At 34.1% G+C, this 113,536-nt stretch overlaps 29 protein-coding genes across 29 annotated transcripts; 21 read left to right on the plus strand and 8 right to left on the minus strand.

The window, feature by feature from the left end:
* Window positions 1–7,550: 7,550 nt before the first annotated feature.
* On the plus strand, window positions 7,551–8,897 carry MONOS_16704 (uncharacterized protein; the record flags this gene model as incomplete). The annotated part of the gene is made up of 2 exons (XM_067869587.1): window positions 7,551–7,996; window positions 8,183–8,897. The coding sequence occupies 2 exons, from the start codon at window positions 7,551–7,553 to the stop codon at window positions 8,895–8,897; spliced, it is 1,161 nt and encodes a 386-aa protein (XP_067735145.1).
* An 11,387-nt stretch (window positions 8,898–20,284) lies between these two features.
* On the minus strand, window positions 20,285–20,805 carry MONOS_13915 (uncharacterized protein; the record flags this gene model as incomplete). The annotated part of the gene is made up of 3 exons (XM_067866665.1): window positions 20,285–20,503; window positions 20,586–20,713; window positions 20,772–20,805. The coding sequence occupies 3 exons, from the start codon at window positions 20,803–20,805 to the stop codon at window positions 20,285–20,287; spliced, it is 381 nt and encodes a 126-aa protein (XP_067735146.1).
* A 2,429-nt stretch (window positions 20,806–23,234) lies between these two features.
* On the plus strand, window positions 23,235–23,573 carry MONOS_13914 (uncharacterized protein; the record flags this gene model as incomplete). Its single annotated transcript, XM_067866664.1, has 1 exon — window positions 23,235–23,573. One exon carries the CDS (start codon window positions 23,235–23,237, stop codon window positions 23,571–23,573), a length of 339 nt encoding a protein of 112 aa, XP_067735147.1.
* Window positions 23,574–25,119: 1,546 nt separating this feature from the next.
* MONOS_13913 (uncharacterized protein) lies at window positions 25,120–25,779 on the plus strand (the record flags this gene model as incomplete). The annotated part of the gene is made up of 2 exons (XM_067866663.1): window positions 25,120–25,277; window positions 25,677–25,779. 2 exons carry the CDS (start codon window positions 25,120–25,122, stop codon window positions 25,777–25,779), a joined length of 261 nt encoding a protein of 86 aa, XP_067735148.1.
* Window positions 25,780–25,968: 189 nt separating this feature from the next.
* On the minus strand, window positions 25,969–29,162 carry MONOS_13912 (uncharacterized protein; the record flags this gene model as incomplete). The annotated part of the gene is made up of 5 exons (XM_067866662.1): window positions 25,969–27,073; window positions 27,178–27,658; window positions 27,845–28,046; window positions 28,335–28,841; window positions 29,160–29,162. The coding sequence occupies 5 exons, from the start codon at window positions 29,160–29,162 to the stop codon at window positions 25,969–25,971; spliced, it is 2,298 nt and encodes a 765-aa protein (XP_067735149.1).
* Window positions 29,163–31,811: 2,649 nt separating this feature from the next.
* MONOS_13911 (uncharacterized protein) lies at window positions 31,812–32,355 on the plus strand (the record flags this gene model as incomplete). The annotated part of the gene is made up of 3 exons (XM_067866661.1): window positions 31,812–31,833; window positions 31,937–32,167; window positions 32,216–32,355. The coding sequence occupies 3 exons, from the start codon at window positions 31,812–31,814 to the stop codon at window positions 32,353–32,355; spliced, it is 393 nt and encodes a 130-aa protein (XP_067735150.1).
* Window positions 32,356–36,455: 4,100 nt separating this feature from the next.
* MONOS_5277 (uncharacterized protein) lies at window positions 36,456–37,787 on the plus strand (the record flags this gene model as incomplete). The annotated part of the gene is made up of 3 exons (XM_067875409.1): window positions 36,456–36,467; window positions 36,936–37,555; window positions 37,643–37,787. The coding sequence occupies 3 exons, from the start codon at window positions 36,456–36,458 to the stop codon at window positions 37,785–37,787; spliced, it is 777 nt and encodes a 258-aa protein (XP_067735151.1).
* Window positions 37,788–38,540: 753 nt separating this feature from the next.
* Window positions 38,541–39,560, plus strand: MONOS_5276 (uncharacterized protein; the record flags this gene model as incomplete). The annotated part of the gene is made up of 2 exons (XM_067875408.1): window positions 38,541–38,830; window positions 39,107–39,560. The coding sequence occupies 2 exons, from the start codon at window positions 38,541–38,543 to the stop codon at window positions 39,558–39,560; spliced, it is 744 nt and encodes a 247-aa protein (XP_067735152.1).
* Window positions 39,561–39,895: 335 nt separating this feature from the next.
* MONOS_5275 (uncharacterized protein) lies at window positions 39,896–40,942 on the plus strand (the record flags this gene model as incomplete). Its single annotated transcript, XM_067875407.1, has 1 exon — window positions 39,896–40,942. One exon carries the CDS (start codon window positions 39,896–39,898, stop codon window positions 40,940–40,942), a length of 1,047 nt encoding a protein of 348 aa, XP_067735153.1.
* A 1,875-nt stretch (window positions 40,943–42,817) lies between these two features.
* MONOS_5274 (uncharacterized protein) lies at window positions 42,818–43,252 on the plus strand (the record flags this gene model as incomplete). Its single annotated transcript, XM_067875406.1, has 1 exon — window positions 42,818–43,252. The coding sequence occupies one exon, from the start codon at window positions 42,818–42,820 to the stop codon at window positions 43,250–43,252; it is 435 nt and encodes a 144-aa protein (XP_067735154.1).
* Window positions 43,253–46,664: 3,412 nt separating this feature from the next.
* On the minus strand, window positions 46,665–47,325 carry MONOS_5273 (uncharacterized protein; the record flags this gene model as incomplete). The annotated part of the gene is made up of 2 exons (XM_067875405.1): window positions 46,665–47,219; window positions 47,320–47,325. 2 exons carry the CDS (start codon window positions 47,323–47,325, stop codon window positions 46,665–46,667), a joined length of 561 nt encoding a protein of 186 aa, XP_067735155.1.
* Window positions 47,326–48,767: 1,442 nt separating this feature from the next.
* Window positions 48,768–49,613, plus strand: MONOS_5272 (putative transposase-like protein; the record flags this gene model as incomplete). Its single annotated transcript, XM_067875404.1, has 1 exon — window positions 48,768–49,613. One exon carries the CDS (start codon window positions 48,768–48,770, stop codon window positions 49,611–49,613), a length of 846 nt encoding a protein of 281 aa, XP_067735156.1.
* A 4,344-nt stretch (window positions 49,614–53,957) lies between these two features.
* MONOS_5271 (uncharacterized protein) lies at window positions 53,958–54,191 on the plus strand (the record flags this gene model as incomplete). Its single annotated transcript, XM_067875403.1, has 1 exon — window positions 53,958–54,191. The coding sequence occupies one exon, from the start codon at window positions 53,958–53,960 to the stop codon at window positions 54,189–54,191; it is 234 nt and encodes a 77-aa protein (XP_067735157.1).
* A 1,681-nt stretch (window positions 54,192–55,872) lies between these two features.
* On the plus strand, window positions 55,873–56,991 carry MONOS_5270 (putative DDE superfamily endonuclease; the record flags this gene model as incomplete). Its single annotated transcript, XM_067875402.1, has 1 exon — window positions 55,873–56,991. One exon carries the CDS (start codon window positions 55,873–55,875, stop codon window positions 56,989–56,991), a length of 1,119 nt encoding a protein of 372 aa, XP_067735158.1.
* Window positions 56,992–60,078: 3,087 nt separating this feature from the next.
* On the plus strand, window positions 60,079–60,357 carry MONOS_5269 (uncharacterized protein; the record flags this gene model as incomplete). Its single annotated transcript, XM_067875400.1, has 1 exon — window positions 60,079–60,357. One exon carries the CDS (start codon window positions 60,079–60,081, stop codon window positions 60,355–60,357), a length of 279 nt encoding a protein of 92 aa, XP_067735159.1.
* Window positions 60,358–62,464: 2,107 nt separating this feature from the next.
* Window positions 62,465–62,791, plus strand: MONOS_5268 (uncharacterized protein; the record flags this gene model as incomplete). Its single annotated transcript, XM_067875399.1, has 1 exon — window positions 62,465–62,791. The coding sequence occupies one exon, from the start codon at window positions 62,465–62,467 to the stop codon at window positions 62,789–62,791; it is 327 nt and encodes a 108-aa protein (XP_067735160.1).
* A 456-nt stretch (window positions 62,792–63,247) lies between these two features.
* Window positions 63,248–63,658, plus strand: MONOS_5267 (uncharacterized protein; the record flags this gene model as incomplete). The annotated part of the gene is made up of 1 exon (XM_067875398.1): window positions 63,248–63,658. The coding sequence occupies one exon, from the start codon at window positions 63,248–63,250 to the stop codon at window positions 63,656–63,658; it is 411 nt and encodes a 136-aa protein (XP_067735161.1).
* A 1,671-nt stretch (window positions 63,659–65,329) lies between these two features.
* Window positions 65,330–65,805, minus strand: MONOS_5266 (uncharacterized protein; the record flags this gene model as incomplete). Its single annotated transcript, XM_067875397.1, has 2 exons — window positions 65,330–65,483; window positions 65,618–65,805. The coding sequence occupies 2 exons, from the start codon at window positions 65,803–65,805 to the stop codon at window positions 65,330–65,332; spliced, it is 342 nt and encodes a 113-aa protein (XP_067735162.1).
* A 4,999-nt stretch (window positions 65,806–70,804) lies between these two features.
* MONOS_5265 (uncharacterized protein) lies at window positions 70,805–71,503 on the plus strand (the record flags this gene model as incomplete). Its single annotated transcript, XM_067875396.1, has 1 exon — window positions 70,805–71,503. The coding sequence occupies one exon, from the start codon at window positions 70,805–70,807 to the stop codon at window positions 71,501–71,503; it is 699 nt and encodes a 232-aa protein (XP_067735163.1).
* A 2,275-nt stretch (window positions 71,504–73,778) lies between these two features.
* On the minus strand, window positions 73,779–75,661 carry MONOS_5264 (nitroreductase). Its single transcript, XM_067875395.1, has 6 exons — window positions 75,569–75,661; window positions 75,467–75,520; window positions 75,007–75,418; window positions 74,758–74,852; window positions 74,526–74,655; window positions 73,779–74,317 (listed from the first exon to the last, which is right to left on the minus strand). The coding sequence occupies exons 1-6, from the start codon at window positions 75,626–75,628 to the stop codon at window positions 73,950–73,952; spliced, it is 1,119 nt and encodes a 372-aa protein (XP_067735164.1). The 5' UTR covers window positions 75,629–75,661; the 3' UTR covers window positions 73,779–73,949.
* A 54-nt stretch (window positions 75,662–75,715) lies between these two features.
* On the plus strand, window positions 75,716–77,144 carry MONOS_5263 (uncharacterized protein; the record flags this gene model as incomplete). The annotated part of the gene is made up of 8 exons (XM_067875394.1): window positions 75,716–75,749; window positions 75,807–75,919; window positions 75,978–75,991; window positions 76,050–76,090; window positions 76,152–76,236; window positions 76,295–76,367; window positions 76,434–76,454; window positions 76,571–77,144. The coding sequence occupies 8 exons, from the start codon at window positions 75,716–75,718 to the stop codon at window positions 76,769–76,771; spliced, it is 582 nt and encodes a 193-aa protein (XP_067735165.1). The 3' UTR covers window positions 76,772–77,144.
* A 472-nt stretch (window positions 77,145–77,616) lies between these two features.
* MONOS_5262 (uncharacterized protein) lies at window positions 77,617–81,930 on the plus strand (the record flags this gene model as incomplete). Its single annotated transcript, XM_067875393.1, has 4 exons — window positions 77,617–77,643; window positions 77,718–77,781; window positions 77,842–77,966; window positions 78,031–81,930. 4 exons carry the CDS (start codon window positions 77,617–77,619, stop codon window positions 81,535–81,537), a joined length of 3,723 nt encoding a protein of 1,240 aa, XP_067735166.1. The 3' UTR covers window positions 81,538–81,930.
* Window positions 81,931–82,424: 494 nt separating this feature from the next.
* MONOS_5261 (uncharacterized protein) lies at window positions 82,425–83,332 on the minus strand (the record flags this gene model as incomplete). The annotated part of the gene is made up of 2 exons (XM_067875392.1): window positions 82,425–83,252; window positions 83,316–83,332. 2 exons carry the CDS (start codon window positions 83,330–83,332, stop codon window positions 82,754–82,756), a joined length of 516 nt encoding a protein of 171 aa, XP_067735167.1. The 3' UTR covers window positions 82,425–82,753.
* A 1,260-nt stretch (window positions 83,333–84,592) lies between these two features.
* On the minus strand, window positions 84,593–85,369 carry MONOS_5260 (uncharacterized protein; the record flags this gene model as incomplete). The annotated part of the gene is made up of 1 exon (XM_067875391.1): window positions 84,593–85,369. The coding sequence occupies one exon, from the start codon at window positions 85,367–85,369 to the stop codon at window positions 84,593–84,595; it is 777 nt and encodes a 258-aa protein (XP_067735168.1).
* A 52-nt stretch (window positions 85,370–85,421) lies between these two features.
* On the plus strand, window positions 85,422–91,915 carry MONOS_5259 (uncharacterized protein; the record flags this gene model as incomplete). The annotated part of the gene is made up of 2 exons (XM_067875389.1): window positions 85,422–89,790; window positions 89,863–91,915. 2 exons carry the CDS (start codon window positions 85,422–85,424, stop codon window positions 91,596–91,598), a joined length of 6,105 nt encoding a protein of 2,034 aa, XP_067735169.1. The 3' UTR covers window positions 91,599–91,915.
* A 756-nt stretch (window positions 91,916–92,671) lies between these two features.
* On the minus strand, window positions 92,672–93,159 carry MONOS_5258 (uncharacterized protein; the record flags this gene model as incomplete). Its single annotated transcript, XM_067875388.1, has 2 exons — window positions 92,672–92,938; window positions 92,995–93,159. The coding sequence occupies 2 exons, from the start codon at window positions 93,157–93,159 to the stop codon at window positions 92,672–92,674; spliced, it is 432 nt and encodes a 143-aa protein (XP_067735170.1).
* Window positions 93,160–98,581: 5,422 nt separating this feature from the next.
* On the plus strand, window positions 98,582–99,177 carry MONOS_5257 (uncharacterized protein; the record flags this gene model as incomplete). The annotated part of the gene is made up of 2 exons (XM_067875387.1): window positions 98,582–98,606; window positions 98,723–99,177. 2 exons carry the CDS (start codon window positions 98,582–98,584, stop codon window positions 99,175–99,177), a joined length of 480 nt encoding a protein of 159 aa, XP_067735171.1.
* Window positions 99,178–100,460: 1,283 nt separating this feature from the next.
* Window positions 100,461–100,910, plus strand: MONOS_5256 (uncharacterized protein; the record flags this gene model as incomplete). The annotated part of the gene is made up of 1 exon (XM_067875386.1): window positions 100,461–100,910. The coding sequence occupies one exon, from the start codon at window positions 100,461–100,463 to the stop codon at window positions 100,908–100,910; it is 450 nt and encodes a 149-aa protein (XP_067735172.1).
* Window positions 100,911–105,308: 4,398 nt separating this feature from the next.
* MONOS_5255 (uncharacterized protein) lies at window positions 105,309–110,924 on the plus strand. The gene is made up of 3 exons (XM_067875385.1): window positions 105,309–105,467; window positions 105,563–105,725; window positions 105,808–110,924. Exons 1-3 carry the CDS (start codon window positions 105,363–105,365, stop codon window positions 110,499–110,501), a joined length of 4,962 nt encoding a protein of 1,653 aa, XP_067735173.1. The 5' UTR covers window positions 105,309–105,362; the 3' UTR covers window positions 110,502–110,924.
* The last annotated feature ends 2,612 nt before the right edge of the window (window positions 110,925–113,536 follow it).

The following is a 113,536-nucleotide window of genomic DNA, read 5'->3' on the forward strand; positions in this document are numbered from 1 at the left end:
CATCAATTGCATAACTGCTATTTAAGAAATAAATAATTCTGCAAACAAGGAATTTTCTTTGACAATAGAATTGACAATTAAAAAGGCAGAATCAGCATATTCAAACACGAATATAAAATGAAATATTCACATTAAATAATTATTACACGTTTAAATAAGAAAGACTAACATTAACACCGAGTATCACCTGCGCCGTCGAATTTATGTTCTCCAAATTCATAAAATTATAATACGGGTTTGATCAAATGATAATATTTAAAAAAAAAATTCGTTTTTGTGTTTTCTGTGAAATTTTCAAACAAATATAAGTATACAATGTATTTAGAGACATTCCAGATATTTATCAGAATTTATTTGCCTTTGATTTCAAATTTTTTATTCAAATACTCATATTTATGGGTCATTTTTAAAAAAAGTTTTTTCACAATAAACAAAAAGTTTTACGAAAAATCGGTCCATACAAAAGTTTTTAAATAATTTTCACATTTCAAACATCATAAAATAAATATCAAAAAACATGAATTGCAAAAGGGACGCAGTTACACATATGCCGCGGATTGATTAGCAAAAGGAAAGCTTTGAAGAAACTTGTCCGTCCAGAAGCAAAAAATTCAAAATACAACACGATGATAATAAAACAATGGAAAGATTTACTCGTTTGATTAATACTTATTTATTCATATATTTTCCACTTCTTTTTTGAATGATTCTCACATATCTAATTTGAAATCTATTGTTAATTTTGGATTGAATGCAAATTTAAAATTATTTTTTTATTCCTTCATAATTTTTACATTTTTTGCAGAAAAACAATGTTTGGAATAGACTGAGCATTGGACAGAAATTAGCTTTGATCAAGTTCATTTCTATTTTAACTTTTCAAAGATAAAGCTACAATAATTTTTGACATTTGAGGAATGTTATTTAAGATGCAAATTTAAAATTAGTCGTAAAAACTTGAAAGTTGTCTTTAAATGCTAAGTTAAATAAGTGATTCTTTTTGAAAAGTCACAAATGTTTAATTTTCAAATAAATCAAAAATTTCATATTTTGCTAAATATTTTGTTAACAAATATCAAACTTCACTTTAAAGGTATCAATTTCTTGATAATGCTATTTCACACATTCTGAAGAAGATTTGTGAGTAAAAACAGAAATTTGAGCAATAAATGAAAATTTTGATATATGGGTGATTCTTTTTGAAAAGTCATAAATGTTTAATTTTCAAATAAAATTAAATTTTCATTTTTTGCTCAAATTTCTGTTAACTAATATCATACTTCACTTCAATCAAATCTATTCATTGATTATGCTATTTCAAACATACTTGAGGAGATTTGTGAGCTGAAACAGAAATTTGAGCAAAATATGAAAATTTAATTTTATTTGAAAATTAAACATTTATGACTTTTCAAAAAGAATCACCCATTTTGTTAAAACAATATGCTAAATCCTTGAAGTGCACATCTGATGAGATTGATCATTAGATTTCTTTGTGAATATTTTTATCAGCTCTGTAATTCTCATCGTTCAAAATCTATTTTTTTCTTCTTCTTCTTCACTTCATTCTCTTCGATTCTTTTTTTTTTCTTTGATTCCATTCAAAATCAACTCTCTTTTTTTTAAAAATTTAATCCGTGTAATCCGTTGTCCTATAACTTCTTCCAGTTTCTATTACTTCATGGCATTTGGAGTGTATTACGGATTCTTTCGAACAAAACAAACTTTTCATTAACATTGAGAATGCATTATCTCCATCGAATGTGCATCAAATCAATCGAAGTGAAAATTGAAGCAGAAGAAAAAAATCATGACGAATATGTAATAAACACCGTAGATGAATGATTCAACATCAAACCGGGTTGCACAAAAGAAGCAATGAAAACTATTTTCGTCTTTGAGAGTGCCTGACAGTTAACTGGCTCACCTCAAATGCAAAGTTCTGTTTATGAAATGTTCTTCTGGAAGAATAAAACCCAACATTCAAAATCTCTTTCAACTCAATAATAATTTTTCTAATATTTGTGAGACTTTTATTATAAAAGACCTTCAAATAATACATTTTCTGTTCTCTTATAAAAGACAAACAGAAGGATCATGTTTTGTGTAATTGATTGACATTTCATTCTAAGTTATTCTGAATCCTTCTGAGGCTTTGAGCCTTGTAGATAGCATGAGATTTTTTCCGGTTTTTGAAAATGCTAATGATTATGCTCCAGTGAATTATCATTTTTTCTCTTTTCACATTTCATTGTTCAGAAACCCGTGACTTTTTCCAAAAACCGGAGAAACGTTTCTGAAAATGAACAATCTTGTTTTATCCAAATAATAATTCCACCAAATAGTTTGCAATAATACTTAACAGAAAAATTCTTTTCAAAAATCAATTAAATTCTTATCTTTTCCTTTTGCATTCTGTGAGAAATTTATTAACATAATGAATTTTTTTTTGGCTTTTTTAATGACGCACATTCGAAAGGAACGATTGACAGTTGTTTGTATTTTTCTCTAAACAAAACAAACTTTGTATTAAAGCAATATTTAATTGTTTTTGATTTTATGCAATTTCAGATATCGAAAAATTAATAACAATCCTTTTAAGTTGTTTTCTTTTTTGAATTTAGTGAATTGAAAATTTAATTCCAATATGAACAACGAATGAAAATCTTTGATAATTATTCTTCCCAGAAACACATCAGAAGTTTTTCTGTTGTTTTTCTGACTGGACGATGAATCCAATGAAAAATTATGAACTGAATATGAATTAAATATTAAAAAATTTATTGTGATCTTTTTTGAAGTTGTTTTAATCGATTCTTAAGTATCTCCTTTTTTATTTCATTCTGTTTCTGGTTCTCCTGCAACTGCCTGCTTTTCTTTTCTTTATTTTTTCATTTTTGTCTTCTTTTCTCTTTAAACACAATAAATGTTCTCTGAAATCTTTCATTTTTTTTTCCCAAAAATGTCTAAATTTTTTTGTGAAGTTCCTTTTGTTAAATTTTCAAATAAAATTTAAATTTCATATATCGATCAAATTACAGTTTCCAATCAAGAAAATTCATAAAAATGGAAATAATAACATTGTCAAGATTTTGTTTTCATTACAACAAAATTTGGTAAGTGGAAACAGAAATTTTCTCGAAATATGAATTTTTTATTCTTTTTGAAAATTAAACAAAAGAAACTTATCAAAAAAATTAAGATAAAAAACAAATTTATAATTGTTAACTATCTGTTTTCTTTCTTTGTCTTTTCGATTCATAAACGTTTAGCCTTTTTCATTATCGATTTTCAAGTCCCCTAAAGCTTTTTCTTCATATTTCTTTTTCTTTAAAGAAAATCTTCCATATGATTGTTCTTTGTTTTTTTTCAACATCTAATGATTGGTTTCTTTCTGGATCTCCTTTTGTTCTATCCAACTTCAGAGCAGCTTTATCCTGCCAACCACCTGTTTGTTAGAATGCATATTTTATTATTGATGAAGTTGTGGATGTAGAAAGAGCTTCTGGGAGAATGTCAAAGACAGTTAAGCGAAATACGGAAAAAGAATGATCAGATGAAGTTTTGAAGTTATTGTTGCAAGTTTTTTTAAACCTTGCAAAAATAGAACTATCGCACATTTAAAGAAGATGGGTTAAATTCGGAGGAAACTTTTTTTTGATGATGTTTTTCTTTGTTGCAACTATTTCAACAGCTTCACTTCTGTGAGAAGAATGGTTATCCATCAGGAACGATGCAGATTTCACTCCTCCATCTTTCATCTATTTTTCTAAATTATCAAGCCAATGATCGAGCGTGATTTTTTCGAAGATTTTTGAAGGAATCTATTCTGAAGATGCAAAGATATTATTAATGTTTAACGATGACAGTGTACGAAATACCACTGGAATTTTCGACCCAGGCCAAAGAAGAAAAGACGACAAACATGAGCCAACTAAGCAGGCACATAAGCACTATGTCGTGTTAGAAGTCTTTTTCGGAGAAAGAGTTGAAGGAGGTTTCTGGTTTTGCAGACAAACCACAAGTTTGCAAGAATCCTCACACAGATGAAGTGAAGTTTCATCAAAATTAAAGATGCCTGATGAGACTATTTCTTTCTCGTTAACAATCTGCGAAAGTTCATCAAACCATTTTCAAACGGAATCAGAAGATTGGGAAGATATTTTTGCTGTGTCCAATTGCTTTTTAACATTTGACTTCTATATTGAACTTTTCTGAAAAGAAAATCATGAAGCTTTTCAACTTTATATTCTTTTCACTTCTTCGTCTTTTGAGGATTGCTCCATATGCTCCACAATCTGAAAATATTCCTGTGATTATATTTGAAATCATAACTTTTTTCTGGGTATTTGTTTTCCAAAGGTTGTTTTCATTACAAAGAGATTTTATATTCAAATAATAATTATTTAACAACTGTTTTGTGAACTTTTTTTCTTTTTTCTTTTCTTTTCTTTTTCTTATTCTTATTCTTTTTCTTTTTTTTTGAGTGTCCGAAAGTTTCATCACCAGACAATTTTATTTGGTTCTGAAAGAGGAGATTTGAGCATTTTGATTACCAGACGCATGAAATTTATTTGAAAAATGTGATGAATGCAATATTAAATGACGTTGTATTCACACTTAGAAAGATTTCTTGTGATGAAGAGGTGAGTAAAAAGAGCTGAATATATATGTGGGAAGTGAGAGCACTAATCATTCATTATCACTCACAGAGCTGATTAATGTTTTGTGAGGGATGTCACGTTTGAGAAACGTGAACTTGATAAAGAAGCTTTCCACTGGATCTTAATTTACGATTTCTTCAACGAATGAAATTTCATTATCTCTTTCAGAATATAACTTTCAAATTGAAAGAGCAATTTCATAGCTTTTGATTTATGTGGGCAAAATGGAAACTAGCATTAATTAAAAAGCATCAGAAGAGCTTTGTTCTTAATAAGAAGATTTTTTCTCTGAAAACCTGCCATAAGGCACTGCAGGTTCGAATAGTGCGTTCCACTCAAAAAAAACTGATGCAGTGTTGATGCATAATGCTCAAAATCAGAAGAGGGAGTACAAAAATGAAAAGCAGCAGCTTCAGCATGTTGCGGAAGGAGGTTGTTTCAAGACGCTATCTCGATGCTCCCTTTCGGGAAATACGATGTCCACCGAAATGCCGACGACGCTGCCAGCGGACCCATCGAAAGATCCACCGCACACATCCGCAACGTCTCCCACTCGTCCACAAACACACAATACGAAACACAAAACACCCCAATCATCCATTTCCTGCGGAAAAACCACTCCAATCGCTTCATATTAATTTATCTTTTCTCTCCGCCTTTCAGAATTTTTAGGAAACAATGCCCCATCCAATGCAAACACTTATTCCAGCCTCTTTCTTATTCATCTCATTGCTCCAAAAAAGTTACTCCATAACAAACTCGATGCTCATCTTCCCATTCGACATTATTGTCCCTTCGTCGGCTTTCCAAAACAAATTCATCTCCCGTCACCTTCGCAGCTTTGCAAAAGCCACTATCATTTTCATTGATACTGGATAATCTCTCCATCTCTCATGCTCACTTCTGTCAAACAGATTTTTAACATCTTGGAAGAAATTGTTCTTAAAATATACATTGATACCATCCAAAACCTGAGCTTCGTTTTTTCTTCATCTCCTCTCACTTCTTCACTTTCTCCTCCACTTCTTCTCTGAATTCATCGACTTCGAATAATGTTGACGTGGCGAGATATCACCTCCCTGAAAATGCAATTTCGAAAAATTGGATATGTCAAACATTTCTTTATGTTTTGCTACTGTTTTTAAAATTATTTGCAAATAGCGAATCTTCTTCTTTGTTTAAAAAAATATTTTTTGAAGGAAAAAAATTTATTATGGGCATTGATCAATCGTGTAATTTGTTCATTTTCATTTCTCATTAAATAGTGAAAAGTTTAATTCAAATACCTCGGTTTGCTTTTTACATTTTGTTTCTGTTTCATGAAATATTGTGTGCTTTCTTAAATTTTATTTAATTAACAAAAACAGCGACGTGATCTTTAAAATTAACAATTCGAAGCAATGCTTTTGAAATAGTTATAAGCAAAGTCAAAATTGTATGTTATATTTTGGTATTATTATAATTTTTCTTTTATTTTATTTAATAATCTTGAATATTCATTATATTTTTGATAATAACATGTGCTACTTCAATATTCTCTCAATATTGCATAGAATTGAAATCGCAAAGCGTATGCAAAGAAAAAAGCAGCGGGAAGCAGTGCAAAGCTGGGGGAAGCTGGGGGAAGAGCGAAAAATAAACATGAAGACAAGAATGAAGATATAGTTGTTATTAGAGATATGGTATAACAGCTATAGATCCATCTCGATTAGGTCAATCAATATTATCGATTTATGAATATCTGGTGGTTGTTATCATCTTGTATAATAAGTTGGAATAGGCAATGATAATAAGATAGAGATCGAGGGTTATTGCTGATACTCCTAGGGGTTTATCATGATTAGATTTTCAGTGATGTTCTATAAAGATGGAGTTATTGATAGGTTTAATCGAGATATATCTATAGCTGATATACCATATCTCCAAGGAGAAGAATTAGCTAAAAGATTAACTGAAACGGAGACGAAGTCTCCTAAGCAACTTCGTTGCGAAGTGTTCAAGTTGGTAAATTAGTGGTGAAATTGTGTGTTATCGTTGATGAAATACATGAGTTATATGTTGAACGTGTTATGTGTCGAAGGTGTTTGTTGAACGTCGGTGTTATCGTTCGTGTAATCGTTGGTGAAAGTGTCGAAGTTGGTGAAATAGTGTGAAAATTGATGAAATTGTCGATGAAAAACATGAGTTGAACGTGTGATGTTATCGTTGATGTGAACGTTGGTGAAAACCGCAAATAAAAATAATTAAGTTTTTTGTTTTATAGTCAATGGGTCGGAAGAAGATATACACAACTGTGGAAGAAGCTAAAGCGGCTCAACAGAAACAAATTAAACAGTTTCAGGAAAAACGAAAGGAAGAAACTATGTATTACAACGAGCATGTATCTGAAAAACAGAAGAAGTTGATTAAGATATTGAGGAGAAAGCTTATCGAAAATGATGAGCTGTTAGATGAGATGATGGAAAAAGTTAATGGGTAAGTTGAACACGATTATATTTTTGGTTGAAAGATTTAATTGTTTTGTTTGGACGGGTAAAACTGGGCAGGTAATAAGTGTGTGCTGTGGTGTGGAAATATTGGGTTTATCTCCTAGCTTTTCACCTACACAGGGTGCACAGGATGCACAGGATAAATAACATTCTCCAAAATATGTGGGCAAACAGGCAAAGTGAGCAAATTGGGCAAAATACATTTGATGTGAAAATTTTCTATTATAGTTCATTTTTGACATTAACACCGAAGTCATCTTCCCCGTAAATTTACGTTACAATAATAAATCTGTTTCAAAAATAATGTTTTTTTAATTTCTATAAAATTGGCAGCCATGAGCAAAGAATAGCCGAAATAATCGGTGAAAACAGCCAAACGGTTCAACTCCTTATTAGTATGGAAGAAAAAACATTGAATGAAAGAATTGATACTAACGTTATTGATTTAAACAATTATCAAAAGCATGATGGAGGCAGTGGCTCTGTTGTTACTGGAAGAGCAGTATTTGTAAACAAAGAGTCAAATTTAACTGTTATCGACATTGACATCAACAAATCGTTTGATGATGAGTCCAAACAATCTGTTAGAAGAAAAATATTAAACAAACTGGACGAAGACGATGTCGTTGTTCAAACAGCTTCAGGGGGATTACGCATTTATGCCAATACCGATGACTTTTACGCCAACTCCAACAGAATGATTAAATGTTGCACTTGCGATGAATTTGTTGATATCATTACATCATTGGACGAAAGCAAACGATCATTAATAGTGTTACAAAACAGTAAAGTGCGTAAGGATCATCGATTAAAGACAAATGTTTATCAGCTTGTCAGAGGTTCGTTTGACTCAGCATTAACACGAAATGTTAATGAAATATTGAACGAACTCTCCTTGAAACTGTGTATTAAAACATCTGATGAAATAGATAATATTGTAAAATTAGATGATGACAATGACAATATAAGTGACGAATTAGCTAATGATTAAGTCAACGTGTTGGAACGATTTGTCATACATAACGATAGAGGAAATATACCAATCAACAGAGAAGTCACGTTTTTCACACTGTTTCAAGCGATTAATTCATTGCCGAATGAGCAAATCGAATTAGCTTACGACAGAGCACAAAACAGTGACAATTTGACAGCTAACGCACGTGATAACTATTATGCAGCAAAACAACGATACAGATTTTTGAGATTATCGCCATTTGTATTAGTTAAGATGTCCAAAATATGGAATAATGACTATTACACATACGAGATATTACCGTTACTGAGAAACGATACCAACATCGTTAAACCATTAGATATGTCCGATTCGTTTTCCATGACAGACATTCGACGAAAAGCTGAGACAAAACAACACAAAACAGCTGATGATGTTATTTGTGATTTGTCGAGAGTTATGAGATTTGTTGAAACTGTGGCGATGTACATACAAAAAGATTTCAACATATTCGATAAACGTTGGGGGATAACGTTTGTTACAGACACAAATATGACACGTAATTTAAAGATGATTAAACTGTGGAAAACTGTGCACAAAACAACTACAGCATATGACATTCTACAGTCTTGTTTGTCGAAACTAACATTGCAAGGTGTTATGTTTGACGCAAATGATACAGCAATTGTGTTCTCAATATTTCGAGGTTTCAAGTGCAATTTACGAGAACATGTCAATATTGTAACAATCTCAATGTTTCTGAACTTTGTTCGTGAGGTTATTGCTGATTAAAACGACGATGCGTATGAATATGTTATTAACTGGATTGCAAACATTGTTCAACACCCTGGAATTATATATGAAACAGCATTAATATTGATAGGTATTCAAAGTATTGGGAAAAACAGATTCACAGATATCATATCTGAACTATTCGCTGGTTATTCCAGTATAAATGTCACAGAAATTGGAGAGTTGACTGGAAACTTCAACTCTGTTGTTGAAAGAAAAATGTTGATTGTTTTAAATGAACTGAAAAATTGTGGAGACGACAGACTGGCAAATTACAATGAGTTGAAGTCTGTAATAACAGAAAACATTATTAGAATAAATGAGAAGAATCAACCTTGTAGAACCGCAGAGAATGTGGCGTATATCATGTATGTGACAAACCACTCATTTCCAGCAAAGATTGAAACAGACGATCGCAGATATGTTGTTCTAGCATGAAATGGTAAATACAAGAACAATTTCGATTATTCCAACAACTATGTACTTCATTCACGACAAAGTTTAATGACAATTTGCTCACATATTTGATGAACAAAGATCTTTCATCATTAAACGTTAGATCAATACCAATGACAGAGGCTAAAATAGATATTACAGAAGCGAGTAAAAGTCCCTTTGAAATGAGGATATGATATCATTACGATGAGCAATGTGTTGGAATGAATTGAACAGAAGCTCTCATCTGCAAACCTGTTTATATTAAAGATAGGAACTTCCAACTGCAACTGAAAGATAAATGTGAACGTTTACAAAAATCTATAAATGGAATACGTTCATGGCATTATATATTGAAAGATGAATGTAAACAAATGTGCAAACAAACTGTATCTGAAAATGAGGATTATATATAATGACAGAAATGTAACTGTTTTGTTTTTGTTCATTAAATGCATTTTGCCCAATTTTGCTCACTTTGCCTGTTTGCCCACATATTTTGGAGAATGTTATTTATCCTGTGCATCCTGTGCACCCTGTGTAGGTGAAAAGCTAGGAGATAAACCCAATATTTCCACACCACAGCACACACTTATTACCTGCCCAGTTTTACCCGTCCAAACAAAACAATTAAATCTTTCAACCAAAAATATAATCGTGTTCAACTTACCCATTAACTTTTTCCATCATCTCATCTAACAGCTCATCATTTTCGATAAGCTTTCTCCTCAATATCTTAATCAACTTCTTCTGTTTTTCAGATACATGCTCGTTGTAATACATAGTTTCTTCCTTTCGTTTTTCCTGAAACTGTTTAATTTGTTTCTGTTGAGCCGCTTTAGCTTCTTCCACAGTTGTGTATATCTTCTTCCGACCCATTGACTATAAAACAAAAAACTTAATTATTTTTATTTGCGGTTTTCACCAACGTTCACATCAACGATAACATCACACGTTCAACTCATGTTTTTCATCGACAATTTCATCAATTTTCACACTATTTCACCAACTTCGACACTTTCACCAACGATTACACGAACGATAACACCGACGTTCAACAAACACCTTCGACACATAACACGTTCAACATATAACTCATGTATTTCATCAACGATAACACACAATTTCACCACTAATTTACCAACTTGAACACTTCGCAACGAAGTTGCTTAGGAGACTTCGTCTCCGTTTCAGTTAATCTTTTAGCTAATTCTTCTCCTTGGAGATATGGTATATCAGCTATAGATATATCTCGATTAAACCTATCAATAACTCCATCTTTATAGAACATCACTGAAAATCTAATCATGATAAACCCCTAGGAGTATCAGCAATAACCCTCGATCTCTATCTTATTATCATTGCCTATTCCAACTTATTATACAAGATGATAACAACCACCAGATATTCATAAATCGATAATATTGATTGACCTAATCGAGATGGATCTATAGCTGTTATACCATATCTCTAATAACAACTATATCTTCATTCTTGTCTTCATGTTTATTTTTCGCTCTTCCCCCAGCTTCCCCCAGCTTTGCACTGCTTCCCGCTGCTTTTTTCTTTGCATACGCTTTGCGATTTCAATTCTATGCAATATTGAGAGAATATTGAAGTAGCACATGTTATTATCAAAAATATAATGAATATTCAAGATTATTAAATAAAATAAAAGAAAAATTATAATAATACCAAAATATAACATACAATTTTGACTTTGCTTATAACTATTTCAAAAGCATTGCTTCGAATTGTTAATTTTAAAGATCACGTCGCTGTTTTTGTTAATTAAATAAAATTTAAGAAAGCACACAATATTTCATGAAACAGAAACAAAATGTAAAAAGCAAACCGAGGTATTTGAATTAAACTTTTCACTATTTAATGAGAAATGAAAATGAACAAATTACACGATTGATCAATGCCCATAATAAATTTTTTTCCTTCAAAAATATTTTTTTAAACAAAGAAGAAGATTCGCTATTTGCAAATAATTTTAAAAACAGTAGCAAAACATAAAGAAATGTTTGACATATCCAATTTTTCGAAATTGCATTTTCAGGGAGGTGATATCTCGCCACGTCAACATTATTCGAAGTCGATGAATTCAGAGAAGAAGTGGAGGAGAAAGTGAAGAAGTGAGAGGAGATGAAGAAAAAACGAAGCTCAGGTTTTGGATGGTATCAATGTATATTTTAAGAACAATTTCTTCCAAGATGTTAAAAATCTGTTTGACAGAAGTGAGCATGAGAGATGGAGAGATTATCCAGTATCAATGAAAATGATAGTGGCTTTTGCAAAGCTGCGAAGGTGACGGGAGATGAATTTGTTTTGGAAAGCCGACGAAGGGACAATAATGTCGAATGGGAAGATGAGCATCGAGTTTGTTATGGAGTAACTTTTTTGGAGCAATGAGATGAATAAGAAAGAGGCTGGAATAAGTGTTTGCATTGGATGGGGCATTGTTTCCTAAAAATTCTGAAAGGCGGAGAGAAAAGATAAATTAATATGAAGCGATTGGAGTGGTTTTTCCGCAGGAAATGGATGATTGGGGTGTTTTGTGTTTCGTATTGTGTGTTTGTGGACGAGTGGGAGACGTTGCGGATGTGTGCGGTGGATCTTTCGATGGGTCCGCTGGCAGCGTCGTCGGCATTTCGGTGGACATCGTATTTCCCGAAAGGGAGCATCGAGATAGCGTCTTGAAACAACCTCCTTCCGCAACATGCTGAAGCTGCTGCTTTTCATTTTTGTACTCCCTCTTCTGATTTTGAGCATTATGCATCAACACTGCATCAGTTTTTTTGAGTGGAACGCACTATTCGAACCTGCAGTGCCTTATGGCAGGTTTTCAGAGAAAAAATCTTCTTATTAAGAACAAAGCTCTTCTGATGCTTTTTAATTAATGCTAGTTTCCATTTTGCCCACATAAATCAAAAGCTATGAAATTGCTCTTTCAATTTGAAAGTTATATTCTGAAAGAGATAATGAAATTTCATTCGTTGAAGAAATCGTAAATTAAGATCCAGTGGAAAGCTTCTTTATCAAGTTCACGTTTCTCAAACGTGACATCCCTCACAAAACATTAATCAGCTCTGTGAGTGATAATGAATGATTAGTGCTCTCACTTCCCACATATATATTCAGCTCTTTTTACTCACCTCTTCATCACAAGAAATCTTTCTAAGTGTGAATACAACGTCATTTAATATTGCATTCATCACATTTTTCAAATAAATTTCATGCGTCTGGTAATCAAAATGCTCAAATCTCCTCTTTCAGAACCAAATAAAATTGTCTGGTGATGAAACTTTCGGACACCTCAAAAAAAAAGAAAAAAGAATAAGAATAAGAAAAAGAAAAAGAAAAGAAAAAAAGAAAAAAAGTTCACAAAACAGTTGTTAAATAATTATTATTTGAATATAAAATCTCTTTGTAATGAAAACAACCTTTGGAAAACAAATACCCAGAAAAAAGTTATGATTTCAAATATAATCACAGGAATATTTTCAGATTGTGGAGCATATGGAGCAATCCTCAAAAGACGAAGAAGTGAAAAGAATATAAAGTTGAAAAGCTTCATGATTTTCTTTTCAGAAAAGTTCAATATAGAAGTCAAATGTTAAAAAGCAATTGGACACAGCAAAAATATCTTCCCAATCTTCTGATTCCGTTTGAAAATGGTTTGATGAACTTTCGCAGATTGTTAACGAGAAAGAAATAGTCTCATCAGGCATCTTTAATTTTGATGAAACTTCACTTCATCTGTGTGAGGATTCTTGCAAACTTGTGGTTTGTCTGCAAAACCAGAAACCTCCTTCAACTCTTTCTCCGAAAAAGACTTCTAACACGACATAGTGCTTATGTGCCTGCTTAGTTGGCTCATGTTTGTCGTCTTTTCTTCTTTGGCCTGGGTCGAAAATTCCAGTGGTATTTCGTACACTGTCATCGTTAAACATTAATAATATCTTTGCATCTTCAGAATAGATTCCTTCAAAAATCTTCGAAAAAATCACGCTCGATCATTGGCTTGATAATTTAGAAAAATAGATGAAAGATGGAGGAGTGAAATCTGCATCGTTCCTGATGGATAACCATTCTTCTCACAGAAGTGAAGCTGTTGAAATAGTTGCAACAAAGAAAAACATCATCAAAAAAAAGTTTCCTCCGAATTTAACCCATCTTCTTTAAATGTGCGATAGTTCTATTTTTGCAAGGTTTAAAAAACTTGCAACAATAACTTCAAAACTTCATCTGATCATTCTTTTTCCGTATTTCGCTTAACTGTCTTTGACATTCTCCCAGAAGCTCTTTCTACATCCACAACTTCATCAATAATAAAATATGCATTCTAACAAACAGGTGGTTGGCAGGATAAAGCTGCTCTGAAGTTGGATAGAACAAAAGGAGATCCAGAAAGAAACCAATCATTAGATGTTGAAAAAAAACAAAGAACAATCATATGGAAGATTTTCTTTAAAGAAAAAGAAATATGAAGAAAAAGCTTTAGGGGACTTGAAAATCGATAATGAAAAAGGCTAAACGTTTATGAATCGAAAAGACAAAGAAAGAAAACAGATAGTTAACAATTATAAATTTGTTTTTATCTTAATTTTTTGATAAGTTTCTTTTGTTTAATTTTCAAAAGAATAAAAAATTCATATTTCGAGAAAATTTCTGTTTCCACTTACCAAATTTTGTTGTAATGAAAACAAAATCTTGACAATGTTATTATTTCCATTTTTATGAATTTTCTTGATTGGAAACTGTAATTTGATCGATATATGAAATTTAAATTTTATTTGAAAATTTAACAAAAGGAACTTCACAAAAAAATTTAGACATTTTTGGGAAAAAAAATGAAAGATTTCAGAGAACATTTATTGTGTTTAAAGAGAAAAGAAGACAAAAATGAAAAAATAAAGAAAAGAAAAAGCAGGCAGTTGCAGGAGAACCAGAAACAGAATGAAATAAAAAAGGAGATACTTAAGAATCGATTAAAACAACTTCAAAAAAGATCACAATAAATTTTTTAATATTTAATTCATATTCAGTTCATAATTTTTCATTGGATTCATCGTCCAGTCAGAAAAACAACAGAAAAACTTCTGATGTGTTTCTGGGAAGAATAATTATCAAAGATTTTCATTCGTTGTTCATATTGGAATTAAATTTTCAATTCACTAAATTCAAAAAAGAAAACAACTTAAAAGGATTGTTATTAATTTTTCGATATCTGAAATTGCATAAAATCAAAAACAATTAAATATTGCTTTAATACAAAGTTTGTTTTGTTTAGAGAAAAATACAAACAACTGTCAATCGTTCCTTTCGAATGTGCGTCATTAAAAAAGCCAAAAAAAAATTCATTATGTTAATAAATTTCTCACAGAATGCAAAAGGAAAAGATAAGAATTTAATTGATTTTTGAAAAGAATTTTTCTGTTAAGTATTATTGCAAACTATTTGGTGGAATTATTATTTGGATAAAACAAGATTGTTCATTTTCAGAAACGTTTCTCCGGTTTTTGGAAAAAGTCACGGGTTTCTGAACAATGAAATGTGAAAAGAGAAAAAATGATAATTCACTGGAGCATAATCATTAGCATTTTCAAAAACCGGAAAAAATCTCATGCTATCTACAAGGCTCAAAGCCTCAGAAGGATTCAGAATAACTTAGAATGAAATGTCAATCAATTACACAAAACATGATCCTTCTGTTTGTCTTTTATAAGAGAACAGAAAATGTATTATTTGAAGGTCTTTTATAATAAAAGTCTCACAAATATTAGAAAAATTATTATTGAGTTGAAAGAGATTTTTGAATGTTGGGTTTTATTCTTCCAGAAGAACATTTCATAAACAGAACTTTGCATTTGAGGTGAGCCAGTTAACTGTCAGGCACTCTCAAAGACGAAAATAGTTTTCATTGCTTCTTTTGTGCAACCCGGTTTGATGTTGAATCATTCATCTACGGTGTTTATTACATATTCGTCATGATTTTTTCTTCTGCTTCAATTTTCACTTCGATTGATTTGATGCACATTCGATGGAGATAATGCATTCTCAATGTTAATGAAAAGTTTGTTTTGTTCGAAAGAATCCGTAATACACTCCAAATGCCATGAAGTAATAGAAACTGGAAGAAGTTATAGGACAACGGATTACACGGATTAAATTTTTAAAAAAAAGAGAGTTGATTTTGAATGGAATCAAAGAAAAAAAAAGAATCGAAGAGAATGAAGTGAAGAAGAAGAAGAAAAAAATAGATTTTGAACGATGAGAATTACAGAGCTGATAAAAATATTCACAAAGAAATCTAATGATCAATCTCATCAGATGTGCACTTCAAGGATTTAGCATATTGTTTTAACAAAATGGGTGATTCTTTTTGAAAAGTCATAAATGTTTAATTTTCAAATAAAATTAAATTTTCATATTTTGCTCAAATTTCTGTTTCAGCTCACAAATCTCCTCAAGTATGTTTGAAATAGCATAATCAATGAATAGATTTGATTGAAGTGAAGTATGATATTAGTTAACAGAAATTTGAGCAAAAAATGAAAATTTAATTTTATTTGAAAATTAAACATTTATGACTTTTCAAAAAGAATCACCCATATATCAAAATTTTCATTTATTGCTCAAATTTCTGTTTTTACTCACAAATCTTCTTCAGAATGTGTGAAATAGCATTATCAAGAAATTGATACCTTTAAAGTGAAGTTTGATATTTGTTAACAAAATATTTAGCAAAATATGAAATTTTTGATTTATTTGAAAATTAAACATTTGTGACTTTTCAAAAAGAATTACTTATATCTTTCTTCTTCATGGGATGTGTGTTTCCCATTAGAGAAGTGGAAGTGTTATAAGTTAAAGAAGAAGAAGATATGTCAAGATGAGTCCCAACTTTACCTGTGATTCCTTGATGTTTCCACTTACCACCTGACCCTTCTGATCCAGGCTCTTCTTATTCTTCGCAATCCTTGCAACAATTTGCATCACCTTCTCCTTCATAACAACAGGCTGCTCCTTCTTGTCCTTCTCCTCTGCCTTGTGCTTCTCGCTCTGCTCCATATTCTTTCTTTGATTCGTCTGAATGATCCTTTCATCCTCAGCCCATTCTTTTTCTACTACATCTGCTCCATTTCCTTTTCACACATCTTCTTTTTTTTCTTCCAGCAAATGCAGCTCAATCGCTGAATATGACAGAATAACATCTTCCATCATTCATCTTTAGCTCCGTCGAATCTAGCGCCTTTTCCACTTTCTCCTCTATCCTTCATTCAACAACCATTCGCCTCCTCACTTTGTTGTCCAGGTTCATCACTCCACACTCTTCAAATTCTGCCAAAGGGATCACAACCTCACAATCACCAACAGAAGCAGCGAATGGAAAAATTGAATGTAGGTGAACAGGAGGGAATACATATTTTCCTCCACAAATACCCTCATTCTTTTCAACTTCTTTCTCCATCAACGCAAAAAGCAACGGAAACATCAAAACCAGATGAACTGAAAACATATCCGAAAGCCCCACGTTGCGGGCATAAGCACACCATTTCCATTCGACACAGCCTGCCGTTCAACAGCATAACCCAAATTTATCCTCATTGTTTGCAATTACAACTTCTTGCAATTTGCATTCACTCCAGTGGCCTCAAGCACCACAATTCGAAGTTTCCTTTCTATGTTTTCAGCAGTTGATGAAAACGAGTGTGATGTCACCACAACAAACATTTTTGAAAAGTCAATCGATGCCACAATGACATTAACGATGAGTACTCATCCCCACTATCTTCTTTTCTTCACATATCATCAACCAAATAGGAAAAATTATAGTGCACAATGTCATTAGAATGGCAGTGAATAATTTGATTTTTCGAAAATCAAATGATAGTATTCAAAAATTCCATAAATTGAACAAAAATACAATGAAACTCTGTTATAATCACCTCGGTTGTAATCAAGACTGCGAATAATAACATTTTTTCGTGCATAAAAAAATTAACCATTTTTCCTTGTGTAAATTTATCGGTTATAAGCACACAAAAATCGCGAATAATGACAAAATTTACAAAATATATGGGTATTTTTCTGTTTATTTTTGAATTTTTGGAAAAATAAAGGCTGATATATTTTTTTTTATTATTAACAATAAAGTTCATTGAAACGTTGAAAATTGAAAAATCGAAACAAATGTGTGGATTTCAATAAGTATAGAAAAAATTATTTTTTCATCTTTTCCAATTTTTTCTGGAAAATTTTACAATGAAATAACAGTTTAGGTTTTAATCAAGTTCGGTTGAAATCACAAAAAATCGTGCAAAATGAATTGTGATAATTACCAAGCTTCACTGTATTAGTTAATGAAATTGGTATCTCTTTTCACAATTGAACTTTGATTTCAATGAGTTGTTTTTTTTGTCGAATATGATTTTTGATGTTTATCTCAGTTGTTTTTAATAATAACTTTAATTTCAGCATTCATTCGTATTAATTATCATATGTGTTCTGAAATTACAATTCGTTTCATGATAATTTGCTTATTAAGTGATTCAAAAGTGGAAGAATTCTCATTTTTAAATGTTTTTCAATAATCCAAAATTCAAATTTGATTATTGAACTATTAATTAGAAGAAGAAAGAAATGTTAAAAAGCAAAGCAGTTGTTGAAAACATCAAAACTATTCCTCAAAATGCTGAAATGAAAAATAACAAATTTCTAATATGATTTGGCAATATTATTACTCGGCAAACATATTTTATCATTGTTCATTGAATTGGAATGTGATTTTTTTATGAATTTGCAATGAACGCAATCTCTTTATTGACAGTCAGTTATACAAATGAAAAAAACAAATTTCATTCATATAAAAACATGGAAACAGAATTATCTACAGTTTTTAATAGTTAAATGATCTTTTTCGAATCAAACAATATTTATTGTCTTTTCTTTAAAAAAAGTTCACTTTGTGGTTTGAAAGAGATGTTGTTGACAAGGTTGTGTTTTCAAATAAAATGTCATTTTCCTAATAATTCTTAAATGCAACCGATTAATTATCAACAACTCTTTAATTGGAGTTTCATTAATTGGTCTTCGTAACAACCAAACTCATAAATGTTATTTATTTTGCTCTTCCTGTTTCAATCTCTCAAATCGTCACCTTTGTCTCTATTTTTCCTATCTTTTCCTTTCGCCGTTGGTTAATTGTGTTTGAAGCCAGTTCATTCTGCGTGTTTGACGTTGTGGTGGTTGCACAAGAAGGGGGCACTTGGAGTTAACAGTCCGTATGAACAGTTTTGCAGGATGGTTTGCTGAAAATGATAACTGGATGGGTTGCAAGAGATGCTTGTGAGATGTGCAACGAGGGATCCATCATTTCTGACGTTATTGGTTCTGGAAGCTGAAGCAATTGTGAATGAAAAACATCTACCAAGGGTGATTGAATAAAGAAGGTGAGAAGCCTTCTGGAGAAGTCAGAGTCAATATTTGCTGCATTTCAGCTTATATGTTGGAAGAAAAATATTATCGTGAAAGTGTATGTGCTTTAGGCAACAACTTTGCGTGATGTGCGATAAGCACCTCTGGCTCACCCTTCAAGGAGTCAGCTGAAATAGATAATTCTTTTATTGCGTACGGAATGAATTTTTTTTGGAACAGCTTCCTGATTTATCATCCGTTTTTCCAGTTTTCTAACTCCGTTAATTAAAAGAAGCATTTTCCTGAATGTTGTTGAAAGAAACGTGTCACGATAATGATATGTCTCCTTCAGTCTCCTTCATAACTCCAAAAGGGCTTTTCAAGAAATTATTTTCCCTTGATCCAGTCTCATGGCAGCGATAGTTTTGAACGACCGTTGCAAGTGTGTCTTCACCATCATATTCAAGTAGGTTTCATCCTGCGTGATAATTGTTCGTTGCATGGAGATGGTGGGTAACTTAGCAAAGTAGAACGTTGAAAATAACATGCATAAAACGATGCATTTTAATGTGAGATCATAAAAGTTGAGCTGCTCATTCGTAGGTTGTCTTTCATGGAAATCAAAAAATTGATTTGGCGACCACATTGAGGTATACGGTGTTCGAGGGATTTGACTTCTGGCAAGCGATCTGAAGATAGAGTTCACAATTGCTGCTTCTCCTTGGACAACTTTACACGAGTTTTAAAATGAGTGACATAGCTGAGCGTGTTTGACTGAACACCGAATAAGAAATTCCGTTGTCCCTTAAAGAAATAAAGCTGATGCGACAGCCTTTTATTCAACAACTCCACTCATTCTGGCACTCAGTTCCATCCAGAAAGCCTGTCGTCTTGCAATATAAAGCACATCCATGAGAAAACACAATCCACGTGTTCTTGCACACACTCCCTCTCAATTCCAAGGCAATTCTATTGTAAATGTTGTTTCTCTCTGCTGTTCTGAAATAAAACTGTTCACCTCTCTGTCTTACCATAAATTTGCTGCCATGTACTGTCCCGGTGGAAGCGTTGCACCCGCTTGAGTCATTCCCATTCCAGGCTTCAAACAATAATTGCTGTGATTCCAGATTATGCAACGCGTCATTAACTTGTCCAAGAGCTGATTCCACACCTGCCCTCTCCAATTCGGTAGGAGCAGAATTGCTCTCACTTTCTCTGCTGCTATCTTCCGAAGCGTCGGAAGCAAAAGCGGAATTGGAGGATGTGCCCAAACTATCTCCTGACTCCACTTCCATGCGAGACCGTCTTCGCATATGTGGCTTCCTGGTCCGCACCACCTTCTTAGTTTGTGGTTTCGTCTTGAGGCGAACGCGTCGATGGTTGGTTGAACATTCATTTCTTGTGGAACTTCTTCTATGGCTTCGTTGTTTATTTGGTAGTCCCCCGCTCGCTCCAGGCGAGACAGAGCGTCTGCTTCTGTATTTTTCGCTCCCGGAATATGAACTGCTTTCACTACTAGCTGTTCCTTAGTCACAAGGCTGTGAATCCTCTTCAATAGACATCTCAGATTTCTTCCTGCTCCTCAACGATTGATGTTGAAAACTGCTGACGCGTTGTCCGATCTGATCAGCAGGCGCTTCATTTTTTGCTCCCTGAGCCGTGGGGGGAGGTGCAGGAGTGATAGTAATATTGCCAGCAACTCCTGTAAGTTGGATGATTGTGTTCTGGCTGCCTGACTGAATAATCTGATGAAGGTGGATTTTTTTCGAGCAAATTTGCAGGATTGCTCCCTCAGCTGTTGGCGATGCATCCGTTGTCAATATAAACTGTCAAGGTTGCAATAAGTTGAGCCTGTGTGTCTGGTTGTGGAGTAGACGGGTTTGCAAGAACTGTATTTGGCCATATACATTGTGACTGAGTCGGAATGATCCATCCCACCCTGTCTTTTTGACTGCCTTGGTTAGGGATTTGTAAAGCGTATTCATGTGCAGGGATGCATCCTGTGCAACAAACCTGATTGCACTGATTGATCCCACAAATCCCGCATTATGCCTCGTTCTCACTTGCACGTTTCTCATAACGATCCTTGCTCATCTCTTGCACATTGTACACAAGCTCATCCTCCTCTCCTGTTCTAAGCAAACACTCATCTAGTTCGTTTTCCATATCCATCCCAGATACGTGAATACTTGCTTAAGAGCTGTCTCACTCTTCTCTTTGTTGATGATGATACATAGCGTTCCGAATTACTGAGCAATTTTTTGTGTAATTATTGAAAGCTCTTCTGCATCTTTTGAAGGGAAGAGCATGTTATCGATATAAGAAACACAGCGAACTTTCCATCCGTTTCTCACTTTCTTTGCTGCCTCTCGCATTACCTTTGCAAAGATGCGCGGAGCATCTTTCATTACGAATGGCATGCCTTCGAATGCGAATCACTTGTTATCGAGCTTGAATACAAGGAAATGGATGAATGATTCGCTCACTGGAATTTGGAAATATGCTTGGAAGATGTCTGGTGATATTGGTGATTTTTTTTTTCATATCATAAAAGAAGACCAAAAATCGAAAAAGAAATAAAATTTTGGGCTGTTGTGATCAATCAATTTTTTTGAAAAGGATAAATTGTTTTTCGAAAATATTCAAAAATATCAACAAAATATCCTTTTTGCATTATTTTTAAGTTAAATAAATTTTTCCTGAACATTTTTGAATGATTCATTTTTTTAAAAAAAAAGAACAATAAAATATTTATTTAAAATAAGAATGGTTTTCAAATTTTTTTATCATAAATTGTTTTTCAAACGATGTTAATTAATGAACAAAATATGACATTATTTATTTATTGATTTATTTTTTCTTCTTTCAAAGAATTAGATTTTTATAGTTAAAAAATGTTTATTCATTCAAAATCAATTTTTCTTTCATATTAGTTCTCTTTGAAGGAAATATTTTTTTTTGAAAACAACTTATAACCTTATATTGTCGTTAATCAAGGAAAAAATAATTAATATTCAATTATTCACAGAGTTGAATTATCATTCAATTTAAAATTATCATTTTTTTCAAAAAGAGTTTTCAAAAAATTTCAAACAATAATTTTAAATTATTATTTCGAAAAAAAACAAAAAAGAAAAATAATGAATAGAGAAGTTAAATTTGATTTTTTGCAATTAAGAAAATTCTCAAAAATAAAAATCAAAAAAAAAATGAAAAGAATTATGATATTTCACTTTTTTTGAAAAAACAAATAGAAGGATGAAAATTTTCCAAAGCGAGATGATTCCAATAATCATTCCATTTTTCAGGAATAATTTCTGAAACAATATGATCATTACACTCAATAAACTTTGAAATGAACTAGGTTTAGAAACATCTTCTTTCACAACGGCCAAGAAATGCCCTTGCTTATAAAGAACACTTGAATGAATGACACATCCAACTAATTCATAAACAACAACATCATCAACAGAACTTGAAGTTAAAAATGAATCTTCAGAGGAAACCTTTGGATCAAATATTTTTAAATCCTCAGGCCCTAACCCTGAATCAACAAAATGAATAGTAAGAGGAGGAGCTGTAACAGTGAAAAAATCACCAACGTTGAACAAAACACTTAACACTTTTGGAAAATACAAAAAGCGAACATATTTCAATAATTGTCTATCTTTGTGACATGAAACACACTCTCCTTCTCTTTGCTCAACTAAAAATGAATTACAAGTTAATAAATCTTAAAGACCAGAAACTACATCTGATCCTCTAATTGCAACAAAAAACTGATCATCCCTTCTTGAAATGGAGTAATCATTACAATGAACACACATTATAACATTTTGTGAAATGATAAAAAACATATCGATTATTTCATTACAATTTTTGGAAAGAACTTTGAGAAGTCTTTCAAAAACAACAGACAGTTCTTTTGGCTGATTCTTTCCTCCAAGATAAATGTCGTAAAATTTATTTATTTGTCCTCCATCCCATACATTAAAATTAAACAAAGAGATTCGAAGAAGATGAAACAGCTGCTTGAATGTTTTTTGCATACTGTTCATTTTTGAAATGACTATAAATTCAAGATCAAGAGAAGCCAAACACTGACAAATGGCAGAAAGAGAGCACACGCTGCCATTATTTTTCAATCCTCTTTGAGAAAAAAGAAGAATTGAAACGCACGATCTTGAATTAACTTTCGAAGATAATGAAGAAGAAGATGATGAAGAAGAATTTTGCATTTTTAATTGTTTCGTTATTTTGGAAAAAAAAGTCGAATGTTTTTTGCATCCCTTTGCTTCTTTTTTATTTATGTGAATTGAAGAAGTGGCTTCAAAAGAAACACAAAAATCATTGATATGATGTGTTAATGAAAAAGAATCTTTTTCTTCACTAACTTTGAAAATGTTTGTGGTAATTTGAGGAGAAGGTTGTTGCTGTTGCTGTTGCTGTTGAGTTTGGAAATTCTGCATTGATGTGATGGATGAAGGAGAAAAAGAAGATGAAGAGGAGGAAGAAAAGGAGGAAGAAGAAGAAGAAGAAGAAGAAGAAGAAAAAAGAGGAGGAGAAGAAGGAGAAAATGATGATGACAATGCAGGTGCAGTAGCATGTGCAGATGACTGGGGTGGCTGTGCTGACTGTTCAGAAGCATCACTCGAAGTGGCATTATCAGCAGTGGTGCCAGAAGCAAGCAGTGAATCAGCAGAATACAAAGAGAATGTGGATGACTGGGCTTTTTGCTCAACAGAAGTGAAATGGAATGTACTTTCGATAGGCATCAGTGAAGGAATACGAGCAGAGATCGAGGCAGTAGAATAGAGGGAGGCAGGGTCAGATGCAGAGGAAGAGGAAAAGGAAGAAAAAGAAGAGAAAGAAGAAGGAGAATATGGAAGAGAGGGAGAAGGAGATGATAGAAATGAATGAGAGGATACTGAGAGGATATAAGGAGAAGAAGAGGGAATTGTTAATGTTGAATTTTCCTTTTGCATAATTTTATCCACTTCACAAATAATTTTGATAACTGGAGCTAACGAATATGAATAAAATTCGCATTTTTTATTTGTTAGAAATGAATAGTTTAAAAATATCATAATCGATAATAAAAATAAAATAAGTTATAAATGAAAATCAAAAAGAAATATGCAAACAGTAACACGATTTAATAAAATCGCGGAAAAGAAGATTTCCAAATTCTTCATCAAGCACAAAAGCTTTAAATAACAAAACAGCGCGCTCGTAAGGCATTTTTTTAAAAATGTTATCAATATATATTGCTTCCGATTTTATTAGTCTTTTTCGTGTGCTTCGATGTTCTTTAGTCGTGCTAAACATGAAAAAAAGATAAAATTTCCAGAAAATGAAATTATAATGGAAAGTTATCAACAATTTGTTTAAGCCAAAATATAAAAAAAAAATCTATCAATCGCTCATCAAAATTTGCAGAACTTATGAAGAAACAAACATGAAAATGCAAAAACAAAAATCAAAAGATCTTTACAAAAAATAGTTTTTATGATAAAAAAAGCTACTGTTTCTTTAATTGTTTCATTGAATCTTTTTCATCTTTTTGTTGTTGAATGGAATAAAGAAGAGATTTTGAATGAAAATCAGAATTTGATTGATTTTCAGCAGTTGAAAGAGAAGTTAGATGATAATTTGTATGAGGAAGAGAGAAAGAATAAGAGGAAAGAATTAAAAGAGAAAGAGAAGAAAAGGAGAGAAAAATAAAAGAATAAGAAGAGAAAAGAAAGAGAGAAGAGAGGAAGGAGAGATGAAGAAGATGAAGAAAAATAGGAATAAGAGGAAATAGAAGAGGAAGATGAAGAAGAAGAGGAAGAGGAAGAAGAAGATGGTTGAAGACGGAAATGAAGAAGAAGTGAATGATGTTGATGTACTTGCAGACGCAAATGTTAAGAAAATGAATGGTGTTTCGATTATTTGCTGCTGAATCCTTCTTCGATATCTGATTTCAGTCAGAAAATAGAAGCAAATAGTGGTTAGAATCTTCACAGGATTATTCTTCTTTATTTTGTTTTCATCTTCTCTTTTGAAATCCACTCTTTCTTTACCTTTTTGATTTCTTTGTCAAATCAATCTCTCTTTTTCTCCATCTTTTCCTCCTTTTCATTTTCATTACCACCCACACTAATCCCCTCACCAGCCACATGTGCTTCCCAGTTCAGCGTCATCCTCAACCGCTCAAACACATCTCCCACTGTTCACTCGCTCCTGGTTGCAACACACCTGCGTTGCGCAATCTGCTCTTCTCAAGAATAATACAAGGGATAAGCAGTTAGAAAGAAGAAATAGAAGAATAAGGAGGGGAAGAAAACATGTTCATAAAGAGGCAGAGCTTGGGCTAGTCATGTCGAAGGTCTTCTGCGTGAGTGAAGAGGAGTCTGTGGCAGGAGATGAAGGAGTGAGTGGCTTTGGCGGAGTTCCAACAAGAACAGAAGGGGCAGACAATTGTGTGTGTGGCAAGGGAGAAAAAGGAGGAGTTGCAAATGTTGAGGAGACTGTGATGTTTTGAGTGTGCTGTCGAGCAAGCAATACACCTGCTGATGTTCATCATTTTCATCACCACCTTCTTCTCTTCCCCTGTCCCTCCTCCTCCTTTCTGTTACTGCCTGTGGAAGCCTTGTGTCGAATGCATCAATTTGCGATGTGCTAAAACTCGTCTTTCTCATTTATCTTCGTCTTCGCCTTTGGCTCTTCCTGCTGTCTTCCTTTCCTCTGCTCCGAGCTTAACTTGCAACTGAACAACTCTTTCTTTGCCTCTTCCATTTGAACTTCAACTTCTCTCTCTTCGCTTCTTGGCAGTATCATAAAGCGTGCAGATGAACGTTATGTGCCTTGATGCTCCTTCCTTCTTCCACCGCCATTTCTCATTCGATGCCCATTCCGCTCATTCACCCTGTTCAGCACAGCCGGAGCGCGGAAGCCGTACGAAGTGCTGAAGCAGAGCGGAATACGCCTCTGGGGAAGAGGAAAACAGTTCAAATGCACATTCAGCGAAGCTGCATAATGCATTGATGGTGGTGATGACGATGATGAGAATAAAGAAAAAGGAGGAGGATGGGAAGAAGAAGAAGAAGAAGAAGAGGATGAAAAGGAGGAGGAGGAGAAAGGAGGAGGAGGAGAAAGGAGGAGGAGGAAAAGAAGAATTAAATTTGTTTTCAATTGATGTGTTTGAAGAAGTTGCATATAAAACTTGTTATGTTGGGAATACCATTTTCCTGCTGGCAAACTGAGTTTTGTTGTTGGACGATGAAAAAAAAGGAGAAGACGATAAAAGACGAGAAGAATCAGAAGATGTTGAACGAGATGTTGAAATTGAAGAAAAACGAGAAGAAAAACGAGAAGAAGAAGAAGAAATTGAAGAGGAAGAAGAGGAAGAGGAAGAGGAAGAAGAAATAGAAGAAATGGAAGGAGAAGAGAAAAACGAAGGAGAAGAAGAAGATTGTGGATAAGGAGCAGAAAAAGGATGAGAGTGAGGTGAAGTCGGAGGTGTTATCATTGGGCTGAGTGAGCGAGCAGATAAAGTGATTGTTGCTGGAGAAGAAAGACGAGGAAGAGGAAGAGGGAGAGGGAGAAGTAGAAGAAGAGGGTGAGAAGGAGAAGAAGAGGAAGAAGAGGAAGAAGAAACATGAGAATGATCGGTTGCATTCACTGAATCTGTGAATGACGAAGAAGGAGATGATAGAGATGAAGAAGATGAAGAGGAGGAGGAGGAAGAAGAAAAAGATGGAGATGAAGAAGAAATGGAAGAAGTATAAAAAAGAGCAGTCAATGCAGTGAGTGGTTGAAGTGCTCGTTTATTGAATGAAGAAGACTGTTTTCGTGTGGAAGATGAAGAAGGCACAAAATTAGAATATACTTCATTTTCTTCTAATGAAGAAGAAGAAGATGATGATGACGATGACACATAATTAAAAGCATAATCTTTGTTTTGCACAGGAGAAGCAGAAGAAGAATAAACAAGTGGAGGAAGAGAAGCAGAAGAAGGGAATCTGTTGTGATGATTTGCCGGTGAATGATTATTGTTTGGAAAAGAAGAAGAAGAAGAAGAAGAAGTTGATGATACTGATGACAATGATGAACCTGTTGTTGTTGGATAAGAAAAGAAGGATATCTGATCGAGTGAAATTGTATTCACAATCATCGCCTTTATGCTAACTTCAGCTGTTTGTGACAAAGCAAAAAGAGATACAGAAAACTCAAAGTTACTAAAGGAAACATCATCCACAATCACTTTTCCACTCGACGAAGCAACAAAAGAGAAAGAAACAGCTGTGCCGAAATCAGTTTGCTTGGCAAAACTGCAATGAGAAAGAGTTAATTCACTGGCAGTAGTGGTGGATAAGATCAGCACATTCACAAAATTCACAAAAAAGCAGGAAGTGTATGTGCAATCTGCTCAAACTTAAGTGATCCAACTGTCTCCATTACAATTCGCGTGGAAGAAGTAATCAAATCTTTCAGAATAAAACCTGCCTTCACAATCACAGCTTCTCCTCCTTCACTTCCTCCTCCTGTCTTTTCCACCCCTCTCTTCACCACACGCTGATCCATCTCCGCTTCTGCCTCCAGCGGTGAATCGCCCGTCAGCTCAACCGTCCTTTCTCCTTTTCTCCCAAACAGGGAAAGCGCATAATCAACAGACAGGCACTGCACCGTGTCTCCCCAGAAAATCCCGTTTGTCCCGCTTTCCCCGATGATTGCGAGTGAATGCAGATTCAGCCCAATGATGAAAATAAACAAGTCAGTATTTACTGTGAATCCTGCTCGATCGATTCCAATAAGAAAATTTGATCTTTGCTCTTTGTCGATGTCTAATGCGAAGGAGAATGAGGAGCTGCTAACTTTTGTTGTCAAGTCAGCACACGACAAAAACAGGTCTTTCCCTGCAAATGCATTGTTTGACAAGAAAGTTTACCCACTCAGTGCAAAATCATCGTTGTTTGTTGGACAAAGCAGTTATAAAAATCCTCCTTTTCCTTCATATTCGGTTTCGCATGTGCATCCGGATGTTGTCGTAGTGCCATTCACTACAAGAGCTCCTGTTTCAGAAAGAGAAATTAATAGCGCACCCCTATTTGTGCTTGAAGTGGAAGAAGAGGTAATTATTTCGCAGGAGTCATTGCAAAGAGCTGTTGAGAGCTGAGAAGAAGAAGAAGAAGAAGAGGTGGAAGATAAAAGCGCTTCCTTGTTTATACCAACAGCACTAACATCAGAGAAGCTGCATGATTCGAGAGTGAATGATGGTGTAACTGCGTTTGAATAAGTATTTGACTTTGAAATTGAAGTAGATAAATGTAAAGATAAAGAAGAAGAAGTTGTAGTTGTTGAAGCAGATGTTAAGCTAAATAGCGGTTCAGCACTCAACGTCACACTCGATACAATAAATGAGTTTAGTGTAATTTCAGCTGACTGACTGAACAGAAACGGCTGAGATTCAAATGAAGCAAGAGTCAGATAGCAATTGTTGATTTTGTACTTGCCGTCATCCACTAAAACCAGGGAAAAAGTGATGGAAACGGAATTTTAAAGGGAAAATTCGCAATCTCCGAAGGAAAGCACAGCATCTTCTGTTGATGAAGCAACAAGAACTGCTTCTTCTGTTGTGAAAGACAACGGAAGCGACAAAATAATCCTTGCAAATGACAAGGAATTTGTGGTTGTCAGCACATTTGTGTGTGAATCACCAGAAAATTCAGCTTTGAACGAAAGAGTGCATTTGGCGCTGGCGTCACTGAAAGCCACGGAGCAGAGCGACAAGTCAAACGAGTCTTCGATTTCTGCACTGCCAATGATGGATACTTGTATTGTGGAGTCAGAAGTCATGTCAGTGTTCTGCATGCCCTGCCGGAATGAATAGCACGGACCGTCTTTGCTTCCACAGCCAATTATATCCGCTGCAGAAGAAGAAGAAGAAGAAACAAAAACAGAAGTCTTTTTCCTCAACACAATGAACAAAAGCAGGCTTTTTTCTGTAAGTTCCGTGTCGCTGCCAACCAAAGCGTTTCTTTTGTTCAAAAATTCCGTTAAGTCATAATTCAAGTGTTCCGAAGGAATCGTCCCTTTAGCCTAGACAACAAAACAAACAGATTCGTCCCAATGAAAGCAGAGCAATCTGTGAATGAAACATCTTTCAGCGCAAAGTCATGTGTTTCCGCTGAGCAGTCAATGAAAACACTGCCTCATTTGCCTTCGGTTGCTTCCAACGAGAAGCTGCGAAGGAGGGAACAGCATCATTTATGTCTAATGGAAGAGAAGTGAACTGGGTGTATCTTTTGAAGAATCTAACAGCAGAAGAAAAGTTAAATTAAAAATTGAGTAATGTGTAAATCAATTTCCTCAAAAAAAGAAGTTTTTCATTAGATAATCAAATTTTATTTTTCTTACCATAAACCCATTTCAAATTTCAAATTTTTCGTTGATCTGCAATTTGCAGAAATGATTATTTTTTGATTGTTAATGGTAAAAATGTTATGAAAAAGTGATTAATTAGCATTAAAACTATTTCTGCAAATTTCCAAGTTATAAAAATCTTTGATTGATCGAAAAGATCATATTGAACAATTTTCAAAATGAGTATTTTTGAAAACATTTTTTAATAAATATTATTAATTTTTTGATTTCAATGGATGATATAAATTTTCGTTGTTCATAATTTGACACCATTGAAAAAAGTACTTTTTGAAAAAATATATCATAAATTTTTATGTTACAACTTTTAAAATTTCGATTTTAACGGCATAAACATACAAAACGTGTACCAAAAATTTTAACTAAATAATAACAACGGAAGTTCCGTTTTATGATTCTGTTAATATTCACTTCGTAACATCTTGCGAAAAGTGATGTGCGTGAAAAAAGATCAAATAATATTTTCGCAAAAATTTTATAAAAAAATATTATTTATGGTTCAAATTCCGAGGAATCTTCTCCTGTTCCAGCTCCAAAAAGATCTTAATCCTCGCTTTCTGATATAAAAAGTTCTTCTTCGGTATCCTCTTCATCTCTAATTCCTAAAATGTCATTTATATCAGGAATTTCTTCGTTTTCATCAACTTCATCATCATCAATTTCCAGTTCAAATTCATCTTCAGAATGAAAATTTATTACTTTTTCGATGAATTCTCCGTAGGAAAGAAAACCTGATCTTTTGACAATGAACGTTGCAAGCACTCCAGGAATAAACCGCTCTCTCACTCCATATCTTTAAAAAAAAAAGATCGCAAATGTGCCCACATTCCTTCGATAGTGTTCGTATTGGCTTTTGTGACGGGATCAATGTAATGACGTTTGTGGCAGACGGTTTGGTGGGTGTAACCAATTTCTCCTAAGCAAGTGTATGCTTTCCACTCGTCGCTGATTATTGTTGTTCCTTCTTTGATTCTATTTTTAAATATAGGGATTAATGTGTCAAAATTTTTTTGTAAAGTTCCTAGAGTTTTATTTTCTAATAAGATGAAAATTTCATATTTCGATCAAATTTCTGTACCCAATCAAGAAACTTTTCATGAATGGAAATAACAACATTGTTGAGATTTAACTCTCATGACAGCGATATTTGGTGAGTGAGAACAGAAATTTGATCGTAAAGTGAATTTTTTCTTAATTTGAAAATTAAACAAAAGGAACTTTTCAAAAAAATTTAGACATTGTCTCTTTTTTTCGATTAGGAACAATGACCACAAATTTTTTTCCTAATTCTTCTACGCCTTTTCGTTCGACCGCTCCAAATATCCACATCAATTTTTTCTGCTTTCCTAATTTAAAAAAAATAGTAATTTTCACAACAAATAAATTAATATTCATGAAAACAAAATATGTATTCAATGTTAAAACCTTTTTTGTATTTCCGTCTCCTCCATGCTGCTTCATCAATTTCTACTATTTTGCCTGCCCCTCCAATTTTTTCATTTCTGTAATTTAAGTAATTTTACGCAGTTGACATTGCAATGCTTATCCAGTTCCCAATAGTCATTTGAGATACATTAAGCATCATGCCAATTTGCCAATCTTTGATTTCCAGCCAAAACATCAAAAAAATCATCATCACAGTTGAAATTGGTAATTTTGAAGATTCCAAAGTTGTATTTTTAAAGCAGGAAACACTTTTCTTGCACTTTGGACACTTCAGGAATCTTGAATGTCCCATTCCTTTACAGATATATTTGACTTTTGTGCAGTGTTGGTATACTGCAAAAATCTTAGGAAAATATTGTTGTATCCATTTCCAAGATGTTTCTTCAGATGAAAATGTTTCATACAGCGTATGGCATTCCTTTTTGAATGGTTTTTTCCAAGACATAAAATTTTTGATCGACAAAAATTTTATGATCAAACCCATTTTTTTATGTGATTTTAAGAAAAATTATATTTTTAATTTTGTCCAGAGGATGCAAAGCGCAGACAAAGAACATAATATTTTTAAACCTAATAAGCAATAGATTGTGAAAATGATTGAAAGAATTTAAAATATTTGGTATGCTTATGCCATTTTAACTTTTGTTGTGACATTTTATATTCACATATAAATTATTTATTTGAAATAATATTTAAATTGTGATAGAGATGCAAATTTTTTATATAAAATATTTTTAATCATTTTTTTTTAAGAATTATTATTTTATTGTTTGAAGTGTATTTTTTTCCTGATAATGTGGAAAAGGAGATAAAATTCATGTCAGTTTTGAACTTTTGTAAATTTTCAGAAGGATAATTTTGAATAATAAAAATTCATTTTTGGAAGCTCTTTGAATATTTAATTTGTCAATTTTTCTTTGAATAAACACAAAGCCAAAAAAACATAAAAAAAAATTAAAAAATAAGTATTATAAATTCAAACAACAGCTTATGAATCTCTTATATCATCAAACCATTATTAAAACACTTTCGAAATAAAAATGTCTTTTTCAAAACCTCAATCAACTCTTAATTCTCGATGCAAAGTTATTTGGAACGAAATAAAACGAATTTGTGGAGATGACGTTGATTCACTGCTTGCCTATTTGTTTTACACTTACAGGCAATCATCTTCAGTAATTAATGATTTCCTGGTCTTTGAATGGTTTGGCTTTAATTTTTTTGGATTGAGTGAAACATGTCATTTCAACTCTCTGTTATTTTTTTTTTTCTTTATTATTTGTTTATTATTTATTGATTTAAAACAGAATATCACATAAAGCTGCTGGAAAACCTGTCTGTGGTGAACAACAACGCTCCGTTGCACACTCAGACAACAATGCTGCAAGCGCTGTCCCGCAACACATCATTATCCGATTTGCTGGAATATGGATATGATGTCACAGAAGGCAAATACATTTATGCAAAACAAACTTTGAAAAAAAACCAAGGATTTATTGTCCCGCCTCAGAAACCACATCTACCGTCTTGCAGAAGTGGTTTGAAATTATTAATATTTTTTCTTATTTTTTTCATTGTTTTCCAAGGATTAAATGAAAAGGATTGGGAAAAGGGCAACAACTGGATGTTGGCCCATTCAACTGAAGCCTCGACTTCGCTTCAATCTGCAAAGAAAAAGCAGCGAACTGAGCCAGACGATGCGAGATTTATTGACGAGGAGGCTTGAGAAGATGAAATTGTCACAGAAAATTATTCTTCAAATAAAAAACAATCATCTTCATCTTCAACATCATCTCAACAAAACAAAAAATCTCATTCCGTTTCAGATAATAAATCTTTATCAACAAATTCTTCATCTTCTCAAGCTGTTGATGCACCAATCAGTACTCCAATTAGAAGAGAAAGGGGTCCAACAAAAAACCAAAATAAAAATTCAAATCACAAACGTCACTCTTCTCCATCTCCAATACCAATTCACAAAATATTCAAATCAAAAACTTCTTCTTCACAAATTTCAATTACAAAAAAATTGAAAGAAAAAATAAATTCTTCATCATTTCAAAATGATAATGTGTTTGTGAGTGAGCAATTGGAAGATTATGATACTTCACCCACATTAATTCCACCTCAAGCATTTCAAACTCTCTTTTCTTCATTTTCTAAAGAGAATGACACTTCAACAGTTCAACAACAAAGCATTCAACCTTCATATAATGAAATATTTCAATAAAAAAATTCTTCAAAAAGTATTACAAAAAAGAATGCTAAAGAAAATTCAATTAAAAATCATTCTCTTTCTCAATCTTCTTCTAATTCATTAAATTCTTCGAAAAAATCATCACAAATAGCAAAAGGATTGCCAAACTTAGGCAACACCTGCTATTTGGCTTCTCTTCTTCAATATTTGACATCAATTATTTCACAAAAACCATCATTAATCAAAAAACAAACAGCTTTTAAAAACACTTCTTCGCGTGTTATAAGTGTATGCAATCAACTATTCAAAGATAGAATTGAAGTTCGTTCGTGGATCTCATCGCTTATCAACAAATAAGAAACATTTTGCGTATACAGCAGCAGGCAGCAACAGAATGTGATAGAAGCATTTGAAAATCTTCATCAACTTCTTCAAGATAATAAGATATTTGTAAAGGATACATTCAATCCAGTAATCATCACTCATCTCAAATGTCAAAAATGTCAAAAAGTTTCTAATCATTTTAATGAATCTTGTTGTAATGTTATCATCAATACATAATCACCTCACAAAGGTTTATCTTCACTTTTTGCAACAGAAATTTTGGATGGAAAGAACAATGTTTATTGCGATGAATGCAAAGAGAAATGCTGTGCAGCTCGATGGGAGAAAATGGCTGCATTACCGGAGGTTCTAGCCATCTGTCACGAATGCACTGACTCTGCTTGCTCTGCTCCTTCAAGAATACTTCTAATTGAAACTAATCGTGTTCACCAGCGATCGTTTATCAAAGGGTTTTCAACAGAAAACGTTCAACATATGCAAAAGAACAATAAGGAAATCATCATATATCATCTCATTGGGCAAATTCTTTTCAAGCGTTTTGATCTTCAGAATGGACACTACATCGCAGTGATTAAAAAAAAGAGAGGAAACAACTGCAGATGGAATATCTGCAATGACGCTGATGTTACAGAACTGAACATCGAAAATTGGACAAAGGCATTGAAGGATCTTTATGCTCAAGGTTACACTCCGTCACTCTCATACTATATCAAAGAAAAAACAAAACCAACGTTATCATTCATTCAATTTGGTGGCTCCTTCTCTTCTTCTTTAGAACCATCAAATAATAACACTTCAAATGACATATCATCATCATCATCATCATCATCATCATTTATCACACCACCTCATCGTTCAACTTCCATTCCTCCACTCTCTTCGTCAATTTCAACAAGTTATGGTTTGGAAGCACTGAATGAAAAAAGAAAGAAAACGGGCATCTTTTCTCCCAATGAAAAGAGATTAATCTTCATGCCCAAGACGAAATTATGGAAAGAGTTTACAGATGAAACAAACATCAAAGTTTCTCTGTCTCATTTCTACAAACTCACTACCAACTTCTCCAAAGCGAAAAGACGAACCGACCTTTGTGGAATGTGAAAGAAGTTGAACTATTTGGAGAATAAACTCAAATCTTCACAAAACAAAAATGGACTTTCTCCTGCAGAATTTCAGACTCTTACACTTCTTCATCAACATCGTCTTGTTGCAGAAATCCAACGTTGACATTATCAATCCACCGTTGATAATCTGAAAGAGGGAGAAGCAATCTTCGTTTTCGACTTCAAAGAGAAATGGAAACTCCCTATCAGAAAAAATCAACTTCAACAAGAATTCTTTAATTATCAACAAGTTTCTCAATTCACAATCATCTCTCTTCAAAAAATTAATAATAAACAAATAAAAAGAACTTTCAACTTCTTCTCCGACTGCCTCTCAAATGATCACAGATTTATTATTGAGTGTCTGGAATCTGTGATCAAAAGACACTTCTTCTCAGACACTCTCACTTTTTTGTTCTTCTGCTATTCGGGTCCACACAACCGAAATCGCTTCCTTCTTCACTTCATCCTCTCAAAACTATAGAAACTTCTTAAAAAGAAAAACACTCAACTCGACTTCTTCGCTGAGCACCACGGAAAAAATATCTATGAAAATGAATTTGGTGCACTTGTGAACACAATCAACAACATATCAACTGAACACATCACTACACTTCATGACTTAATCAACTTCTTCGAAAACAATATGAACACATTGACATCAGCTTCTTCAACTTCTCAATCAAACATTTTCTCATCATCATCATCAAACTCTTTACCATCTTCAACATCTGTCAATTGCTTTGAGCATGAGAGGTACTTTGAAAAATATGTACCATCTCAACAAATTTCATGGCCATCATTGTCAGTTCACCACATGAAAGACTACTTGTATTTTGAGTGCAAAGGCTCATTTGTCTCTGCTTCAGCTGTTGGATATCTTCCTCAACGCTCTCTGGTTGCCCTCGAATCTTCAACAATGAAAGAAAAAGTTCAACGTTCAAGAAAGTCATTTCACTTTGATGTCACATCATCCAACTCTTCTCTTCTTTCTCAATCTTCTCAAGATCTTCTTTCAAGGAGATTTGAGCTTCTTCTTGACTCTTCTTCTATTTGTGAATCTCAAAATTGTATTAATGGTGTACCTTTTTAAGAAACTAGTTGTTGTGTATGCTAAGCTGGCACTCTATCGGAAGGGTGTAGGACATGACTGTTCGTATTAGATACTGCAGCCTTCGGGCTGCTTTATCCGGACCTGGATACGACGAACAGCCTCCCAGGTGCACAACAGTTAGAATCCGATTGTTTTCTTGTGGTTTTTGTCCCGATATTGTCCCTATGATTAAATTGGTTATTGTCCCTATATTTATTGTATTTATCGAGATTCATTAATAGAGAGAGTTGTGAAAGAATTCATTGATCTTTGAGTGAGGTTCATGGGAGGGAGAGTTGTTGAGAGTGTGAAGCGATGTTTTATCATTGTGTCTTTCTATTTTCTTTGTTAAATTTGTACTTTTTGAGTGAGGACAAGAGTTATATCAGAAAGAGGAGAGTGGATGGAAAACTGAGGGAAAATAGACAAGTTAGTTTTTGAACTTTTAATATAAGTTTTCTTTTTTGCAAGAAATTGTCTATGATACCACGAATTTGTTGAAATAGTATAGATTTTTCTTATATCTTTTATTGTTCAAAATTGTTGATATTTAGTTGACATTTGGTGATTGTTTTTATGATTATGTGACAGAATTGTGTTTTTTTGAATGTTATTGAATCTGATTAGAAATATTCTGATTGTTTTCAATTTTTTTAATGATAAACATCATGAAGTGCTTTTTGTTTTTTTTTTGTCATTTTGATTGTTGAACAATTGTTATTTTTTTACGTATTTTTTTCATTTCTCTGATATTTTTTCCATTTCGAAAAAAACAAAAACTCGAATATACAGACATTTTTCTGCTTGAAATTATTTTTATTTCTTCCATATTTCAATAATTAACGTTAAAAGCAATAAACATTTATTTATAAAAAATAACTTTTCAAACAAAGATCAACAAAAAATTAACTGTTTCACAAAAGATCTCAATGATCATGAAAATTTTTTAATTACGTGGAAATTTGCAGAAATCGTTATTAACCTTATAAAACACTTCAACATTGAATAAATATTATCTATGAGCATTTAATAAGCATTTCTGCAAATTGCGGATCAACAGAAAAATCAAAATTTGAAATGGGATTGTAATGAAGAAAAAGGTTTGAAATTTCATATTGATGCTTTATTTTCGAAATTTTTCTTAATTCGCTAAGGATTCTATTATTAAATTTTGAATATTTCTTTCGTTTTTCTTTGTGGAAATTCTGCAGCTCTTTCTCAACTGAAGCCATAGTTGAATTTTGTTGTTTCCCGTTTCTTAATACATTAAAACAGGTTTAATGTAATTTGTCCTTCAGACATTTTCTCAATAATTAATTATTTTATCTATTTTTTGTAATCTTTTACTCCTGTTTTTTTTTTGTAATTCTTGGAAAGAATGAATATTTTTTGATTTCTCATTTCTTTTCACTTGAGGAATACGCCTTGCTGCTCGGTGTTTGAGTTGCAGAGAAATGAGGAGAAACAGCGGAATTTTTTCATGATAAGCTTGAATTTATATTCGCCTTTTCGGAGAGCTGTTTATTGTTAATGCTATGCCAGTTATTTTGTTTTATCCATTCTGACAGCGAGAAAGGCAAGAGAAGAAAGAGGGAAATGAAAATAGGAATGAAAGTCAATATGCTAACAACTCTCTAAATGATCTAAACAAAGCCAGTGAAGAACAGCTAACCAACACAAAAGTGGAGGAAGGAAGCTCAAATTCACTCATTCTTCAGTCTTCTTCCTCTTCTCCTGTGGCAAACGAAACAGAATCGCCTGGAAAATCAGTCAGGACAGCTGCCTCGACACACGCGCCTAATAAATTCTCTCCTCAAATCAAACTTTCGCGCAGGGCGAGAACAACAACACGCACATCGAAGTTGCTCAAAGCAGCAAATTTGCTTCAGAACAATACAACTTTTGCTTCTACTGCTTCTTCTGCCTCTGCCTCATCGAATGTTGGCTTTCCAACTGCATCTTTCCCGATTTCAAGTGATCAAACTAAGAATTCCTCTTCATCATCCTCTTCTTCGTCTGTTTCACTGCTGAGTGTTCCAACTACCGCACTCGGCAGATCACTCAAAAAAGGCAACAGGTTAAAAGCGCTTGCTGCCTTCAAGCGGACAGTCTGCATGAAAACACACACAGGCTCTAGGATTGCTTTTCCAGAGTTCAAATCAGAAGTACTGGGACTGATTAACAAGATGTGTGGAAGCAGCAATAATAACAGCAAGAAGAAGAAGCTATTACGTGTGGGGATGTAGCAAGTGCCGCTGAATATTCCACACGGAAGGCCGCCGAAGATGAAGAGGAAGCGGACGATTACTGCGATGGGGCTGAGTCAGCAGGGGCAGAAGAGTGAAGGAGGAGCAGGTGCAAATGTGACTGTGCAGAATGCGAGGCGTTTGGAATCAACTGATGTAACATTGGAGAGTTAGAGGAAGTATGAAAATAAAAAGAAAGTGAAAGAAGAGGAGAAAAAAAAAAGAGAAAGGAGAAAGGAAAAAGATAAGAAAAGAATTATTTCTGTGTTTGACGAGCTTCCTCCAGATGAATTTGAGTTTTGAAGGCAAAAAGGTGAAAAGAGGAGAGGATAAGCGAGCGTGAAATCGAAGGGAAAAGCGAAAAGAAAAGCATTCCTATCAAAGACAAGTTTGACGTTGAATTTATATGATGTGCTGAGTGAGCTGCTTTCGAGAGAGCTGGAGCTGCTACGTGTGGCAGATGGCTGAATCACATTTGATTCATCTGAATCTGACACGAGTGAAATGAGTGGAAGAAGCAGAAGTGACACCGATAAGAATGAATATGGCTAGGAAGTGGATGATGATGATGAGGAGGAGAAAGAAGAAGAAGACGTGGAGTTAGACAGGATTCTCAGTGCAAAGATATTTTTGACAAGAACACGGGCCAGCAGGCAGACACCGGAAAAGAGCAGATCTGTTTTTGAATGAAACGCCTCGTTCACATTCAACTCTGCAAAAATGAGAGAAAACAGCTCAGTCGAAACAACATTCAAAGCAGCTGAGATGAAAGAGAGACAGAAGAAGGAGGCAGTTACGAAGTTGAAGGAGAACACACTGAAACTGAAACATTGAAGGATCATTCCGACAATCAAGCCGGCTGACATTCTGCTACCGACTTATCTTGTTCAGGAAGAGGAAAGAAGGGAAAAGACACCAAAAAGAAAGATGTGGCCGAGAGGGAAAGGGAAGAACGTGTATTATTTGAAGTGGAATGAAGAGAGGAGAGAGAAAATGAACGGAGCAGGTTCTGCATACACCGAAGAAGCAAAAGAAGATAGTGAAGACGAAGACAATGACGATAGCGATGATAGTTTCGTTAGCGATGAAGAAGATTATTTCGATATATCACGATCTGCTGACACATCAAATGCCGATGAGACAGACAAGACGATAGAAAGAGAAGAAGACTCATACACACGCCCTGCCCTGCGCTTCCCTCACAAACAGCCAAAGATGTTTTCATCGACATCCCAAAAGAGCAACCAGAAGAAGTCCCGTGTTTTTTTCTCACCCACTCCTACCATTGCCAGCGGAGAGCTCAGTCCAATTCATCTGCAGTTCACCTTTCCTTCAGCCAAGCCCACGAAGGAAAACGAAGAAAAATAAGACGAGAACGTAATTGGCTCAGACGGATGCAGAGAAGCCAGGCAGAACCCGCACAGAAGACGCAGCAATCACAGTTTGGCTGCTGTTTCAGTGTCACGAATTCATCCTGTCTTGTCTGATATCAGAGCAGCACTCGGCAGATCAACGCAGACATGCCTCAGAACAGCTGCGGCGAACGGGTTTGCCACGGCTTGTTTATTAGCGAGTTTGCCTAGCCAGACAGGTTACGCTAATATTAATTCCAATGGAGGAGGATGTAATGATGGAAGAGGGGATGACTTTGGGATTATCATTCTGTTTGGGAGGAAAGGCAGACTGAAGACAGGGCTGGAGACGCTGTTTGTGCGGTCGATGCAGAAGATAAGGCAAAAAGAAGGTGCTGCTTTGCTCCACTCACTCGGAAAGGCGCTGTACCATTTTTTTGACCACCTCAAGTTGCCGCAGATTCTGAAGCCCATTACGATTCCATCATCTCATGCCGGGGCAACAGGGGGAATATTGGCGAATGATGCGAACCAGTTTCTGAATCTGCTGTGTGTGGCACGAGGCTGTTCAACTTGGGAGGAGAAGATGCTGTGAAAGATGCACAACTGGTGGAGAACATGAGAAAGGAGATTAGTTTGTGGAGAGGAGAAGGAAGCGCAGCTGTGGAAGGAGTGTACGAGGCGAGAGACACAGCTGAGCTGTTCTGCGAAGAGAGGTGAATCTACAGCAACGAGTTTGAAGTGCATAAAAAGATCAATAGAGATAATGGTAATGGCATCTCTTTAATTTCAATTGACAATGAAACATTGACAATCAATACGAATATTTACTGACCCGCTTCTGTTTGCTTCGTCTGTCTTTATCAAAGACAAGTAAATATTGCCGTCTGCCTCAGAAAATGCAATTTTTGATACTCTACAGAAAACAGCATGCGTCCCATCCATCGGAGAAACTCTATTCGAACTGACAGATTCAAGACACACAAGGTTGCTCCGCTGCACATTGAACGAACACAGAAAAAAGAGAAACATTCGATTCTGCCTTCTTCTTTCAAGTTTTCATGGGTGCTTATTGTCAATGCGTTCCATCTCATGCTTTCTCATCCACTCACTTCTATCGTCCGCACTCTGCTTTCAAAGCTGCTTTCAGCATCTTTCACTTCATCTTTCGTGTTCTCCATCCCTTCTCTATTCACCTCCTGTGTCACTTCTATTTCCATTTCTCAGTCCATGTCATCCTCCAGCACAACACCTACCATCATCTCATTCTCCACGCAGTCACTCATCCCTTCTGCCGCCTCGTCCAATCGACTGCTGCTTCGTCTGCTGGCAACGCGCGCTGCACTCACTGCTGTTGTCACCACTGCTTACCGGCTGATGGTAAAGAAGGACTTGCTCCATAAAATATCAACCATATTCGAGACACATCCTGCCCAGACACCTTCTTCTTCTCCTTCGATGTTCATTTCTGCCTCTCTCATCCAGCGATTGGAGGTTGTTGGAGCTGCAATATCACAACAATCCACACCATCTGCTTTATCTTCTTCTGCTGTTCAGCAAACATCTGAGCCTCAGTCTACTTCATTGGTATCGAATGTTGCAACAAACGCACAGGAACAAAGTGGATCTTCAAACGCTGCTGCTGATGGAGCTAATACAACTTCTGTTTGCAGTGAGATGAATGCTTCAGGAGCAGCAAGTGGAAGAAGAGGAGAACTTCCCTGTCAGATGAAGATTGGCCAATTCTCAGCTATTCTTCAGCATCAGCTTCAGACAAGCGTAACCTCCTCTCAATTTCCTCTCTCTTCTCTTTCGACATCTCCTTCTCCTTCTCCATCTTCTCCGTCATTCACATCAAAAAATTCTCCATCCACAGTTTCCATCCCTTTTCCTTCGACTCATTATTTTCCACTTCAGCATTGTCAACGAACATCTCCTTCTTTTTCTTTTCTCCCAGCCATCTGGAACAATTCCTAAGAATTTGATGATGCGAAGTCAACTTTCTCGAATTTTTTCTCATTTGTTTTAGGATGCTCTTTCATCTTCACCTACAACTGTCCTCCTTGCTCTGTTTATTTCACAGCAACAATCTGATTCAAAGTTATCATCATCATCATCTTCTTCTTCTTCTGCTTTCTTCCTCATATTCCTCTTCTTCTTCTTCTTCTTCTTCTTCCTCTTCCTCTTCTTCCTTTTTCTCCTTTTCTTCTTTCTTATTTTCAACTTCTTTATCTTTTTCATCTTCTAAATTTTTTTCTTCCTCTTCTCATCAACAGCCACTAATTCCACAAACTGAATTATTTTTGATTGACTGTGCTGACAGAACAGCAAATCGAATAATCCTTGCTGAAGACAAAGGAGAAAAAGATTTATTTCATTATAAACAACTCTGAAAGTGAACGGATGTGATGGAAGGAGAATGAGGGAATAGAAGAAATGTGTTCAAGATAAGTCAAAACCGAAAAAACAAAAAAAAAACTGGATGCTCCTTTGTCTAACTGTTCTTCAACTGTTGCTGAGAGCCAAAGAAAGAGAAAAATTGAGAGAGAAAGGGACATATTTTGAAGAAGAGTCGAAGAAAAACAGTTTTGATTTTCGAAATTTATTGCTTAAAGAACTAATGATATCGTTGCAATTGGGGAGGATGGAAGCAATAATGGAGGGAGGGGAGAGAAAGAGTGAATGAGTGAGAGTGAGAGTCAAAGATGAAGAAGATTCTAATTATAATAACGCAAACACATAAGAACAAGAATCTTAGTGAAGAACGTTGAACAAGAAGCATTATTCATTTCAATTTGAACAGTTTCAAGAAAAGTTGATTAAAAAAAACAAGAATTTTTATCTTTTGTTGCATAATCCTCATACCAATCTTCATCACGACCAATTGAATGCGAGGAAGCTGAATGTTGAGGTGTCCAAATGCCTGGCTATTTTGTGATTTCTTTTTCTTCTACTCCAGATAAACATTTGCTGTAACGTGTTCAAATGCAACTCACGTCACTATCATAGCAGAACCTCCTTTGATTATCACCAATCATCTTCTTCCTCTTCTTCCTCTTCCTCATTCTTATCAATTTCTTTTTCGACTTTTTTTTAATTTTTCTTCTCCATCGACTTTTTCTGATATTTGGGCTTCTTCTTCACGTTCATTTCTAACTTCTTCATAATAACAAAAAACATCATTTTTCACTTTTTCAGAATCATTGCTCGCTTCATTCGATCGGATTTCTTCATTTTTTGCATATGGTTAAGATATTTTTTTGAATAAAGATGGCATTTTGAAGAAAAAAAAACTTGTTGAAGATAATAAGATGATTGTTAAGTGAATGAAGAGAATCAAAATAAACAGAAAGATAAATTTATTAAAGACAGAATATTATGAATGGAAATCGGATAGGAAAAAAATTGAAGAGATTTCAAAAGAAAAAAGTGTAAAATAAAAAAGATGAAAAGTTTGAAGAGAAAACGATGATGAACCAGAACAGAGTTCGACAACAAAGCAAAAAGCAGTTCGTTGAATATCTGAATCATTCTATCAGTTACTACATTCATTGCAGCCTTTAAGCACAAATACGAAGAGCGAGGAAGGGAGCTGATAGTCAGTGCTCCGTTGAACTCATCCGTTGTAGAAAATCCACTTATAAAAGCACGGGAACGTGCAGTCTCCTTTCCAAAGCGATGCAATGTTGAGTACTACGGTGCATGAGCAGATGAGGTTGCTGTGTATGGAGTGGTTATTCTGCATAGCGCTGTTATTGTTAATGAGTTGAAAGATGAAGACGTGAACACAACTTCAAAGCTTGCCAAGAGAGATTGCAGTGAAGATGGAACGCATCATACTAAAGGAGCTTAATGACTGATTCAACAAAGAAAGATGAGAATGACAACGCTGAAACCAACAATGTCGAGATCTGTTGCAATGAGATGCTTTGGGGAGCAGCTGGAGCAATTGTCAAACACGAGCAGAGGCTAGAAAAACGGATAGCAGAGGTGTTGATGCATGGGAGAAAGAGGAATGAAGCGAGGAGAGCATTGAGAGGGATGAAGTTTAAGAGAATAAACAAGAAAAAGGGAGAAAAGAGTCTTAAGGGAAAAGCTAGAGATATGCTGAGAGGGCAGAAGACGAAAGAGTGGGTGGATGAGAAGGAGGAGTGGAAGGAGAAGTGGCAGTGGGTGGGGATGCAGGTGTCGAGAAAGGTGACAACAGTAGAGCATCTGAGGAGGAAGACATCCAGATATATTAAAAAGACGATGAAGAGGATGGAAGACAGAGAGAGAAAAAGATGAAAAAGTGCAAGTAAAGATTTTCGTTTGATGGAAGCTTTTTTTGTGCAAAAAATGAAAATTCACAAATTGTATTGTTCAATTTTTAAAATAGTGATATTTTTTTATTTTCATCTGTCACTTCTTTTGACAAATAAATCCATAAGAGTTCTTTTTTGAATTATTTGTTTTTAAATCGTAATAATCAACAAAGGCAAGTTCCAAATATATGGACCTCGGATTTTTCTGATTTCTTTTGAATAAAACGATAGATAATATGATGTTAATTAACAGAAAATTACTTTCATTTGTCGAAAATTAGATTTAATGAACTTCACAACAGAAAATTTGACCTGTCCCATATTTTTATTTTAATTATGCAGTAAACAAAAATTTGCTGGTAAGTGGGATGCACTGAGAAAATGTTTTTGAATCTTATTTGATCTTATTAAATGCATCATTTTCATTAACTGAGTGAACGTTGATTTTTTTTTCCTTAAAAATAGTCGTTATTTTCTCGTGAGAATTTCATTTGCATGTTTCCTTAACAGATATTTTATAAAACTTAAATAATAATCAAATAAGGCAATTGAATGACCATGAATATAAAATTATTAATCTAACATATTTTGTTGGTTTGATGCTCTTCTTAAATCTCTCAATTTTTTCTTGCAATGAAAACAAATCATTTGATTCCTTTTGAACATTTCGAAGAGCTTTTATTTTTTTAAAAGCTTTGATTACAAAAAAATATGATTTGAAGAGCGAATATTGAAAATATTAATTGAATAATTAAATTAAAAATAAAATTCAATTATTGAATTTTGCACATATTTCATTCGACAGTTTTGCAACAAAAGAATTACACTTTTTTAATTGAACATTCCTTTCAACAAAATATTTCAATAGTGTCAGGTCAAAAAAAATAGAATCTCATAGAGAAAAAATTTGATAACCACAACATTAAAAATTGACTTTTTTTCAAACCTCAACATAAAAACTCATTCGTAGCCACTTTATCTGCTCTTTCCCGTTGCCACCTCGGAAACATCTCCATCATTTCCATATCAAAATCCTTAACATCCTATTTGCAATAATAACAAGAAATGTCTCACAAATCTGACAATTAATGTTTTCACTTTCATCGTCGAGCAACAAGCACAATTATTTCAATAATCAGATGCTTCCATCTTTGTTTCTTCACCTCTTCAACGAGTTTTTCTTTCCATATCCTTCAATTCTGTTTTTAAAAGCCTTAATGTTCCTTCAGCTATAACATTAATAAGAAATTGTCCTTAAAAAAACTATGGTGATCTGTTTGAAAAACTCCTTTCATTAGTCCAATTTTCTCAAAATATCTTTTCCTCCTCAACCATTTCTTTTCATCGTCCAATTCTCACATCCATCCAACGTATCTTTTCCACCTTTGTATCTATATTGAATTCAATGTTCTTTTCCCACAGTTCTTCAAACAGGAGTGTGAGCATCATCATCATTGTGGCTCCTCAGAACTCAACCACTCTATTCCTCTCTCGCCCGATCCGCCAAGCATCTGACACCTCGGTTTCTGCCTTTCCTTGCTACAGCATACTAATATCCTCAAACTCCATCTCATGATCCGCCATTCTTTTTTCATTCTCTATCAGCCTGCATTCCACCTTGCGCGACTAACGCTTAAGTCCATAGCCAACGATCGAGTTTGGCTGCTCCACATTTGCACACTTCCATTAAACATCCCTGTTTCTCCTTTCCAGAAAACTCATTTCAATTGTGTCTTTCGGGTAAGCAAAAATCAGATCAAGAAGATTCATTGGTTATTTCAATTGTTTACACCGGCGAACCCTGTTGATCTCATTCTGCGGTGCATTTCCATGCTTGTCAAAGCTTATCTGGAAGTGGGTCTGATTGATCTGCCTCCACAGATTGTCGCGCACCACAAGCGCATTCAAGACAATCAACTCTGTGTTTACATCAAGCATTTAAACACAACCAGGATCATCTGCTTTCATGACATTTTTGCTGTTCCAATCCATTTCCAACGTGATCTTGTAAATTTTTCATCACTTTTTCTATAAGAAGCGTCAGATGCATGTGATTAAATAAATGTTGAAATACAGTATTATATGAAATGAAAAATCGAAAACGAAACATATATTGAATCATTTCTCAACAAATATATTACAAAATGAGTGTCAAAATGACATCAAACATGTTTTCGAATGGAATACGTTTGTAACACGCACAAATGAAATTCTCACGAGAAAATAACGACTATTTTTAAGGAAAAAAAAATCAACGTTCACTCAGTTAATGAAAATGATGCATTTAATAAGATCAAATAAGATTCAAAAACATTTTCTCAGTGCATCCCACTTACCAGCAAATTTTTGTTTACTGCATAATTAAAATAAAAATATGGGACAGGTCAAATTTTCTGTTGTGAAGTTCATTAAATCTAATTTTCGACAAATGAAAGTAATTTTCTGTTAATTAACATCATATTATCTATCGTTTTATTCAAAAGAAATCAGAAAAATCCGAGGTCCATATATTTGGAACTTGCCTCTACAAACTGTAATTATCTTGTTAAATATCTTGCATAACTATCATATTTGTGTTTTTGTATTTTTGTTAATTGTTTGTTTTCAACCAATATTTTATGATCTTCTATTTCAATTTTTAAATTTCTTTGTAATAACATCATAAAACTAATTTCTACATAAAAAATTGATTGATTACGTATTGTTATTAAAATTCTTATGTTTTAGAAACCAGTGAACATATGTTTTGTTCTATTTATTGAATTCTCGATATCTTCGTATATTTTTTAATAATTTTTAGAAAATAAGTAACAAAAACGATTGGAAACAAATTAAAAACAACAAATAATTAATAATTATAATATATTAAACTATATTTTCATGCAAATTTAAAAAAAAATTTTCAAATAAACCGAACCCTTAATTAAAAATAATTATGATCAAACTTCGTAATTTTTTATGATATCAAAAAAAAACACCCATATTGAAAAGTCTTCTTTTTTAAGAAGCTTCTCTAATGTGAGCAAGTCGTCCATATTGAAGTGAGTATGCTTTTAAGCAGCATTCAGGGAGCGACAGTTAAAGACTTGGAGGTATTTTCCGTTCTTCTAAAAAATGAAGAACAGGTTGCTGAGGTATTTGACTACCGATTTTTTTTTTGCTCCCTGAGAATTCTGGCTTGAATTCCTTCCTTTACCCAGCGCGCGCATTCTTCTCGCTCTATTTCTGTGCCGATGAATCCTTTTCCTGCAGCAACTTCTTTTTCTAGTTTTTCTCTTTTATGCTTCCTCATATAACCAGCTTAATTTTTATGGAAATTATTCATTTCACTCGCATGTCTATCCATGCCTGGTGGAAGAATATCATTCTTCCTCTAATGACACCCTCTGGTTTTCCTACTGGGAGGGCTTCCTCCCGACAAAGCGTTTTCTGAACTTGCTTGTGCTCTTGTTTCTTCTTCGATTCCATCCGCTTCCGCGCCATTTGTTGGGTTTTGCAAAGTTCTCCCCCCGAAAAAACCGCCTTCTCTGCGAGATTCTCCCACGCGAACGGCCTCCGAAGCTGCTCCTGCATGTGGATATCGGCTGTGCTCGTTTAATAACTTCTTTTTGGTAATCTGGAAGCAAGGGATCATCCATTTCCTTTCTTAATGCCTTTGCTTCAGCGAAAACCTGACGTCCTGCCACTCTCGTTATTCTGCTTTCCTGTAATGCTGCCGTTACCAGAGTGAGTGCATCTTCGATTGGTATCTTCGCTTCTACGTGTGCTGCTTCTCTCGCCAATAGAAGGGCATCAATGGCAGGGCAGAGCTTCTTTTCAATTCGCTCCCCTGCTTGATCCAGGGCATCCGATGCCCACTTTGCTGGAAACTCGGGTTTGCGAATTGACGAAGGGATGAACGGAGCAAGTGGAATGGAATTATAGAATTCGATCGTTTCTGCTACATCTCTCTTGTCGATTGGAACGTCAAAATTTAATGAGATAAAACGCTACCAAAGAAATCTGCAGCCTTCCTTTCCAGGATAACTTGTATTTTTTCTTCTTGGAAACTGTCATTTTTTTCACCTTTTGATTGTGAAGATGACTGCTGAATCGATGCAAACGGTTCAAGCTGAGTAATTTTGTGTACAAAAACTCGGTGTAAAAAGAAGATTTTCTTGGGATGAAGCAGAAGCACTGGAGGTGAATGAAATGATGGAAAAATTGCCCACTGGTCGAATTATCTGAATGACAGATATTTCTTTTGAAATGTGTCCCATTGTGCTTTGCGAATTCAAAAAATAATATAAAGAAAAAAATTTTCCAGTCACTTCATAAAATCAGTTAAATCAAATAAAAAAAAAGCTGAAGATAAATTGCTTGTTGAGAATTCATGAAGTTTTGTAATTTAATATCAATTTTTCATCATTTGTGATCTTTTTTTGATCAATTTATATTAAGTGATTTTTGAATCAATCAATAAATCAATCAAAAAAAAAGTTATTTTAGGAACTTGATCATGCCAAATTAAAAAGAAGATTATTTAATAACAATAAGAGTTGTTATAAATTAACTTCCATATGTATTATCACAGTTATCAAGAATTGCTATATGTCAAAATTTTTTTGAAAAGTTCCATTTGTTGAATTTTCAAATAAATAAAAAATTTCATATTTCTTTCAAATTTCTGTTTTCACTCACGAAACCACACCCATACGGATAAAATTACTTTGACAAGGATTTATTTCAATGAAAGCAAAATTTGGTGAGTGGAAACAGAAATTTGATAGAAATATGAAATTTTTTATTTTTTGAAAATTAAACAAATGGAACTTTACAAAAAAATTTTGACATATCGTTATTTGAAACCATTTTTGACAAATTGTCAAAAACTTTTCCGTCATTTTGTAAGAGTTTCAATTTTCTGTATTCATCTCACACAGGTCTGCTATCGAGATAGGGCGAACAATTTTGAAGAATATTATTTTCCATTTTTTTGAACAGCTTTGCACAAAAATACCGCAAAATTTAAATTGAAAAACTTACAAAAATCCAAATATATATAAATTTCATCACATAACAATCTAATACAATCAAACGGTATAAGGGTACAATATGGTCATATGAGATTTTCCATTTTTTTATCACAAAGGCAATTCTCATTAATTACACTGTTGTTGTGTGGTGTTTTTTTTCAACGGAAATTGTTTGTAACAATAATATAATTTTTGAAAAATCTCTGTTTTTCATATATTTATGGGTTTGATCGAAACAAAAAAATGGAACTTGTTCCTATTCATTTTGGAACAGAAAGTATTTCTGAACAAAATAAGGTGTTCTATAATGAATATTCAACGTGGACTTGGTTTCTCACTCATATTCTGGAAAATAAAGTCCCTATATGCCCAAAACATCGAATCCAAAAGAATTGTTATAAGACAGTATCAAACAACAGATTTTGGAAGTGCCCAAAATGCACAGAAAAAACATCAGTCTACAACAATACTATTTTTGAAAATATGAAGACTCCATTAGGAACAACATTCTTAATTTGTTTGTACTACTGGCTAAAAATTCCAATTACAACGATTTCAACTATTCTTGGCGTTGGTAAAAAGACAGTGGGATTTTGGGGGAGCGTCATTCGTGTGTGCTGTTCAAAATTATGGAATTCTACACAGAGAGTTGTTGGTGGAGAAGAAAATGTAGTTGAAATCGATGAGGAGATATGGAGAAAGCGAAAATATGGAAGAGGGAGAAAGAAGGATCAGATATGGATTTTTGGCGGCGTTGAAAGGCTCGAAGGCGGAGGAGCAGGATCTCGCTTTATGACCATTGTGCCGAATAGAAAAAAAATCACATTGATCCCAATAATCCAAAAATACATTCTGCCGAAAACAATGATCATTTCAGACGAATGGAGAGCGTATTCATGTTTGGAATCGATTGGATACGGGCATCAAACCGTCTGTCATAAGAAAGAATATGTGAACAAAGAGACTCATACATGCACAAATACGATTGAAGGCCTATGGTCACATTTAAGAGCGTCATTTCCACGTTTTGGAACTAGAAAAAAATTTATTTCTGATCATATCGCAATGTATTTAGTGAAATCCTCGATGAAGTTGAGCTTTTTGGAACTAATGAAGCATGTTTCAAAATATAAACCAGAAAAAGAAATAGAAGAAATGGAAAATGAAGAAGAAGAAGAAGAAGATGATGATGATGATGAAATTGACGAAGATGTGCCTTTTATTGAAGATATATTGGGAAATGATGAGAATGAGACTGATAAAAAAATGGAAGAAGATGATTCAGATGGTGCTGGCGATGGAGATAGTGCTTCGGAATATTCTCCATAATGAAAAATATATTTTTTTTTCCATTAAATTTTTAGAAAATATAATTTTTCATTTTAATATATTTCATCTTCCCAATAAAAATTATAGAAAATTTATTTTTTGTATTTATGTTCATAAATAAGTTTCCGTTCAGAACAAACAACACGCTCATGCTTTGTTTGATATTTCTGATGCTTCTATACCAAAAAATATCAAAAACTCACATGACCATATTGTTCCTTTATGCCAATCAAACAATTTTTAAAAACACAATTTTCAATTCCACCTTCAAATTCATCTTCATAAAAACTATCTTTGTTCAAATTTTGAGATATTACTTTAAAATCTAAAATCCAACCTATATTTTTGATAAGAAATAATTAATTGAAAATGAATAAATATTGAAAAATTCATTTAATTAATAATTTCTTTTGAACAGTTTTCATATATATAAATGAATATGAATAAATTAAAAATTTTGACAAAAAGTGTTATTTTGAAATTCTTTTACAGTTAAAACTTTAATCATGAAAATTGTCAAATTCTATTAAAAAAATAATTTTTTCATTTTTGCGATCAAATAAGAAAAAATAAAAATTTTAATAATTAATATTATTTAAATAGTTCGAAAATGCTAACTGCTTTTATAAAAATTTATCTATTAATTGATTGAAATATATATCTAGAATTTAAATTTGGTTTAATATAAAATATATGTAAGGAGTTTATATGTTAATAAGTGTAACTGACAAATATAATCATATCATGTTTAAAATTTTGATCAAGTGATTTTAAAATTTTAAATGGATTTGAACAAATTGAATGTTTTTCAGAATTTTCAAATGTAGATTAGAAATACAAGAAAACCAAAATTTGTATTGACTTATAATTTCAACTGTGTTTTCAACTATTTTAGTAATTATTAAATTTTAAATTACTTTTTGTTATTTAAATAGTTATTATTTGCGGAAATATATATTATTAAATAGCATTTTGTTATTGTTTCTGATGTAAAATATGAATATTTTTGTTTACAGAAAGTGATATTTTAAAAAATGAATTTGAAATAAATAAAAGTTTATAAAAAAACTTTACAAGATTTGAATGAGAATAAAAGATGAAGATTAAAAATGTTTTTTATGAAATTTGAAAATACGGAACATAAAAAAAAATTATTTATTTGTTTATGATTTAAAAATTTATGTGTTAAAAATGATATTTTTGGAAAACAAGTCACATAATTTTATTCAGACATTGCACAAAATACCGGACAAGATCGATTTCACAATAACTGCAAGAGGAATAATTCAGTTAATTTTCCTCAAAATATATCTCATCAATGCAAACTCAATTGATACACAAAACTTTCAAAATAGCTTCATTTGTGCTCAGAAAAAATTATTATTGAAATCTCGGAGTAATAAGATTATGAGTTTCTCCGAGATTTTTCAAATAGTTTTTTTCTGAGCACAAATAAAGCTATTTTGAAAGTTTTGTGTATCAATTGAGTTTGCATTGATGAGATATATTTTGAGGAAATTTGTCAGAATTATTCTTCTTGCAGTTATCGAGAAATCGATCTTGTCCGGTATTTTATGAGATATCTGTATCTCAATTTTTTTAAAGGTTCCTGAAGTTATATTTTCAGGCCAAATTGAAGTTGACTATTTATATAGAATTTTCAATTCAATTCACAAAATTAACCAGAATGAAAACAAATGCTTGACAATGCTATTATTTTTATGTTAGTGAAATTTAATTAATTGAAATGAAAATTTCATATAAGTGTTCATTTTCATTTTCACCAAAAAATAAAACAAATGGAACTTTTCATAAAAATAAAGACATCAAAATCTTGTAATTTTGGAAAATTATTTTTTAAACATCAAAATCACCTTTTGGATTTTTTTTACCAAATCCTCAAATCTTAAACATTGAAAGAAAATATTTTTTTATTTTAGGAATGGAAAAAATTTTTAAGAAAAAAAAATATTTTTTAAAATTCATTTATATAACAAAATGATAATGTGTCAAAAATTCAAATAATTTTAGTCGGGGAGTTAACCCGCTCAGGGTAGTAAACCCGCTCAGAAAAAGTGGAAAAAAATGGGAATAAGATCACAAAGCTGAAGTTGAAGAAAAAAACTCAAGTTGCAAGATTGGCAGCATCCAGCGAAGCCAGGCTGTTGCATGATTCACACGAAAAGGGATTGTACATTCACCTTGTTTGCGGTCTTTCGAAATCTGCCATTGAAGAAGGGGGAGTGATTTCTCGACATTCGTTAAAAAGGGCTGAAAAAGCACAAAACTGTGGAAGACCAAAAGGAAAACCTGGAAAGCTGTTAATTTTTTCGAAATCAGATGAACTGAGAATTGTTACAAAGATAGAGGTGGATGCAGAAAAGGGGATTTATCATTCAAAGAAACAAATTGCAGAAATTGTGTGTTTGGAAAAGAATAATTTATGATCATTTAATTATTTATAATTCCCAGGCAAATGAAATAAGAATGGAAAAGAGAAGCGATGGAGATGATATAATATGTGTTGATAAACACTGGCCAAATAGATTTTTATCGAGATATCCTGATCTAAAGCTGAAGCGTCCAACACCTCTTCCAATTCATCGAGCTCTTCAAACATCAAAAGAAACAATTGCTCCATTCTTTGTCATGGTCACAAAATTTTTTGAAACGACCGAGGTCATTCCTCAGTTGTTTTTCAACTTGGATGAAACTTCTATGATTTTTTCTGAAAATCATTCATCAATTATTATCCCATCGACGTCCACAACTCCATCAATAATTCCTGAGCCATCTCTCCCAATGTTAACAAGCATAGTGTTTTTAACAAGCGCTGACGGGGTCAGGTATTTGGCTCCCATTATTATTCCATATTTAAATCTTCCTGAAGAATACAGAGAAGCCACGACTGAAACCGAGGTTTTTATCCCCAGCTCAAATGGTCATCTCTCTTCGAGCGGATTTGTAGAAGTTTTCCAAAAAGCTATTTTGCCTAGGATGTTAAAAAAACGAACAGCGATCGGAAAAGCAGAGAAACATATCATTTAGATCATGGACGGAGGAACGGGCCATTTTTCACCAGAAGTTTTGAAGATATGCAAAGATAATTTAATTGATTTAATTCAACTTCCCTCACATACCACTCATCTTATTCAACCAAATGATCAGTACATTTTCGCGAATATGAAGAAAAATTTCAGCAAAGCAACGAATTGTGGAACATCAGCTTGTGCAAAAGATAGAAGAAAACTATTTGTTGAAGCTTTAAAGGATACATTTGCAATGGGAACTTTTCCGTCGACTATTCGAGCGAGTTGGAAAATCACAGGGTGGAATCCGTTCAACCCAGAGATTGTTTTGAGCATCATCACAGACAAACCCCCAGAATGAAGCGAATCTATCAAAACATCTACCAAATGCATTGTAAATTCGAGATCTGGAAGAATTTTTTCTAGCTCTGATGATTTCTTCGAATTAACAAAATAAAATAATGAACTGGATATTTAACACATTCGCATAGAAGTGTTCAGATTTTTACTCTGTTCCTATAGTATTTCATGATATTTTTTTGTAATAAGACTTTATTGATTGCCTTTTTTGTTTTTTCTTTATTTTTTTTCACAAACAAATCAAAAAATGTTAAAAATATAAACTGATCAGGTGAGCAAGTTTACTCCCCTGAGCAGGTTAATTCCCCGACTAGAACTTGATTGATTTGATTGCATCAAGTGGCATTAGATCGGTCAACATACAATAAGATCGATCTAATGCCATTAAAATGCAGTCAAATTGGATGTGACTCAGTCACATCCGATCATTTCCATTCTGGGTTTCATGATCACTTTAAAAATATGTTTTTTGTGGGTCATTTCACTTGCTTGTTTCTCTTTTTTTCACAAAATGTCACAATCAACTTTTTTTTAGACATATTAGAGAGAGTGGAAAAGAGAAATACTATCACTGCACCAGTGCACATCGCTCCTTCACCTGCAAAAAAAATCCCTCATCGAATCTGCTTGCAAATATATGAAAGTTGATAAAACTCATGCATTTTTCCGACTAACTGGATTTGCTCGCTTTGAATTTGATTTGCTTTATCAGTTATTAAGCAAAGAAATCCCTCTTCATCGGGGAAAAGAAAAAACAATTGAAAAATTTGAGGATCAACTCTTTCTTCTTTTGAATTTTTTGCATCTTGGATTAACATCCTTCACTCATTTTCTCGTTTCCTCTTTTTATGGAACACAAAATTCAACAATTGAATTGCTTCATAGCATTGTTCAAAATATAAAAGTCAATCTGATCGATTTGTTTATCACATTTCGACCAGACAGATTAGATGATATGAGAGATGTGGGTGTTGTGGTTGACTGCACAGTTCTTCCAATCAACAGACCAGCTGGAAGCTTGCAGTTTGGAACAAAATTCTACAGCGGGAAGCATCATATCTACTGCGTAAAGGCTGAAGTTGGTGTAAACCCGCGCACCGGAACAGCCAGCACTGTCAGTTCCATTCACACCGGCTCAACACACGACTTTTCTATCTTCAAGGAGCATTTCCCACAATTTAAGGCGTAGCTTGGAGGGTCAAAAGTACTCGCAGACTCGGCATACATCGGGGCGAGGGCTGATTTGGATGCATATATTACGAAACCTGTTGGAACTCCTCAGCTAGCATCGCGGCGAGTCATAGTCGAGCGTTATTTAGGTCGTTTGAAGACTCTCTTCGCTGTCTTTCGCCACAATTGGCCATTTCAGGTCGAAAAGATTGCTGACTATTTCATTGTTACATGCGCATTGACAAACTTCCACATCCTTCACAACCCATTAACTGGACTTGACTGCGAAGCCAATCAGAGGTTCATCAATGAACTATACCTAATTACAACAAGAAAAACAGAAGCAAGGAGACTTGTCAACGATAGATATCGGGCTAAACTTAAGGATAGACTCAACCCAGAGGCCTCTCCAACTTCTAGAATTACAGTTCTGCTTGCAGAAGAAGCTGGCGAGAATTTTTATTTCATACCCATATTATTCTTTATAACGTTTAATTTCTTCTTTTTCATATTTCAATAACCATAACTATCTTTTTCAGGTGATTCTGATGACCAACAAACCCAAAATAGTGAAAAAGAAGAAAAAGAAGAAGAAAAAGAAGAAGAAAAAGAAGAAAAGGAAAAGAAAAAGAAAATTTCTATTGAAGAAAAAGAAAAAAGAAATGAATATATTATGTTGAATAGTGAAAATGATGAAATAGAAGATGAAAGAAATAATGTTGTTGGCACATGGTTCATTCCGAACCAATGGAAAAGTCTTCGCCTTCTTCAACAATCTTCTTCTTCAACTTTTCCTTCTTCTTCATGTTCATCATTTGATGAAAAAAGAAAAAGAGTAAGTGAATCTCCTTCACAATCACTTCAAGCCAATAAAAAATGAGTTTTTTCATAATTTTTTTATATAAACATTCACCTTCATCACCTTTTTTGATAATCACAATACACTTTTGATGTTTTAGATAATATTTGTTTTTGTTGTTATTAAACATTCTAAAAAATATATGAAATTTTGATAAAAAATAGTTTTTAACTCTTTAAAGCTTAAAAAAAAATGAAAATATGAAATGAATGAAAATGAACATTAAAACAAACACGTATATGCAAATATTTAAAAATACATTCAAATAAGCTATTACTGTTGTTTTTTTTGTGAAAAATTTGGTAATCCTTACAAAAAATGCGTAAAAACTTGTTACAAATACATAGTATGAAAAACAGATAAAAGTGTAAAAACTAATCAAAAATGGCTTTTATAATATCTATTAAACACACATACCAAATATTGAAACACAACTAAAAACATTGGTGAAGAAATCAACAAAACAAAAAAAGTTAGGATCACAACACTCAAAACAAATTTAATTGATAATTCCGAAGCTGAAAACATGTGAGATTGATGAAATTCGATTAAAATTAGTTAAATTCGATAAACCAGACATAAATCGATCTGACTGAGTCAAATTTTAGCGACTCAGTCAAATCAATCAAGTTCTACTATTAGAACTAAAACGAAATTATTTAGTAATGCGGTATTAGCTTCGACTAAGACCAAAAAGTGGTTCATAATACCAAAAAGATCGACTCAAAACCGATTTGATTAAGTCATGACCAATTTAACAAATTCTGGGTTTGTGATCTTTCTTCAGATATTTTCAAAAATATGGGTTTGATCAATTTTTTTGTTGTTGAAAAATTTTTTGATGTTACAATCTCCACTTTTGGATGTTTTGGAATGTGTTGAAAGAAGAAACGCAATACCTGAACATTTTGAATCAACGAAAAGAAAAGAAAACCTATCACTTATCGAATGTGCATACAAAGATGTGAAGGACCCATCTCGTGCATTCTTTCGACTCACGGGCTTTGTGCGATCAGAATTTGACATGTTACTAAGACTGCTTCCAGATGATTCACTTCCTCATCGGGGAAAGGCAAAAGCAATTAACACACTGGAAGAGCAATTATTTTTGCTTTTGAATGTTCTCCATCACGGCTCTTGCACCCTCACAAACATACTTGCATCAAAAAAACTTCACTCTCAAAGTGCGACTGTAAGACTGCTTCATTCCATTGTGTCTCGGCTTCGAGCGCCTTTGGCCGATCTTTTTCTGTCTTTCCGCAAAGACAGAATAGAGAGCATGAAGGATGTTGGAATAGTGCTTGATTGCACTGTGATTCCGACTAACCGACCAGGGGGTCGATTGGAATATGGAAAAAAGTTCTTTAGTGGAAAACACCATATTTACTGTGTCAAGGCAGAAGTGGGTGTTAACCCAAAGGTTGGCAGAGCAAGCACCATTAGCGCTATTTACTCAGGCTCCACGCATGACTATGTTATATTCAAAGAGCATTATCCGTTGTTTGAATCGAAACTGGAGGGATCCAAAATTCAAGTTGATTCTGCATATATTGGTGCCAGACCAGACCTTGACGTTATCATAACAAAGCCCGTTGGCACACAGGAGCTTGCTTCCCATCGTGTAATAGTTGAAAGGTTCTTTGGAAGGATGAAAACACTCTTCTCCATCTTTCGCAAACCATGGATATTCGAAACTGATCGAATAGCTGACTATTTCAATGTGGCTTGCTGCCTAACTAATTTTCATATTCTTCATAATCCACTCACTGCGATTGACTCACAAGCAAATTCAAGATTTTTGGATGGAATGATAAGCGATTATCTTCGAAAACAGGAAGCAAAGAGCCTCGCAAATGAAAGATACCTTGCCAGATTAAGAAATAAACTTAATCCAAAAGATTCATTAACTCCCACAATTACGTCTTTAACTGCAGAATCAACAAGTTTTTTGAACACTTAAATACCCATATTGCATTTATTTTCTGATTTATTGACTTTATTTTCCTTCTCGTTACCCACATTTAAGTTTTATTTTATTTTAGATAGCTCAGATGAGACATACGCAATGTCAAAAGCCAAAGAAAGAAGAGAAAATGAACAAGAGAAAGTAATGATCCAAAGAGAGCAGCAGACATCAGATTTGCTGAGTAGGGGAAGGGACGAGCACAACATTCAGCCTCAAAATACTGATAATTCTTTGTCATGGTTTATCCCAAATCAATGGAAATCTGTAAGCACACTTTTTCCTCCTTCATCACAACAGTTTCCTTCAATTCCATCATCTTCCTCATCCGCTTCGTCATCTTCAACACAAAATTCAACCAGAAAACCTAATCAAACACAACTTCAGTTTTTACTGAATTGTCAACATTAGAACTGTTTTAATTATTATTTTTCCTCTATTGTTCAGACACCTCAAAAAATAATATAACAATGAACAGTTTTGAAAATTTTCATTTTTTTCTTGTTAAAAATAAAAAAACAATAAATTTCGTCATTGAAAAAACTCTTGTTTTGTTGTTTTCATAAAAAAGCTTAACAAACAATATTGAAATGTAAATTTATTTGTGAAAAACAAAAAAATCGCAATTAACAATAAATGGAAAGCTTCAGAGTTATATGGGGAAAACATATTCACTCCGTTTTTAAATTATAAAACTCTCACATCATAAAAAAACGAAAACATTAGAGATAAAAATGTCACAGAATCAGAGTGAAAGATGATAATCTAACACTTCATAAATGTGTCGCTAACATATTATAATTACTGATTCCAGCGTTTCAAAACTTTGATCGTTGTATTTCATAAGAAATAATAAAGATATGAAAAATTATGATCAGATAAAAAACATATAAAGAATTTTCTAAAGATCAAAAAAAATAGACATTAAACCGTTTTGATTGAGTCGAAACGGAAATAATTGATTAAATACGAATTTGCAATAACAATACGAATTGACCAGATAAATTCAGAAAAGTTCATTAGAACTTGATTGATTTGACTGCGTCAAGTGGCATTAGATCGGTCAACATCCAATAAGATCGATCTAATGCCATTGAGACGCAGTCAAATTGGATGTGACTCAGTCACATCCGATCATTTCCATTCTGGGTGTCATGATCAAAATATTTTTGTAAAAAAATTATAATTTAAATCAATAAATTGCGTTATATTTAATATCATTTTGATTGAATTTTAGAATTTTTCATTCTTAATAGTTTTTTATTCTTTAAGTTTTTTAAAATTATTGCAATTATTCTGAAAAACCTGGAAATTCTAATTATTTTTATTTGAGAATAATTACTGGTGATAAATTATAATGTTACAAGAAATTTTCATTTCATTTTTCAATATTTAGAACTTGTTTCATTTGTTTTTAACATATCTCAATAATTTTCAGAAAAATGAAAAAACACAAAAAAGAATTAATGAAATCACATTTTCTTTTTGTTTTTTATTCGATATGCAAAAATATCGAAAAACGATTGAGTTTGAAACACACAACATTGAAGAAAATAAAAAATGAGAAATTTATATAATTATGTTGAAAATTTTCAAAAAAAATGAATATGAAAATGTAAAAAATGTATTATATTTACAGTTTCATCTCGATTTGAGTTGAAAAAGTTCGTTGCAGAGTCGCAATGATAAATAAATCAAGTTTTCAAATTGCTGAATTAAACAAAGAAAACAACATAAAATCAAACGAATATCAAAAAAATGTATTTTATACAATAATATATTGAAAATTCAACGTTAATGAACTTGAAATAATAAAAATATTAACAAAACAAAAAAATGCTTGATCACATGTTGTGATCATAAAAATCACAATTTCGCCCTTGGCGAGATTGAGGGAAATTCGATAAAAATTAGCAAAATTCGATAGACAAGATAAAAATCGATTTGACTGAGTCAAATTTTCGCGACTCGGTCAAATCAATCAAGTTCTATTTCATTAGCAAGGATGGCCGAGTGGTCCAAGGCGGTGGATTTAAGCTCCCCTATCCGTATGGATGCGTGGGTTCGAACCCCACTCCTTGCATTTTTTTCACCTATAACAAAATTTTTTTTGAAGTATTTAAAGAATTATTTTTTTTTTTTTTTGAATAATCAATTCAAAGCTGTTTGTATTGTCTTTTTCTAAACCTCTGCGTCACCCCTGAAAACAAAATATATCGTCAGTCACTTCGTCACTTTTTTTTTTTTTTTTTTTTTTTTTTTTTTTTTTTTTTGGTTATAAAATTGATTGATTGAGTGGCATTATGACATAAAAATGATTCGTGTTATTATTCTCAAAATATTCAAAGAAATTATCTCTTGCATGACACATATAAAATATATCAAATATCATCGTTTGACTTTCGAAAGAATAACACAATAAATAATGTCAAATTTCGAAAGAGATTTATTGAAATGATTATTTCATCAAATATAGATTCATGCAATATGTGTATATTTCCCGGATTCCAAATAGAACAATAACTGCTTTTGGAAGATTCACTTTGTTGAAAAGCATGGCGAAATCGTTCGTTATCCCCAAAAAGATTTATTGCAATCAACACAAGTTATGGGATTGGAATTCTTCATAACTATCCATTTACAAACACGTCATCGTTCAGTAACGACATTTTGAATCGTCATTTTCTTCTTTCAAGCCAGTTCCTGCAAACTGCATAACAGAATAATTGCCTTTTTGTTCTGCTTTAATTTTAAAGGATATTTGAGAGAATATGTGGAAGAAGAGTTTAAATCAACAACACTGAGATTGTTTGAGAATTGGAGAAGAAGAAAAGAGAAGAGGAGGAAGAAGAGGAGGAAGAAGGGAAAGAAAGTGAAAAGCTATCTTAAACATACACCTGAGCAGCCTGAGCATCAACTAAGCTCTGAAAATATTTCTCCGAACCGATGAGCGGAGATACTTCGAGAAGAAATGAAGAGCAACTTGATCAATGGAAAGCTAGAGAGCTGGTGGGGGAGAATAAGCTGCAACAAAAGAAAGAGGTCGGATGGTATATTTGAACGAATTTTTTGAGGAAAGTTGAAATGGTTCAGTTCAATGCTCTGCTGGACAAGTTTTGTGTGATTGTTGATCGGACTGTGATGTGGAAGCAGCTGAAGAGTATAGCAAAAGAAGAGAACGCACAGAGAATCTCAGCAAAGAAAAACTCCGACGCAAAAGAGACACCGATGAAGCTGAAGGCTTTACTGCGCGAGCTGGATAGTTCTTTGGCAATTGAATTGGAGCAGATTCTGTCACTTGAGCGGAAGAACAGGAGAGCAAGGACGTCCAGTGAAGGCGCGCGTTCTGTCAGCAGCAGTTAGGTGAATCTGTTGCACACTCAGTTATGGTGATAAGACAGGGAAGGAAAATTGTTGCAAATGTTGTGTAGCTGTTAAGGGGAATCGAGAGAAGGGGGATCAACAGAGAAAGAGAAAAAGTTTGGCGGAGAGTGAGAGGGAGAGTCTGAAGGAGAGTTTTTATGTGGAAGATGGAAGAAGATATACAAATGGCTAATGCAAAATCATGAATCGGCCACAGCAGCAACAGCTAAAGCGGTAATGGCAGCGCTCACGGAAGAAGTTGATGAATTTGAGTGGTTTGCGACGATGGGATGGAGGAGAAAGATGAAAAGGAGAACGAGGAACAAACTGAGGATATGGAGGAGCATGCGAGGGGCATGTGGAGAGGGATGCAATGTGGATGTTACGATGGTGGAAGAGAGCCAATGCAAGGGACGATTGTTGGTTACTCACTGATCATTGCAAATATCAGTGAGTAATCTGAGTTTGTATTTCGGCCTAGGCCTTTGCGACAGACCGACATTTTTTTCACAGCTCGACAAGTCAGCCGACAAGACAATCCTCTATTTTTATATTTTTTGATAAACGAAAAAACAACAAATCCAGATTAAGTTTTTTCATTTTTATTCAATCATTTTTTATGTTTATTTATTTATTTTTTTTTTTTATTTTTATAAGACTCCAATAAACAAATATTTTAATAATTGATATTGAAAGATTTCAATGGGTTATCGACAGATCTTTGTCGAGATCAGTCGAACGACAAAGATCAGTCGGTCGAAAAGATCTATCTGTCGAATGGATATGATTTTTTTGAAAACATTTCTTTTTTTTCAGAAATTGACTTTCATTGCAATTTTGTTAAAAATGACATTTATAACTTGAAATATTTTTTTGTTCTTTTAAGAAATTGAGTGTTTGTTTGTCTGATATAATTTATATGCCGTCCAAAACCACATTTTTGCAAAACATTTCATCTTCTTTCCGATATTTTTGTAATAAATGATATAAATAAAAAACAGTTTTTGATTGCATTCCATAATAATCACATATTTTTTGTTTTGTGAACAAACATCAAATTTGTTGTCAAAAAGGGGGAACATGCACTTAAGGTTTAACATAAATCATTGTTTTTATTATTGAATTCGACAATTAAAGATAGAAATTTGACAGATTTGTTATATCCACTAATGACGATTTTTCATTATTAGTGAAGATTTGCACATCGTAATTCAAATTGCACAACGGAAAGTATCTCATTCAAATGAAAATAGAAAGAAGCTTCGAAAATTTGGAGATTTTCTAATTCGATTATGACGCTGGAAATAAGAAAAAGAAAAAGAAACTGCTCACGATTTTGAAGAAGAAAGCTGAATTAATATTGAAAACAAAAGGAAAAAATGAAGAAAAACAATTTGTTAGGTAATTATTTATGTTCATTTTTTTACTGTTTTAATTGTTGATTTATTTCCTGTGCTTCCATATCTAAAAATCTCTTTCACTTCAGCTTTTTCCAACATCTCCTCTTTTCCTCTTTCCAATCCGACTTCTTCTCCTTCATCTTCTCTTTAAGCTTTTTTCTCTTCCTTCTCCTTCTCCTTCTTTTTCTTATTTCTCCTCCAACACCTCCATCACATCCAAGAACGTCACCTTGTTCTGCCACAATTTCTGGTCTTTATAGCAGCTACAGCAGCAAAATGTGCTCCTTCAAATTCAAAACTACCTCCTAAACATGCAATTGATTCATCAATCACAGAAGCAACAACAACAGCTCCATCATGAAATACAAACCTCTTCCTGAAGCATTTTCCTTAAATAGTACCACTCCCGGGATAAACATGCAATCACATCCTTCTGCAGTTTCTTCCACATAAACACTAAATCTATCAATGTCATCTGCATAACATTCACAATATGCACATAAAATTGTGAGCCTACCTCTTTTCAGTCCATTGTCAAATTACAAAAAGACTTTTCCATTGAGCGATAGAAATTCACAAGTGATAAAACAAAAATCTTTTATTTATAATTCTCAGCTACATCAGTGGCCAAACAATAGACAACAGCACCAAAAGCAACTGATTGCAAATAAGACGCTACACGACAAAACTCACAAACTCCTCCTCAGATGACTTCACCTCAAAACAGCAGTATTTTTGTATCCTCAGCTTCTTCAGCTTCTGCCTCTTCGCTTTCTCAAGCTTTATCGCACGTCACAACTATTTCAATTGCTGTAACGTATTTCACTCCACACGATGTACTTATATCTTTACCAACGTCTTCGATTTCACCTTCAGCTGATCCAGTTAACATCGATTCGAGGAATCTTCGGATGAAGGACACAGTTGCCATTGAGTGGAAAGTGGTGTCGAAGTGGCTGCGAGACCTGTGGAAGTGGGCGGCCCAGAATGTGCTGAAAGGATTGAGGAAGAAGCGGGAGAGCTGGAACTGGTAGCACATCAACAAGAAGAGGAAGGGCGACAGGCTGCGCAACACAAATGAGAGTGTGCGGTATTTGCGTGCGATGGACCAGGATGCACAGGACGAGGACATGAGAGACAGAGCAAAAAAATCCTTTGTTGAGATTCAAAATTTCGCAATGAACGAACACTTCGAAAGGTACAAGAGGAATCTGGAGAGCGAGAGGAATAATTTTAAAATGGGAAGGGCTGGAGATGAAGCTTTGCTCACAAAACTGATTGAAGAAGACGACAACAAGAAGAAAAAAGGAAAAATAGAATCGAAAGAAGAACAAGCAGAAGACTCCAAAGACGAATAAGAGGCAAAAAATGACAGATTGTGGCAGAGCTCAGCAGGGCGATCGAATAAAAAAGTTCAGATTGCTGAGAGAGAAAGGAAGATTCGGATACAGCGAGAGAAAGAGCAGGAGAGGCAGAGAGAAGCAGAAATGATGTTGAAGAAGAAGCATCAGGAGATTAAAGAGCGATGTGTGCAGAGAAGGTTGGATTTGAAAAGAGATGAAAAAGAAAAAAGAGAGATTAAGAAGATTCTGAGGGATGTGAAGAATAGAATTTCAGAACAAGAAAAGAAAAAACTGAAGAAGCAGGAGAAGATACTTGCTAAGAAGCGGAAGAAGGAGGAGGCCGAGCAGAGCCTAATTCAATTTGAACAGAAAGAAGCAGAAGCGGAAAGGCTGAAGGACGAGAAGAAGTATGATAAGATTCGCATCAAGCTGAAGAAAGAGGCAGCGGAGAAGGAGAAAAAGGGGCAGCAACGACTGCTGAACAAGAAGCAGCTGGATGCGCTGGGGATAAGGGTGGCATCGCTGAAGATGATTGCAAAGATTGATGCAGAAAACTAGTTTGTGTTCGTGCAGTTCTTTTATGTGCTGGCGGATGTGCAGAATATAGTGGAAGGCGAAATGCGGGGGAGAAGGAGAGAGAAGGAGATAGAAATTGAGAGAAAGGGGAAGAGAAAGAGAAAGAGAACTGATATAAAGAGAGAAGAAAAATAAAGAAAATCCAGAAAGTTCTATGAAGATTTTTCAAAGAGTGAATTTTTAGAAACAACTGCTGTTCTTCAATCTCATTTTGATTTTCAGTTAACTCTTCATTGGATAGCAGTTCCTTCTGTTTCATACGATGTTACTATTCTTCATTCCATCAATGACAACACCCAACAAACAGCAAGATCACCAAATAATCAGCCAATAAAGTCGATCTCTCAATCTCCAGCACCTGCACCTCATCGATCATCATTAATTCCAACTTCGTTTCAACATCCTCGATTTTCTGTGTCCATTTTGCCTTCTTCTCAGTCATCGCTTCCATCAAATTCCGCTATTTATACACAATATAATCAGCTTTCCTTACTCGCTCCTCCTCCTCCTTCTTCTTCTTTACATAAAAGTTATATTTAACGAATCAATTTTTACTTCAGCTCATCAACTTTCATTTGAATTTGTCATGAGCGAATGATATTTTAATGAAAGCAACAGGCTGCAGTCAATTGGAAGTGTCAATTATGGATCATTTAGAGATGCACAAATAATAAAACATACTATTGAAAATGAAAACAAGCAACATTACTACTATTTTCTTTATTAATTATTATTCTTCAATCAAAACTGAAGCTGAATATTTTCATAAATCAAACTGTCGTCTTGGTATTTCAATTTTTTTTTGAAGGGTTTGATTGCAACGTTTGATTGAAACAGTTTAATCTTCCAAAGTTTAATAATTAGTTTTGTCTTTTATAATTCTTGTTAGCTTTTTCCTTTCATAATTGAAGTTTCATAAAATAGTATTTTCAAAACGTGTTAAATATATTTTTTCATTCATGCAAAAATGTATTTTTATCGAATTTTCAAGTCAGAAAAAAATACAGTAACATGCAGAATATTTTTGAAAAATTGAATACAAAAAGAATTTATAATCTTTTCTAAAAAAATATAAATATTTTAAAAAAAAACTCCTCGACATTGGTTTTGTCTTTCGACCGACATGCATCGATTTATTTTTCCTTGTCGCAAAGGCCTATTTTTGCCAATATGAAACATGGGGAATATGTGGATAGTAGGCTCCACACACCGCAAGCAACATCAGCAGCAATATAATCCTTTCTCTTCTCAGAAACAAGCACAAGCACAAGCACCAACGTGAATGCAGCAGTCACAAAGGTTACCCCATGCATGCCGTTGAGCATTGACAAACCCTGGGTTCTTCACACACGAAGATGGAGTTGATAACCATTACTTAATTTCATCATCCTCCTCTTCTATTTTTTCTTCTTCTTTCTCTTATTCTTTTGCCATCTTTCTCTTCTCTTCTTCTTCTTCTTCTTCTGTTTTATCCTCCACATCACCTCTTTTCTATGTACACTCTTCTCTTTCTCAATCCACTTCACAACAACCAACACGAAACACTTCACATCTTTCTTCCTCTTCCTCTTCCTCTTCACCTTACTCCTCTAATAATTCAACAACAACAACAACAAACTTACAACCTGCCACTTCAACTCCTTCTTTGATACCTCACCTTCCTCCTTCCTCCTCCTCTTCCTCTTCCTCTTCCGCTTCCGCTTCGTCATCATCATCTTCTTCTTCAAATTCTTCTTCTTCTTCTTCTTCTTCAACTTCTACTTCTTCAAACGATAATAATGCTCTTCGAATACTCCATTTTCTTCTCCTTTTTAAAATAGAATGATCGAACAACAAAAAGCCCTTTAAACGCTAATTTGCTTCTTCAACACACGCATTACAATTTTTCCTTCTCTCTGCATTTCTTTCTATGGAAACACCACCGCCTCCCGCTTCGCATACATCGCTCTCCTCCACTTCTTCTGCCTCTCCTTCTCAAACACTCCACTCACACTCCAATCTGTCCTTTCCTTCTTCTCTCTTTCGTCCACACCGTCTGTAAAAGTGGCTTCTCGAACATCCGAAAGCAGATTCCAGCCATCTTTCAGCTGAGTGCTGAAAATATGGAAGCGTTTATAATCATTTTTCATTGTTTTGTGCTTCTAAAGATAATTCTACATCTAGCGCTTGTCGAAATAGAGAAGAGAACAATGCACATGCTTTTGGAAGCAGCACAAGCTCGTTTGATGACCTCACCTTGTTGAATTCTGCAGGAACGTCGTACACAATTTTGGAGATTGCGCTGCTTGAATGCGAAAAAATACAAAATGCCCATCTGGAGAGAAATAATTAGAACAGGAGAAGAGATAGGTGGAATTATGATTATTGACTGAAGAAACGAAAATCATTTTCATATTGAAAAAATATGAGATGTCGCATTATAAATTCGCATGTTTGTTTTAAGCAAGAAATGAAAATGATCTGAAAAAAGATTCTTTCACAATATCACAATTCTAGCAAACAGTTCTTTACTCAATTGATTAGCTCTGACGTTTTTCCCCAACTGCTTTGCAATCTCTTGAAAATAATCGATTTCTTAAAAATTCGCTGAACAGAAATTGGATTGGACTATTTAAAAATGTTGAGAATATGTTGAAGATATCACTTTCTCTGAAAATATTGCGTAAGGATTATTTGAAACGTCATCAATCATGCATTTATCCATTTCTTTTTTTCAAAAGTTGAAAATACGACAACAAACAAAATTTAATAAGCTCCTTTTTTCTTGACCGAACAAGTTTAATCAAGGTACTCTGATGTGGTAAATCAGTCGAAAGTATTAATAGTTGAACACTGTATTGAATATTCTGCGAAATGCATTATTTTCAATACTTAAACATTAAAATAGACTCCGTTCACTGGCTGAAAAGAACTCGTGCAATTCGCATCGTCATCATCGGCATGTCCCTCCTTCGCTTCACAAATATTGTTATTTGCGACCTGCACAATTATTATTATTCTCCAATGAATTCCTTCGTATTTGATGTTCATTTTTTCATGATAATGAATATCTTCTTTGAAACAAAACGATTTTTCAAAATTAATACTTTCTTGTAAGACAAATATCTTTTCACAATTGCTTACAGCTTTGAGCATTTCATTCAATTTTCAGAACATGAATGAATTGAAATTTCCACGATTTTCTTATCAATGCTCAAAATATCTTCATTTATCGAATCCGAGAAACAAATATTTTGTTTTGCAATAAGAATTGACAAGTAACTTGACAGTGACGAAAGTAACAAATTTTTGGAAAGTGACAAAAGATCTGAAAAAGTGACGATCAAAAAAAACATTAACTAACTTGATCAAAATTCTTATCCAAAATTTAAAATTGATATCTAAGTTTGGAAAAAAAACTATTTTATTCAAATTTAAATAAATATTTTTAGAAAAGACAACAAAATTTAATTTTCTGTATGGACAAGCCAGCAGAAAAAATAGAACTTTTAATTAAATCAAACAGTAACAAAGTAATTATCAATTCGTTAGTCACTAAAGAAAAAAATGTTCGTCACTGGCAGGGTGACGAGGAGGTTTACCTTTTTCTAAAGGGAAATTTGTTATTATTTATTTGAACTTCAAAATGAGTTTAAACATGTGTTACAAATTTAAAAATTTTTGCCGCGTCCGTCAGGAATTAAAAATCCACGTCATTATTGGTATTTGAATAAAAATATTATTTTCTCTGATTTTTGGAATTTTTGTTATATATATCAAATTATATTTATATATTCATTATATTCTATTTTTCGAACTTTTCTTTTTTTTTATAAATTAATAAAAAATTACTTCCCTGCAGAATACTGACTCCATTAACAGTCACTGACTTCACTGATTTCGCTGACGGTCCGATAATCAATTCATTTCAAATATGATTTTTTGTCAATATCCTTTATTGAGAAATGCATTTTCATACTTCGCTTATTTGAATATATATTTAACAATATTTGCATTTGCAATTATTTGTTCCAATAATTGAGGTTCTGACGTGAACATTATTACTCAGTCCGTAAGGAAACCAATTTTGTCTGTCAATAGTCACAAAGTGACACATGTTTAAATGTAATTATTCAAATAATAATAAGTTTTTTCGAAAAAAATATTATTATTCTTAAATCAATTTGTTATCGTCCAAAAACTATCAATTTTCGAAGAAAAAGATGACTTTGACATACATCGCATAATTGTTTGAATTGATTGACTATTTGGCATATGCACACTTAACAGCGATTTCTAATCCTTGCATAATTCGCTTGTTTATTGTTTGTAAACATCATTTGTGATGTTTTGAACAAACAAAAACATGAGGAAGTTCGTTAAAACAGAATTTTAATTTTTCAAATATTATGAAAATTGGTCAAAATTTTTTCAAAAAATAAGAAAAAATCAGTAATTGAAAATCAAAATTAAATAAAAAAGTTTACATTTATGACTTTTCTGAACACTCAGAGGCAGATAAACCATCGCCTAGGTCAATATTGTCTGTTTCACTTGTTTCACTGTCATTAGAAATAAGTAAATCATCTTTGTCAAGTATTTCTTCCTAATTTTCTTCTGTTTCTTCATCTTCATCAGCTTCTTCTGTTTGTTTTTCTTCATTAAAAAACTTTTTTTTGATACTAATTCTTCAAATCTCACAACCTTTCTCTCATTAATCATCCAAAAAGCAAGTTGATCAGCTACATATTTTTCTCGAATGCCATGGGGAGGAAAAAATCTTCTCATATGGTTCCACAATCCTTCGATTGAATTTGTGCATGAGTGAGTTTCTTTATCATGAAATTTTCTCTAATGGCACACCGTTAGATGATTGTATCCTTGACAAGAAAGAGATAAATATGCGTTCCAATCATCTGACATTATTGTTGAATGCTGTTGATTGTGCTTTTGAATGATAGGAATTGATGTCGAAGCAGATCAGTCTGGTTCAATCATGATATAAAAATTCCTTGTTTCATCCATTTTTATAATTCTTTCGCTCCACTGCACCATAGATCTACATATGTTTCTTTCTTTTTCCTCTTTGATATTATCTTCTCCTTAAAACACATTCATCTATTTCAACAATAATGTTTTCGCCTCCAAGAAAAGTTTCATTCTGATTTATAATGTCCATTGCGCAAAACCTCACAATAGATGACCATTATGCAACAGAGTTCCTATGTATCCCCAACATTTCCGAGCAAAATTTCACACTTTCACTATTCCATATCAACGTGATAATTATCTAAATTACATTTATTGGTATCCTGCTTCGATAAAATGAGGTATTCTTGCATTCCGATTACCTATTGCTGCATTTTCTGCAAACACAAATCATCCTTCCACAGTAACGCCGTAAATCCATTTCAATTCTGTTCATTCTGCATTTTGGCTTGTTTTTGATGATTTTCTTAAATATCCATTTTTCAGATTTCTCTGAATTGAGAAACTATCAAAATAATTTATTTGCAGTTCTTCCTGGTATAGCAAGTGAATTGTCTGAATCAGACACTTTTTCCATGAAATTTTTGATTTTTCAATGATCAAAAATCCCATAAATATGTGAAAACGATAGATTTTAAAAATCAAAAAATTATGGTTTCCACACATATTTTGTTCATGATAAAAACACTAAATAACTAACTTCATATTTATAAACTGTTTTTTCATTAATTTGAAAATTGCTGTTAAGTGTGCATTTGCCGTGAAAGTTTCATATATAAAAAAATAACACATTAAAAGAAATTAAATTATTGCAAATGCAAACTTCATTTATGATACACTAAGTATTGCATTATAAAATACAACAATCAAGTTTCAATTCTTCCGCCTTCGCACAAAAAATTGAAAAGAAAAAATAAATACATAATTATAGGATTAATCAGAAAATTATGTCGAAGAAATTATTATTCAAGAATCAAAAAACTGCTCTCCACGAAAGTGTAACCTTTTTTTGCTTATTATCACTGTGCTTTTGTTGTTCAAAATATCGTTAAATTGAAAGACGTATTATTTTGTACTTGTGCCAGATTTCAATGTTCATCATCCTCCTCCTCAAAAATCCATTATCACCCATTTTATTCATTCAAAAGGAAAAAAATTCAAAAGCTGAAAAAACTTCAAAAGAATTCAACCGAAAAGCAAGAATAAGTGAATTGGAAGGGAGTTTTGAACAGCATGTCTGAAAAATGAATTAGGTTGGTGTTTTCATTGGCTCCTTTTTTTATTTGCACCTTTTTTTATTGGCACCTTTATTCATTTTCCTCGTTTTTGATATAATGTTATATAAGAAACAAAGATTATTTGCACAAATAATTGTTTTTATCATCATTGGATGAACAGATGTGCGAATTTGATTTCAGGACAACAATTAAATTCGTTAGTGAAATTATCGTATGAAAAAAACACGACAAATTTTTTTTAAAAACAAATTGAATAAACAAAAATTTATTAAAGCAAATACTACCTATATCAAAACTTGAAATGTATATTGGCTACTAAAAATGGACTTTTTTTTGATCATTTCCCAAAAAATTGATTTGTTTTTTATGATCAAAAAAAAGCTGAAGAAGGAAAAAGAAAAATGCAAGTAGAAATGGCGTCGATTGACTATCGCATTTATGAAAATAGACTCGAGAGAATGGCACGAATTCTAATTGACAGAAAAGCCAGGCTTGTGGATGCAACCAACTTCGGTGAATTTACAAAAAAACACTCATCCATTCAGTGAATACTGTTTAAAGTGACAGGGATGTTGCCAAAGTGGGAAGACCGTCATTGCTTCGAAAGTTAAAAAAGGAAATTGTTACGGACGGAATTAAAATTGAAGCATAGTGTGGAACAAACCTGACAGTGAAGAAAACAAAAGAATTGGTTCGTAAAATATTTTTTTTCTATTTATTTGTTTCTATTAAGATTGAAAATGCGATAGAAGATGAAGATTCAGAGATTTCAGTTGATGCTTCACCAAAAAAAGAAATTTCAAAATCCGCGGCTTATTCCTTCTTGCGAAATCAACCAGAATTGATATTACAAAAGCCTGAAATATTGGATTCAAAACGTCTAGCAGCATCTTGTCAAGACGTTTTGAAACCAAGGTACGAAATGCTTGATGATTTGCATTCAAAGTTCAAATACCGAAGGGAGCTAATCTTTAATGTGGATGAAACATTACTGAGATTATCAGATAATTGCCAAAAACTTGTTGCGACATCCTCGGAATCTCCTTCGGCCTATTGTTTAGCACCTTCGAGAGTTCGAAATGCGACGCTTGTGGCTGCTGTTGCCTCAGATGGTTTTTCTTTGCCAACAATTGTGCTTTGGCCAAGTTCAAATGTTCCTGAAGAGTTGACTCCTTTACAATCTCCTTCGCTTGATGTGTGGTGCAGTACGAACGGTTGGATGAACTTTTCTTTATTCGAACGATACTCTTTGCGTGTTCTTCTTCCAGAAATATTAGAAAGAAAGAAAAGGATGAAATTGACTGAAGAGAGATGTTTGCTTTTCGTTGATTCGCACAGCTCAAGTGTGAACACTAAACCTTGGAGAAAATTTATGGAATCGAATGAGGATGTCATCACATTTGTTCCTCACACAACACATATTTCACAACCTCTCGATAGAGGTGTTTTTGCTGTTCTTGAATCTGTTTCAAATTCATCAATAGAAATCCCTCAATCTTCAACAGCTTTTTCCAACAGAAAGGCTTTGGCAGACATCCTTCCTCAAGCTCTTCACTCTGCGTTTGCACCATCAGTAATTAAGAATGCATTTGATGCAAGCGGTGTTTTGTTAAGATCGTAAGAACAAGTTTAACGAAAATTGCCCAAACACTCTTCATTTCCTTTGCCCACTTATTCAAATCGTTTTGATTTTAACGGAAAACTGCTCACAAATGAGGATTTCTTAGAAAAGTGGGAAAAAGATATATTTGTCAAAATTTTATTGAAAAGTTCCTTATGTTTAATTTTCTAATAAAAAAATAAAAATTTCATTTTTCAATCAAATTTCTGTTCTCTCTCATGAAACTTCACAAAAATGGAAAAATAAACATTATCAAGATTTTACATTCATGGCAGCGAAATTTTGTGAGCGAGAACAGAAATTTGATCGAAATATGAAATTTTTATTTTATTTGAAAATTAAACAAAAGGAACTTTTCAAAAAAATTTTGACATTTATTCGAACAAGTGCGAAATGTTCCGAAGCCGAAGAAGAAACAGAAAACATTGAAGATACTCTTCCATTAAAGTCAAAGAAGAAAAGAGTTTATCGAAGAATTTTGCATGATGATTTGGAAAATATCGATGAAGAAAATTCTGCAGATCAAAGTTCATGAAAAAGAAAAATTCGAAGACTATTTGACCCAAGTTTTGTTTATTTTTGCTAATTGAGTCTGTATTTTTTGAATTTTATCACTTCAAAAATTTGGTGCCAATAAAAAAATGGTGCCAATAAAAACACTAACCTACAACATTTGTATTAAATCAAAAAAAATTGTTCACAAAAACAGAAAAATTGGTCCAAATCAATGTTTCTAATAAAACAAAATATTTCATTCGTTGCTTTTGTTTGAATATAAACAATCTATTGTTAATTGCTCTTTATTATTTTGTGTTTAACAAAATTTTTCATAAAATATTTGATTCAATCATATTAAGAACACTGATAATCACAAACATTATAAAAATAATGAAAATTCGAATAAAACATAAAGTGCCCAATGCCAAATATATAAATTTATACATAAAAGCAACAATATCACAAAATAAAACTCAAAGACTCAAAATAATCCACAAATATATTAAATAGAAGATTTTATTCTTGATCAACTTCTCGTCGAAGAAGTGAGTCCTTTCGAATAACCTTTTGAAGCAGCAAGCAATCCTTCAAATCTACAACAAAGCCAATTGAGAACAACATTCGAATCACTTCCTCGTTGTGCACGATGGATCGCATTAATTTTTACCTCAAGCTTTCGCTGCATAGTCCTTGTCATCATTCCACTTCCATTCATCAAATTTAAAATCCGAGCGTTCCATACTCTTTCCTCCAAATTTGCTTTTCTACTTGTGATGCGTAATTGCGCATTCATAAGATGTGCAGCTTCTGTAATTTCTTTTGCACTAAATGCAGGAGCATCACGCGTCTCCAAAGATCTTAACAACAACTCTGTGTCAACTCTATGAGAAGCGTGCTTCCCGAAAACATCAACACCTCTTCGCTTGGCAATGGCTCTGTATCTTCGTTGAGCATAGGCATCTCGGAGATCTTTTGCTTTTAATAGTTTTTCCACACAAATGAAAACTTCTTCATGTTTTGAATTCAATTCCGGAGCAATCGTTTTTGTAATAATACTTGAATTTTTATCCCCCACAATGCCAGAAGGTTCACATTTACTCGAGTAATAAACAGACTGTTGTGAATTTCTTGAAGAAGGAAATAATTTTTGTGAAATTGGACTTTTATCAATGGAGCTCGAAGTTCTCTCAAACGAAATAAGAGGCTTAGAAAAAGAAGATGTGAAGATATTGTGCATCGTTTTTTGTGGAATTAGCTCATCTTTTGTAGCAATACTTCTCCAAGAACTTCCATATTTTCTTTTGAGCATTCTTGCTTGACGAGTTCTTCCATCGAGACATGTATACATTTCTATCGAATTATCCCTTTCCAAATCATCGGAATGCTGTGACATTCACCTTTAAAGATATATTAACAAACTTAATAATTTTTATAACCTTAATAAATTCTTTCAAATAAATTTTTATTATCGAAATGAAAATGCTTTCACATATTTTTTTTATAAAAACGCTTTCTCACAATATTATTCCCACTTTATTTTCACCTTCAAAGTGTAACTATTTCAATTTCTGTGAATTATGAACACGAAGTTTTTCGACAAAATAATAAAAATATATCAATTTGAAAGATATCCACGTTAATGCTATGATAAAATTCGTTGAACATAAAAATATGTCCTAGCTATTTTCTTTGCAAAAATTCTCATTGAATTTTTCAAATTAATCTTTTCAAAAAAATATTTAATTTTTTATCAAGAAAAGCAGACTTATGGAGTTAAGTTACTTGTGCAATTGCAAATGTTCATTAAATTTCATCTTTATCTCTAAAACAAAACAAATGATAGAAACATATTAATCCTCTCTCCGATCATTTGAATAGAATCAAAAAAATTTTTTTGCTTTTTTTTTTTTTGTTTGTTGTTTGTCTGTTGTAAGTTTGTTTCAATTATCTACTTTTGTAACCAAGTCGCAAAATAAACCAACTTTCCAGTTGATCCAATTGGTCTTGGTTCTTCAATATCAGCATGCTCCATCTTCCCACAAATTATCCATTCTCCTTCTTTATGAAACACTTCTCTTGCAACCTTGTCGAAATTAAGCATTGCTATTCCAACATCATTCGCAGTACGTTTTCCTCCGACTCCAAAGAAGTGCACAGCATACGGCTCTTCAACTGCATCTTTTCTATCAGAAGACGAGGCAGAAGAAGCAGAAGGCAGCAGAGAGGATTTGCTTGTCACGAAGCATCGCATCGGCTGAGCATTCAGAGCACTTGGCGCCCAACGAGCAGCATCCAGGCATTGGCCAATAAATGACGCTATACCATCAATATGATCATTTTAAATATGAATATAATCATATAAAGCAAATAGAAAATAATAACAAAAGTTTGTAAAATTAATTCAAATTAGTTGAAAAATTCGCTCATTCAAATATTAAAACAGTAAAATTTCAATTTTTTTGAAAATATAATGAAAAATCTTTTCTCTTTCAATAATTTAAATAAATCTTGATGAAAACCAAACATTTCCTTTCAGCTTCACTGAAAGACGAATCTTGCGCATTTTTATCCAATCCTTTTGTGAAAAACACATCAAAAGGCTTTCTCAAAGAAGAGCCTGAAATTGCTGAAACCAAGCGTGAAGTCATAGTTACCTGAATACAACATATATTTCCATATTGGAAAGCATGAAATAAAATAAAATAAAAAGTAAGAAAAGAAAAAAAAATGATAAAGGTCCTTCGATTTTCACACACTTCATCCTTAACATGACCAACAGGAGAGACCATATACAATTTTTCGCCTTTCTTTAGGTTCAAAAGAGGTTCGAAAGTCTTTGCACTAAATGTTCCTACGATTTGAAAAAAAATCATCAAAATGTTGAAAAAGGAAATGTCAAATAATAATTAAACATTTCCAATCGTTTACATTCATCAAAAATAATAATAATAATCAGAATCACAGTAATTGCAAAAGACGATAGAAATAAAATAAAACATAAATACCACCCATCCAACATGTTCCGAGTCCAAGTTGAGTGCAATAGAGTATAATTCTTTGGAAAATTATTCCATGGTCCAAATCGTTTGTTTTTTCATTAATCACTGTGCACAAGAAATATCGTGCTCCCGATATCATTCCATATGTTCCAAGCTGACCATTAACAGCTTCTTCTTTTGAGATTAATGAGACTCTCATTGAAGTTCCAAATGGGCCAGTTAAATTTTCGGGTTTTAATAAAAAGGCTTTAATTGAATCCTTTTCCTCTGGAGATAAATCTTTAGTCGTATCATAATTACGAATACTTTTTCTGCTCAAGCATAACTCATAAGCATTCAGTTTGTCAAGACCAGTTGAAGGATTCGGTCGATTTCTTTTTGTGTATTTCCTTCTATTTACAAGTGACGAAATCAAAAACTGCCCAACCGTAATATGAAAATTTGATTAAGATGAATGGATTTATACCGCTGACATAGCAACGACATAGCATATGAAAAATCGGAATCCCTTTGAAATTTCCTAAAAAAGAAATTTTCAGAATTCAAAAAAGCAATATAAAACTTATACCTTTGTATAAAGCAAAAAGTATGTAACGCCAAATGTTGCTAAAAATAGAATTGCGCTCATCAACTTTCTTTAAGGAGAAACAAAACAAATGATGATCCATACTTTTTTTTTGAAACAAAATTTTTCCGAGAATTGTTTTATCTTTGGATGCCACGAGTTTATGTTGTTGAAGATGATGATGGTTGTTACACATTAATGATATCTTTGTAAATTTTCAACATTTTCTTTATTTTTTAAGAAGATATTCAGATGATAAAATCATCGTTCACTGGGTGCACTTGCCGGAAGCGAGAGGTGTTGTGGACAACATCAAGTTGTGGAACTGTTTTTATAAAAAAGATTATTACAAAAGTATGATTTGTGCACTTAATTTGCAGATTATTTTATGATTTTTTCAAAAAATGATTAGGGAATATGGAGAATGTTTGTCCATTTTTTATAAATAAAATATACTTACAATTATTGTTAAATAATATTACAGAGATTTTATTTTTATTTCATCGGGGTCTTCTTTCGAAGGTGGTTTGCAGTTGTTTAAAAAAAAAACAATGAATTAATTTTTTTATTCCTCGAATTTTGAAAGCAATTGGTATTGCTTCATCGGATTACACTCCTTCTCGATCAAGCTATCTTGGAAATGATTGGTCATCAGTCGATTATCATTCATGGTTTAATGCAAATCAAATATTTCAATTATTTTTTGATTTAACTGTTTTTGTTTTGAAGTGGCGATTGCTATCATTCCAGAAGTACTTCGGGAAATAGATCTTGGCGTTCAGGGGATATTGTTGGAATTGAGGTTTACTGTTTTTATCTTTTCGTTTCTTTTTAAAAATATGAACTTGTTTGCTGAAATGCTTGAAAGATTGATATGGATTCCAGAAATGTATGAATATTCTTTTGATTTTATTATGAAACGATGTGGTTTTGATACGAATCAAAATTATTTTTTATATTTCCTTTTCTCTCTTATTTGCTATGGGAATGCAACTTTCTTTGCAGTTATACTTCTTTTTGAATGGTGTGATCCAACAAGTAAGTTATTGTCACATACCAGAAAGCGTGAAAATAGGAGTCTGCACGAAATATGCAAACATGGGAATTAGAATAATGAGATTTCGGGAGTTGGATAAGGCTGAAAGAGAAAGCCATGCTTCAAGGGTTAAAATGGTCAATTGGGAACATAACGATTCAAGTTGGTAGAGATTAAAAATTAAAAAAGGAGGAAAATAAATAATGCATGCTTCATGTTTGTATGTAGCTGTAATTTCAATTACTTAGAAACTATTAGCTTTGAGAGAAAAGAAGGTGAAAATGCTCATGAAAATTTTTTTAAAAGGTTACATTTGTTGTTTAATATCGCTTTGTACGATATTGGATGAAAAATTAAAATCATTACAAAGTTGTAGTGTTCTGAATATTGTTTCAATCAATGCATTTTTTGATGTTCTCAACAATTAACATTTGAGATGAGTTGTGATTAGAGAGAGCTTAAGCTTTGAAATCATTTCACACAGGACCATTTTTTGAACATTTGTTTCTTTCCACAAGAAATTAATTTTGTTATTTTATAAAATATATTTGCTTCATATGTTTTTGCTAAATTTAATTTTCGGGATGAATTGCGGAATGTTTTGATGAACAGATGATAAAACATTGATAAAGGAATAGAAAAACAAAAAGAAATGTAATTTATTAGAATTCATATGGATAGAAGAAAAAATGAATCAGATTACTGGAGAAAAATCAAAATGAATTTTTTTCGATTAAATAGTCAATGAATTTTTTTTTTTTTTTGTTGAAAATATCTCATGACAAAAATTCGAAATTTTATTTTTATTTCATTTGATAGATATCCTTCGCTATTCCTTTTAAAATTTTATAATCAAATATGAATATTTCAACTCATAACAAAGTTTGCAATGAAATGAAAAATATTCATCGATCTTGCACCTTAATTCATTATTTTTATTCGCCAGTGATTTTTTAACTGTCTTGCAGACTTTTAATAAAGAAACTGGCCTAAATATATATATTCACAGATATAAATGTCTTCACATAGAATTCCTTTACAAGTATATTTTGCAATAACACTTTTTATTGACATTTAAATTTAAAATTTTCTTGTATTCAATTCGCTTAAAACTAGAAATCTTTAAAATCAAATGCTTCCGAAGAACAATCAGAAAAGATTGAAGACCCAGAGATAAACAGTGTGAAAAATGAGAACTATTTATTTTTTTGACTTTTCAAATTCATTTTAATTTCTTCAGACCTTTTGCAGCATTCAGGAGTTCGACTTGTTGAAGAGTTGAAAGCTTTGGACCTTAAACAGAGAAGGGAACAAATTAAAATTAAAAAATGGCAAAATAGGCAAGAAGAGCTTGAACGGGAACTTGTTTGAATGAATTTATCAAAAAAAGAAAAATTGTAATGTTTTAATAAAATATTTTTAATATTAGGAACAAAGACGGCAACTTCGCCTTCAAAAAGAAGAGGAGAAAAGAAGAATCAAAGAAATTTCGCAAGCATTACAAGAGCGTGATGCTGAATTGAGAAGGAAATCTTCTGTTCCTCGCAAATCTCGCTCACTCTTTGAACCACAACGCCAGAGAGAAAGGCGTTCCACTTCACGACCATCCGTTGAACGCTTATCTACAGCTACACTTTTAGCAAAGATGAATGAAAAAAACTTTCATGATTTTGTTCTCATCTCTGAAGCCAAGCAAAAAGCGATGAAGGAGAAAGAAAGAAATGAAAGAGATAGAGAAAACTCAAAAAGTGATAATAGCGAATGGGAAGGAGAGGCAGAAGCCAAAGCCGAATTGAGAGAATCGCATGAATTGGACTTTAACGAAGACACTTCACCAATCTCTTCTTGTGCATCTCCACATTTGCCTGATTCTGAACCAGCCGAGCAAAATGATGTTCAGAGCAATCAAAGAGGCATCAGAGACAGAGCAAAAGATGGAGCTGCTCGTCATTCCATTGCATTTTCTGCGAGTGCTTTATACAACCGCACATCTTCTTCTGCTTCTTCTTCTTCATTCAATTCTTCTTCAATGTCTTTTGCGACTCATTCACAACTGCGCAGCTATTCTCCTTCTCTTGTTGATAATCTTCCTCTTTTCAAGCCTTTGCTGTTCAAACAATTGGAGGAGCAAAGGAAAAAAACAAAGCAAGCTGAAAAATCGAAAAGAGAAGAGCTTATGCTTGATTCGAAGGAAGAGAAAGAAAGAGCGAAATCCAATGAAAGAAGAAGCAAAAGCAGACCTTCTTCTTCTTTGCGAGCATCAAAAACATCAACACGAACATTAGCTTCTTCATCTTCATCTTCTTCATCACCTTCCTCTTCCTCTTCCTCTTCTTCTTCTTCTTCTTCTTCAGCCACATCCAACTCTCCATCTCTATTTTCTATGCTCCACACGAATGTCGCGATGATAACGAGAATACAAGAAGGGCAGAAGAAGAGGAGGGAGATCGAAGAGAAGGAAAAGAGGGAGAAAGAGCTGCAGCCGAACACAGCAGAGTGGCGGGAGAAGATGCGAAGCAAAGCAGCAGAGAACGGAAGAGGAAGAAGTTCAAGCAGAAGTGTAAGCAGAGAAAATGGAGGAAAAGGAGGAAGAGAAGGAGGAGGAAGAGGAAGAGGAGAAAGAGGGGTTTCTTCTTCTCTTCTGGCTGTTCCTGACACTTTCTACTCGTCTGCAAAGAACTTGGAAGTTTTGAGGGCAAGTTTGTCTCCCAACAGAAGAGCAGCGTCTGCCAGCAGCAAACAACAAAGTGAGAAGGAGAAAGAGAAACCAGCTTTTCGTCCTTCGTCTTATTTTGCTTCGATTCCAAAACTATATCGAAAGAATGATTCTAATTCTTCTTCTTCTTCTTCCTCCTCCTCCCCTTCTTCTTCTTCTTCTTCCTCTTCCTCCTCCTCTTCTTCTTCAATGAAAGCAACATCCCGTGCTAATTCAAGTGTTTCACACACAAATCAGAAGAGGCCGTCTTCATCGATGACACGAAGAACACGCACTTCATCAAACACTCCAAATACACCACAACACTCTGATTCATCTGCTTCTCCTTCTTCTTCTTCTCCTTCTTCTGCTGTTGCTGATGTTACTGATGCTTCTTCTCCTCTTCCAATTTCTTCTTCTTCAGATGAATCGCAATCACAAACACTTGAGTCAGTGCCAAATGAGAAAGAAGAAGAGAAAGAAATTGCAAAAGAAGAAGAAAGAGAAAGAGAAGAAGGAAAAGAAGAAGAAGAGAAAAAGGAAGGGCAAACAGAAGCAAATCAGCCAGAGGAAGAAACGAAAGATGATGAAGAGAAAAGCAATGAAAGGGAAGAAAAGAAAGAAGAAATCAAAGAGAAAGAAGATGAAATGAAAGCTGAGAAAGAGGAAAAAGAAGGAGAAGAAAAAGAAGACGACACGAAGGATGAGAAAGAGGAAAAAGGAGAAATGAACGACAAAAAAGAAAAAGAAGAAATAAAAGAAGAAGAGAAAGAAGAGGTGAGAAAGGAAGAGGAAGAAGAAGAAGAAGAAGAAAAATATGAAAGGGAAAAGATAAACAATGAAGAAGTGAGAGAAGAAGAAGCAGAAGAAGAAGTGAAAGAAGAGAAAATTGAAGAGGAAGCGGAGAAAGTGGAGCAAGAGGTGAATGGCAACAAAGAAAAAGAAGAAGAAAAAGAAGAAACAAAAAAAGAAGCATTAAAAGAAGGGGAAAATGAGAAAGAGGTTGAAGAGGAAAAAGAAGAAAAGAAAATTGAAAATGAAGAAGAACATGAAGAGAAGGAAGAAAAGAAAGAAGGAGAAGAAGATGAAAAGAAAGAAATTGAAGAAATTGAAGAAACAAAAGAAGAGAAAGAAGAGAAAGAGATTTCTGAAGAGAAGGGAGAAGAGAAAGAAGAAGCGGAAAAAGAGGAAAAAGAGGAAATTAAAACTTTGGATGAACAGATTCTGCAACCAGAAGAAAAGAATGAAGAAACAGAAAAGGAGAAAGAAGCAGCAGAAGAGGGAAAAGAGATTGAAAAGAAAGAGAAGGAAGAAGAAGAAAAGGAAGAACCAGAAGAAGAAGCAGAAAAAAATGATGAGAAAATTGAGAAACCGGAAAATAAAGAAGTTGATGAAGAAAAGGAAAAAGCCAAAGAAGAAGAGAAAGAAGAGAAAGAGGTTGAAAAGAAAGAAGAAAAGGAAGAGAAAACAGATGAAAAAGAAGGAGAAGTTCAAAAAATTGAAGAAGAAGAAAAAGAAGAAGAAAGAAAAGTTGATTCAGAAATGAAAACAGGTTTATCTGAAGAAGAAGAAGCAAAAGAATTGAAGGTCGAAGGAAATGAACAAGAAAACGAACAAGTTGAAACAAGTGAAACAGAAAATGATGAAAAAGAAGAGAAGAAATTAGAAAAGTTGGATGAAGCAGCAGAAGAGAAAAATGAAGAGAAAGAAGAGAAAGAAGAAGAGAAAGAGAAAGAGAAAGAGAAAGAGGAGAAAGAGAAAGAGGAGAAAGAGAAAGAGAAAGAGAAAGAAGTTGAAGAGACTTCAAAAGAACAGATTCAACAATCAGAAGAAAAGAACGAAGAAGAGAAACAGGATGAAACAAAAGAAGAGAAAGAAGAGAAAGAGGATAGAAAAATGGTAGAAGAAATGAAGCAAGATATCAAAGAAGGCAAAGAAGAAGAAAATGAAAAAGTTGATGAGAAGAAGAAAGAAGAGGAAATTCTAAATGAAAAGAAAGAAGAAGGAGGAGAAGGAGAAGAAGAAAAAGGAGAAGGAGAAGAAGAAATTGAGTCATTGGCTGAAAAGGAGGATGACGCATCAGAAGATGAAGAAGGTGATGAAGAAGAAAATGAGAAAAATGAGAAAAATGAAGGGAAAAGCAAAAATCAAAATAAAAAACCGAATCCTCAACAGAATTCGAATCAAAACAAAGGGAAAAAGCCGAAGAAACCGAAGAATAAAAGAAAAAAGAGAAGATAAACAGAAAGAAAGATTTTTGATTGAGAGAGATTTCTGAACAAATTTCTTTTTTTGTTGTGATCACTTTCATTTTTTTTTTTTTTTTATTTTTTCATTATGGAATCTTCATTTCTTTTTTTATTCATATTCGAAAACTGATCGTATTTCATTTCAAATAAAGCAAGTTCTCAAACACCTTTTTAAATTAGCTCAGCCTAATTTATGTATATTTTCCCTGATATTTGTGCTTGTTGTGTATCTCAATTTCTTCATTTATTTTCCAATTTGCCAACTTTCTCCTTCGTTTATCTTCCTTTTTTCAATACAACCGAAGCAATTCACCTGAATGAAATTATCATTCACTTCATAATCTCTTATTGTGATGAGGGCAAAATCAGACTTTGATAAAAAAAAGATTCAATCAAAGCCACCTTTGATCAGATCCATTGTTAAAAAAAGAAAATTTAATATCATTTTTTTATATTCACTTTGTGAAAAAACAGTATTTTTTTTTCATGTTTAAAGAAAGAATTCAAAACTTAATTTCCGTTTGAGTTCGGAAAGTTTCAATAAATTCTGATCTTATCAAGATGGAATGATTTCTTTATTTTCTTTTGTTTCATTTTTTCTTTTATTTGATCTATGCAAAATTACGAAAAATCCTTATTTTGAACTGTTCAAAATAAAAAGCAACGCAGAAATGATTCATCAACAGTTTATAATTTAACGATTATCATTCATTCAAAATAAATGAGTTATTTGATTTGTATGAGAAATAATTTTATTATAAAAAGAATAATTTGGCTTCGGTTGATGTTACAATAAGTTTTTCTGTATTAATACACAATCGATATGACTTTTTTTTCATAATTCACATTATCCTTCTCATTCGCCGAACAAAATTGATGTTTTTTTTTGAATCAAAACATTTTTTTTTGAAAGATCAAAATAATATGGGGCGCAGGAATTTTTTATTTCTCCATTTTTCCACATCTTCAATAATTGCGATCCACTTCCCCAACATGAGAGCTGCATTCAATATTTTAGCATTCTTGTTGCTAGTTTCTAACTGCTATTATGGAGAAGGCATTGCAGAAAGGCAATTTCAACAAAAATGGAACGAGGAGATGCAGGAAGGCAAGATCAGCATTGAAAATGGAAAAAGAGATAACAAAAATTATTTTGGCAATTCATTGAAGAAAGTAATAAAATCAGCTGACAATCACATTTGCAGTGTTCAAACGAGTCTAAATATCTTCAATTCATCATTGTGTGTGGCCCATCTCAACATCATCCCTCTCACTGGTTGTCCACTCCTCACGGTCCAACACCACTCATCTGCCACCATCTGCTCCTCCACTTGCCAAGTCAACCAAGCAGCAAAATCTCCACTTTTCATCTCTGCCCATGCCTCCCTCGCCCTCACAAACTTCTCCCTCACCACCCACCAACCTGCCATCCTCTCCTTCCCCCTCTTCTCCACCCCAAACAATCTCCTCCCACATGCCCACTCCCCAATCCCTGCCTCCTTCTCCATCTCCCACTCCTCATTCTCCTCTTTCGTCTCCCTCATCCAGCCCTTCCTTTTTTCTCCTGCTTCCCTCTCTTCCCCTTCCCCTTCTCCATCTCCATCCCTTTCCCCTTCTCCTTCATCTTTCTCATCCTCATCCTCATCCTCTTCTTTTTCTTCCCCTTCCCCTTCTTCTTCTATTTCCTCTTTCTCTTCTCCTTCCCCTCTCCATGTCCATCACCAATCCCATCCCCACCTCCAAATCCACCTCAGTCTCCATCTCTCAAACACCCTCTTCTCCAACATCTCCTCTCCCCAATCCCCTCGATCTCTTCCATCCCTTCCCTCCCACTCACTCAATTCATTCACCTCAACCACTTCCACTTCTACCAACACCAACACCAACGCCAATTCAACCCCCTCCTTCTCCCTTCACTCATCTCTTTCCATCCACTCAACCATCTTCCTCCACACCCACAACCCCATCGATGGTGCCATCCTCCCCGACCTCAACAGCCCATCCACCTCTCTCTCTGCCTTCAATGCCTCTTTCCTCCACCAAACTCGTTCTTCATCAAATGCTGCTGAGGTGCATGTTGGAACAGAATCTCAAAGAGTGAAACCTGGAAGACTTACTTCATTCGATCAAAACAGTCATCGCTTTGAATGGTGTGAATGGAACGATTCAAATGGTGGATCTTCTGCAGGAGGTGCACTTTGTGTTTCTTGTACAAATGCAAATCTCACAATCACTTCCTGCTCATTTAACAATTGCTACTGCACAGGAAATGGTCATAGCGGAGCGTTATATTGTGAATTGTTGTTAAATGTGAACATCGCAAAATCCAATTTCACAAGCTGTTCAGCTGCTCATGGAGGAGCAGTTCACGCAAGGAATCCACAATCAAATTCTGTTTGGACGTTCTCAGATAACAGAGTCGAAAGTTGTAAAATAACAGATTGGTGCGGAACTGGTTGGTACTTTTCCCTCTATAGCATGCCCTCAGATGCTCAATTCCTGTTTTCCAAATGCAAGTGCATTGCAAATTCTGGAAAAGATTCTGCTGGTTCTCTGACATTTTCATATCCTCCAAGCAATAAGCCAAGTCAATTTATTGTAAATGATTGCCAGTTTATAAACAACAAATTGACTGCCTCTGCCAATTATGGAGGCGCTGCCATTTACTGTTATGCAACATATAACTGGATGAGCGGAAATAAATTCATCACATTCTGTTTCTTCGATGGAAATACAGCAACTAATGGAAGAGGAAATGATGTGTTCTTCAGTGGCAATGCCATTACTCAATCTCCATTCGAGAATTGTGGTTCAACAACCCCAACAAAAAGAGTGTGGAACAATGGACAAGCAGATAGCGATGTGTACAATGGCTGGCTTCCAATCATCAATCAGAACAAAATCGTTTCTAACAGCGGAACTGATGCTGATGCCTGTGGCAGACCCCAACAGACCCCATGCGCCACCATCGAGTATGCCCTCAACGGATTCATTTCCCTCCTCCAAGATGCCTCTCTCACCCTCCTCACCTCAATTTTTGTTCCCATTCAAACACTAACCTTCAGCGCGGTTGACACCATAATCACTGGAAATGGCACAACTGCCACCACCATCGCCTCCAGTGGCATTCCCCAGCCATCAAACTCAAATTTACAATCAACATCTTCTTCTTCTTCTTCATTTTCATCTGCATCTTCTTCACCAAATCCATCTGCCTCGTCTGCCCTCTTCCAACAGACCCAGGGCTCCCTCACAGTCTCTGCCCTCGCCATCGCCCACAACTCCACAAACCAAATCACCCCCATCCTCTTCCACCTCTCCGGTAACTCCCCTTCCCTCAACCTCAACACAACCACCATCACCGGAACAACCTCCATAACAATAAAAACTCCCCTCTTCTTCCTCACTGCTGGCTCCCTCGCCCTCAACCACACAGCAATCACCCAACTCGCCCTCAACAGCCAAAGCATCTTCCACCTCACCTCCCTCACAAATCCCCTCACCCTCAACTCCTCCAACATCACCCACATCACCTCCACAGCCACCCCCACCAGCTGTGTCCTCTCCTCTGCCACCTCCCCTGCCCTCTCCCTCTCCCTCGCCAACTGCACCATCACCAACATCAACTCAGAACAGTTGAGCCAACAAACTGCCACCAATGGCGGGTGCATCTCATTCGCCTCATCTGCCCCTGCCAATTCGTTTTCAGTGAGTGACACAGCCTTCTCCACCTGCTCTGTGAGCGAGGATACAAGTTCTGGAGGAAGAGGCGGCGCTCTCATGATCGAGTACAACCATGGCTCACAAGTGACATCCACAACCATTTCCATCACCGATATCGTGTTTTCAGCCAACAAGGCCTGTGTCGGAAGAGATATGTATTTTGTGTGCGAATCATTTGTCGCTTCTGTGAAAGAGCCCTTGTTCGCCTTCATGGGAAACATCACTCAGAAAGACAACTCGATTGCTGGACATGATAGAACAGAGGCATTTGGCGATTGGGACGTTGATTTGTTCATATTTTTTGACGGTTTCTTTGATGATACAATATATGTTGATGGAACATCTGGAGTGGAGAGGGCATATTGTGGACTGGAGAAGGCGCCATGTTACAACGTAAACTACGGAATCGGGCATTTGAAGAGAACACAGAACACAAAACAGGAGATTATTGTTATTTCAAATACGTTGATGGCGGGGTTTGTGGATGTGGGTGGAATATGCATGAAGGCAAAAACTGAGACAATTGTGGAGATAGAATGCCAAAGAGAAGCGAGTGGATCTGACGAATGTATTCTGAAATCAGAATCACTGACAGAAATACAGTTCATTGGGATTGTTGTTCCATCGAGTTTCAGCAGAACAATCTCAGCAGTGATTGAATCGAGCACTCAAAATGGGGAGTTGCACATGAAGAACTGTAAGACGAGTGTTATTGGAGGGAAGCAAAACACGATTGGATTTATCTTGATCAAATCGACAGGGAAGATGGTTGAACTCAACTCAGTCACGATATCAGATGTGAAATCAACAGTCTCGCTATTTTCATTTTCACTTTCATCAGCTAATGTGAATGAACATGAATACAAAGTGAAACTGTTTAATTGCACATTGAAAGAATTGGAGATTGATGGAGGTGAAGAGGCAGCCGTGATTGGAGGGAATGTGGAAGTTGGGATGATGATAAATGGAAGCAGATTTGACGGGGCATTGTCGGAGAAGAGTGAAGAAGGAGGAGCACTGAAAATAGCGTTGAGTGCAGAAGGATATATTACAATTCAAGAGAGTTCATTTACTGAATGTATTTGTGAGAATATGAGTGAGGGAGGAAAAGGAGGAGGGATATATCTGGATTGCAGTTCAAATGAAGAAGGATTTCAGCTTTCATCGATATCGTTTTCGGGGTGCTCAGCAACGATAGGGAAGAATATGTTTGTGAAGAGTGGGAATCTGGTGAACAGTGTGAATACGGAGCGTTTTGCATTTGATTGCTCAGGATATTCTAATGATGGAAATGCATTTGTTGGAGAAGATGAGATTTACGGGGAATTGGATCTGCGAGTGTTTCTTGTTTCTTTGAAGTGGATGGTCGTGTCTGTATCGACTGGTGGACATGACACATTGGGATGTGGAAGTGAAAAATTCCCATGTGAATCTATGAAAAGTGGAATTGACCACATTGACAGAAGTGGGACAGAAGGAGAAAGGAAAGTGAAAGTGAGGGATGAAGGGACAATTGAAGATATATTTTCTTTCACAGATGCACTTGTGATTGATGGATGTGCGAATGAGGGAGATGAAACCGAACACAGGCCTATTCATTTTGAAGGGACAATCAAAGGGGATTCTGCAACAACTATTATTTCATCAACTGCCTCACTCAGCTTGTTATCTTTAAAATTGCAGATTCGAAGTCAATTTGTACCAAGCATGAATTCACTGATCTCATCGAGTGGAGTCCTTCAACTTGTAAACTGTTTATTTGAGATTCAATCATCAACAGATATTGTTCAATATTCATTGATATCCACAACCACTGGAAGTTGCACACTGAAAGGATGCAGTTTGGCGGATTATTCATTTGTCATATCTCCATTTGTGATGGCTTCTTCTGTTTTGTTTGAAAACAGCAACTTTTCAAATATTGCAAATACTGGAAGTGGAGAAGGAGGTGTTGCAAGAGTGACATTAAAAAATGATGAAAAACTGGAAATCAAATCAACAAATGCATCATCTTGTTCACTTTCATCAAGAAATGGAAAAGGAGGATTCTTGTATTTGGATTGTCAAAATTGTTTGGATGAAAAGCCATTTCTCTTTGATGTTGGTGTCACTTTTGAAAATAACAATGCAGCCACAGGGAAGAATGTGTTCATTTTGGGAAAGGATTTTAATGCTTCTGTGACAAATGAGTCATTTGCCTTCGATTATTCATCAATGATAAATGATGACAATTTGTTTGTTGGAAGTGATAACAATCAAGAAAAGGATTTGTTCATGTTTTTGATACCATTCAGCTCATTTGAGATATTTATCTCATCAGAAGGATTTGATGTTGCACGTTGTGGAAGTGAAGAAGAGCCATGCTTCACAATGTGGAAAGGGATGAAAAATGTGAAAGAAGGAAATGAAAAGAAAACAATTCAAATATCAGGATCAACAATTATTCAAGATTCATTCAACATGTCCAATTATCAGATCAAAAAGAGTGTAAAGATGGGAGAAGAAGATACAAAAGCAATGTTGAATTTTGAAAAGGCAATTGGAAGTCAACTGGAATATATCATGGTGAATGATGTTCATCTTGAATTGGCAAATATCAAACTGCAACTGTCATCTGGGTTTGGCAACTCAGCCAAAACGATTATTTCAAACAAAGATGGAGATCTGGTGATAAGTGAATGTTCCTTCTATTCAGAAGCAGGAGTGAACAATGGATTTGATTGTGTGTTTGTGGATGCGATTGAGGGAAGTGTGGAAGTGAACGATTTGTCAATTGAATCATGCAATGTTGGAAACAGTATATTTGGCATTCATGATGCTGGAGTTTCTTGCCATTTGATGAATGTTCGAGTGGAATTGTTGAATGAAAGTGGAGGTTGCATTTTATCGATCAAGAAATCTGAACAAGGATTGAAGATAAATGAAGGAGTAAATGAAGATGGTGCAACTATTGAGATTGGCAATTCATCATTTTCGGGAGTGAAGAGAATTGGAAATGGAGCAAGCATTTTGGAATCAAAGTGTGAGAATAAGATTTGTTTGGTTGTGAAGGAGAGCAACATTACAGAAGACAAATCAGAAAAAAGTGAAAAAGGAGGTGCAATATACTTCACATTGGGATCGTCTGGTTCAATGAAGATGATTGACTCAACAATCACTAATTGCAATTGCAGTATTAGTGAAGGGAAAGGAGGAGGGGTGTATCTGGCAACAGATGAAAGAGGAGAATTGAATTTTTCATTTGTGGGTATGAAATTCAGTGCAAACACAGCAAAAGTGGGGAATGATATTTTCATTGAATGCTTCAACATCACATCGCAGATCGATGAAACCCAATTTCAATTTGATCTTCGAGAAGGGAAATACAATCGCAGTAATGCAATATTTGGAAGAGATGAGTGTGATAACAAAGATGATACAGACCTGATTGGATTTGTGACGATCCATCAGAGTGACACGATCATTGTGAGCAGTGTGAATGGAACGAATGAGAGACAATGCGGAACAAACATACTTCCTTGTTATTCAATTAATCATGGGCTGGTGCATCTGACATCTGAATATGTGAGTCTATTGTATGTTGACGCTGAGAGTGTAATTGAAGAAGAGATAAATCTGGAGGAAATGAGTTTGAGCTCGAAAAGCAGAGGTTTGTGTGAAGTTGAAGTGAAAACAGGAATTGAAAAGACAAGAGAGACTTTGATAACAACAACAGGAACTGTGTCATTGTTGAGAGTGAATTTTGTATTTGATTCAATTTTCATCTCTTCACATGAATCACTGATATTGCCAGAAGGAGGAATTCTTGAAATTATGAATTGTTCATTCACCTCAAAACAATCAGCAGAAGAAGGAAATGAATATGCAAGCATTCCATTTCGTATTTTTAATATGGAAAAAGGAGAATTGCAACTTGATGGATGCACAATATCAAATCTTATTCTTCATGAATCTGCATTATTTCTCTCATCACCACTTTCATCAGTAATCGATTCATTAACGATTTGCCATTCGACAATTTCAAAATCTCTGGTAGATATTAATGAGTGCGGGCAATTGAAAATTGATAGACTGCTTGCTGAAAATATCACAGTTGATGGAAATGAAGAATCATTGATATATTGCCTGTCAATGAAAAAGACAATTCAATTGGCAAATTGCACAATGGGTGAAGTCAGTTCAAAGACCACAAAAGGAAAATTGATGAAAGTGGAGAATTGCACAGATGTGATAATGGACAGCTGCATTTTCGATGGGAGTTCAAAGGAAAGAAACGAGAAGAGTTTGAATGCAGAAGAAGAGATGTGCAGATGGGATGGATCTCTTGTGGATGCTGTGAAGAGTTCTGTGATGATGAAAGATACAACAATAGCAAATTCACCAGATGGTGGAATAACAATGAGTGGAGGGGAAATGGTTGTCAAAGAAGGAAGATTTGAGAACAATGATCCCTCAATTGAAGGATATCCATCATTGAGAAGAAATATCATCTGTTCAGATTCAGGAACATCGAAAGCGGTGAGTTTGAAAGGAGGAGATGGATTGGAGAGAAACGCATCACTTTGAATGTTGAATGATGGGTGCTCTTTTGAAGGAATTGTTTCTGAGAGAGATTCATCACTTTTCATTCCTGTGTTGGAGAGTGTGGAAGCAAAAGAAGAGACAGATAGAATGAAGCTGACATTCAAAGGAATGCTTCTTGTTCCATGCAATCTGTCATTCTCAGTTGTGAAGAGGAAGGGAGAAGAGAAAGAGATTGAACATTATGATTTTGATTCAAATGGGTTTTTGTCAGAAAGAAAAGTTGAAGGAAGTGTGGCAAAAGATCTGATCAATGGTTGTGGAAATGAAATAGAAATGAGTGTGCACATTTTGTTTGGGAATGCTGAATCTCCTTCATCAACAAATTCATTCATTCTGAAAAATGCAACTGAATCCGATGGAGACGGAAACATTGTGAAAGGAGACAACAGTTCAAGTTCATTGTGGATAATAATAACACTAACAATTATTCTTTTCGTTGTTCTTATTGTTGTCGTTGTTCTCGCTATTCGATGGAGGAAAGTGAAGGAAAGAAATGAGGAGTTGCAAGAGATTGTGAATGACAACATCAGAAAGGATCCGAAGGCATTTGAGATGGTGACGATGGAGATGTCGCCTGAGGAGCAGTGGAGAAGAGCAGAGAGGGAGGCAGAGAAGAAGAATGAGGAGAGGACAAAGAAGAGAGAATATGAGAAAAGTTTGAAACACTCGGAGTCTTCAGAACATTTATTGAGTGAGAGTGGATCAACTGAATACATTTTTGGAAAAGATTCTGATAAAAATGGAGAATGGGATTTGGAGAAGGAAGAAGAAACACGAAAGCGAACTTCATCACCATCCATCTCATCAGCAGATACAGAAACCGCATTTGTTCGAGGGGAGGATTTGTTTCCCACAACTTCATCGATGTCGAATCTGGTGGATGCAATGGCATGTTCATCGCCTTATGAAAAGTTGATTGTGGATCTGAGAGATTCGTTGTTCATGTTGCTTCATGGGAGGAATGAGAAGAAAGATCTGGCGATTGGCACTCTGAAGGAGAGGGAGATGACAGGAGTGCAGATGCTGTTCTGGGTGGCGAATGGAGCTTTGCACTCGCTTGAAGATGAGGAAGACGAACTTCCCTCTTTGCGAGAGCTGAGTCCGCACATTGTGCTGTTCTCGGAGCACATGGTGATCTGCATTGCGCTCCACTCCGACTGCTCCTCGTCATCTGATGATTCGGATTCATCCTCAATCTCATCAACCACCATTGTGACATCTGCAAGTGAGGAGGATGATGATGATGATGAAAGAGATTCTCTGCCCTCATCAGCGTTTGAGGATGATGAAGACAAGTGGAAGGAGTGTTTGAGGTGGAAGGCGCCAGAGCTGGTGATGAACAGGAAGATGGGAGCAACGGAGAAGTCAGTGGCATTCTCCATCGGGATGATGCTGTGGGAGTGTGTGACACTCGAGATCCCGTTTGGAGAATACGAAGGGGAAGTGGCAGGGCAAAAGATTGCTGATGGAGAGAAGCCGGATGAGAGGGGGATTGAAGAGAGTGGATTGAAGAATATGGTGAATGCGTGTCTGTCAGCAGAGCCATCGAAAAGACCGACACTCACTGAAGTGAAGAAAGAGCTGGTTGGGCTGTTTCCTTCTGGGACATTTGTTGTGACGATGACAGATGCAATCATTCTTGAGGAAAGCAGTGAAGAGCAGGATGAAGGCAGAGAGAGCAAGGAGTGTGAAAAGGAAGGGGAAATGGAAGTGAATGAGATGAAAGGCATGTTTAACAAAGGATGAGAGCTAAAAATAAAAGAAATGTGCTTCAAACATAAATATATAACTAGAAAGAGAGTAATTCCAATGTATTTGCCTCGATTTTTAATCAATTCTGAAATTCGCTTCGTTGAATTTTGAGATGAGTGAGAAAACAAGTCAAAGGTTTATGGCGATGGGATTTTTGAGATTTGAATTTTAAATGTTGGTTTGAGATGTTTTGTATTGATGAGTTTTTAAAAGCATTTTTAAAAAAAAATTTAATATTCAAATTTGAACAAATCATATTCAAACATGAAAAAGGAATTGAGGAAATATTATTATTATCCAACAAAGAAAAATGTTTCTTTTTTTAATGTTTTTCCAGATATGTTTACAAAAAGACATTTTTTTATTTTGTAAGAATAACATTCTATTTGAAGGTTGTTTTATTGCTTTCAAATTCTTCAACTTAAAATAAACATTTAAAACGTCAAATCGAAAGAAATGCCAGAGTGATATCCCTGTGAATTATTCAATAATTTCTTTTTGGAAGAATTCAAAAAAAAAGGAAGGAAAGAAGTTTTCAAGGAAACTATTTTCAAAAAAGATGAAATTCTTTTTTGTTCAAACAAGAAAAAAAAATGTATATTTATGGGAAAAAAAAAATAGAAAATATTCAATAAAGAATTGAGAAAAATACAACAAACAGAAACAGAAAATTCTCAAAATGGCTGTTTTGATTTCCAGCAACTTTCAAAAGAGAGGAAGGAAGAATGTGAATAACAGCCGAATCCAAATAAATGTCAAAAAAAAGTCAGCCGATTCTCCTCAATTTTTAAAAACATTCTTTTCTTTCTTTTTTTTTTTATTTCCATTTTTTCAATTTTATTTTCTTTCCCTCCAGCCGCTCAACCACCCTTCTTTGCTTTTCTGCTACCTTGCTTCAGCATGTTCTTCTCGCCCTGCCGCCTCTCCTTCTCCCTTCCCTTGCGCCACTTCGTAAACCCCGGATCATTCACCGTGAATTGTTTTTCAATCACCCTCTCCAGCGATCGCTTGCTCGCTATACGTAAAGCGCTGCTGCTTCTAAAGTGATCGAACAGCATTGTCAGCCGCTACCGGATGATGATGTGGTCCTTCTTGTGCACCTCGATGTTTGGATATCCTTCAAACTCTATCTCCTTCACCTCCTCCTTAAACACCCTGTGGCCCAGCTTTATTAGCTCCTCCATTTCTCTCTCACTCGCCTTTCTCTCCTCTCCATTGCCTCCTATCTCATATTCTCTCTGCAACTGCACTGCGTGCAGCGGAGTAGCCTGTCTCATTGATTGCATGCTCTGCATCGGCTGAGCCTGAAGTTGAACCAGAAGTTGATGTTGCTGCTGTCGTTGTAAGGCATCAAACGATAAAAAATGAGATATCTTGATGAAACTGACACCTTGGTGCGAGTTGCCAGCAATCGAAGAGGAACGAAAATGCTGATGATGCGACAGTTGCTGCGACCTTTTCGAATTGTTGCTGCTGCCCCAACTTTCATTGCTATTATTAATGTTGTTATAGTTGTTGCTGTTGTTGCTTCCACAGCTGTTGAAGGATGTTCCATCGGAATTGTTATTTAAATTACAATTTTTCGGGATGTTATTATTATTAATCCCAGAAGAAAAAGATGATGTTGTTGATGATGTTGATGAAGATGAAAACGATGCTGTTGTGATTGCCACCAGCTTCTGTGTCATCTGCTGTAGTTGTTGTATTTGCAGCTACAGTTGCTGGATCTGTTGTGAGTGCAGCTGGAGAGAGGCAGAGATCGAAGAGGAGAAAGAAGAGGAAGAAGAAGAAGAGGGAGGAGGAAGAGAAGGAAATCTTGAAAAAAAGGAAAAGGGGCAAGAATATGAAGAGGAAGAAGGCTTATCATAACCATTAATCGACCAGTTGACCGCTCTGTTAATCGACGTAGCAATCAGTGAAAGAACTGAAGATGATGAAGAAGAAAAATTTAACTTTCAATCCAGAAGGCGAGTCAAAAGTGGAAGAGTCCGATTTCTGTGTTAATGAAAATAAGAAGCACTTCTTTCTGGTTGAAAACGAATGCAAGCCAGCCATCCAATGGAAGAAAAAATTACAAAACAGAAATATATCGGAAATTGAAAAATGAAAAAAAATGGCAAACTTATTATGAAACGCAATATGTGAATTTGAGGCAATTGTGTTACACCTTTTCAAACAACAAATTCTCAAATACGAAGAAGGCCTTCTTTCCATCAGCTAAGTCAAAAAACAATCGTAAATGAAGAGATCGAAGGAGAAGGAGAAGAAGAAGAAACCATTAAATCATCAAAAATGCTGAGTGAAATGGATTGTCTAGGAATGACACTCGACATAAAAAATACTGTTGGTCGGAATGGAAAAAATGATTTAAAAAATACATAAAAATTAGTTTTGCATTGATTATAAAAAATTCTTAAAAAGAACATACCTGTCATCTCTTTCGCAAATGCAGAAGATTGTTCAATCACTGATGCTGTCAATCTCCTTTTCCATTGTTTCCCAGTGCTCCTTTCTCCGTCATCCTTTTTGCCACATAAGCATCCTGCTTTCAATGTTGCCATCAATTTTTTTCCTGAAAAAAATATCTCCGAATTCTATTCTTTCCAAGAGCCTTTCAATTGTTGGAATTTTTCTTTTCGCTCTCATCCAAATGCTTTGAAATTGAATTTATTTTCATCCCCTCTCCCAACTGAATACAAAAAATTTGCAATTCACATCTGCTGATTTTCTCTCGGCATAGCTCTCTTCTTATGATCTCCTCAGAAAAACAAAAAATTGGTTACAAATTGAATTTTTCAGATTCTTGCACTCTGAGAAGGCCACAGATGGAAACATTTTCAAAATGAACAAGAATAATAAAAAATGCAAACATCAAACTTTTCATACATTATTTTGGAAAATGAATTTCCTTCAAAGATGCTTTTCATAAAAATCATCTCGCCCAATTCCATCATCAATTCCCCATCTTTGCTGTCTCGTGAAACCATTCAAAATAATATCGCCTATTCCACGAGATAGGTTTACTAGCCAACTCTCATCTTGCAAAATATCTATTCATTTTCAAAGATTATTAATCGATCAAAGTAACCATAACAGCAAATAAAGAAAAACAGTGTTTTTTTTTTTTTTTTTTTTTTTTTTTTTTTTTTTTTATAATTTCAAAAAGATGAAGTGAATCTGTGAAAGCAAAACAAAGCCTGGGTGACTGACTGACTATTAAACGCAAATATATGATATTTGACTGATGCAAAAGAAAAGAATCACGTTATCTCAAAATGTGATTATTTCTATTGAATAATTTCACATTTGAATGGCAACAATTTTCCATTTACACTAACAATCAAAAATAACTGATTGACTTTCAAAAATCAAAAATATGAACCAACAGTTATGAAAGGGAAAAATCACGTTCAATTATTGTTATTATCAAACATGTTTATGCTTTGAAATTGAGATTATTTTTTTTTTCTTTTCAAAAACAATAAAAAAAAACGATTTTCCTAAAAATAGAAAAAAAATTTGTAAAAATTTTATAATCCGGATGTTCAAAAAAAAAGTTTAATTTCAAGAATTAATTCCAATAACATAATCAAAATATGTTAATAGTTGATTGATCCTCCTTCATTCAATATAACTGTTTTTAGGCGTTTGTACATCGAGTGAACAAGTTCATAAATAATATCCATTTCAATTTCATTCCAGGCATCCAAAATTGATTGTTTCAGCTCATTCGCATCTTTCTTTGGTTTTCCATCTTTGAAAACTATCCTAGATAATATGCTCCACACATTTTCGATGATATTTAATTCTGGAGAATAAGGGTGCCATTCCACTCTGGTGATCGAAAAATTTCTGATAACATTTTGCATTTTAATTGATCGATGAATAGGTGAATTATCGTGGATAAATCTCCCATTATTTTTGAACCGCTTGCGTGCAAAAGGAATAAATGAAAACTTCATAGTACAACAATATTCCTCAGAATTCATTGTTTCACTAACAAAAACGATAGGTGATTTGAAATTATTACCCACTGCGGCCCATATATTTATTTTTTCATGTTTATTCTGACTTTGATGGTCGAAAATTTCCTCATTATCTTTTTAAATCCATTCCATTCTTGTATTATCTGGTCCAAAAAATTTGAATTTTTTTCATCAGCAAAGATCGTTAGTTCCAATAATTCATCATCTCTTAAATGTTTTTCAGCAAATTCGTTTCTCTTCTCACAAGCATTCTTTGATAGGTAAGGTTTGATTTTTCTCTTTGTATATTTTCTATTTATTAAGCTCAATAGTCGATGAGCAGCGGAATTGCTGAAATTCACTCCAAGATAATCGGTCAAATCTCTGGCTCTTTGAATATTCGTATACTTCGATTCTTTTTTTACTTTCCCCAACAAAACAGGCGTAAGAATAAGTGGTCTTCCAAGTTCACGTCTGGCCAGCCGTTTTGATTGCATATAGTTTGCTTTTAAATATTTTATTTGCAGTATTGACTGAAATATTCAATAAACGAGCAATTTCGTTTCTTCCTTTTCATTGATCGCGCAGTAAATGTATTTTCTTTTGAATCGAACCTTTAGTAATTCTTGTCATTTTGTTTTGTTTGTGTATTATTTCTTTTTTTATATTAATGCTTTTATCGTTCGCAAATTAACTTTTTTTCCCGGATCACATTTTTTTTTGAAAAATTTCCAGTCATATATGAAAACAAACATTTTTTTAAAATTTTTCAATCTTTTTTTAAAAACAAAGCAGATAAATCAAAAATATCATCATTTTATGTTCAGATCGATAGATTGTTATTGCAGACTTTTTCTTTAATCATAAAAAAAAATAAAGAAGCATTATCAGGATCACATAATTCTGATGAAAAATGTGTATATATATTACATTAAAATAAACAAATATTGAAAAAAAAGTATTTTAACGAAAATTTAAAACTTAACCAATTATAGGGAACTGACGGCACTGACGGAGATGGATTATTTTGATCAAAAAATGTCAATGATGTCAGTGACAGGCAGCGCCTTGGAAGAAAACACCATGGGTGAAGAACGAATTTCACTTGAAGAAGGATTGAAAAATAGCCTTTCAAATATTTTCATCGTTTGATATTCTTTTTCAAATCACTTTGAAAGTTGAATTTTTTTTCTGAAGGAAAATGCTTTCGAAAAAAAGATGGAAGAGTTGAAAAAAGCTCGTTGTCAATAAGTAAAACTCGAAAAATGTGATAACTCATAATTTGGTACAAGTTTTGTTTTGTGTTTTACCAATTTTTAATCATTTTTTTATTTCATTTAATCTGAGTGTTTAAGTATCCCAAAAAAATGACGAATATTTATCAAAAACATCCTTTGAAATTGTGAATCACAATTTATGGATTTCTTACTAAAAAGTTGACGAACATGGAACTGCAAAGAATGATTGTCACAGGTATTACATGTGCCCAAATTCAAAAGACGGTTTTCCTTGTGGTGTATCAGGAAGAAAATCATATCCAAATATCATCAAACATAATTGTCAATTACTAAAACATCAGCAAATATCAACATTATTAAAGCAGCGACAACAACTTGCAATTCACAGCGAAATGGAAAAATCAAATTATGAAAAAGCAACAATCACAAGTGAGCTTGAAGATCTATTTGTCAAAATGATTTGCAAATGCAACGCTTCATTTTTATCAGCATCGTCAGATGAAATGAACACATTTTTATATGCATTAATGCGAATCAATCAAGAAAATTCATCTTTATCACAAACTTCGATTTTCCCATATCTAACAAGAAAAAAAGTTTCTCAGATGGTTTTGAAAAGTGAAACAGCAAATAAGCTTGAAAGAATCAAATCGATCGCAAATAAAAGCTTTTGAATTTTACTGGACGGTGGATCAGCTGGAAATGTTTCGTATACTGTTGTTTCTGTTGCTTCTCTTTCATTACAGTCATCTACATTTTTCTGGGGCCTATATCCTTGTTGTTATTCAACTGATGAATACTCTAATATTCTGAAAAATATCATCTCAGAATTCCAGTCGTTTGATGTGACAATAAGAAGTTTTTGTGCAGACGGGTTTTCTGCGCAAAAAAAGGCAATAGAAAAATTATCAAACGCTCATTCTGAAGAAAGCACATTCGTGGAACATCATTTTGTTACTAAACATGTAACATCTATTGTTGCAGCCATTTTACAAATCTTGTCATAAGTTCATGTTTCAGCAAAGTGCCTTTTCTTCTTGAATCAAAAAGAAAATATTGCAATTTGCTTAATTAGCCCATACCAAATCCATCAGACTTTTATTGAAAAAAACTGCTCCTTCGTTCATTGTCACAAGGTGGTACAGTTTGTTCAATTTATGTTCCTTTATTCGAAAAAAGCGCCAAATTATTGAGAAAGAAAAATGGATTTCAAAAGAAGACATAATTGACATCATAAAAGCTGAACTTGTTCTTCTTCCTTTGGCTAAGTTTCATCTTCATTTGGAATGCAACAAAACAAAACTTTGTCACGTTTTCCCGTTTATACAACGAATTATTGGAATTTTCATTGGAATGACAAGGCATCCATTATTTTCTGAAGAGAAATGGAATGATGCAATTTCTAATTTTCTTATCCAAACACATAATTATTTTTTTATAGGCTCTCGAGGTGAATTCATTTCTTTATCGTTCGCTGTGACTCCAATTGGCATGGAATTGTACAGAACACAACAGTTTTCTTCTAATCTCATCAATTATTCTGGATTTTTCGATAGATTTTCTTCAGCTATTCAATCAACAAATAAAGATCAAAAGAAAATCAGGTCATTCACGAACTTTCATTGATAACTCATTCTTTGGACAATTCTGCTGATTCGTTGTTGCGGTGTCATTATTCAACATTTTTTGTTATGTCTGAACCTTTGGAAATTCTAGAGGATAAATCAATTTTGTGTTGTGAAGCGCAAATTCATTCCATTTAAAAATTTGAGTGATGACAAATATTCAAATAAAATGGGGTTTGTAACTGTCTCGAATTAATTCTTAAAACAAACAACAAAAGATTCAAACAAAAACGAACGATTGTTATCTGATGAATTCGAACAAATTATAAATGATTTGAATAATTTCACAGAAGCAAAGGATTCTCCTGAAGGGGTTCAGGAAGTCCAAAAGTTAGATACAGTATTAGAGAATGAATCGGAAGACAAGTTCGGTTTGCAAGAGGCTGAAGACGAAGCAGTGAACGATTTGTTTGAATTATTTTCCCACAGCAACCATCAACTTTCGGAAGTTCGACAATTAAGATCTTCTCACTTTTCTTCTTATTCATCGTATTCATCTTCATCTCCATATCACTCTTCTTCTTCGGATAATTACACAATGATTGATGAAGCAATTTCAACTGATACTCAAACAAAGAAAGAACGAAAACAGAACTCAAAGGACATGGATGAAGACACAGAATGGCATGAATGCATGAATGAAGATGATCATGATGATATATCTGACAGCAGCAACATTGAAAATGATAAAGATGATGTGGAAATTCTTTTTTGGACAAAAAAGAAATCAATAATTGTGGCATAATTGTGTATAAAAGAGAGAGAATCAAATCAGATGATTGAAAGCATGATATTGACGGATTGGTTTCCTCGATTGTCATCGGCGTTAATTAAATACTGCAATAAGACCATTGGAAATTTAGACAGAAAAATAATAGAAGGCTGCGGTATGTTATTTCAACGATTCATGAAAAGCAGCTCATCCGAAGTCGTTGAGGAAGATGCAGAAATATTTTATAACGCTTTTTCTTCATATGGAGATCTGCAAACCGTCTTTTCTGGGCTTTGTCTTGCGCTTATAACTTCACCTTGCAGCGAAGCTTGCTGCGAAAGAGCCATTTCAAAAATAAAAAACATTATTGGAAAAAAGAGATATACTTTAAGCATGCATTCGTTAGAAGCACTTCTACAAGTTTGTTTTTTTTTTTTTGCAATCAAATTTTTCTAGTATTCATATTCGCAAAATTTGTTTGTCTGATAGGAATGATGAAAATAAAGTTTATTTTTCTTTCGATTTTTTTTTAAACAATAAGAACATAGAACATTCATTCTCGCCTGGCTTTTGAATAACTTTACTGTGAAGAGGTTAAATGTCAGAATATCGATTATTATTTGGAAATATGCAAGAATGTTTTATTTTTTCACCGACTATTTTCACTTCTTGCTTTATAGACCTTCGTTCTTTGAAATCTTTATTCATTTCTTTTTCTTTCATTAAACAAACAGGTCATTGATTGCAATAACTTTATTCGATTGAAAATTTTTTGAAAAAGCAAATAAAAAAAGTTCTTATTTATCCAAAACAATCATTTTAGCTAAGGCTTCTCAAGGGACGTTGATTATTTTCAGCTTTGGATGGCATTCTTTGAATCTGCTAAACAGTCAAAGCATTGATTCAATAGATTCAATCTTTTCCAATCATTATCTGCATATTTGTCTATCTTCTCTTTTCCTTTATCTTCATACAACTTATCATAAGCTGTTTTTTTTGATCAGCTTTGGCTTTGTGTTTTCCTTGCAAATGCAGAAAATATACGATGATTTAACTGATTTGAGGGATGAGCCTTTCCATTTGTCAAAAAAATTATCCATTGCTCCTGAGATCTGTTCGACAGAAGCATCCGCTATTGCCTCTTTCGACACATTTGTTGCTGAGATCGATGATAATTAGAGAAGATTAAAGATTGTTCCATCAAGAGGCGGCTGAAGTGAATGAAAATCACAAGAAGTCGAAACTGAGGGAGCAACAGACGCTTCGAATAATATGTTGTGGTGGTGACGGATCGGGGCGTTGTTTTTGTGTACGATATGATGCTTTTGGCAATGCTTTCTGTTCCGCTGGTGGAACCGCTTCCGTCGCTTTCAGTGTCGGTGGACACGAAGTCGGGGAGCAAGCGGATCTTTGCAGCGGCAGATGTGAATGCTTTCCCGTCGATCTACGATCTGTTTGACCCGTCGCTGCAAATATGGCGATCGCAACAGTCGAGGCGTGTGGAGGTGAAGCTGGACGAGGAAGTGATGGGGCGAGGGGTTGCAGTGTGTGAAGTCGGGGAGATTGTGGAGAAGGTGCTAGAGGCAGCGGGGCTGAGGATGGAGGATGTGGTTGTGTCTCCAGCAACGATTGCGCTGGCTGTGCTGGAGGAGCGCGAAGAGGAGGAGGCAAAGATGGAGGGAGAGGGGAAGGTGATTGCAATGAGGAGAAAGGCTGGTGTCCGACAGTGCACAGAGAGTTTGCGGAGAGAATCAAAGAGAACATGAGGAAGCTGGAAGAAGTGACGGTGCCGCTGGTTGTGGAGGCGCTTGGTCTGGCTTGGCTGAGGTTTGTGAAGGCAGAGGCTGAGGTGGAAAAGTTGCATTCAGTGGAATCAGAAGTGTGCAGTTCTTCTCCGTCTGATGGCATTCAACAGGAGATTTCAAAAGCAATAGAAGCAGCAGATGGGTCTTTGTGCATAACTTCAGATGGAAGAGATAATAATGTATAAAAATATGATGAACAGATAGAAATGTCAATGAATGAATTAGGGATGAATGAGGAGTCAAGGAGAAAGGGTGGTTCTATTGATTTGGAGAAGGAAGAGGAAGAGGAAGAGGAGAAGTGAGAAGAAGAAGAAGAGGGACAGACACTTGACGAGGAATTGCCACATTTGAAGTTTTTGAGGCTGATTGACGAGAGTGCATATGTGAAATGGTAGGACGATCTTGTGATGATGACCGTGATGTGGCAGCTGGTGGATCTGTGTGACGGGCAGGAGCTGATTGTGATGAAGCCAGTTGTGGAAAGGATGATACAGCCGGATGGGACGATGAGCATCAAGTTCATTGGGGAGAGGCTGTTTGTGAGGAGAGAGAAGAGAAGAGAACGGTGTGGAGGTGTGTATTTGGCATCGGATGGGGCATAGCTGCTTTAAAAAAACAGATCCAGTAAAAAGCGATGAAATAAAAAAAAAAAGAAGACGGAAACCAAAGAAAGAATGAGATGAATGAACAAGCAACAAAGAAATGTTCTGCAAAAAGGAATCAAATGTTTTTGCAAAATGAAAATATTAACTGATTAGACAAAGTGAAAAACACATATGAATTTCATTATTTTTTTTTATATCTTTATTTGAAAAATAATAATAATTACTCAAGTTGTGCTTATCAAAATAAATACAAATATTTTGATATTTATCTTCAATTACCAGTTTTTATCTCATTTTCGAATTTTTTCTCCATTATTTATTTAATATGACAAATATAAGAATGTTATTGTATTATTCCAAAAGAAATCCTTTCAAGACATTAAAGACTTTCATTTCCAAATTGATAATGTGGAATTGAAAATAGTTGATTTGGTAGTAATGAAAATAATCAACTTCAAAAGAATATATGTGAATAAATATTATTTCACATGTTGTTTTTTCTATCTATCTTTTAAATTATTCAATTATCTTTCTTTTTTCTTTTCTCTGTTGTTTCCTTTAATCGTTTCTCAAATTCCACTCTCAACTCAAATTTCGTATCCAAATTTCTTCTTTCTTTTTTCAAAAAACCCTCTTTCATTTTCTCTATTCCATTTCTTTTCCGAATCCTTTCTCAAAACACGCTCTTCATTCTCTTTATCTTTCTAATTTTTGCTTCTGCTTTATCTCTTAAGAGATGCTCTTTTTCTTCATTTTCCTCTTTATCCCCGATTCCGATTATGAATGCAAAGTGATCCAATCGATTGAAGCAATGATGATGATGAAGTGTATGTTGAGGAAATTGTTGTGTGAAATGTTGCTGATGTATTTAAAGATGAAGAAGATGATGATAATGGTGAATGGATTGAATGAGACGATTGAAGGTTGAAAATTGAGAAGACGAATGAAAATTAATGTCAACGGAGAAATTCATTGAAATTCTCTTCTTTTGGTTTTTGTCTTCTTCTGGCTAATAATATCATTTGTATTCATAACAATTTCAATTTGATTCTTTCTCTCTTTCCAACAAAAAATAGGAAATATTGAGCTTTCCCTTTTTCATTCCATCTCTTCTTCTTTAACTTCCCCTCTTTCACAAAAAATCTTCTTTCCTCAAAAATAATTCTTCGCCAAAGCACAATGAAAACCATCTTCGATTTATGTTTAATTTCATCAATCTTCATTTCATTTTTCTTCCTTGCTTCTCTTCTTCTTCAAAGCCATCTAATCCCTGATTCCTTCAGCAGTATGAATAAATCAAAATAATAATAATTACTGAAAAAACTTCTAACCAAAAATATTCCTATATAGAAAATTATATTTATATTTTATTCCATTTGCAACTGTTTTCTTCAATTCAATTTCATTATCCCAGCCTTTTTCATGTTTATCCAGTTAATTCTTCAATTGACCTTCCAAATCCATTCATCCTGGGCACTTTCCATATGAACTTGCTGTCTAAACCTGAAGGGCTGCCTGCATAACGAGATATCAAACTTTCATTCATTTCCATCTCCGATCCTGAAAAAAATATAAAACCTATCAATCGGCAAATTTTTAATGATGCAAACCAAACAACTTTCCTTTAATGAAAGCTTATAATTGAAAAGAAAAAAATATTTCTCAGAATAAATATAATAAGAATAATGGTTTATTTTTTTGGAACTGAACCAATAACAAAGTCATTTGTCAAGTTTAAAATAGCTGAATAAATTTTATGAAAAAATGTCCATGATTAAAAGCCTTTTTGAATAAAGATATAAAAAAAAACATTCCGACGTGAAAAAATACTGATGACTGACGTAACCATCGATTTTTCGATCCGTCACCAAGGCTTAAGCAAAACAAAGATTAATATCAATAATATTTCACGATTTCATAATTTTTTTTAATTTCATTTATGAAAACTTTTTTAAAATGGATTGATTTTTTTGTCAGTCAAAAAGATCATTTTAGAAATTAAACTGTCCTATCAATTCCTTCCATATGTCTGTCCTCTTTCGAATGCAATTTAACTTGCATGGATTGAGAAACTTCATCTGTTTTGCCCCCCCAACAATTAATTTGTTTTTCCCTCACTTTGGCAAATACGAGAATTGTGACTATACCTGTGCAATACATTTTGCAGTTTATTGCAGATATTGACCACATTAAAAAAATGGAAAAGGAAAAATAAAACATGTGTTTGTTGTTCTTTTTTAAAGGTCACAAATGTTTTATAACTGAGATTAAAAATATGTTCATTGTTTGGTCATTTTTTGCAATTTTTTCATCAAACTTTTCTGCAATGGACACATACTCACATCAAATAGGTTCAAATTTTATGATTTTCAAAATGATAAAGTTTGATGAATGAATTGAAAAAATCGGAATAAAAAATTATCAATTTTATAAACCCAAGATATTTGACATATGCGACTTTCCAAAAAGAATAATCCATATAAATGTGTGATCATTTTTGTTATCATTAAATTTAATGGAGTGTGGATAATATTCAAAATATTTTTTTCTTTAAAAAGAAGTTTTTCATTCAAATGGTAAACGTTGTGCTATTGTCTTAAAAGCTAATGTGAGAGATCGACGAAAGACATGCTTTTTTTTTTCAAGTAATATGTTTTTGCTTCTTGGTGGAAACAAAGAAACATTCAAATCAAACTTTATAAAGGAAATTTTTGATAAAAAATTGACGTTTTAATAATCGATTTGGGGGAAATTTTGGACTTTCAAGCTTTTTTTGCTCAAAGCACAAAAAAATTGTTTCACTAATAACTTTTCTCAACTTTCTCAGATTTCAAAATGAATAGGATTCTCATTTCCATTAACAGGTATCAATGATATCACAACACAATGATTTGTTTTTTCACACGTATTTTAATATATAAACCCATTTTTTCCATATTTTTCGATCGCTGAAAGTCTATAAAAAGTGCATAAATTTTCAATAAAAATGCCTGAAGTGAAATATTTTCCCCCATTTGTCAAAGTTTTTTTTCATTCGTTTCATAGGAAGTTCACATTATATAAATATTCACATATTTTGCGAATAACTTTTTTAGAAATATTTCACATTAAAAAAGTGAAATGAATAAAGTCAATATTTTTGTCTCTCAAAATTTTTTGATTGAGAATTTTCTTTGAATAATGATAAATTGATACAAAGAAGTTATATTCCATTCGAAGATCATTTTTTCATAAATGTTTTCTGAAGCATCGTTATTTTAAATAATTTTCTTTTCCAATTTTTATTTTTTTAACAAAGAAACAAAATATTAAACAAATTGTTTCCTTTTAAATAATTAAACAAATATTCATTTCAAAATCAAGCTGAGTTCTTGCATGCATTAAAAAAAACTTAATCGACATCTTGTTCCGAATTTTTTCTTTTGTTTTTTCAAAATTCATCAAAAAATTTTACACACACACACACACAAAAAAAAAAAAAAAATAATTTCAGAAATTTACTTGGAATTATTGAGTGGAACAATATTTGTAAAGCACAATATTCCTATCAAATGGGACGATATTTTTTGCTTCATGAATTTTGTTCCACTCTGTTCTTTCAAAGATTTTTTTCGACTTCTTTATATTTTCATATTTAATATTGCACTGGAATGTCAGAATTATAATTATGCAATTGCAGAAAAATTTTGGAACATATCATTGAATTTTTCATAAATGCGAGAATCCTGTTTCAAATAAAATATATATTCCCATAATAATATTAAAGACAGTTTTGATACAACAAAATAATTATTTTAATAAAAAAACAATGATGGATGACAAAACACTTAATCAAGCAGCGATTTCATTGAAAAGAGATATTATGGATCCATTCAATACAGTTGTTGTTGCTCCATCAATCGAATCAGTTGAGGTAAATTATTATTTTCATTATTCTTTTTCAACTGATTTTATTCATAATAATTTGAATTTTTGCATTTGTCAATGCATTGTTTGTGACATATTTAGTTCACGCCGCTTCTGGAAGTTACTCATGCAGAATATCCTGAATTTTCTCAAACAAATTCAATTTCACACAATGAAAAAAATGGTTGCTATAAGGAAGAGAATTTTCAATTGACCGAAGAGCACAATGAGTTACACACAAATAAATCTGATGACATTTCAAAAGGTTTTTCTTCAGAAATTATTCCGCTGAACAAAAGTTTTAACAAAAAAAATTTTTTATTTCTTTTCATTTGAATAAAAAAAAGAATATTTATCTGTTCGACTTTCATTTTCTTCGATCATTTCTAATCTTTCTGCTTTTTTAACATCAATTGGACCGTCGTTCCTTTCTTTACTGAATGATAAGCAGCTTTCAATTTTCACATCTTTACAGGAACAAAAGTTATTGAGAGAACAGTTGAAACTTCTTGAGCGTAAGTTAAAGCAAAATGGGAATTTTTCCAAGTGGTTAGAAACACGAAATATGCCATTTGAAGCAGCAGAGGAGCGCTGGAATTCAGAGGGAAAGAAAAAGAAAATTGGGAATTTAATAGAAAAAGAAAATGAGATTAAGAATTTAGAAGAAAAAAGAAGGAATGAAATTGACTCGATTAAAAATGAATGGATGGAAATGGGAAGACGATTCGTCGAGAATTATGTCTGCGAAATAAAAGAAAAAGAGAAAGGAGAGGAAACAATTAAAAATGAAAAGAAAGCTGAAAATGAAAACGAGCAAATAAAGAAAACAGCACACAAGGAAGCATCAACTTCAATAGAAAAACAAGATGTTTGGACACAGTTTATCAGCGCCAATCCTTTGATTATGACTTCTGTTGAATCTGTTTGCTTTCAAGAATGGGATTCTCTTTTGCTCAAATCTGAACAGATCGCAAAAGAAAAAGCGAGTAAAATGAAAGAAGATAAAAGAAAAGAAGAGTTTTACAGCAAAAAGACGGAAGAAAGACACGTTTTGTCAGAAGTGTTAGAAAAGCAGATTGAAGAAAAGGAAGGGAAAACTTATTCAAAATTTGATTTGAGTGACGAAAACAGGATGAATCTGAAGAAAGAAGTGCTTTTGGAGATGAAGAAAGAGGAAACTGAAGATGTTATCAAAGAAATCAACAAAAGACGCTTGACTCAAAAAGCGAAACAGAGACAAGAAGCGAATGATGTGCTAACTCCAAATAAAGGCATCAAGTTCAAAGAAGGAATTCAAAACACAGTTTCTTCTTCAGCTTCACCCACAAAGACCTCGTCGTCGCAGAAGGGCAGTTCATTCATTCGCCAGCTGCGCGAAGAAAAAGCGCGGGAGCAAAAGAAGAAAGAGGAAATCAAAGAAAGAATGAAGAGAAGAACAGAATATGGACACATTACACGGCTGACGATGGCAATCACCACGTCTTCGTCTTTGACTTCGTCTTCGTCTTCGTCTTCGCTGGGTGCAGATCCAGTGCCAGCCATAAACACATTCTATTCTGCTATCCCAGTTCCTCCTTCTCCATCGCTCTGCTCAATTTCATCGAATTCTTCAAGGGCTTCTGCGAAAGATAGAAAGCATCAGCCAATTCCTTCAACAACAGCAACGATATCTTCTTCTTCTTCTTCTTCTTCTTCTTCTTCTGATACTTCAGATTCACCTCTTCCAGTTCTCAAAGAGGCTCTTCACAAATCTCAACAGTCACAATTCCAACAAAATTCTTCATCAAAACCAAACACCAATGCACCAATTCTCATTTCGAACACATCGAACACTTCGAACATTTCAAACACATCAGGCATTTCATCATCATCATCATCATCATCAACACCCCAACCATCACAACCATTGCAGCCATCGCAATCAGCTCAGCAAATTCAGCTTTTGGCACAAAAACAGCACACTTCGCCAGCTGTTGTGTCGAAAGTGTGTTCAACCGTTGGTCTTATTCGGAAGCTGGAGAGAGAGCAGAAGATGCGGCAGAAGAAGAGAGACGAGGAAAACCTGAGGAAAGCAGGCAGGCTGATGAGGAGGATTGAGGCGATAGAGGAAGAAAAGACGAAGATGGAGCAGGAAAGAAAAGAGAAGGAAGAGAAAGAGAAGGAAGAGAGGAAAAAGGAAGTGATGAGGACAATCGAAGAGAGAAGAAAGAAGATTTTGTGGCTGAAGAACAGAGAGACAGAAAGAAAGGGGCAAAGTCCAATAGCGAAGAGAAGAATAGGTGAAGAAGAAGAAGAGGAAGAAGAAGAAAAGGGAAAGGAAGGAGAAAGAGAAAGAAGAGAAGAGAAAGCAAGCGGAGTGAAAAGCAGCCCGCACAAACTGCTTCCGCTTTATGTTCGGAAAGAGCAAGAATTCGCCGAAAGAGAGAGAAAGATGAAGGAAGAAGAAGAAATGAGGGTGGAGCAGCTGCTGAATGCGAAGAACTCGATGAACTTTGCGCTGCATGCGCCGTCTGCCCTTCCTCCGAAACACGAATCGCTCATTCTGAAGAGAATGCAGCCGAAAGGAAAGATCACAGGAGATGCGAAGAGAACAAGGAAAACGGGAGTGTTTGAGCCAAATGAGCAATTCAATGGAAGTGCAAGTAATGTGTCGAATTTGCATTCAACTCATTCCTCGAATAACTCTGTGGAGCTGAATGAAAGTGCTGTTGTGTCAACATCTCCTTATTTGTCATCGTCGTCGTCATCATCATCTTCTTCTTCTTCTTTATCATCCTCTTCCTCTTCCTCTTCAATTGATTCATCTCAGCAACCACGCATTTCCTTCTATTCCCACAAGCCATCGCGACAAGTTCTGCATTCAAATCCCAAACAGAAACTGCAAACGACTAAAGAAAATAAAAATCTTGAACCTCGGCAGTCAGCGATATCTTATTCAATCAGTTCGAATAAAACAGCAGATGAAAAAGAAGAAAAATTGCAGATTCAGCAAATATCACTTTCAGGGTCTGTTGAGCAGAGAAAACGGAAAAACGAGGTAAAAACAAAAATGAATGAATATGGATATGAAAAGAGAGAGGAAAAGGAAGAGGAGGAAGAGGAAAAGGAAGATGATGAAGATGATGAAGATGTAAATGAAGAGGAAGAGGAAGAGGAAGAAACAGAGGAAGATGGAGCAGATGATGAAATTGAGGAGGAAGAAAATGAGGAAGATGAACAACAAGGAGAAGAAGAGAGAATGGAAAAAGAATCAAGTACAGGTGAAAAACAAGAAAATGAAGAAGAAGAAGAATGCAGGCAAGGTGAAATAAATGACATTGCATCTATTCAAAAAGCAGCTGAAAATGAATTTGATGAGCTGAAAATACAAAAAATCAAACCAATTTTGATCAAAAAGGAGGTGAAAAATAAAGATTTTTCTTTGAAATCACCAAAAACACTGATATCACCAAAATCACCGAAATCGCCAAAAACCGAACGAAAAGCAAATGATTTGAGCAATCGAGATGGACAGACAGAAAGAAAGAGCTTGAAAAATCAGAAAGAGGAAAACGAGAATATTGAAGAAGTTTTGTGTGGGTGGGAAGAGAATGAAAGGGAAGAATACGAAAATTATGGAAGTGAACAAAAAGGCGAGGAGGAAGAGGAGAAGGAAGAGGAAGAGGAAGATAAAGAAGAGGAAGATGATGAAGAGGAGGAGGAGAAGGAAGAGGATATAGAGGAAAATAAAGAAGAAGAAGTGGTAAATGATCAAAGTGAAGAAGTTAAAGATGGTTTTGAAGAAAATGAATTCAAAGGAAATGAACTTCAAAAGCAAGTTGAAGTTGAAGAAAAAGAAGAGAGAAAGGAAGATCAAACAGGACTAAATCAGCCAGAGGAAGAAGCGAAGAATGATGAAGATGTTGAAGAAGAAAAAGAGGTGGAAGGAAAGGAAGAAGAATCTGAAGACGAAAAAGATGAAAAAGAGGAAGAGAGAAAAGAAGAAGGAATTGAAGAAGAGGCAGCAAAAGAAGAGGGGAATGAGAAAGAGGAAGAGGAGGAGGAGGAAGAAGAAGAGAAAGAAGAGAAAGAAGAAAGCAAAGAAGAAATTGAAGAAGTGGCAAATAGAATTAGCAAAATTCTTGAAGGATCGAAAATGAAAGAGAAGAAAAGGAAAGAAGAGCTTGAAAGACACAAGAAAGAGAAGGAAGAGAAGCAAAAAGAGTATTTATTGGAAGATGATGAAGAAGAGGAAGTGGAAGAGGAACAGGAAGAGAAAGAGAGAAAAGAAGAGAAAGAAGAAAAGAAGGAAAGAGATGAGATGAAGGAAGAAGAAGAAGAGGCAACAAAAGAAGATGATAATAAAACCGAAGTGAATGAAGAAGTGAATGCGGAACAGAAAGAAAAAGAAGAAGAAGAAGGCAAAGAAAACGTTGCAAAAGATACAATAGATACAAAAGATGTGAAAGAGGAAAAAGAAGGAGAAGAATGTGGTAGAGATGAAAAGGAAAAGAGAGAAGAAAATGAAGAAAAAGAGAAAGCTGTTGAAGAGACAAGTGATAAAAAAGAAGAAATAAAAGAAGAAGAGAAAGAAGAACAAAAAACTGAAGAACAAAAAGAAGAAGAAAAAGTTGAAGCGAATGAAGAAAATACATCAGAATTAGAACAGGACGAAGAGAAAGAACAGAAACAAGATGAAGAAAAGGAAAAAGCCAAAGAAGAAGAGAAAGAAGAGAAAGAGGAGGAGAAAGATAGAGAAGAAAGTGCAGATTCTTTCCTGGTTGAAAACGATGAAGAGAATACTGAAGCGTTGGAAGAAAAGAATGAAGAGAAAGAATTTGAAGAAGAAAGCGAAAGTGAAGAGGGAGATAATGCGAGCGAAGAAGTTGAATCTGAAGCGGAAAAAGGAACAGAAGAAGGAAATGATTCAAAAGAAGAAGAGAGAAAGGAGAATAGAGAAGACCACGAAGAAGGAAAAGAAGATTCTGAAGCCAAGAAAGACAATTATGAGGAAGAGATAGAAGAGGAGGAGGAAGAAGAAGAAAATAATAAAGAAAAATGAAGCTCAATTTCCGTCGAATTTCTAATAATCATTGTTTGCAATAAAGCCAGTGAATGAAAAGAAGATTATTTTTGGGCATTCTTCAAAAGATGAGAAAGAATCAACAAATTATTTTTTGAGCAAATTGATTGCTTTTGTCTTTGTTACAAATTTCATGTGTTGAAGAGATATTTTGTAGAAAAAAATATTTAGATTTTTATGGTTTTTATTTGCATCGAAAATTGAAAACAATAATAATTTGAAATATTTTTACAGACTTGATCGGATTGTTTTCGTTTTTTGTAAAACTATTAACATCATAAATAATTCAAAATGCTAATTTTTTCAATCGAATTTTCGTCAATTTTCTTTATTCATAATTGTATGTTTGTGGTTTTGTTCTGGACTTTTTGAATGAATATAAATAAGAGTCATCTTTTTAATGGGACTTTTCCTTAATTGGAACTTTTTTTGTTTTTGATTGCAAAATGCTGAGAAGTGTGAAATGGCTTTCAGCATTTGGATAGCCGATTTTAGCAAAATTGATACGATCTATTTCTGGTTTGTTTTTTTATTTTTGCTTATTATTTAACTAGGTACAGACATCGCAAAAAATACCGGACATCGCACAAAATACCTGATAAGATCGATTTCTCGATAACTGCAAGAAGAATAATTCTGACAAATTTCCTCAAAATATATCTCATCAATACAAACTCAATTGATACACAAAACTTTCTAAGCAGCTTTATTTGTGCTCAGAAATATCAATTTTTGAAATTTCGGATAAATAGTATTTTGAGTTTCTCCGAGATTTCGATGTATATTTTTTCTGAGCACAAATGAAGCAATTTTGAAAGTCACGTTTATCTAATGAGTTTGTATTGATGAGATATATTTTGAGGAAAATAAACAGAATTATTCCTCTTGCAGTTATTGTGAAATCGATCTTGTCCGGTATTTTGTGCAATGTCCGGTATTTTTTGCGATGTCTGTACCTAGTTAAATAATAAGCAAAAATAAAAAAACAAACCAGAAATAGATCGTATCAATTTTGCTAAAATCGGCTATCCAAATGCTGAAAGCCATTTCACACTTCTCAGCATTTTGCAATCAAAAACAAAAAAAGTGCCAATTAAGGAAAAGTCCCATTAAAAAGATGACTATTACCATGGGTGCTTAACCCACCCCCTGGTGCCAAACCCGCACTCTATTCATATTTGAATGAGCTTTCAAAATACAATTCGACACTTGAATATTGAAAACTATTATAAAACAGCTAATAATGATGTCAATAATCCAAGTTTAGCTTTTGCTCAGTCTCCGTTAATTTTTGTTCTTTCAAAATTTGGCCAGTTTCTTCTTTAATACAAAGACTATATTAATCGCAACTTTTTCAGAGCTAGTGAAAATAATAAAACAGTTCAATATTATTTGCTTTGTACATCAGATAACGAAATTTGTTAACGTTATCTTTGATTCAAAATGACAACAAAAGAAATTTTGATATGCTTGATCACACCCAATAAAGATGACTGAAAAACCCGAATTATCATTAACTCAGTTGCACAGAGTTCTTGCAACTGAGGGATATCGCGCATTCAAATCCCCCTCGATAAAGCTTTTCGCAATTCGACAAAGTTTTAAGTGAAATATTCAACTGCAATAAAAGCAAAAGTTGTGTCAAAAGATGCATGGAAAAGAGGAATAAGAGCGGAAAGAGCTGGCAGAGAGGCTGGAAAAAATGGGCACCCTCAGGCAATTACGAACGACCAATTGGAAGAAATTGAGAACCGGGTGCTAGTACTTTCATCAAATCAGACAATAGTTCGAATTCGCGATGTGCAAAACATGGTTTCCAATATTTATTTATTTGTTTTTGTGATATCTCTATGTTGCTAAGTGTGTGGATCTAATAGAAGAATCATCAAAACCAAAGAAAGAATTCAAAGCAATCAACAAAAAATATGCGTTCAAATTAATTCAACGAAGTGATATATTGAAGGCTGCTATCGCAAGGCATACGGATGTTGCAAAAATATCAGCGTAGTCACCAGAAAACATCAGAGGATGGTTTTGGAATTATTGAGCACTGTAAAGGAATACAATATCACAGCTGCGTATATTTTCAATTTTGATGAATCGTCAATCTCATGTGGGAAATCATCGAACAAACTGGTTTTCAGCCTTCAAAATAAAACTCCTCCAGCTGTTCCAATACCTCCAAAAGTTTCGAATGCCACAATTTGTCTCTGCGTCTGAACTGACGGATCTTGATTGCTTTGTTTACTTCTTTGTCCTAAGAAAACACTCCCAAAAGAGTTTCGTACTCTATCATCATTTGATATCAGATATATTAATTCCTCTTCCGGGTGGATCACCTAGGAAATCTTCAAATTCATCATGATTAATTACTGGATTCCATTAATCGTAGAGAAAGTGAAACCTACAAATTCTCATCGTGCACTTTTATTAATGGATAATCATTCAACTCACAATGACGAAATTGTAATTGAAGCAGCTAAAAAAATTTCATCATTCGGAAAAAATTCCCACCAAATATAACACATTTGCTTCAGCCGTGTGACTCATGTGTTTTTTCTTGACTGAAATCCACTTTGAGTGACAAATTTGTTATTCCTTCTCCATTTTCTCTCCCTTCTTATCGAGCCCAACTTGCAGAAATTCTCCCCGAAGCCTTGGCTACAGCTTGTGTTCCATCAACAGTGAAGGCAGCATTCATTAAGACAGGAGTCTGGCCTGTTGCTGCAGCTCCCGTTCTCTCTCGCGTATCTGGAGCACCAATTGGAGCCTCTCCATTGAAAGAACATCTTCCTTCTTCGTCTCAAGATTGACGCGAAGAACTTTTCGGGAACTATTCTCCAACAAAAATTCAAAGAATCCCAGCTTCATCAAAAACATCAGATGTTTATTCTGCAGGAAAAACAAACTCAGCAAAATCAACTTCATCGAACATACCGACATGTTCTTTTCCATCTGAAGATCACGAATTAAATTCAACAACAATTATTGAAGATTTAGATAGCTTTGAATTG

The sequence above is a fragment of the Monocercomonoides exilis genome (assembly GCF_001643675.1).
Source record: "Monocercomonoides exilis strain PA203 chromosome Unknown scaffold3-2548433, whole genome shotgun sequence".
Classification (NCBI taxonomy): Eukaryota; Preaxostyla; order Oxymonadida; family Polymastigidae; genus Monocercomonoides; species Monocercomonoides exilis.

Bases quoted from the DNA above. Each gene is read 5' to 3' on its own strand.
- MONOS_5255 (XM_067875385.1), top strand. From the start codon at position 105,363: ATGATGGATGACAAAACACTTAATCAAGCAGCGATTTCATTGAAAAGA. The intron at 105,468-105,562 runs GTAAATTATTAT...TGACATATTTAG, and splicing joins CATCAATCGAATCAGTTGAG to TTCACGCCGCTTCTGGAAGT. The intron at 105,726-105,807 runs GTTTTTCTTCAG...AATAAAAAAAAG, and splicing joins ATCTGATGACATTTCAAAAG to AATATTTATCTGTTCGACTT.
- MONOS_5264 (XM_067875395.1), bottom strand. From the start codon at position 75,628: ATGAGCGCAATTCTATTTTTAGCAACATTTGGCGTTACATACTTTTTG. The intron at 74,656-74,757 runs GTGTGTGAAAAT...TGTTGTATTCAG, and splicing joins TTGGTCATGTTAAGGATGAA to GTAACTATGACTTCACGCTT. The intron at 74,318-74,525 runs GTTTGGTTTTCA...TTGATGGTATAG, and splicing joins CAGTGAAGCTGAAAGGAAAT to CGTCATTTATTGGCCAATGC.